Below are 127,936 nucleotides of genomic sequence, written 5' to 3'. Positions count from 1 at the left end.
CTGTCCACCATGGGGTCAAGAGCATTCAGCCGCTCTGCCCCTCGCCTCTGAAACTCCCTCCCCCCTGACATCAGAAACATTGACTCAATCATTTATTCAAAACTCACCTTCTCAGGCAGGCCTATGCCTAACTTGTTCCCCGTGATGTTTGCTCTGCTGCAGACTGTTCTGCTTTTTTAACTTTTCTGCTTTTTAACTGTTCTGCTTTTTTAATTGTGTCCATCCTTGAACTGTTTTTAGTGTGTTGTATGGCGACCTTGAATGCCTTGAAAGGCGCCTTATAAAATATATGTATTATTATTATTATTAGAAGCCCAGGCTAATGATTTCCCAATGAGTGAGCCCATAACAAGGGCGATCTTGGCTCTATCAGTCACATACCTAGAGCGTTGCTGGTCGAAGACTAAGGAGCACTGCATAAGAAAAGACCTGCATGTTCCCACATCTCCAGCATTGTGCTCCGGAGCAGGGACGTGTGGCTCCTGGGAGCCCTCGGCGGGCTGGGTAGGGGGCAGAGGAGGAGTCGGGGCTTCTGGGGCCGAAGGGAGTCTCTGTGTGGACATCTGGGGGAGCTGCTGTCCAAGCTGGTCGACGTTAGCAGAGAGGGACTGGAGGGCATCCATCATGCCCTTGAGAAGTTGGTCGTGGCGACCTACAAGAGCGCCTTGAGAGGCGAGAGCCTGACGGAGAGGATCGGAGTCCGCTGAGTCCCTCTTAGGTCAGTTCGTAGCTACTGTTAAGGAATGGCTGAAAGCCACGAGGAATTGGACTCAAAAGCAGATTACAAGAAACGGTAGTCAGATTCAAGAAAACAAGGTATTTACTCGGTAGTCTTTACTTACATCATACATTAGAGACAAACTGAAACAGAACAAGGCGTTGACACACTAAATACACAGGGGAACAAGGCACAGGTGGCAACAACGAGGGCGGTGTCTGCAATCACACAGGAGGTCGGCACTCGAGGAGGGAGGAGTCTGAAACGAGAGACAAGAGCCGTTTCTCAAGCCGTTTCCGGAAACAATCGCGGAGGAGAAAATAAACAACTGACAGATGACTTTTTCTAAATAGCCTACTACTGCTGTTGAGTCACGGAATGTAATTTTAGGATGTTTTCAGGCGAGAAGTTAGTAGTTTAAAAATCAAATCTGTGGTCGGTTTGTTATGATGCAGCCTAATAAATATCTGCGCCGTAGATTTGAGGTTCTGATCGTGGACCAGTGAGGCCGGGCTGTCGAGAGCAGCCTGATCTCGGCAGGACTTTTTAAAATGCTCCGCTGGCTCTAATGTCTCTGAAGCGGTTAATTATGAGATATAATTCGGTTTGGAGGATCCAACGAGCACAAAGAGTTTCTTATTTATTCACAGATAACGTTAAATCAGTTTGACTGAGGGTTAAGATTCATAACTTAATATTTTAATTAAACTTTAACGTTGAACTATGGTGGTGTCTTTTTACTTTTGACCGAATTGTTTGCAATTACATGTGTAATATAACTATAAATACATACATGTATTTAAAGTTATATTACACATGTAATATATTTATATATATATATATATACTAACTTCTCGTCTGAAAAATCCTAAAATTACATTCCGTGACTCAACAACAGTAGTTTTTAGAAAAAGTCTCTTGGACCCTCAACACCTCAACCCTGGTCAAGAAGGCACACAAGCGTCTCTTCTTCCTTAGGAGACTGAAGAAGATCCACAGGTCTCCTCAGATCCTGGTGAACTTCTACCGCTGCACCATCGAGAGCATCCTTATAAACTGCATCACAGTTTTATTATGGGAATAGAGAGTGCAAAGCACTTGATCTGGGAGTATATATGTCTCGCCCTCTGATTACGTAATGCCTGTCAGGTGATGTTGCTCCAGGCGTGCCAGACCTGAAACAGATAGACAGCCCTCTTCTAGAAAGAGGGTGGAGTTAAGTCAGGGAACGTAACAGCAACATATCATGTTATCTTGACATGGTCAAAATATATTGTGTACAATTATGGTTATGTATATTATGCTTTTTACTCCCTGATTTGAATGATTTTCAGGGTTTTTTTCTCACGAGATGAGTTCATTTCAAATCATCTTTTGAAACAGCTTCAATAACAAAACAAAATGTTTGATGAATAAATGTGTGTAATATATATATATATATATATATATTATATATATGTCTATGCTTGCATGTATCATATTTCATATGTTTTCATGTATGTCCCATCTTTAATTCTTAATGATTCTGAGTCAATGTAATATTAAAGACTGAACACCCATGTCCCTCCTCTTTGTTTACCATTTTCCTTTTACATCTCCATGCTACCATTGGTAACTGCATGTTTCCCTTGGGGAAAGTCTGCATCTAATGCTGATTTATGAAAAGGGTTCAATTTAATTCAGTTCAGTTTATTTTGTAGAGCCCAACATCACAAATTTGCCTCAGAGGGCTTTACAATCTGTACAATGCAACATCCCTGACCTTTGACCTTACATCAGAAAAACTCCCCACAAAACTTTCACTGGGCAAAAAGGGAAGAAACCTTCAGGAGAGCAACAGAGGAGGATCCCTCTCCCTGGATGGACAGAAGAAATAGATGTCATATGTACAGAATGAAACATGTAGTCACGTGAGGCTGATCCATATAAAGAAGAGTGAGTCGCAAATAAGTTATTTCATGCATTGACAAGATAGGTGCCTATGGGGAGGCTGACATAATTATACAATCTTGCTCGCTTATATTTGCTTTCTTTATCACCTGTAATACCTGCCAATTTACTCTACCTATAATGGAAATAATAATATGCAATACTTGCTTTTACTGTCCACAATACTTGCATGTACAATGCTTTCGAGATCAACTGAACTACTATAAATCAATGCTTTTCTGATCTAGGATTTTTGAAAATGTATACACAACAGCAATGACACAACCCAGAGCTTATGAACTCTTGTACTATGTTGAATGTTGTAATACATGAACTTGCTGATGACACAGCAGATAACACACACCCAGATTTCAGATTGTGACAACCTCATTCTAGACTGAACTTTGATCACAATTAGAGTGTGTGTGTGCGTGCGTGTGTGTGTGTGTGTGTGTGTGTGTGTGTGTGTTCGGGTGCGTTTCTTAGCAATGTAGTTGAGCTAAAGGTCCAGTCCTGGTTTACAGTGTTGTTAAGTCGACATTCATTTTCAGGATGTATGTGTCTTTTCTCGTGTTGTGTGCTCTGCTGTCTCCCTCCAGCTGCTCAGCTAGCAAAGGTAAAACATTTTTATTCTGCTCAACCTATCGATATATTACATTACATTTAGCTGACGCTTTTATCCAAAGCAACTTACGATAGGTGCCGTGTGAGTGCAAACAACAAGAGAACAAAACTACAAAGTTCTCTAAGTAAGTGCTATTTACTTATATTATATATAATATATATATATATATATATATATTATATAACACTTAAATGTGAAAAGATGTGTGTTTAGTTAGCGCCGGAAGATGTGGAGACTTCATGCTGTACTGATGACATTGGGAAGTTCACATATGAATGGAGTTGTATATGTCTGCTTATGTTTGTGTTTCTCTTTGTTGTTAACCTACCATGGTTTATTAGTGTGAAATCTTTTACAAAATTAAGTAATTTTCTGTTATAGCATTAAAATATATATATTTTTTTATATTAACACTTCTCCCAAACCCTTTCTCTGACTAGTTTGAGTTAATACTGTACATTATTTGCTTTCCTTTATTGTTAACTACTATGTACTTCTTTATTTTACAACTTCATTTAATACCTCAGTTCCTTCTAAAAGTGCCCACGATTCAGAAACTCACCGTCCATAATAATGTGAATAATGTCTTTAACCTGGCTCTAAAAAGAAATGCACAAATGTCAAATATGGCTGTGTGTGTGTGTGTGTGTGTGTGTAGGTGTGCAGACTGATATGCGAACAGCAGCAGGATCTCAATCAGTGACCCTTCAGCCCTGGTTGGTGGGTCTGACAGCTGTAGTTGGTTTCCTCTTCATCGTCTTCACCATCCTGATCATTCATAGACTACTAAGGAAAAACTGGTCAGCTGCATCCACACAGTCTCATACACACAACAGCTTATCTCTATAGTTAGTTCAATTTCACACAGCAACTGCATGACAAAAGATGTCATATTGCAAAATATATTAATTCTAAGGAATATTAATATTATATTAGCTCTGACCTTCTCTCTGTGGCCATGAATGTCATGTGTGCAGCAGATAGAGGGACTTCTGATATTGTAAAGTTCCCAGCAGCCAGCTCAGGCAAACAGCTGTCTGAGTGTCGCCACACAGCCATGAAGTTACAGCACTAAAAATAATCATGATCACCATCATTGTAGTATTGCAATGATACATAATGATCATTATTGAGTATGTACTATTCCAGAATCATTTTGTTGTTGTCATACATCATTACTTTAGTACTACAATAGTACTGTAGTAACTTGCTGTGAAATATAAGAAGCACAGTTGTGAATGGAATACAATGGGAAATCAACTGGAGATACTCAAATACTTTGTAAATGGCCTTGTATCAAGGTTTATACATTATGACTTTAACTCCTTGATAACTGCAGGAGGAAGAGGAAATGGCTGACCTGTCTGCATTTGTTGCCTTGTGTTGCAGGGAAGATGAAGAGGGGTTGGGTTCCGAAAAAAAGGGTGGATGGATGGAAGAAGGTGTTAAACAAACCAGTCTGTAGAGACCCAACGAAAGACCCACCATATCAAAGTCACCTGCTCTTCAAGTGAAGAATATGTCTGCTTTATATTCACTTTTGTCATACAAAGTCTTTATTAATGTCTCCGTTGATCTTTGAAAAAAATGTATTGTTATTTGCTTTTCTCTTCCAAATATAGAAATACAACTCTGACATTTTAGTTACTCTGGTTTCAAATGTCAGAAATTGCACAAAACACATTGTATATTTCTAATGTATGCAATGTTGCTGCCATAAAAGGATTATTTTGGTTTGAATGATTCCCTCCACATTCAGGAATTGCTTTAGTTTTCTGTTACCACCAGAGTGGCCCATAACACATAAATTAATATGATATGACATCAAAGCTTCCGATGATATGAATTATATGCTGTGGTGTTTTTGGTAATAAAATCTCAATCCAACTGATTATATGTGGGGCGCTCCACCACCATCGGAATCAATGATAATAAGCAGTGAGGTTGGTGTGTCGACTCAGCGTGGACATTTTGTCTTTATGGTTGGTCCCTCCATTGGTGATTGATCTATTCACTGCTTAAATTGCTCCAGTGAAATAACTGTAATACTTTAATCACCCACCATATATGAAAACTAATTATTTTTGTCACATTGTCTGTCTCAGTTGTCTGTATTCCTGTCACATTCTGCCTCTTAGGCCCAATTCCAACCGGCCCCACACACTTCCACTTCATTAGAGGTGCATTTTTGAGTTTGAGCGTCTGCCATATCCCAAACCAATTTGTGGGGAGTGGAAGTGGATCATAAAACTCTCCTTTCAAGCGAGGCTAACTGAATCCCGTACTGACCACCAGCAAACCCTTTTTGTCTTTGTCCTTTAACGTGCTCTGTACAAATGTAGTTCCATGGAAGCATCCATTTAGAAATATACTCATCACTGCTCAAACTAAGTTAGATCCTCAATATTTAAGCAATAAGTTACGAGAGGCAGTAATGTATCGTCAATAATGTCCTGTTCAAGGGTGTTGTTAGGCCCGACGCGTAAACAGTAGGACAGGACATTGTGGCTTAATAAAGTACACCCCTTGACTCACTCTCAACCAATCAGAATGCTTGATTTGATCCACCCATATTATAATATATCATTTATGGGTTACATTTAGGAATATATATACATATCTAGACATGTTCATTTGATTGTAATATCTGAAACTTGAAAACAGTTACCTGCCTGTTTTGAACCTCTGAATACATTCTTTTACACCTTTGTTCTGCTTGCCCCTATGGAATTGTTTGGACTGCCTTCTGGTTTTTACCCGTGCCTGCCTCATTACTTCCTCCTTCCAGTTTATTAAAAAATGAACTCTCATAACACTCATCCCTATGTCTCCATTGTCTGCATTTGTGTCATTTTCTTGTTTTCTGTATTCATCAGGCACTTTAAGCTGAAACTGAGAGCACTACTACAGATAGCTGCACTGAGGAGAAAAACACATTCTATGTACACTGGCTCTTAATGCAGGAGTCCGTCTCTCCATCGCCTGTCCTAGTCATTTTATGTTCATATAATGTTATGAATTCTCAAACATGTAGGATACTACGGACATGTAATGTTACGTTGCAGGTTCGCTGTCACAAGTTAGCGTTAGTTTCAGCAAATTGTTCATCCTATATTATATCGTATCATATCCTATAAATATCATAACACAAGCACACAAGGCAACTTGCACTCATTGGTGGGCACTTATACTGCTGACGATTGAACCAGATAACGGTGGAACAGGAGAATGAAGGTCGTGGAGCGACATAGTCCATTCAGCCCATTCACCTGCGGATTTTCCCTGAATCCGACTGTTTCTGAAGAAATATTTTGAAACTAGCTGGTGTAACATAGTCACTGCAGAAAAGGTCCTCAGCTCTCTATTAAGGTGGGTTTAAGATGAATCCATGTTTTCGAAGGTGAACAAGCTTTTTTGTAAATCCTGTAATCCAGGGATCTTCATTTCCATTCAACTCAATTCAGCTTATTGTGTATACCCCTGTAACAGGTTTGTGGCTTTCACGGGTAGGTATCTCCCCCAAGCACCAAAGGATGAGCATTCACAAAGGATATATACTGTAATATGCTTTATTTCAGCAGACTGTGCCTCTGCTCCCCACTCTCTCGCTCCTCAGTCCCTACTGCTCCTTTATGGGGACAGATACACACACATATTGGCTTCAGCTGGGCTGATTACCAATCCGCCACCAGCTGAGGTCAATTAGACACCGTTCACTGAACCCCACCCCCGCTTCACCCACTCTGCAGCCGTGAAATTACAAATCTGCCTCCATTGACTCTACAATCTGTACACATACGGCATCACTGAACTCTGACCTCACATTTGATCAGGGAAAAACTCCCAACCAAAACGAAAAAAATGCAGAAAAAGGGAGGAAACAGAGGAGGATCCCTCTCCCCGGATGGACAGGAACAATATATGTCATGTGTGGTTGATCCATCATGTGTTTCGGGTTTGTTGAGTAATGCCATATTTCCTTGTTTCCTCTCTCCTCGCATGGTTTCCAGGCAATAGAGGGGAACGGGGATGCAAGAGAATTGGGATGCACCCTGTATCATAGCTGCAGTCCAATAGTCCTTTTTGTTGAGTAAGGTTCTAACAAAGTGAAATTACCCAGAAGCGTCTAAGTGGCCGCCATGATAAGTGCTGGTCGAATTCTCTAAATGGAAAGGAAAGGAGCTTCAATGCTTCCTTACATAGCTCCTTTAGCATCTGGCACACTGGACCTTCCTTTATGTAAGGCAAGGAGATAATGCCGCAACACAATTCCTTACAATGGCAACATTTAAAGTGAGGCAACATTCGGCCGTACACATGAACAAACGATCATAAAGATAAACGCAGATCAAATATATAAGATGTTTCAGAAACTATTGTCTACATATTATTATATTCTCTTTTCATTTATATTCAATTCAATTCAATTCAGTTTATTTGTACAGCCCAATTTCACAAATTACAAATTTGTCTCGGAGTGCTTTACAATCTGTACACATAGACACAACCTCGTTAATAAAATAATTGAACCAGGTTGTTTATGTTATTAATAAAGTAATACTATGACCCAGGTTGTTTATGTTGTTTTTAAATAACACTATAAGAACACAGATGAAGTATCTAACATGATCTTTTTTGTAGTCCATCTCCTGAACATTGTAGTTTCACGCTGCAGACTGACGTTACTAACATGCGCCTGCTGTCGCCTCATAACTACGTAGTCTAGTGAAAGTAAAGTTGGATTCTCTAAATACTATGGTTGCATTTTCCTAACTGTTCATGAATTATCCATCCCGTCTTTCCTTGACCCTGTGACGTTTTACACAGAGGTCAAGGATAAGTGGTTAGGAATAGACGTTCAACCGCAGCCCATGACTGCATCTTGCATGTTTGTGTCTCTATTTCTCTGACAAAATATGTCCACAGATAGACAGACAAACACCTGGCAAAGTAGTACAAAACACTTGTGTAGTAGTTCCTGTTACAGTCGGTGTATCCAGGACTGAACTCTGCTATGATGAATCACACAAAGACTCACATGATGAAACCAAGACCAGTGTTGCTGTCATGGCAGGTAAGAAAAGGTTACCATTTCCCATTGTTGGTATCATGTGACTTTCTGTGGCCATTGTGGTTAATGTCCACCATTTCACAACTAGGTTATGTTCGGGGTTTTAAGATTCTGATTAAAAAACAATTATACAGCCATGGTAGTTTACAGGAATTCCAAAGCCTATTATCAGTCTCTGTTCAATGATACTGAACCAAATCTAGAAAGAGCATCATTTCGGGCGACTGTGGCTCAGTGGTTATCAGGTCCGTATTCAATCAGAGGATCGGCGGTTCAATCCCTACACTAAAAAAAAAAAAAAGTTGAGTCAACTTAAAAAAGTGAGGCAACCAGCTCCAAAGCCTTTTTGAGTTCACTCAACTAAGGGCTAATGTGTTGTGTCAACTTATGATAAGAAGTTCACTCAAAGTTATATCTTAAGTTTGTCAAACGTAACATTACTATTCAGACGTACTTATGTATTTAAGTTAACACTACTTAAAATATTGCATTTGATAGTTACATCTACTCATGTACTTAAGTTCAGAACACTTAAAATATTAAATTGGAGAAATTTTAAATTGTGTGTTCTTGTAGATTAAAAACATACATCAACAGCACTTAACATTTTTTGTTGAGAAATGTTTTGTTGAGAGAACTTACTTTTAACTTTAAATGTTTTGTTGAGAGAACTTACTTTTAACTTAAAATGTGTTGTTACTAAATTTCACTGCCCATTATTTGAGTACACTCAACATTCTTTGCAACGTTGCCTTCATTTAAATCAATTAAAAATGTACACCGTTTTCTTTGGAAAAGTCAACAGTTAAAGAAAACAAACTTCTTCAAACACAAAATGTTTATTAACAATAACTAAACATTTGTTTGCATAACTATATGAATTCCAGGTGTCAACACTTGAACATAGACAGCAGAGGGTCAACATCCTTAAAAATCAAAATGGCTGCATAAAGAAAAAAAAAGAAAAAATTCTGTTTTGTGAATCCAAAATCAAGGCCTTGAAACAAGCTTTGGAACATGGTTGTGACACATGTGTAGCCGTCACGTGTAGGTCCCCCTAAAGCACCAATAAGCAACAAGTAGCCAGAGGGATATTCGGTAATAAGGTTTATTCCGACAGCAGACTGTGTCTCTGCTCTCCACGCTCCTCTCATCTCCTGTCTGTCCAGCTCCTTTATGGAGACAGACTCAGATAACCAACACAGATCGTCATCAGCTGGACTGATTACCAATCTGATTACCAATCAGTCCAGCTGATGACAATCAGACACCGTTCCCTGAACCACACCCCGCTCCACCCACTCTGAAGTATTCCCAGTTCAACTCCTTTCACGTAAGATTCCTCCGGGTCTGTATTCTACACAAAAACAAGCATACAGAGACTATAATAAATATTCACCGCCTCTTTTAAATTTTCATCTTTTTTCTTCCCATTCTGTAACAATACAATTTAAAAGTCAAAAGACATTTTTATGCAGATTTTAAAAACTAAAATATACCACTTTCATACAAGAGTCACCTCCTACACATTAGTATCATAGTATTTCAATCTTCATAGTCTGTTAAATTAAATAAATAAATTGAGCAAAATACAGGGAAACATTTGCTCTCACGGTACAGGCTCCCTTTAATTCAATAAGTGACAAAAACCTGAACTGGAGCAAATCTGCCATTAAACAATGGACAATATCCTTCCAAATCTAATCCATATCTAAATATAATAAACAAACAATGGTATCAAAAACCAATGTATTTTAAACAGGGGCTAAAGAAAATATTTGTATAATATTTTATTATTTAAAATATAAGATTAAAGTAGTATATATATGTATTTACATATATATATGTATTTATATATGTATTTGTATATATATATATATATGTGTGTTTACTGTATATATATGTAATTATATATGTATTTGTGTATATATATATATATATATATGTGTGTTTACTGACATACATGCGCAGTGGCCTTAGTTACCTCAGCAGATGCCCAAACCACTATATTAAGTTTTCTCAACTTAACATTTTAAGTGGATTCCACTCTTTATTAATGAAATTGACATTTTGAGTTAGTTCAACTTTTTTCAAAGGCATTTGTTGACTCAACTTTAAAAAATGTGTTAGGACAACAAATTTGAAATTGGGCTTTTTAGAGTGTAGCTGTGCTAGTCCTAGTCGATGTGTCCGCAAGACACTTAACCTTGTAGCTGTATGTCGCTTTGGATAAGAGTGTCAGCATAATATTATTTACAACATGTTAAACATACACCGAGCAGAGATTTTTTATTTGTATCTGTTCCGATTAAACTTTAAAAAAACCTAGTTTTGTGAAACATTTGTAGGAGGGCTGAGAGCTGAGTAAAGGTTATGAATTGACAGAAAAAGCACAGCAGATTCTGAAGACACAGAGCTGTTCTGCTCTGTCATTCTGTAAATGTGAGGTCTGTTTGGGTCAGGGGTTTGGATAATAGACAGTGTGTGTTTGTTTGTGTGTGTGTGTGCTTTCTATCCTGTAATTTTCCATCTTTCTGTTCTCTCTGTTGTTCTTTTGGACCAACACTGTGATTGGATGGACTGCTATATTTAAGCCTGATTGGCTGGATGTTTATTCCTCTGAGGAAGGTTAATTGCTCATTAACTGGGGAGTGGGAACCATAAGTTGATTGATTGCACTACTAATTATGAGATTTTGTTTTAGTTTACAGTCTGTACATGTGTGTGGTGGTAGGTGGGCAGTCTCACATTACGTTAAAGTTTCTGTTCTTTCCTCTGCTGCTGCAGTGAATAGGATGTAAAAATCCACTGAAAAGAACCATAAGGACAAACACTTCCATGAATAATGATGCCAGTTAATTAAAGGCGAGCCTAAAACAGCAGTTTGACATTGGTGAAGTAGTCTTGACCTTCTCCCTGTGGTCAGTCTGATCCAGAGACCTCAAGCCCTCAGCTTTAAGGCTTGAGCTATGTGGGCTGACCTAGACTTACCTGACCACACTGTTGCCACACCCTTAAAAACCAACAGCCTTCCACAAAGGGGTTCTCTGTTGAGGGTATTAGTTAAGCAACAAGGTACTCAAGGCAGTACCGTCAATAATGCCCTTTTCAAAGGTGTTGTTAGGCCCGACGCATAGCATTTCAGTAGCGTAAAGAAAAGGCGTGTGGGGTTGTTGCTATGCAACAGACAAACAGCATTGGGAACATCATGTTTATTAGCCTAGCTAGATCTCGCACCATCTTATTCATTCACTTTGCTCATTTTATAAAAGTTGCCATTAAAATAACAAAAATGACACTGGGACACATGCAATACAATAATATTTAATTTAAACATTAACTTTTGTTCATGTTGACTTTAAATGTGCATCCGTGGAAAATGTTTCTCATGTCCCCTTCGTCTCTGATTCAATTCAATTCAGTTCATTTTGTATAGCCCATTTTCACAAATTACACATTTGCCTCAGAGGGCTTTACAATCTGTACACATACAGGCATCCCTGTCCCAGGACCTCACATCGGATAAGGAAAAACTCCCAATAAATAGAAAGAACCCTTTCACGGGGAAAACAAGAGAAGAAACCTTCAGGAGAGCAACAGAGGAGGATCCCTCTCCCTGGATGGACAGATGCAATCGATGTCATGTGTACAGAAAGAATCATTACAGAGTAACAACACATTCGATGAATCTGTGTATGAATAGTTGTGTGACAACTCCATGGCCGTCACCCGTGGGTTTCCCCCCAAAGCACCAGAGATTTGACGCCAATACCGGGATATCCACGGCACCACCTCGTCAGCCAGCGGTTGAATGATGACATGCGGCTATACATGTCCTCATTGGTCACATTGGGTAGAGGACCAGAGAAAACTACGGTGTCCGACATGGTCTTGGCATAAGCACACACATATTCCACATTCATTTTAGTGACTTCCGACCGGCGCAGTCGGGAGTCATTGCCACCAGCGTGTATTATAATCGTACAGTATCTACGCTTATCCTTAGCCAGCAGTTTTAAACTGGATTCAATGTCCCCCGCTCTGCCCCCAGGGATGCATTTAACTATGGTCCGTGGCTTCGCTAACTTCACGTTCCTGATTATGGAGCTCCCGATAACCAGAATGGGTTTCCAGGGCTCTCAAGTTTTGAAGACAGGCAAGAGTGACATTTCCATCATCCACGGTGAGGGCAGCGCGGCCAGCTCATGTTTGCGCGCTGCGGCACATTAAAACATTAAATAGCCTAGAGTTTTTTTCAGCGTGAGAAATACGATGTGTGGCAGGAGTGCGTGACTTAAGACCAAAATGCGTGAGTGTCACGCTCAATGCGTGACACTTGAGAGCCCTGGGTTTCTCAGCGGGTGTGTCGCTGAGCAGGGACAACCGGTTAGAAACCTAAAGTGGCTGAGGCTGGTGCACAGCGAGATTCTGTCTACTCTTGCAAATAGTTATCCAGCGTTACGGCTGCTCGGGGGCTGAAGGGGAACAGCTAGCTGAAGCTACGTCTATTAGCTCCGCACCGGTGACTGGAGGGGGCAGGCTAACTAACGTAACTAACATCTGCGCTTCGATGGTGCGGAGCCGTGCATCAAACCCAATTAGACCTGCCTCCAACCGAGCAAATAAACTACACTTGTTGCATGTATCGTTATCTCTAAAGGAGGCAGAGGAATAACTATAGGTGTGACACACTGAGCAAGAGGGAACGGGAGAGGAAGATAAGGCAGCCATCGCTAGCTGCTAAGCTGGCAACCGGAAGTGATGCAATACGCTTACCGGAAAAGAGAGATGATTCCTAACGATATCGCTTCCGAGCACTCTTGCTATCTTTGCCGGTGGCTCAGTGTTGGAAGTGCCTTCTCCAGCAAGGATATTACAACACTGTCTTTCATTTAGATTTGATGTTCAGATTTGGCTTTCAGATGTATGTCCACTCACTGCCATGATTTCTCCTTCTTCCAACCAGGGTCGTCGTTAGGCCTATTTTAGGGGGGCTTAATGTGATGTCATAAAATTAAACTATTGTTTCTAACAGGGACATGTTATTTATAACTCTAACATGCTACATATGTGCGTTCGATATGGTTTCTATGTTTTCTCCCCCTTCAAATTACAATACAACAGCCTATCATCATACTTAATGATATAATACCCGACCACTAGGACCTTGGGGAGGCTGCTGCGCTGGCTTTCTCACTCTGCTAAGTGAGAAAGCCAGTGACAACCAGGATTACAGACAATGAGCTCAAAGGAGCTTGTAAATCCAGATAGTTACAGAATGTGGCAATTGGTAGTTACCTGCTTACATGTAGGTTTACTTGAGGCAAATTAAAAGGAAAAATAGCTAGCTGTTAGCTATTTTTGTTAGTCTCCATTGAGCGAGTGTGCACGAGCGAATACGAAATACAAGAAATAACTATCGACATCTCTAATATATATTATTATATATTAGGGCTATGAAACGATTAAACATTTTAATCAAATTAATCACAGGTTTCTGTGGATTAATCATGATTAATCAAATATTACCGATATTCTCGGTATATTTTTGCGAGAACATAAAGATTCATGACAAAAGACGGATATACATTTATACATTCTTTTTTTATTCATACAAAAACAAACAATGGTGCTGCAACTCAGCAGTTATTTAGCAGTTCTCTTCCATATGGAACATTAATATTTCTTCATCCTAAACAGAATGTTTAAACAGAACATTTTTCTCTTTTTTGTCAACCATTAACTCCACCATGATACAATCTAAAGGCCCTCTAGTCTTCCTTTAGCAGCTGGTGAGGCAAACTGACTGTGGGTTTTCTTCATGAACTGGGGCCATGATGAAAGGGATGGCCGGGGACATTCGGATTGTGCCGCTAGAGGTGACATTCTTGGACCAGCGCAAGACGGACGAAAGCATGTGTCAAGAATGTTTTCATTAATCAAGAACGAAAGTCGGAGGTTCGAAGACAATCAGATGCCGTCGTAGTTCCGACCATAAACGATGCCAACTAGCGATCCGGCGGCGTTATTCCCATGACCCGCCGGGCAGCATCCGGGGAACCAAAGTCTTTGGGTTCCGGGGGGAGTGACTTTTGCTTTGCTCCGTCCCGATGCGCGCGCACACAGCTCTGCGGGGCGCGAGACGGAGAGCCGAGAAGTGTTAACGCGACACGTAGAGACAGAAATGACATGCTGCTGTGTAGACACGATCAACAACAGACGGCTGTTTAGTTTAATAAAAGAACAAAGACGTGCGGGCGGAGATTTCAGGGGCGGGACAATTTTTTTAAATGTCATGCGATCTACCAATACTACACCGCGATCGACTGGTAGGTCGCGATCGACGCATTGAGCACCCCTGATCTAGAGGAAGTAAAAGTCGTAACAAGGTTTCCGTAGGTGAACCTGCGGAAGGATCATTACCGATGAACAGCACGACCGTCTGCATTAGAGCGGGAAATAGTTCAGATTAAATAGGTATATTGGAAACTCATTCTGCGCATGCGTTAAATGCATTAAAAAAAATTAATAATTAATCCTGTAATTTAATCATAACGCGTTAACGCGGTATTTTTCACAGCACTATTATATATATTTTTTCCATTAAATGGTATATTTGACACTGAATTAGTTCATCTTTATCTCAGTGATAGTGTCCAAATGAGCATAAAATATCACGATGACCCTGGAATTCTGGTTCTAATGCCAAACGAGATGCCAAAAGCGCAGTGATTTTCTCGCGCAACAAAATCTCGTCACGCGACGAGGTCCCATGCAAAGTCAACATACGTGTGATTGCGATAGACGCAACATTTTTCCTGAGCTTCAGACCGCTTTTGGTGTAAACACGGCAAATGGTTGCGCGAGTAAACTCACGCATTTTGGGCGTTGCGAAAAATCGCGCCGCTTTTGGTGTGAACGCAACATAACAATGGATATCCTGGGACCCCCAAAAAATTGCTGTGCGCTGTGAATGCAAACATGAAAAGTCATGGCGCTACCCTTCGGGCTTAGCCAAGATTGTTGCAAGATAATGTACGCCCATTGGCTCCATTCTGTACCTGCGACAGAGAAAACTAATTATTATTATTATTAATGCGTGTTAGGGTTGGCTGGCTAAAGCACCTAAAGATTACCCTACTAAAGCCAAGACCTACCAAATGTCCTCCGAGGCGGAAGAGCTCTTCTTTGGATGCAGGTAAAATGCAGGTGCGTAGGGGGGTAAGAGTGACAGATACTTCTCCAATGAGGTGACAGGACAGTGCAGGTTTTCTGGAAAAGAACACATGTAGCCACACCGACTGTCCTTGCGCTCCTGTGGATTTTTACGATTCCTTGTCTCCTCATTGAATGTCATGCTGGTATACTGCGGTCCATTCTCATCAGCGAAAACTGCTAACGACCCTGTGGTCAGCTGGCGGTTACCCTACTTCCCTCGTCGTCCAAAGTGCAGTTCGATATCGAACAAGACTTTTCTAACTAGACCCTCTGGTGTGGTCGGATCCAGGAAGGCCTTTATCGTGGCTAGATCGTAGACTGGTATGGATCCATGATGAAAACTACCAGTCATTGTTATTTTAAGTGTGCACTGATATGGAACGCTTATATAAATATAAACAGGTGTACAGGACATTATGGCTCAATAAAGTACACCCCGTGACTCACTCTCAACCAATCAGAATGCTTGATTTCAGCTACCCGTATTATAACACTAGTAATAAGGTTGGTTTACAAAGAAATTCTAAGTTCATGGTGATCCAGAACATTAATAAAATAACAAACAACCATTATTTAGATAAAGATCAGTGGCGGCTGGTGACTCAAATTGGAGAGGACAGCATGAAAATCAATCAATCATAATATTTAATCTTGTTATTTCTCATACTTTCCACCTCCATTTAAGGATAAGGATAAGGATGTTTAGTTTCATCGTCAAAAGATACAACGAAATTGTGTCGTCAACTGACTTTGTTGTCAGTTGTCAGCAGCTACAAGGTAAAAAGACATTACTGATTTAAAACAAGACATTTAATAAATATATAAGACATTCAATAAATATATTAAAAAAAGATAAAACATGGGCATCAATGTGACAAGTGGGCGTTGTTAAAGTGTTGTTTTATTGCTTATTTTTGGGGTCTGTGTGTGTCTACTCCTTCCTAATCCGCCTCTCCAGAGTCACAGTCTACTCAGTGGAAGGTTGTGGGAATCAGATAGAGGGACTGGAACTTGATTGGACTTTAAAAAGTGGGAGGCCCTGTGTAAATTACTGTTGAGAAGGTGCTGAGAGAGACGCAAGACAAACAACGTTGGGATCTATTCAGTACAGAGCATATGTAGGGGAATCAGAAGAGGCCTAATTAACAAAAGCTGTACGTCTTATGTTGTTCACATGTTGTTTGAGTTTAGCTTGAATAGAAATATTTCAGGAGACTTTTTTGTTTAGCTCCTGTTTGAATCTTTTTAAGCTTTACCTGAGGCTGTTGGAGACCAAAAGATCACAGCTTAGACTACAACACAGGTAAGACGCTTGGTGAAAAAAGGAAAAACTGCTAAAAGTAGAACACATGGTGGACTGGGACTTGTGAAAGTGTTTAATTCAATGGGAGGAACAGAGCTTTATCAGGCTGCCTCTGTAGTTTAGAGGTATTTTTTAGGTTGAGAATGCTGTGTGGTTATAACATTATTATGGTGAATAATCTGTTGTCAGAGTTCGTGAGAATGGATTAATGTGTTGAACCAAGAGCACAGACTACAGATACATCTTAAAATGTTTACGCACTATTATATTATCACATAATCTCTACCAAGCTACAACTGGGATGATCAAGGACTGGGATCTTGCAGGACTGGGATCATCAAGGACTGGGATCATCAAGGACTGGAACTGAACTCAAACAGGACAGAAACAACAATTCAGAGAAAAAGAGCGAAAGCACAACCCCGTACTGCAAGTTGATCGGATTTACCACAGATTCTTTCTTCTCTCCAAAGCCGTCTCGACAATTCGACAGCTCCTCTGTTGTCAAAGCAATGTCAGCTACACCAGGAGGTTGCAGTGAGGCAGACAGCTCAGTGAAGTGGCAACTATGTTATGATGTCACTGCCAAGACATGGTGGATGGTGAGTTTGACCTCTGACTTCTCGAGGGATTTTACTGCAGAGGGAATCAGTACACTCATATCAGCTAAAACTGATTCTCATGGAATTTCTTTTAAATCAGATTTATGACGATGTATAATCAATATTAATATGTACACACTAAAAAGAACACTGGACTGCAGCGAGTGTTTCCATCAACAGTTAATGATATTAACACTGAATGAAATGTAACAAAAGCTTCTAGTTATTTATAATGCCTCTACTTGATCATTGTGTTCAATGTCTGTGTGTAAAATGATGTGAAAAAATAAGGCGACCCAATCATTGAAACATCATGGAAAATCTAAATGAAAATATGAAAAACTAAAATAGCCCAATAGATCAAAAACCTTTTCATTTGGTAGAGTCTAGGAACTCTAAAGCACGATGATATTTATATTTAAGTAATATTTTTATTTTTCAAACGAATGTTTTGTTGTTCTTATCATATTATTATCTTCATAATTTCAGTATAATATTAGAGGATCTGTTATTTGACAGTTGTTTGTACGCTGTTAAATCTCAACAGTGTACAATAACAGTAAATAAATACATTTATAATTTCTAAAAAGTATATTTGGTGGCACTCTGCTTTCATTTTTTTTGGTCATCAAATATTTTATTGGTTTTCGAGAAATATGCACATGCAAAACAAAAGATGTACACATTGTACGTATACAAATGTGCACAGACTAAAACCATACAAAATAAATAAATTAAATAAAATAAAGAATATATATAAATACGGGTAGACATGCAAAAACATGCACACATATTAACATATACTGTATATGCACATATCTGCATACCCATACATAAATACTGTTAGTGTACCCCCCTCCCCCACCCTCCCACTGTTGGCGATGCCCACTCCCCACCCCCCTCATACATCTCCAGATATTATATAAGGGAATGTATATATTATGATACAATTATATATATTGTTGATTTTTGCTTAAAGCCGTGGACCAGGATAAGCACGCTTCTTTCATGTTGTTGAGTTTACTTTTGACCATAATTATTGTGTGGATTTGGTCAGAATAGGTCTGTAATTATGACATACTGAAATGTGCAGTGTTGGTTATGCTATGCAACTGCAGAATTGAAGAACTACAGAAGCATTTTTTGTTATTCTTTTTCGTAAGATGACAGCGAGAGTATGATAATTCTAGGATTTATTGTTCAGTTTTTTTGTAAACTAAAATGTTAGCCTCCAGTCACATCCAGTTTACGTTTAAACTCACTAGGTGGCAAGGGATATGTAGGAGGGCAGCAGACAGTAATGATCTTTATAATGAAGGGGAAGAGGAGGGATCACACAGAGAGCGATCTGCATTAAGAGAGAAAGCAGCACTGACCCAAATACACAGTTAATACATGTTGAATATTTTATAACATTTCCTTTTTACAAGTAATGTACTTAGTTACCAACAACATGATGTGAAAAATAAGAGATTGACTACCAGAAAATAACCCTCAGAAACTAGTTTGGAGTGTCATCCTGGTACTACATGAGTAGAGAACAAATTAATAAAAACTATAGACAACAGATTGACAGACAGACTGAAAAAGATAGATGGATAGATATACTGTAGATAAAGGGATTAGATTCAGTGTATATTTAAGTCCAGCTGCTTTTCAGGTCATCAGGATGTTTGATGTGAGGAAAGTGGCTAAAAATATGAATTCAACAGATTTTACGTGTAGGCAAGAAGGCCAGTGGCTGATGACCAGAGGTTCATGGGAGATAATTAAGGCCTCTCTTTAATTTTAACATCTGCTCTGACACTGACAGACATGTTGTAATCAGGTTTCCTGGTTCCAATTAGAATATGAGCAAATGGAAGTGTTTCAGTTGACCCCCAAGTAGCAATATTTAGCCTATAGGTCTGACTTTGTCTTGAAAACAAATCAGCAGATTGTATTGTTCTGTTTTGAAAAACAACTCGGTAGTGAACGGAGAATGTAAATGATTGCCAGTTTAATCAGGAGAGACCAGTCAGATAAAGAAAGGATAATGTTTATTGTTAACAGATGATAAAGTCTTTGGGGCTTGGACTCTACAAGGAGATTTCTAATGGAGCGCCTTCTGTCCTGATCAGCAACAAGATACATCCCCCCGTGGAGTCCAGGCCTAGTGGGGGTGGTGCTGATGAGGCTGATAGAATGATGAGTTGATGAAGCTGATGGCTCTGATGAAGATTGTGTGGAGATGGGGAGGTGGAGGAGTGCGGCAGATGTCTGGGAAGTAAACGACGGGCTTGCAAGAGTATGGTCTTCTGACTGAATTTACGCTATAGCTTCATTTGTAGCGTAATGGGTTCAAGCTTCCTTGTGATGTTATCTTTCAATGATCCTGGATAATCATGAGTGTCTGAACATTGTATTTTCTAGTTATATTTAATCTTTAAATGTCACAGAGGATCTAAAGTTTAAATATATGCCATTTGTACTCAGTCTCTCTAACTGCCCATTCTTAATCTTCTCAACTGTTCCCATTTCTACTGGGAGGCCTTTTTTCTTCTTGCTTTTAAGAGCACTCACAGCAGTGTAATTCAGTCAATTACAAAAAAAAAATGGGGGGGGGGGCGGATATCCATTGTTAGAGACAGTTCATAGATTGGTTCAATCAAAAAGTGATTTAGCTCTTTCTTGCATTCAGTATATGATAACACAATAGACAGAATTTCGGGGTCATATTGATCTTTTCAATTCAATTCAATTCAGTTTATTTGTATAGCCCAATTTCACAAATTACAAATTTGTCTCGGAGTGCTTTACAATCTGTACACATAGACATCCCTGCCCCAAAACCTCGCATCGGACCAGGAAAAACTCCCAAATAACCCTTCAGGGGGAAAAAAAGGAAAGAAACCTTCAGGAGAGCAACAGAGGAGGATCCCTCTCCAGGATGGACAGGTGCAATAGATGTAATGTGTACAGAAGGACAGATTTAGAGTTTAAATACATTCAATGAATGTGACAGAGTGTATGAATAGTTCATAGTAGGCATATTCCACGATGGAGACCTCCACGATCCATCAGGCAGATGGCGGTAGAGAGGAGGAGTGGGCGGAGTCTCAACAGTGGGCGGAGTCTCAACAGGACAGTGGCGTAGTCAGGAGCAGGAATTCCACGACCCAGACCTCGATGATCCATCAGGCAGATAGGATCTATGTCGTCTCATAGGGTCCGATGACCCCATGAGATGTGAAGTCAAAAGGACTCCGGGGAGAAAGCAGAGTTAGTAACGTGTGATTGAGAGATGAAAATTCATCCTTAAGGAGAGAAAAAACAGGAGATAGGTACTCTTTTATGCTCATGTGGACACTATCACTGAGATAAAGAAAAGAGAGATTTCGATAGTTATTTCTTGTATTTAGAATTTGCTTATTCACACTCTCGCTCAATGGAGACAGTTTCTAAGTGTCCCTTTCATTTGCCTCAAGTAAACCTAAATGTAAGCAGGTAACACCCGTTAACAACTACCGATATATTATATATACGGCCACATTCTGCAACTACCTGGATTTATAGGTCACTCTGTGCATCATTTACTGTGAGCTAAACTCCTGTCTGTAATCCTGGCTGTCTTTGATGAGACACGTTAATTGGCAGAGTGAGAAAGCCAGCACAGCAGCCTCCCCAAGGTCCTAGTGCCCGTGGATTATATTGTTAAGTATGATGATAGGTGATTGGATTGTTATTTGAAGGGGGATAAAACATACAAACCAGAATTCACATACATATGTAGCATGTTAGTTATAAATAATGTGTCCATTTGAGAAAAAAATAGTTTAATTTCATGAAATATCCCCCAGAAATTAAAAATTACTGAAGGCCCCCTAAAATAGGCCTAACGACGCTCCTGGAGTGGGCCGACTCCTGACAAAATTATGATTATTATATTTTAATAATTATTTTAGTTTGTTTTTGAGTTGTGTTGAAATGGCTTACTTATTCTTACAGCCCAAGTTGTGTTCTTTCATTTGATGTACAGCATCAATATTTTTGCTCATGTTTATTATAATGTTTAATTTAGACAGTTTAACCACAATGTCCAAAAAGTCCCCTAATTAAACTGGGCGCTGCTGGTTTTTAGTGGATATTAACTTGGACCTGGAACCGCAAGACAGGGTGGAGGATGTTTCTGTTGGGCTGATGTCTTTCTTCCGCTGCAGCTCTCTGTCTTTTCTGGCCTGAGCTTGAACCTCCCTCCTCGCAGCTCAGTCCTCCACTTCCTCGATGATGGACGTGTGGCGGTTAAAGTTTATTTTGTCCAGGAGGTGGACTAGGTCGACTGTAATCTGGCCTGATGTTACTAGGAGATGCGTGGTGTAAGGATTGGCGGGAGGGGGGAAGGAAAGGCAGGTGGAGCAGGTGGACATTGGTTCTCGGGATTGGGTATAGGGGGTAGGTTCAGGAGATGGGGGAAAGGGGCTGGTTGAGCTGGTGAAAGGGGACGTGGGTAGGCAAGGGCATCATAAGCCGCAGCCCAGAAAGATGCCAATGGGGTTGGCGGAGGAGGTGAGGAGTCATTGACTGGACGGCATGACCCGTGACCAGTCAATAGCTGTTGGGTCCAGCGGGTAAAGGCCACACCCCCTAAACTCAGCCAACACCACTCTTCGAGCTTCGAGGACTGACAAGCAAACAAACAGTTATTTTTAGCTAGCACAATGCTACAGACATTTCGGTAACCTCAACAAAGTATGACAACTTATCATTTTTAACTAGGGCTGTCAGCGTTAACGCTTCTCTCGGCGGCCACACAGTGCGCTGATTGCCCGGAGATCAGTGGTCCCGCGAGCAGGACCTCAAATCTCCGTCGCATATCCTTATTAGGCTGAATCTCGATAAACCAACCACAGATTTGATGCTTAAACTATTAACTTCTCGGCTGAAAACATCCTTAAATGACATTCCGTGACTCAACAACAGGAGTACTTAGAATGTACAGACAATAATGCATAATAAACACTGTTCGTCTACAGGGCCAAGTGCTAGGGATCGATTGCTTCTGTCTTGCTCCCCGACTTGACCAATCCTGTACAACAATGAGGTTCGGACCGTCCAGCTCATTTGAATATACGGACACGTAAATGTCATACAGAAATAAATGAAGAAATACGTGTGGACACATAGAGATATAAATAAATGAAGAAATACAGAAATGTAGAAATACATTTATTTAATGATGTCCTGTTGAGTTATAACTTATATTTATTAATTTCTGTATTTATTTCTGTATGTATACATTTATTCTTGTATTTATTTATTTATACATTCATTTAAGCATTTATTTATTCCTGTATTTATTTATTTATACATTTATATTAGCATTTATTTATTTATTCTTGTATTTATTCATGCATTTATTTATTTATACTTAAGTCATTTTAAATCCTCGTCCTCTCACATTGTTTCTTCTATCCATTCTCAGACTTTCTCCTTCCCACCTTCAGCCATCTGTTTGCTCTAAACTGGCTTATATTGGTTGTGTCACATCATTTGATACAAGTTAAATCAATTTTGAGTGATTGTGTTTAATCCATGACAAGTGTTCTCTATTTGTATTTGATTTTTGCCACTTGTGTTTACCAGTATGAATGACGTGTGGATTAGAGGGCAGAATGGGTTTTGAGACTGAGAATGTGTTTAGGGTTTTGCTGAAAGGTCTAAGTGAGATCTGCAAATTGTGTTTTACCAAGTGAAATAGTTTAAGGTATTGACAACAGATCTGCACAATTAGCTAAATGAGTTCAGGCAACTGAGAACTTTGTTCAGCCAATGGGTTTTAGTGTTTTAGCAATTGAGAAAAACTGTAAGGAAAAGTGAAGATCAAAAGGGCCGAGAGTAGAATAGGCAGTAGACTTAGGCAGGGCTGGACTGGGACAACAATTAGGCCCTGGCATTTTTGGCCCAGACAGGCCCACCCCAATCGGTCGGACCACACCCACCAGCACAAAAATACTCGCCTTATATACTCGTCTTATATACCGTGCTGTACAGTCATATATATACAGTATTCCCCCAAACCACTACAAAGATGACTACATGCAGTAAGCAATGGTACCAGTGCAAATAGACCAGTGTACTCACTCACTCTTGACTGGCGGTGGTGGCCATGGGGTAACGTCAGCCAGCTGTAGCTATAGTCTGTAGCTATATTTTCCTGACCGGATCAACTAAAGTTAGAGGCTGACTCGGCCCTGCTTCCTCTGTATCTGTACCCTGCTGCTCCTGCTCCTCTCTGCCAGCCTCCTCTTCAACCTGTTGCTGCTGTGGTAACGTTAACATTAAACTTGTGGGAGCAGCAGCAGCAAACATGTCCCTAATGTTGACACATTTGGCAGCATCTGCCTCGAGTCTCTTTTTCTTTTTCTCTATAATTTTTTCCCAGCCTCCCTTCCGTTTTTGTGTGCTTTTTCCCCTCCATCTCTCAAGTATCCAGGCTCAGCAGCACCGAAAGTCAGACAGAGGTCTCGTGCGTAAACCCCCCCCCCCCAACCTCTCTCTCTGTTGATTGGGCCAGCCCTGTGTCTGTATAGAAAATGGACCAATGGGCCGCTGTCCCCGATTTATGGGCCATTCGATGGTAGCTTTCGGCCGGGCCGCGATATTTTCGGGCCGGCCGGTCCAACAAAAAAAAGAAAACGTTTTTTTTTTTGGGACCGGCCGGCCGGCTCGGCCCAAAACTACCGCGGCCCAGCGGGCATTTGCCCGGTATGCCAGATGGCCTATCCAGCCCTGGACTTAGGAGACACTATGATGAGAGAGAGAGAGAGAGAGAGAGAGAGAGAGAATGAAGTATAAGGTGAATGTAGCACTATTTTATTCTGCCGCAATCTAGGGGGGGGGGGGGAATACTGTGGAGCCTGAAGCTTGACGAGGGACGTTTCTGGTCTCGAGCGCCACGTCTTTACTCCATCTGGTACGCGTACGCGCATGATGCTTGCAATGAATATGGAATGATAACGACCGACAGCGTGAGATGGGCAAGCGTTGAGATCAGCTTTAACTCCCCCCGGTGGCAGCTCAGCTTCGAAATGGTAGGACCAAACCTGTTCCGGTACAGTAATGCGGTAGAGTGCTGCTTCCTATTGGTGCTGTCCAGAAAGACGCAATGCGAGTGGAGCGATAAAAATGAGCTTCGCAGCAGGCGGGAGTAGACACGTCGCGTCTCTTGACTGCAGCAAGCTTCTCTCTTTTCCTCCGTCTTCAAGTTAAGAGCAGCGTCCGAATACTGTCAGCTGTAAGGGACACTTGTCCGTGGAGAGAATGTGCCGCTGAATTTCTGTCAACAATCTGGCAATTAAACATGCCTGGCCCCGGGTAAATGTGCACACCTTGCACACCACAACTTGAAAACAATGTTGAATTGTCTGCTGGTCATGCCGTCACACTGCAGGGCGGATCTAGTTGACAATCAGCCATTTCTGAGCATTGACTCTTGTCCTTGATGCCAAAGACAATCAAGGACGACGAGATAGTTATGTCCGACATTAAACCAAGTCTTCTTTAAACTCCTATATTTTTGAATGAAGTTTGGAGCAGTCGTCGCCTCCGTGCGGGGGAGCGGGCGTACTGGCGTGACACCCGCAAATGTGGTTCCGACCCCTGGCGGCACGTTAGTGACCAGACAACCGGATTTGCAGTTCGTGTATCTGAACATGTGCGGTCTCTAGGGAAATATGTTAAAATTCTGGTGTCTGTCTCAAAGCAGGACGGCCGAATTGATGTTTAGCTCGATCTTTCTCTTGTGTTTGTTAGTCAGCAGAAAATGGCCGCAGTATGAGCCAGCGGGCAGAGTTAGAATGTCAGGCCGACGGAGGGCCTTCTGCCTCGACATGGAGCAGAGAGCAGTGAGGATAAACACAGAGCTCACTGGGTTCAAGTTGGGGAAGTGAACCACGTGACAACTGCAGATGCCACTGTAAAAAAGCAAGCAGCCAAATGTTGCTCCGCCATCATTTCAAACTCCATCAGAAGAAATGGCTTCCACGGATCTACAAAGCTGCTTGTGCATGATCACAGAAGTGCATATGATACCACTTATTTCAAGCAGCAACAACAGCCATTGCCTTATTGACTCTAAGCACAGGTGTCAAACACAAGGCCCGCCCCGCGGGTTGAATCTGGCCTGTAATGATGTGGCCCCCTGGCGGCTCGAAAGACATGCGCTCACCTTTTCTTAAAGAAATGTAAGAAAAATATCCCGTGCTTTTAATTTGAAGGTTTTTGAAATTGAATGGATTTATGTTATAATATTAGAGAAATAACCCGCTAGCCCGCTGCCGTTGAGATTGCAGTGAGACGCGGAGAAAATGTGATGTGGTGCTCTTCGCAATAAAACATCTTTGATGGGACGTGTCGAGTCTTGGCCAATCAGCGTTCAGATGTCGACATCGTTTGGGGGGTTCGAGTTAGCTTGAATGTCAGCCCGCTACATCTACTGCTGAAATGCTGCACGGTGTATCGATACTAACAAGGTATCCGTAGCATAATTCTTAGTATAGAAAATTCTCCCAGTTCGATTGCCAAATGGTGGACACTGGGGCTGTACTTGGTCAGGATCTGTCTGTCTGTCTTTCTGTCTGTCTGCTCGTTTGTTAATGTTTATTATAAGGGGATCAGAATCAGAACCTTTTTTTGCCACGTATCTTTTCACACACAAGGAATTTGTCATAGCAGGTGGTGCAACAATAGACAATAACAACAATCAACAACAATCAACACAGTGCGATAACTAAGAATATATAATATATTGTCTATAAGATAAAGCGCACAGACACACTGGTTAAATACTGAAACTTGCCTAAGTACGTTTTAAGTGACAAGTATATTTAAAGTGAAGAGTTACGTGTATCTAAGTGAAGAATTAAGTGATGTAAAGAATGAAGTGATGTGCAACGGGAGTGACCAGAAGGAAATTGTCCTCGGGATGACAGAGTCAGTCAGTGGGGGAGCCCCGGCTCTGTTAATGAGCCCCACTGCTGACAGGAAGAAATTGTTAGTATGATAATCTGTTAGTTTTAAATATATGCCCAATTCTGCCCTACATGCATTTGTTTGTGTTTTTCTTTGAATGTTGAGGATCGTTCTGCAGAATTCTGTATGTAACTGAGTGGACCCATACTTTACTATCATAGAGCGCAATGGGCTTCATCACATGATCAAAAATCTTACACCATATCATATTTTGATTGGAATTTGGATAGTATAAAATGTTCTTTTAATTGCATAGAGGGCTCTGGCCTTTTCTTCTAGTGCATTCACTGCCATGCTGAAACTCACTGAGGCTGTAATAGCCAGACCAAGATAGGTGTAACTCATGGTGTGCTCTATGGTGGTATTTCCTAGAGTACAATGGTGTTTGTTTTCCTGACATCTGGGCCTTTTTTGGAAGATCATGATGTTTGTCTTCTTTAGATTTACTGCCAGGGCCCAGTTCTGACAGTAGTCCTCTTAGAGGTCTAGCTGTTGTTGCTGCTCTGTGGGAGACAACATAACCAGGTCCAGGCCTAGTTCTCCTCCAGTAGGGCTGCTCTCTGGTCCAACTGCACTGCTAGTTCATTTATATGTTGAAAATTGTCAGACTCAGATTGCAGCCTTGACAAACGCCGCTTCTCTGGGTGAAGAGATCAGTGCTTCTTTCTCCTATCTTCACAACACACTAATATATTTTATAATGACTTATCCCCCCAATACCAGTTTGCAGAAGTCTGTAATATAGTCCTGTATGTCAAATTGAATCAAATACTTTCTTAAAATCAATAAAACAAGCACATATTTTTCAATTTTTTGGTGTACATGTTTCTGAATGAGCGAGCGAAGGGTATACACATGATCGGTGGTACGGTGTTGTAAAAGAAAGCCAAATTGAGTTTGACTAAGGATGTTGTGTTGGTCCAGATAATCTAATAATCCGTTATTTATAATACTGCAAAATAACTTCCCAAGGCAACTGCTATGCCACGGTAGCTATTGGGGTCTAATTTATCTCCACATTTATAAATTAGAGAAATAAGATACTAGATGTCAGGAAAACAGCTCTCTCTCTCTTTCTCTCTCTCTCTCTCTCTCGAACCGATCTATCTATCTATCTACTCGTGAGCTGATGTGTGTAGACAGGCCGCTGATCTGAACTCCGTCTCCGCGCCAGAGGGCGGGTGAGGAGCAGCCTGTATGTTCTGAGGCACAGTGCAGCAGCTGCTGCGGCTTTAAGCCCGTTTGGGATGGGCTCAATTCATAACGTCATTTCACTTCTCTTTCTGTTATTCTTCGCCTCCTCATCTCCTTCCCTCTCGAAATGACGCCGTCTCCCGTTCTCGCCACATAATGACTATTCACAACTTTCTCCGTGTTTTTCTCCCCGCGAAGCATTTCTCCAGAGCCTCAACTTTTCTGGCGCGTCATCATTTGTGGAGTTAACGCGGCAGTCATCCGAGGCGACCAGAGCCCTTTCATAGCTGGATCGTTAAAAAGCCAGTGGAACAGTCCAGGAAATGCAGCGTTTTCTTTAACCCGGAGGTACAGCTGCCGAACAGCCTCAGCGGGAATAGCACGGGAAATGTGCAGGAAGTAACGGCGAGCGTCGGGATGTTTCCGTTAGCGCCAAGCCAGGTCTGATTCATCCCGTCATGTTTTCGCCTCTCGCTGTGGCTCAGGTAAAGTGTGCTGTGTCGTGGCAGAGTCGGTCCCACACGGGACTGTGTTGATTTATGGATGCGGTGTGTATGAAGGAAACATAAAGAGACTAATGTCTTCCGTCAAAGCATTCAGCCCGCCCTCGGTGCTGCAGCACATATACTGCACCAGGCCGTTGCATTAGCTGGGACCTGCTGACAGGACAGAGACCTCCTCTCGATGTTAGTCAGCTCGTGTGCTTTCATTTAGGTTCCATCCGGGGACTTAACAGAAAGCGTTCCTCCACTGGGCCACTGGCTGCCCACCCTATTGCGGTGGGGTCGCTCTAACACGTGATTACTATCGGAGTGGACAAAGTGGTGGAGTTTCAGTAGCGATGACAGGGGAGCTGGTGTGTGACTGCTGTTGGTGTTTGATTGCCAATACCAACATTTATAGTTTAACCCTTGTGTTGCCTTCGGGTCATTTTGACCCGATTCAATGTTTAATGTCGGTGTTCTTTCGGGAGTCAACAAACAAACATAAAGTACCTCACACTTAAACTTGGAAAACAATATTAATTCTAATAATTTTCTGGAGATTTTAATAGCTGGGGTCATATTGACCTCAAGGGTAAAATATGTTAGTAAATATAAAGGTAACAGGAGGGTTAAACATTGAATCGAGTCATATTGACCCGAAGGCGACACAAGGGTTAAAACTGTTTGTATGTGCTATAATTTTTTACTTAACCACTGTGGTCCAATTAATGACATACCATTCAAATATGTAGGTGTTGATAGGCTGTTACTGTTACTACTAATCACTAACCATTAATAATTATTAGGGCTGTCAATCGATTTAAAAAAATTAACTAATTCATCGCACATTGTGAAATTGCGATTAATTACAAACTTTTAATCGCGATTAATCACGATTAATCGCGATTGAAAGTTTGTTCCTTCTTTTTAAAGACAAAACTGCTTCTCTGACTGACAGGCTGCTATAGAGCCTCACATGTGTGGTGGGAGGTCCTTGTGATTTACTGAGTGATCATTGGTTGTTTTTTTCGCAAAATGTTGACAGACAAACGGATTGACCAATCACGTTGAAGGTTTCATGTGACGAGTTCTTTCCGCGTCACCCGACACGTCGCCCCTCCGTTCCTCTGTGTATCAGAGGGGGAGACGGGAGGAAGGAGCGGAGGAGGAAACCCGACTGATTCATCCACGAGTTAAACTGATTTCTGCTCCTTATTTTTGCGGAGAAATAATTGTTTAAAAAACGGAAACAGTGTCAAACCGTACTGCCGCGGTTTGACACTCAGAGGAGTGTAACAACTTCAACGAACACCGGAAGCAAGTCGAAGTGTCCTTGAGCAAGGCACTGAACCCCCAGTTGCTTCCCGGGCGCATCACTGCAGCCCACTGCTCCTTAATAACTAAGGATGGGTTAAATGCAGAGAACTAATTTCCCCTTGTGGATTAATAAAATATATTTAAAAAAAAAAATTTGCGTTAATTGCGTTAAAATATTTTAGTGCGTTAAAGCGGCCAAATTAATCGCATAGATTAACGCGTTAACGCTGACAGCCCTAATAATTATATATTAATACCACAGCTCCTTTCTGTTATCACTGCTACTAGCACTGTTACCACTGCTCAGCTCCTGCTCTGTCTGTTATCACTGCTAGTAGCACTGTTACATACTTTCTTCTTTTTTGTGTGTGGATATTGTATAGTTTATTCTCATTCTTATTCTTTTTTTAGTCTGCTACTGCTGTCGGGTGTTTTGCACATAAGAATTTCACGAACCGATTATACTTGTATAAAAGGGGATGTGACAATAAAAACTTGAAACTTGAAACTTGAAACTTGAAACTGTTACTATTGCTCTGCTACTAATATTTAGCTCTGCTATGATACACATTTCTTTTGCTGCAATGTTATTTACCACTACTGTTGCAACAGCTACACATTCAATAACTCCTTCTATTATAAGTGGCCCTGCCACTACCAAGGTTGTATTACCAACCAATGCATGTTTGTTAAGGAATTGTGTACAATATCAACTTCAGTGGAATTAAGTTAGTGTGTTGACATCTATGAAGTATATTCAACGTGTTATCAAAGTCAGTCATCTTTACTGTCATTTTTCCAATGTTGAAAATACAAAAAATCGAAAGTATGTTTCTCTCTTTTTTGTGAATAATAGCAATAATAAAAAGTTATACAGTGATGAGGTAATAAAGTGCAAACAGTCAACAGTTAACAACAACAACAACAAAGAACATTTAGACAACATATATTTGATAATTAAAAACTATAAAAAATACTTTGCGTCTGTATTTTAGCAGCAGTCGAATAGTGTAGTTTTTTAGCAGCATTTGACATTGAGTGTAAAAGTCTAAAGGCGAGAGGAGTGGGAGAGTGGGGAGAGAGTTCAACTTGGTGCATAAAGCTGTTGGACAGTTGGTGGTGCGAGCCCGGAGGCTCCGGTATCTCCTCCCAGAGGGCAGGAGGCTGAAAAGACTGTGTGAGGGGTGGCAGGAGTCGCTCACAATCATAGTTACTTTGTGGGAGAGGCGGGTGTTATATATGTCCTGTAGGGAGGGGAGGGGATTGAGGCACAGATGATGCGTCCAGCTGCATTCACTATACGCTGCAGGGCTTTTCGGTTGTAGTCCGAGCAGCTTCCGCCACACACGGTGATGCAGCTGGTCAGGAGGCTCTCAATGGTGCCACGTTAGAATACACCCTTGTGTGCCCCTGAGCCTCTCACATCTCAAGAGGTCACATAATATGAAAAAAAAAAAAAGTGAGCAAAGGCACGAGCTCTAACAAACCCATAATATAGCGAGCATGAGTGAAACAAAAACAACCTCTTTGAAGAGCTTCTATGGCGAGGGGGAAGGTCAATAAAGAGACAGAAGAAGAAGAAAAGCCTCAAAACAAAGCTGCATTCAGGAGTCTTAAAGTTCGGGTTTATCACTGCAGGCAAGTCTCACTCGCCAAACCCGCTGTGCCGGCGGCACATTTCAGTGACAAAGAATCTTAAAACATTCAACCTGCTCAATGAATTCTGTCACTTCAGGGGAAATGACAAGTGTTTTCAAGTTAGTCGCTAAAGTCGCTGCTGTGTGGGCGAGTGAATAGAGGAAGATTAGACATGTTTCAAACGTTGACCGGGTGGAAGAGGCTTTTAAAAGAGTTCGAGCGGTACTCCCCAACCACAAATGACCCGATTGCAAAAGAATAGACCTGCGACCCATTTGTAAACAAACCGACCCGGTGAATTGAGCCCGTACGAGCCAAAAGAAGATCTGCTCGAGATCGCAAATGACGGTGGCCTTAAAAAGACATTTCACACAACAACTCTGCTGGTGTTCTGCAATGACAGCGACTAGAACTAAGTTACGATCCAGACATAACAAACACATGTCGGGTTGTCTCCCATCAGCGGCTCGTTGCAGATAAACAAGCGCCTTGCTCATATTAATATTTATTACGTCATACTTATATGGCCAGTCCCTGTAAATAATTTCTGACATGGAACCAGTCCGTGGCTCAAAAAAGGTTGGGGACCGCTGCTGTAGAGGGTCTCATCATCCTTGGTGATGAGACCGACCAGAGTTGAGTCGTCTGCAAACTTGACCATCTGATTGGTGCTGTAGATGGTTTCACAGTCGTGGGTCAGCAAGGTGAAGAGCAGTGGACTGAGCACACAGCGCTGAGGGGCCCCTGTGCTCAGTGTGATGCTGCTCGAGGTGTTGTTGTCGACCCATACTGCTTGTGGCCTCTTACTCAAAAAGTCCAGCAGCCACTTACACAGCAAGGTGTTGAGCCCCAGCTGGTCAAGTTTGCAGACAAGTTGTTGTGGGATAATGGTGTTGAACGGCGAACTAAAGTCAATGAACAGCATACAGTTCACACAGTGCCTCGTTTCTGTCACTGTTGTTGGAGGTGGGCGGGATTTAAACAGCGACTAGCATGCATCCCGGATGTAAACACACACTCCGCCGCCGTGAGTCTTCCCGCCTTTAGCAAGGGCCCTGTCCGCTCAGTAGCATGTTAGCTCCTCCAGTTGCACAGCGGAGTTGTGGATGTTGTCCTTTAGCCATGTTTCCGTGAAAAGAAGCACACAGCAGTTCCTTACGTCTCATCGCGCCGTCCGCAGCAGTTTCATATGGTCCATTTTATCGTCCAGGGATCGCATATTAGCCATAATAATGGGTGGTATGGGTGGGCGAGTTGGACTAGCCGCTAGCTTAGCTCTGATACCTCCGTGCTTACCCCTCTTCTGCTTCCTCTCAAATCGCTTGTGGAGCCTCGTTTCTGGGGGAGGGGTGGCAGTCGAGTCCGGTGTAGTCGTAGGCCGGCGGAGTAATCCGAGCTCCTTGAATGTTTCTTTTTGTGCAGCATCCCGAGTGTTGCATAGCTTTGTCCTGCTGATGATTGACAGAACCTGGCGACCGTACATGTATTCCGACGTAGACAGACGAGATGAATACGAACAATTTCCGTACAAACAATTTGTAACAGAACAAAACACCGGACAGAGAGCAGGGTTTTTCCTGCATAGAGAACATTTGGGCGCGCGCCTACGCCGTTTTCCCGAGCGCCTAAGGCAAAAAAAGTCTGCGATGGATAAAAAACAAAAAACAAACTGTTCATCACGTGCATGTCAGCGAATATGTTCTCAATAGTATGTTTCAAGTCGGCTACAGCCGAACCCTCGTTCTGTTTTGATCAATAGTCATCGAGTTCAGTGTTTCCCCTAGGTTTACAGCTTCAGGGGGGCGGGACTAGTGCCGCTAGCCATGTTGGTGCCCTGAGCTTAATTTAACACTGAGGTGTGCGCACCTGTGCGCGCGCGAGCCGAGAAGAGTTGTTGACGGGGGGGTGCTAGTGAGTGTGCTCACCCGTGTGCGCGGCTATGTGCGCGCATCACGGCAGAGCTTCGATGCCGGCGCGCGCATCGCTCTGTCGCGCGAGCCGAGAAGTGTTGACGGGGGGTAGACGAAAATTACAGGGTGACGGGTGGTCAGATTTCACCCTGTTATAATGGTAGGGGAAACACTGGAGTTGATAAGCGTGTCTTCTTGTCTGATCAATACGCAACTGTGAGGTGCGCGACTTGACAGAGCGGCCAGCTGCTGATCACACACTCAACAGCCCGACGTGCATGAATAGATGGTGCACGCCGAAGACCCATTTTGACCCAGGAAAAACCCTGGAGAGGGGCCGCTGCGTCTACACGTGCCGCCATCTTGGACATATATCATGCCTCATGTTTGTACAAAGCTGAAATATAAGATGTGTTTAGTGATGTTTCTGCCCTGGTCTGTACAGTTCTTGGACCAGTGTCGGTAGGAGGTATATATCGTTAGGATTTTAGCGATACCCGTGCTCTTAGCAATATTGCTTAAATGTTTTATTACCTTCGCATTGAAAATGCCGGAAGGTTATGTTTTGATCGCCGTGTATTTATTTATTTATTTATTTATTTGTATGCGTGTTATTCGCAAAACTCAAAAAGTATTGAACCGAATCGCATGAAATTTGGTGGGATGGTTGTTTATTATCCGGGGACCAGTTGATTAGATTTTGGGATCGATCGGGTCAAAGGTCAAAGGTCATGAACAGGTCAAAATCTTTCGCAGAACTCAAAAAGTATTGAACCGAATCGCATGAAATTTGGTGGGATGATTGTTTATTATCCGGGACCAGTTGATTAGATTTTGGGATCGATCGGGTCAAAGGTCAAAGGTCATGAACAGGTCAAAATCTTTCGCAGAACTCAAAAGTATTGAACGAATCGCATGAAATTTGGTGGGATGATTGTTTATTATCCGGGACCAGTTGATTAGATTTTGGGATCGATCGGGTCAAAGGTCAAGGTCAAAGGTCATGAACAGGTCAAAATGTTCTTGAATCGCATGAAATTTGGTGGGATGATTGGTTATTATCCGGGGACCATTTGATTAGATTTTGGGATCAATCGGGTCAAAGGTCAAGGTCAAGGTCATGGAAAGGTCAAACTCTTTTTTTACCATAGCACGATACATTTTTGTCCAATTGGCATGCAACTAATGCCAAAATGTTCATAATTCAATGCCCAATCTTGTGATATGCGAAGGTATGCACTCTACCGAGTGCCCATTCTAGTTTTAAGTGTTTCATGCCTCCATGCAGACTATCTGATATTATGAAACTTACCCAGTTTCACAAAGGAGATCCCATTTTCTTTTCACAGTTTCTTCAGTGCAGCAGTTTTTTTTGCTCCACCTTTCTGTAAATAAAACTGCAGCAGCTTGCCCACAGAGCGATTAAATGTCTCACAGTAAGGAACGTTGCGATCAGCTGATTTTGCGCAATTCTCCAGTGTGTGTGCTGTGCACAGAATGTGCACAAGGGAGTCTCCAACTGCAGCAAGTTGCTGGAGTTTTGGTACAACGCCGTTGTACATACCAACATTGACAGCAGTCTGTGCACACAGCGACCAACTTAGTTGTCCAGTCATCCAAGCCTGTGTCCTGGAAAAGTCTCACAAGTCCGTCTGTTATGGCCTGCGCGGTTCGGTCAGCACCCAGTTCAATCAGTCCAAGAAAGTCCGAGGTAAACTCTCCGTTGTTGGACACAGACACAATGTTAACGATTTCGTGCTCAGTTTTTGTGATGTCCTCAGATTCATCAAAAAGGAGACAAAATTCAACAGACTGCAACTTGGCTCGAAACTCCCCACTGATGGTGTGAGCGATGCTCTGCATCAGGGGTGTCAAACTCAAATACACAGTGGGCCGAAATAAAGAAATTGATACAAGTCAAGGGTCAGAAGGGTTCAACATTTATTGAAAACGTATTGAAAGAAGCTTATTGCACATATTGAACCTGGAACTAACAAGGCCTATAGAAACAACATTAACTAGAACGGGCATTCGGTAGAGCGCATACCTTCGCATATCACAAGATTGGGCATTGAATTATGAACATTTTGGCATTAGTTGCATGCCAATTGGACAAAAATGTATCGTGCTATGGTAAGAAAAAGATGTTGACCTTTCCATGACCTTGACCTTTGACCCGATTGATCCCAAAATCTAATCAAATGGTCCCCGGATAATAACCAATCATCCCACCAAATTCCATGTGATTCAAGAAGATTTGACCTGTTCATGACCTTTGACCTTGACCTTTGACCCGATCGATCCCAAAATCTAATCAACTGGTCCCCGGATAATAATCAATCATCCCACCAAATTGCATGCGATTCGGTTCAATACTTTTTGAGTTTTGCGAATAACACGCATACAAATAAATAAATAAATAAACTAGAACGGGCAGTCGGTAGAGCGCAGACCTTCGCATATCACAAGACTGGGCATTGAATTATGAACATTTTGGCATTAGTTGCATGCCAATTGGACAAAAATGTATTGTGCTATGGTAAAAAAAAGATTGTGACCTTTCCATGACCTTGACCTTTGACCCGATTGATCCCAAAATCTAATCAAATGGTCCCCGGATAATAACCAATCATCTCACCAAATTCCATGTGATTCAAGAAGATTTGACCTGTTCATGACCTTTGACCTTGACCTTTGACCCGATCGATCCCAAAATCTAATCAACTGGTCCCCGGATAATAACCAATCATCCCACCAAATTTCATGCGATTCGGTTCAATACTTTTTGAGTTCTGCGAATAACACGCATACAAATAAATAAATAAACTAGAATGGGCACTCGGTAGAGCGCATACCTTCGCATATCACAAGATTGGGCATTGAATTATGAACATTGTGGCATTAGTTGCATGCCAATTGGACACAAATGTATCGTGCTTTGGTAAAAAAAAGATGTTGACCTTTCCATGACCTTGACCTTTGACCCGATTGATCCCAACATCTAATCAAATGGTCCCTGGATAATAACCAATCATCTCACCAAATTCCATGTGATTCAAGAACATTTGACCTGTTCATGACCTTTGACCTTGACCTTTGACCCGATCGATCCCAAAATCTAATCAACTGGTCCCCGGATAATAAACAATCATCCCACCAAATTTCATGCGATTCGGTTCAATACTTTTTGAGTTCTGTGAAAGATTTTGACCTGTTCTTGACCTTTGACCTTGACCTTTGACCCGATCGATCCCAAAATCTAATCAACTGGTCCCCGGATAATAAACAATCATCCCACCAAATTTCATGCGATTCGGTTCAATACTTTTTGAGTTTTGCGAATAACACGCATACAAATAAATAAATAAATAAATAAATAAATAAATACACGGCGATCAAAACATAACCTTCCGGCATTTTCAATGCGAAGGTAATAAATAAATAAATAAATACACAGCGATCAAAACATAACCTTCCGCATTTTCAATGCGAAGGTAATAAATAAATACACGGCGATCAAAACATAACCTTCCGGCATTTTCAATACGAAGGTAATTATGAAATAAATGAAATACAAATTATAAATATTACATAAATAAATACAAATTATAAAATATTTTTCATTAATTGCATATGGATCTATCTGCAGTTTTTCCAGTCATTTCAAGTGAAAACATTTTCTACAGGCAAACAACAGCCATAAATAATTTACTGCAAAGAAAAATCAAATGTCTTGTTGTAGCAAGAGAAAAAAAATGCAAAAATGAAACTACATTAAAAACTGAAAATGCGTCAAATCACGGTTTGCTGCTCTGTGATGCTCACTGGTCTGAGCCAGACACTTGGTGTCTCATCTTAGATACAAGTTCATCATGTCTGGGGTCAGGCTCTGAGCTGAGAAAATCCTCAGGATTGAGTGAAGGTGCTCATCAGTAAGACGAGTCCTGTGTGAAGTTGTGTTCATCAAAGAGAATAGTTGTTCACACAGGTATGTGCTGCCACACAGAGGTGTGAGCAGCCTGGGAGGCAGCTGGGGCATTGTGTCGGGGATAAACGTGGAAACTCTGCAGCGCCCACAGACTCATATGTTGCCTTCTGCGTGTCACTGCATTGGAGCTCAATCAGCTCCATTTGGAGGTTTGATGGTGCGTTTTCCACTTCAGTTGCAAATGGATTACTAAGCAGTTCAAACCTGCTTTGTTGGGCTTCAAAATCGGCAAATCGGCGTGTGAATGCCTTTCAAATGCCTCGCGGTGCGTTTTTCTTGCGTTTTTAGGCGCGCCTGTTTTCCCGACGAGACACTCATATTAGGGGTAATTAATTACGAAGAGTTTTATAATTCTAAATCGAAAACACGACTCCAACGCGCTATTTTTCCCGAGGCGGTTTTGGAGCAGTTGCGCTTTTAAAAGTGGCGTCTGGTGTGACCGCGCCCTTCTGTTGTATTCTTTCATTACAGCCACACTGTCTCCGCACAGAAGACACACAGCTTTGCCATTTACATCCGCGAATATACACTGTGCCTCCCCCACCTGTCTTGAAAACTCCTGTTTTCAAATTCCGCCTTTCATGTAGCCATTTTTTGGGAAGAGGGATAGTTGACAGAAGTGGTATGTAATACAGACTGTGAGGCGCACATTCGCGGCCCGCGATCGACGTGCCGACACACGGACAGTGCATTGTGGGATTTGTAGTATTATGGTGGTGCGTGCGATATACCGGCGGGCCAGCTCTAATAGTAAATAGATTTTATCATGCGGCCATGTGCGAGTTTGGCACATGTGCTCTGCATGATCCGTGCACTCCCTTCACGTGAATGATATGCACCTCCAACATTTACTCCGAGCCGCTTCAGTAAAGGAACATCCTTTATAAAACGCACCCGTTTTGTCTGCTAGATGTGGATGTGAGTGGCAAATCTTGCACCACATTTCAGTGCGCTCATTGTTCGCTTCAAGCCACTGCACATCTTGGAGCCACTTTTCCGATAAAAGTCTTTTCTTCGACTCTGGCTCCAGTTGGCGTTTCTTTGTAGGTGGCGAAATGCCAAAGAAGCTGCTTAAGGTCTGTTGCTTTTTGGACATCTCTGACAGTTGTTGACAAGCAACATGTGTAAGATTTGATAAGATGATCGGTCAAGTATGCAAAGGAGCGAAGTAACACAAGTGGCATTACGCATTGTTGATTATCTTTGCTTATGCGTATCTGCGTACCAGTTATGTGCACCCCTGGTTATATGGTTTGATGAGCTGTCTAGTGGGGTAATATGGTAGTATACGCTCTCTCGTGAGATAATATGGTACTATGAACTCTCGAGTAGGGTTGTCACGATAACAACATTTTAACTTCAAAACCTGCCATACATATCATGATACCTGATACCAATACCATTAGATTTAGCTGTTACATTCATACACCATAGACCATAGACACAGCTACAGAGAGCAATTCAGGGTCAAGTGTCCTACAAGGACACATTGATTAGGGTAGGGATTGAACCACCAACCCCCTGATTGAAAGACGGACCTGCTAGCCACTAAACCACAGTCAGCCCAAATATGATACTGGTATATTTATCTATAATAGTAATAAATAAAACATATGTATGGTTCCCTTTTTTACCAACTTGTTCCTGGCCAGCTTTTTGAACACTTAACAAATTGCATTAATATTAGCCTACAGCAAAATATTAATGAAAACTCTACATGGTGCCATCATAGCATTGATTATACACGGCTATGTAGGTCTTTTTTTCCGTATCTGACCAGATGACTACATAGTTTGTTCCATAAGTATGAGCAATTGTGGAGTTACATAGTTTTACAAACTCCTTGGTCTGTGTGACTTTGAAACAAGTTTTGTAGACAGGTCTCTGTATGTCATAGGGCTTTCCTTCAAAGTACTTCCACATTTCACTTTTGGGGACTTTTTTTCCAAAAAGCCGAGGATGGTTGACAAAAGCTCCTGCATTTGATGTGCAGGGCAGCGTGCAGGCAGCATGACAAGGAGCGGAACAGTGCGTGCGCTCTGAACAAGCGCTGTTTTAATGAAGTATCGGTATACAAAATATGCAAAATCGTATCGTTTAACATTACTCCCTATTGGGTTACAATGGTACTATAAGCTCTCAGAGCAAGGATAATGAGCACAGAGCTAACGCTATATGTAATGTTATATAATGATAGGACAATATAAGCTTTTTTTTGTGTGATCAAACATTTATAAAATGTTCTTGATATGCATATGAAAACGAAAAGATGTGTACTAAAAGAGTAAAGTGTTCAAAAGAGTCTGGATGGATCTATGTGTTTTGTGGAAGAAGTCTCAACACCAGGGATGCATTTAGGAGTATTTATTTGACAGTCATTTCTGGTTGCTTTAAAGTTTCTGTCGACCTCCAATAATTAGACAGCCAATCTAATGTCTCGCAAATAAGATTAGGACTTACAGTCTCCATTTAGTGAGCTTAAAGCTCCCAGTTAGTGTGTTGTTCTCACTCACCACCCCGATGGCGTGCTCTCTCCTGCTAAGCATTTCAAAAGAGACTGAGTTTCGCGCCAAGAGAGGTAACAGCTGCTTTCCGCTTCCGGTTTAGAGCCCTACCCCCGGTTTTAGACTTCAGAATAAGAGCCTAAACAGGAAACCAGCTAGGATCTCAAGGGAAATGCACCTCTACCATAATAAAACAAATCTCATTCATACTGTCCACATCCTACAGTTGTGATAACAATAAACCTCATAAAATCAACATTACAGTTATACATATAATACAGTGATCATACTTGTCTGTGCTTCTTAATACATTCATCGGAATATTCCTCCCTAATGTCCACGATGTAAATTATCTTTCTATATGCATTATTTAAAACATAAGACTTCCTTATTTACATGTGCAAGTGTACATAAACCCCACAACAACCTAACAGTACACTGCACATAGATGCACAGGCACAAACTAAATAAAGTATAAATTAAATCTGCGAGCAACGATGAACGGGTCCTCGCTCATCCGCACCAGTCGGGGGCGCTGGCAGGACGCCGGCCCGCTCGGCCGAGGACACAGGCATGCCGGTCGGACTTTTCGATGTTTGTCACTTATTGAGGTTTTTCTTTCGCGATTAGGTGGCACTTTGACTTATTGTAGCGCCCCCTATTGTTCAAATGGCACGAAATTGCAGTGTACATTCCAGGACGCATTTTGCACATATCCTGTAAATTTGGAGTGTTTAGTCCCAATAGTGTTGAGGATATGAGCATTGAAAAACAAGATACGCCCCTAAAATGTTAATTGGGCCATTTTTCATCGAAGGTGATATAGCTTCAATAATAATAATAATAATAATAATACATTTTATTTGGAGGCGCCTTTCAAGTCACCCAAGGTCACCGTACAGTAAAACAATAGAGGATAAAAGCATGAAAGATAAAAACAACATTGAAACAGAAAAGTCCAACATTCACACAAGACAATATCAATACGCAACTTTTTACGGTCATTATTAATACATTTATAATACTGCAGTAACACCGGAATTATACTGCTGTAGTACATTTTGTACAGTGGTAATACTGCAGCAGTACCAGCAGGGAGGATGAAGGCTGCCGTCTATCACTCAGGATCCTTTCTGTTTCGCAACACTTTGGCAGAAAAGCCTCCATCTCGGCGTCTCCTTCCGTCCTCCGTGACGCCAAAGACGCCGAGGAAGAGGCGGCGGCTTTGGACAGGCTGTACATGTAGATGGCGAAAATGACGAGCCCCGCCCCCGCGGTGAAGAGCAGGTCCACGTGGAAGCCCATCAATCATGATATACAGAAGGTCTGGTATAAATCGGACCCAGCGTGTAGGAGAACTAGCCAATTATGTGTTTTTCACAAAATTCAAAATGGACGGAAATCTAAGTAGGCGGTCCAGGTGGACATGTGTGAAACATTTCAAGTTAATCGGACATTCTGGGTGAGGGGCGTCACCGGTCAAACTTTGAGGGGGCGCTAGAAAGCAATTTTTTAAAGCTGAATTTCGAGGTGCATGTCATCCGTCTATTTTCACCAAGCCTGACAAAAGTGCCAAATTTAGGTGAGTTTTCGTTTCGAGGAAATACCCCCAATATGATACCAATGTTAAAAAATAAAAAGCGGAATCATAATAATATGTAATAATAATAATAATAATAATAATAATTCAAACTTATAGAGCACTTTTCTAAATACACAAAGTCGCTTTACATGGGGACAAGAGACAGTGACAACAGAACAAAACAAAAAGAAAGCAGACAAAACAAACAAACAGGACATACTGAGAAGGCTTGGTCACCCCAGGTCTGTCGCTTGGTCCTGATGACCTTCAGAGTGTTTGTGTCGGCGGACCTGAGGCAACGGGTTGGAGCGTGGAGGGGGAGGAGGTCTGAAAGATAGGGAGGGGCCAGGTTGCTTCGGGATTTGTAAGTGATGAGTAGTAGTTTGAAGTCTATCCTGTACTTGATCGGGAGCCAGTGGAGGTTGTGTAGGACCGGGGTGATATGTCATATTGTCTCAAACTTTGGGACAAGTATATCAATGAACTTTGAGTTTAGATTGTTTTGTCTGCTGAACTGCCAGAGTTCAGCAGAATCAAACTGCTGACCCAACATTAAATTAAATTGCATGTCATTTAGCAGACACTTTTATCCAAAGCGACTTACAATAAGTGCATTCAACCATGAGTACAAACTCAGAATAACAAGAATCAAGAAAGTAACAATAACCCGCTTTCATCATGAGCCACAGATGCACTATTTGCATAGAGCAATTTAAACATATATTAATTACCACTAAAGTATATCTTCATTGTAGATGAATGACTTGAAGCTGAAACATGGTAAGCTGAAACCTGTTATACTTCTGGGAAAATAGAGCCCCTGCCTTATCTGAGGACATTGTGGTAAATGTGGTTACCCATAATTGTGTGTGTAATTAAGTTCATGTCTGTCCGCCATAGGATGAATTTCATCCGTTCATTGAGGCTCTGCTGCCCCAGGTCCGTGCCTTTGCCTACACATGGTTCAACCTCCAGGCCAGGAAAAGGAAGTACTTCAAAAAGCATGAGAAAAGGATGACTAAAGAAGAAGAGAGAGCTGTCAAAGATGAACTGCTGGGGGAGAAGGCAGAGGTGGGATGGATAAATTGAGTGGTAGATAGTCATGGCATTATCATCTGCATGACAAGGAAAGTTAATAAAGTGTTTTATAATAATATTGCCTCCTGGTTGCTGTTTTACAAATCAGATTTAAATTAATTTATGATTAACAAACTGAAGATACCTTTTTTCTCAATCCAATATTTCACAATATGGTAACACAATTTAATATTCCTATATAATAATAATAATAATACTAATACATTATAACTCCCTTTGCAATATCATCCATTCCTAGGTGAAACAGAAGTGGGCCAGCCGTCTTTTGGCCAAGCTAAGAAAGGACATTAGACCTGAATGCAGAGAAGACTTTGTCCTGTCAATCACTGGGAAGAAAGCTGCATGTTGCGTCCTGTCAAACCCGGACCAGAAAGGCAAAATGAGACGCATAGACTGTCTCCGACAAGCTGACAAGGTAAACGTAATACTACATGTTCACTTCCAGTAGTTCATTTCTCAGTCTGTCTGCACCACAAGCTAAGAAGATAAGTACATTTTGATGTTATTGATTATCTTGTCTGCTTAAAATAAAGCCGTTACTCGGACCCCAAGGTGTTTCATGGACAAGAGAATGGCTTTCTGAAAAATAAATACTCATATGAATGATCAAAAACATAATTCAAACTCTGACCAGCATGTATAACTGGTGTACCAGCACTAACCTTTTCTCATAGGCTATTTATTGGGTTATTTAACAGTTGTTTAGAATATTATTGGGAGTTGATCAGATGCATCGCGATATTTGCAGTAAAAGTGGACCTATATTATGTGTGTGGAGCCTGTATGCACAGTGGGGATTTATGTCCCTATGTGATGCGTAGAGTGTGTAGAGTGATTGGTTGATGTAAAAACAATAGTATGGGCTCTGGAATGCAAGTGTATGGTCTTCCTGACTGAATTTGCAGAAGCGATTCATTAGCTTGCAGGTCTAAAGTTTGACTATTTCATAAAGAAAACAATTCTGCAATTTGACATGGAAATTGAAGATAATAATATGTTTTTGTTAACCCTAGGGCTGCAACTAACGATTATTTCGATAATCGATTCATCTGTTGATTATTTTTGTGAGTTTACATCAGGGGTGCTTAATACGTCGATCGCGGCGACCTACCAGTCGATCGCTGCGTAGTATTGGTAGATCGCAGTCCTCTGCTCGCCGTCTCGCGCGCCGCAGAGCTCCGACGTCGGTTTGCGCGCATCGGGACGGAGCAAAGAAAAAGTCACACCCCCCCCCCTCCCCCCTAACGCCCTTGTGTTTGGGTTCATAACATCACCCGTAGGCTCACACAAGTCGGTCATTTTCACAGATTAAGTTAACTGTTTCGTCTGAAAGACTTCCGCTTCCAGCGCTACGAGAGCAGAACATCTAGCGCCCTCGTGTTTGTGTTCATAACATCACCCGTAGGCTCACACAGCTCGGTCACTTTCACCGATTAAGTTAACGAAGGTAACTGTTATGTCTGAGAGCGGAACATCTAAATGAGTATTATTGTGTTCATAACATTATTGTCCGTCTTGTTCTGATCTAACAGTGGTGGGACAGCGATGACGCGCGGAGCAACTCAAGAGCTGATTCGCCCGAGTTGGGAAATTATCGCCTCAAAGTTGCAATATTTCAACTAGGGGCGAAAATTTCTGTTGCGCCGCTCTGCGCTCAACTTTGTTTATACTCCGCGAGTATTATTGAGTACCGTAATAATCGCGCGACACAACGAATCGATAATGAAATTCGTTGCCAACTATTTTAATAAGCGATTTTTATCGATTCGTTGTTGCAGCCCTAGTTAACCCCTACATTACTACATACATGGTGCTTCTTTGGAGGGCAACATCAGGTTGTGCCTATCCCAATGTGTCATATAAGACCCACAGAGAGGTTATATCCTTGGAAAGACCTTCTTCTGTGTTGGGGTGTTGATCAAAGTTAGGTATTTTTAGGAGGAACATTTCCACCACTATTTGGATTTTCTTTTTGGGAAAGTTTGAGGCATTATGTTTATCCTGTAAGTTTTTCATTTGGTTTTTTTATTGTTACCAGATAACTGCAACAAGTAAATAAAGGCTGACAACCTTAACAAAAGTAAAAGTTGGCAAATGATAACATTTTGTGAACAACATTTCATTTGATAGGTCAAGTGGTTGACCGGGTTTTATCATGTAAGCAGTTGGCATGAAAATATATGTTTCATGTGTAAAGTAAAACTTTATAGATGTATATTGTTATTCTCACCGTGGCTAGTTTTCAGTCAATGCTCATTGTGTTTTGTCTGTTTCAAGGTGTGGAGGTTGGACCTGGTCATGGTCATCCTGTTTAAAGGAATTCCATTGGAAAGCACAGATGGAGAGCGGCTGGTCAAGGGAGAACAGTGCACCAATCCAGTCCTCTGTGTCCAGCCAAGACACATCTCTGTGTCTGTCAAAGAGCTTGACCTCTACCTCGCTTACTATGTGCAAGAACGAGGTATGTACAAACACAAGCTTTTGTTGAGGTAAAACAAAAATAATGACTCATTGCATGAAGATTTTTGTTTTTGGGACATTTTTATTTGTACATTTGCAACACAACAGAACCGTCCCTGAAATACAGTACGACATAAGACAAAAAACCCTATAGTAACAATAGTACCAATAGTTTAGCTAGTAGTGAGTACATAAGCGAACATATACGCACCCAGATATACATGCTAATCTACACAGACAAAAACATGCATATACTGTACATATACATACATAGGCACAGTTGTGACTAGATATATGATAAAATAGTCTTCTATCACATTAGGATTTTTACAGACTCACTTTCTTTATGGTTTGTGATGTAGTGTTTCATTTGAAGGTACCTATACAAGTCATTTGATTAAAGTGTATATTGATCTTTAAGCTGGGAGAATGATTCAAGTTCTGTTCTCTCAAATAATTGATTGACATTTTTTAAGACAGATCAAGCATCATGGGATGTATGCAAATAAAAAATGAACATTGCAACTGTGCTGCAGAAATTCTTTTGTAACCTTAGTCAGATCTGGGCCTTGCCACAATTCTGGCTCTGAGCTCCTTGGGCAGTTCCTTCGACCTCATGATTCTCATTTGCTCTGATATGCACTGTGAGTTGTAAGGTCTTATATAGACAGGTGTGTGCCTTTCCTAATCAAGTCCACTCAGTTTATTTAAACACAGCTGGACTCCAAGGAGGGAGTAGACACATCTCAAGGCGGATCAGACGAAATGGACAGCATGTGAGTTCACTATGAGTATCACAACAAAGGATGTGAATACTTATGACCATGTGATATTTCAGTTTTTATTTTCTGATAAATTTGCAAACATTTCTACATTTCTGTTTTTTTATGTCAGGATGGAGTGCTGTTTGTTAATGAGAAATATAATGAACTATTGATTTTAGCAAATGGTTGCAATGAGCCATTTAAAGCGGTCTGAATACTTTTCGTACCCACTGTATATATATCATTTTACATTTTTTTATTTTAATTATTTTTAAATGAATCAGTTTTCCTTGATTTGATTAACAATTTACACTACCGTTCAAAAGTTTGGGATCACCCAGACAATTTCATGTTTTCCATGAAAACTCACACTTTTATTTATCAAATGAGTTGCAAAATGTATAGAAAATATAGTCAAGACATTGACAAGGTTAGAAATAATGATTTGTATTTGAAGTATTACTTTTTTTCTTCAAACTTTGCTTTCATCAAAGAATGCTCCTTTTGCAGCAATTACAGCATTGCAGACCTTTGGCATTCTAGCTGTTAATTTGTTGAGGTAATCTGTTGAAATTTCACCCCACGCTTCCTGAAGCACCTGCCACAAGTTGGATTGGCTTGATGGGCACTTCTTGCAGACCATACGGTCAAGCTGCTCCCACAACAGCTCAATGGGGTTGAGATCTGGTGACTGTGCTGGCCACTCCATTACAGACAGCATACCAGCTGCCTGCTTCTTCCCTAAATAGTTCTTGCACAATTTGGGTCATTGTCCTGTTGGAGGAGGAAATTGGCTCCAATCAAGCGCTGCTCACAGGGTATGGCATGGCGTTGCAAAATGGAGTGATAGCCTTCCTTATTTAAAATCCCTTTTACCTGGTACAAATCTCCCACTTTACCAGCACCAAAGCAGCCCCAGACCATCACATTACCTCCACCATGCTTGACAGATGGTGTCAGGCACTCTTCCAGCATCTTTTCACCTGTTCTGCGTCTCACAAATGTTCTTCTGTGTGATCCAAACACCTCAAACTTGGATTCATCTGTCCATAACACCTTTTTCCAATCTTCCTCTGTCCAATGCCTGTGTTCTTTTGCCCATACCAATCTTTTCTTTTATTGGCCAGTCTCAGATATGGCTTTTCTTTGCCACTCTGCCTAGAAGGCCAGCATCCCGGAGTCGCCTCTTCACTGTCGGCGTTGATACTGGCGTTTTCGGGTACCATTTAAAGAAGCTGCCAGTTGAGGACCTGTGAGGCGTCTATTTCTCAAACTAGAGACTCTAATGTACTTGTCTTCTTGCTGAGTTGTGCACCGGGCCTCCCACTTCTCTTTCTGCTCTGGTTAGAGCCCGTTTGTGCTGTTCTCTGAAGGAGTAGTACACACGCTGTTGGAAATTTTCAGTTTCTTTGCAATTTCTGCATGGAATAGCCTTCATTTCTAAGAACAAGAATAGACTGGCGAATTTCACATGAAAGTTCTTTTTCTGGCCATTTTGAGAGTCTTATCGAACCCACAAATGTGATGCTCCAGATAATCAACTAGCTCAAAGGAAGGCCAGTTTTATAGCTTCTCTCATCAGCAAAACAGTTTTCAGCTGTGCTAACATAATTGCACAAGGGTTTTCAAGGGTTTTCTAATCATCCATTAGTCTTCTAAGGCGATTAGCAAACACAATGTACCATTAGAACACTGGAGTGATAGTTGCTGGAAATGGGCCTCTATACACCTATGGAGATATTTCATTAGAAACCAGACGTTTCCACCTAGAATAGTCATTTACCACATTAACAATGTATAGAGTGTATTTCTGATTGATTTAATGTTATCTTCATTGAAAAAAACAATGCTTTTCTTTGAAAAATAAGGACATTTCTAAGTGATCCCAATCTTTTGAACGGTAGTGTAGGTAAATTGGAATTAACAGATGTTTTAAAAAACAACAACTTTAACTTCTACTGAAAGAACTAACTTGTTTATAAAGTAATAGATTTGAAAAATACTTAAAAAGACTGATTACAGAATAGGTCAGAGGCCCTACAATAAAATCAATTACTTCTCCTTGATTACCATGTCAATACAAAATATTTCAGAAGATGTTTTGTTTTTTGATTTTTTTACAATTTAAATTATATAAATGTAACTTACAGCACAAAGGAGCATGGAATATAGATTATCCTTAATAATGTTATCAAACAAATCTTTTTTGTCATCAGGCACAACAATTTCATTGAAAATAATCAACAATACTTTTTAAATTGTCGACAGTGGCATCCGTGCTGTTTAGAAAACATGGAAAATCAGATTTGTAGCCATTATTTCCGATAATATGATTGATTATTTCCAAAGTCCTTTGAATATTTGTTCACTATCCGCTAGTATGTTGTCATAGTGTTCCTTCCTCTCTGTGATCTCATAATGGAAGTCAGTTTATTCTTGTGGGGTCGGCTGTAGCTCATCGGGGAGAGTGGTTGTCTCGTAACCGCAAGGTACCTGGTTTGATCCCCGCTCTCCCCATTAGTTGCATGTTAAAGTGTGCATGAGCAAGACACTGAAGCCCCAGCTCCACGGGCACTTCACCACAGGGATAATAAGGATGAGTCAAATACAGAGAAGAATTTCCCCATGGGGATAAATAAAATTGTAAGTTTCTATTTTTTTTATACATCTTCTTTCACATTCCTACTTAAAGCTGTTTAGCACACTCTACCTTGTTCCACCGACTGGAAAGGAAAAGACCCTAAGTGCTTTATGGCAATGAATAGTTCCAGGTTCACTTTAATTTGATTTCAGAGAACCTTGTGACCATGACATGAAAGTAAAGTAAATCAGCCACGAAGAGAGGGATTTGGTACCATCTACAGGTCAAAAGCTGTAAAGAGGAAGATTCAATCACATCTTACCAACTGCAGAACAATCAAGTTCAAGCATTTTATTGTCAGCGACTGTATGCAATCAATATAAGTCTCTCAGGTTAATTGATAGAAAGACGAGAACTTGCTGGAGCACAGGCTCATGCCGCTCAAATACATTTACATTACGTAAAGCTCAAGAGTGGCCAAGACAGAAAAATCTCTGTGACAGATAAGGGGTCACTGGAAGAAGAGTGGTTCAATGGATAACGCCAGGTGAAGGTTGATTAGGATGTCCAGCCAGTTGCATTACACACATCCTCAAACGATGCATCCTGAAACTCTCTGATAGTCACCTAACGGTCCCAAGAGGGCAGCAGAAGCCCACAGGATGTTTGACTCCGCCTCAACCGTCTTAATTCAAATCAATTCAGTTTATTTTGTATAGCCCAGAATCACAAATTACAAATTTGCCTCAGAGGGCTTTACAACCTGTACACGTACGACATCCCTGTCTTAAGACCTCAGATCGGATCAGGAAAAACTCTCCAAAAAAACTTTCACAGGGAAAAAAAGAAGACACCTTCATAAATCTGTTCATGAGGGTCAGTGGGGGACCCGGGCTCTGTTCATGTACCCGACTGCCGACGGGGAGAAGCTGTCTGTGTGGTGTAAGGTCTTGGTCCTGATGGACCTCAGCCTTCTGCCAGAGGGAAGGGATCCGAAGAATGACTAGAAGGGTTTGCAGTGGACGATGAGGGACTCCAGGTCCGGAGGACAGCGCTGCAGAGCCACAGCCATGTCCCTGCACCAGCCCCTGTTGGAGTAGAAGTAGACTCCTCCACCCCTCGCCCCACTGGAGAGCGCCATCTCACGGTCTGCTCCAAACAGTTGGAAGCCAGCCAGCCGGAAGGCAGAGTCCGGCATTGATCCACAGAGCCAGGTCTCCGTGAAGCACAACACGGAGAGCAGTCTCTGTCTCTTCCCACCATCAACTGAAGTTCATCCAGTCCGCTGCACAGCAAGCGCGAGTGCACGGAGGAGGGGTGCACGTCTATCCCTCCTCCGCTGCCCCATAGGCCAAGGAAAGCGCACTCTCGACAACAATATCCAGAACCTCCACGGAAAGTTGGAAGTAAATCCGCTGGAGCAGTTCCCCAATGTTCACAAGTTCGTCTCTGGCGAAAGAGCTCCGGGAATCGCAGCATAAACAGTCTTGTGAATTGTTCACTGCGCATTTGTGAATTTTTTTGCGCATTCTTTTATCTTTGTGTTTGCATTTGTGAGTCGCTGTGTGCATTTGCAATTATTGAGACTGATCTGACCCCATAATTATTAATGTTGTTACACTATAGTAGCTGATCTTACACCATGATTAGTAATGTTTTAACACTATAGTAGCTGTCTGTCAACTCAAAATATCCACGAGTTGGTTGGATAGAACCTGGCGGATATATAGATTCGACAATGTCAGACCAAAAGCAACAGGGTTTCATTCATTTATTCAAGGGAACGGGCTATCTAGCTGCTGTTGTAGAAACACTGAATCATTTGGACTCAACACATCTAAATGTCCCAGTACACTGCGATGATTGCCATGTATGAGGATCACTTTTTTTCAGAATTTTATTCTGGCAACTGTGTTTTGTTAAAATTGTCTTGAACTATGGATACATCTTGTCTCCCCGTCTGCAGAGGCAGAGCAGAGCAGTCCCAGTCATACAGGAGTGGGTTCTGACCAGGAGGACAGTCAAACCGCCACTATGGGTAATGTAAAGGATACTCCCATTATAAATGAATATTCAGTTTGATGGCCTAACAGGCGGAGTTATATATAATCTTGGGGGAGTGGTTTAATTCGCCTGATTACACATTAAAGAGTGCCACATGCCATAACAATTGGTGCACTGGTTTTGTGTTGGACAAATGCTGTAGGATAATGATATAAGGTTTTTAAAATATTAATACAGTTACTTCCAAACACAATATTTGGCATTTGAGGTACTTTGATCTTATTATACAATGCAAAACCAACACATTGAAAGAATGAAAAAAAAGAAAGATAAATGTAACTATCAAGCAAACGATCAAAAGTGCTCATTCAACAACATTTTTTAAATGGGAAACCATTTATAGACAAGCACAACTAAAAGAGTGGTGCACTGAACATCCACAAAGCATTGAATAAGTGAATGAACATCTCATCACTCGAGACGTACACAAACACAGCAGACATTTCTAAATGCTGTTGTGTTTCCTCAGATGGTCCAGAGTTCCAGGAGTGTTTTGTGACTTCAGGGGTTTTCAGTGTCACTGAGCTGGTCCAGGTGTCAAGAAGTAAGTGGGATTTACCATTAGCTTTTATATTTACCAACACACAACCTCCTCCATTCATTGTAGTACCAACCTTTTGTTTCTGAGTTTCAGTTACATTGAGCATGTCACATGATTGAAGAGTTGACAATGGGGCAGTTCAGATACTGTGCGTTGACAGTACGGCGCTATATTCCATCAATGATGATGACTTGAAAGATGTTGCAAATACTAATTGCAAGTAAGAGACTCGTAATTATTGCCAAATGGCATTCACATGGCTCTACATTCATGACAGATTTGGGAGGGTTTCTCAATTTGCCAAGAAGTCATACAGAGTACAGTGATATACGCACCCATATATAAACACATATATTCGCACATCCTCAGCTCCACCAACCTCAGTGAAAGTGATGTGAATAACCATTGCTAACAGTATATCTTTGACAGTATGAGATTTGAAGTCAATCCAATGACTTGCTAATGGGACTTCACTTCTACAGCAGGAGTCTATAACAAGCAATGTTGAACCCTTCAACATACATCATTAATTTAAAGTGTTTAAACAGGATACTTATACAGTAAAGTGAGCCTTCAGAAATTATGAAGTCTAATTCAAATGAACATTATGATATTTTAAAACAAACTATTCAGGTGTGTCTGTGTGGGTTTTAGATCTGAATGGGATAATCTGAGGTATCATCTTTTGTCTGTCTGCTGATCTTAACTGACAGACATACCGTTTATTTTATATGATGATAATGAATATCTGATTAGCTTCACACTTTTGTAAGAAGAGGGAACTTGAATGATACAGACAACAGATTTCTTCACCTCAACCCAAGTATTTAACAACTGATATTTCATTGTCAATATGTAGTGTGTGTATGTGTGTGTGTAGCTCCAGTTGTAACAGGAGTGGGACCTAGTTTCTCTGTGGGGGAGCTCCAGGGTCATCTAGCTTACGACCTCAACCATTCTGTCAACCAGCCAGTTAGCCTCAGACGATCACTGGCCAGCACCTCATCCAGCGGGTAATCACACACACACACACACACACACACACACACACACACACACACACACACACACACACACACACACACACACACACACACACACACACACACACACACACACACACACACACACACACACACACACACACACACACACACACACACACACACACACACACACACACACACACTAAATGTTCCCTCCGTGTGTCCCATTAGAAGGAACTTTATCCTTCACAATCTTAAATCCATTGTGTCGCAGTCACTAAAGATTAAGGATTGACTGGTAGATGGATGAGTGGGTGGATTGATGGATGAAAGAGCGAGTTTATGGTTAAATGCATGGATGGAGACATGAATGAGTAAAGGGATGGCTGGATGGAAGGGGGAGCCTGCAAATGAGTGGATGGATGAGTGAGTTGATGGTTGGCTGGATAGATGGACGAGTGAGAAATTACATATTTGCCTCAGAGGGCTTTACAATCTGTACACATAAAACATCCGTCCCAGGACCTCACATCAGATTACTTTACATGAGCATAGCCAGGGCAGTTTCAGGTTAATTTACTCACAAATTAAGTTTTGGAGTAAAAATACAAAGGAAAAAACAGCAGTACAAAGGTTACCATCCAGAATATAGCTTTATCTCAAAGTTAGTCATAACATAGTGTAAGGCAAAAGTCGGAAAATAAAAATCACAGCAATCAATAATCCCTTTGCTGCCACTGACACATTAGGGTCAGTTATCTTAGAAAGAGTTCAAACTTTTATAGAAAATACAAAAACAAGTTAAAATTGACAATTTACAGTGATACAAAATTATAACAAATTCTAATATAAAAAAACTGGTCATTGGTGTGTAGGGTGAATTTACTCTCGCTTGCATAGCTCACACTACCAACTGTAGGTTTTGTTGGTGGAGCTGGTCAGTGGCATTTTTTTTTTAATGGTGTCTCTTTCTCAGGCTGAACAGTTTATTACTAATAATGCAGTCACTGTGTGAGGTACTTTATTGAACTACTTCAATCACGATAGAAATATGACTACTAGCAGAATGTAGTGAAACTACTAGTTTGATTACATGTAGTCCACTACTCCCCAACACTGGTTAAACACTGGTTAAACACTTCTGAAGCTTTATTCATGAACAACTATCTCTCTGCATAGATGTCAGCTATTATTTATAACATCTGTATTCACTAGAGGCATTACCTTATTTTTTACCCCCGACCATTTCTTCTACTGTAGATACTACTACTACTGTACTCTACTGTAGCACTTGACCCCACATAACCTACTTAAGAATACACTTTGGACGTATATTCTAGCTCTTTGCTTCTATCACTTCACACAGTGCAACATGAAACCATGATCCTAGATGTCTGAGTGTCTTTATATGTGTCTGCAGGAGTAAGCGTCATAAGTCTGGCTCTATGGAGGAAGAGGCTGACAGTCCAGGAGGGGAGTATTACCACTCACCTTCCTCTCCTGCCAGCAGCTCCAGGAACTGGACTGATGACATGGAAGGAGGTAACGGAATAAAAGAATGTACATCAGATTCATGGGGAGTGATAAACAGTAGATGTAGATAAAGTGATTCTGTTTGTTTGTATACAGTATCTCCGCCGTGAATTATATGATCAAACACTAACCCAACAAGCTTATCCAGAAACAAACACATTATTACAGAGTGAAGTTAATCATTTCACTTTACAGACACAATGAATAGCATGCCCATCAGAACAGTGACACTCTGCAAGCAATAAGAACCTGTAGTGAATTTTGCATTACAGCAGCATTGTCAAGTTCGCTTAAATGTACAGCCTGAATACAGATCTGGGCTCAGAGGCCCACAAGGTTAGCATGGTAAGGAATGCCGTTGTGTATAGCTGGACCATATGTTTGAGTTTAAAAAGCCCCCATGAAATGACGTGATTCGGCTCCATGGCTGGAGCAAAACGCCCCTCCTTGCTCTCTTTAAAGGAGGTAACTCAGTCATTTGTGTGGATTCTCTGGAACTTTTAAAATCACCCGGGCTGTAGCAGAATGCTCGTAATTACCTTCGCATTGAAAATGCCGGAAGGTTATGTTTTGATCGCCGTGTATTTATTTATTTATTTGTATGCGTGTTATTCGCAAAACTCAAAAAGTATTGAACCGAATCGCATAAAATTTGGTGGGATGATTGTTTATTATCCGGGGACCAGTTGATTAGATTTTGGGATCGATCGGGTCAAAGGTCATGAACAGGTCAAAATCTTTAGCAGAACTCAAAAAGTATTGAACCGAATCGCATGAAATTTGGTGGGATGATTGTTTATTATCTGGGGACCAGTTGATTAGATTTTGGGATCGATCGGGTCAAAGGTCTAGGTCAAAGGTCATGAACAGGTCAAAATATTCTTGAATCGCATGAAATTTGGTGGGATGATTGGTTATTATCCGGGGACCATTTGATTAGATTTTGGGATCAATCGGGTCAAAGGTCAAGGTCATGGAAAGGTCAAACTCTTTTTTTACCATAGCACGATACATTTTTGTCCAATTGGCATGCAACTAATGCCAAAATGTTCATAATTCAATGCCCAATCTTGTGATACCGAGTGCCCATTCTAGTTAGACCTATTTTCTTTCTGTAATAAAACGGCATTATATGAGCAACGAATCAGTGTCCGCGGAGATCTTTTCACCACCAACATTATTCAACGTCACGGCCGACTGAAAGATACGACAAACCCTTGTTAACAATAGAGATTCAGCTTTTATATAAGAATTAAGATGTGTTTTAATTTACAGCAGGGGTGTCAAACTCAAATGCACAGCGGGCCGAAATAAAGAAATTGATACACATCAAGGGCCAGATGGGTTCAACGTTTATTGAAAATGTATTGAAAAAACCTTAGTGCACATATTGAACCTGGAACTAACAAGGCCGATAGAGTATTGCCTATAAAACAACATTAATTATGAAATAAAATTGATAATTACATAAATAAAATAAAATCTGTTTCATTAATTGCTTATGACTATCTGCAGTTTTTCCAGTCATTTCAAGTGAAACAATTTTTGACAGCCATAAATAATTTACTTCAAAGAAAAATCAAATGTCTTGTAGTAGCAAGAGAGAAAAAAATGCAAAAATGAAACTACATTCAAAACAGAAAATGCGTCAAAGCACCGTTTGCTGCTCTGTGATGCTCACTGGTCTGAGCCAGACACTTGGCGTCTCATCTTGGAAACAAGCTCCTCAATGTCTGGGGTCAGGCTCTGAGCTGAGGAAATCCTCAGGATTGAGTGAAGGTGCTCATCAGTCAGACGAGTCGTGTGTGAAGTTGTGGTCATCAAAGAGAACAGTTGTTCACACCGGTATGTGCTGCCACACAGAGAGGTGAGCAGCCTGGGAGGCAGCTGGGGCATTGTGTCGGGGATAAACGTGGAAACTCTGCAGCGCCCACAGGCTCATATGTTGCCTTCTGCGTGTCACTGCATTGGAGCTCAATCAGCTCCATTTCGAGGTTTGATGGTGCATTTTCCACTTCAGTTGCAAATAGATTACTGAGCAGTTCAAACCTGCTTTGTTGGGCTTCAAAATCGGCAAATCGCCGAGTGAATGTCTTTAAAATGCCGCGTGGTGTGTTTTTCTAGCGTTTTTAGGCGTGCCTGCTTTCCCAACGAGCCACTCATATTAGTGGTAATTCATTATGAAGAGCTTTATAATTCTAAATCGAAAACACGACTCCAACGCACTGTTTTGTCCAGCGCGTTTTTGCCAAGGCGTTTTTGGAGCGGTTGCGCTTTTAAAAGTGGCGTCTGGTGTGACCGCGCCCGTATGTTGTATTCTTTCATTACAGCCACACTGTCTCCGCACAGAAGACACACAGCTTTTCCATTTACATCCGCGAACATGTACTGTGCCTCCCCCACCTGTCTTGAAAACTCCTGTTTTCAAATTCCACCTTTCATTTAGCCATATTTTGGGAAGAGGGATAGTTGACAGAAGTGGTATGTAATACAGACTGAAGGTGCGTTCACACCAAAAGCGATGCGATTTTTCACGTCGCCCCAAAATGCGCGAGTTTACTCGCTCGACCATTCACCGTGTTCTCGCCATATGCGTCGAGACGCTCCGCGAGGGCCGGGGCTTATCTCCGTGTCTCGTCTCCGTAAAGACCGTTATCATTTCCTTCATCCACCACGGAATAACTAACCACTAGTTCTGCTTTATATTTGTTGTGGACATCCCACACACTAACGCCCTCGTGTTTGGGTTAATGACATCACCCGTCGGCTTACACAGCTCGGTCACTTTCACCGATGAAGTTACTGTTACGTCTGAAAGACTTCCGCTTCCAGCACTACGAGAGCAGAACATCTAAACACCTGTTATTGTGTTCATAACATTATAATATATAATATATGTTTTTGTTTTCATAACATTAGTGTCCGTCTTGTTCTGATTCAACTGCGGCGGGACAGCGATGAAGCGCAGAGCAACTCGAGAGCTGATTGGCCCGAGTTGCGAGATTACCGCCTCAAAGTTGAAATATTTCAACTCGGGGCGTAAATTGCGCCGCTGTAAATGCGTCGCCCACATTGCGTCACCCCCTAACGCGCCGCCCGGGAAAATATCGCGTCTATCGCAGCCACACGCATCTGTACGTTGACTTTTCATGGGATTCGGTGGCGCGAAAAAATCTTTTCGCTTTGGGTGTGAACGCACCTTGAGGCGCACATTCGGGGGCCCGCGATTGACGTGCCGACACACGGACAGTGCATTGTGGGATTTGTAGTATTATGGTGGTGCGTGCGATATACCGGCGGGCCAGCTCTAATAGTAAATCGATTTTATAATGCGGGCCAAAGATAATGCATTCGCGGGCCGCGAGTTTGACACGTGTGATTTACAGGGACATGAAATAATAGCTTGTTACATTCAGGAAACTCAAAGTGCAATAATTCAAGACAAACTCTACAGAAGAATGATACTCCAATATGAATAATATAAGTGAGGATTGGTGTGTTAGCAGTATTGTCGGTGTTGATTTCTATTAAGTGATATCTCGGCTGCGGCGAATGTATATACCCACTCCTCCGCTCCCTTCACTGGTTACCAGTGGCTGCCCGCACCCGCTTCAAAACATTGGTACTTGTGTACTGTGCTGAGAACGGATCAGGCCCTGTCGTCATCCAGGACGTGGTCAAGCCTTACACCACAGCTCGTTCACTCCGTATCAACCAATCGACTTGTGACTCCGTCACTTCGAGCTAATCACTCAACAAAATCAAGACAACAGAAAGTCTTTCTTCCTCCAGAAATTTAAAACACATCTTTCCCATCATTGACCTTGAATAAAAAAAGATTATCACTTTAATGCATATACTTATGGTATTTTTGAAGTTTGGCTTTCTTGAAGAAATGTTACTTTCTTGATTCTTGTTCCGAGTTTGTACTCCTAGTTGAATGCACTTATTGCAAGTCGCATTTGGATAAAAGCTTCAGATAAATGACATGTAATGTAATATAATATATAAGCACACAAGATGCAGAAACCGCTATGAAGACTGCCCTTGACAAGAAATCTAACTTAGTGGACCGCTGCAGAGACTCAGTCATCAATTAACCGCTCAGTGTGGATTTATTTACAGTAAATGTAAACTATAATTGATGATATCTGTGTCTATCAAATCACATAGCGTACATGTCACTAGTGGTAGCTGGTGTAATTTTTCTTTGGTAGGGCCATCCAATTCATTTAAGCAAACATCCTAGTATGATTCAATGCAAAAACAAGTATCAACACGCATTTCTACTTTGTAGTTGAATATTTAACATTTATTCCAACACTGACGTAAAAAGGACATCTTATTCATATAATTCAGTATATTAATATATACATACTGTATATATATCATATAATATGATATATAAATACCATCTAATGTAAATATACATATCATAAATACATTATAATAAAATATAATATCATATAATGTGTAATCCTTAATCTGTAAGGATTACACTTTATAATAAAATATTAATATCATATAATGTGTAATCCTTAATCTGTAAGGATTACAGGTACTTGAACCCAAAAGCACAACTTGAAAACAGGAAATGCAAAAAGAGGATCTTTACTTGTCTTTTCAGGCAGGGTCAAAACCAGGTGGTCAGTCCAATAGGGCAACAAATCCAAAAGGGGGCAGGCAAAATTCTTAGCTTGAGCAAACAGGGTCAGAACAGGCAGACCATAATCAATATTAGAATACACTGGAGAGCTTTGCAATAACACACAAGACAATCTGGCAGAGGACAAGTGGAAGTGAGCTAAATAGTGAGGGGATGGGCTGCAGGTGAGAAGGGTGTGAGGACCAGGTGATGGGATATATGTGTATATATCTATATAAAATTTAACAGAACATGTTTATATTGTGTCGAACCTGGGTCAGGAAAGCTACGAGACATTGTCTTACTTATTGCCGTTTATTCGGGGACAGTACACAGGCTACTGTGTGCCATAGCCTACGCCAAACAACAGTGAATACCGTTAAACATTATACTCTGTCTGCTCCCGGTCAGAGACTCGCTACACACACAAGTAACACAAAACAACAACATCTCCCTTCACTCGCTCTGCCAATCCCAAGTACGCTCATGTGTCCTACTGTTACGAGAGACGCGTACGTGAACCGATTCGGTCGCCTCGGGTGGGAGACGGAAAGAAAAGTCACGCCGCAGTCTTCTCGTGTAGGGGAAACGGGAAAGGAACGGGGAGGGGGGGGGGGGGGGACGAGACGGGAGAGGAGAGATGGAGAGGGGGGGGGGGGAAGGTTTGAGGTGCGAGTCGGCTCACACCGGGTACTTTATTGAGGGAAATAATGGTGCTCTAAGGACAGACGTGTAGCAAACTGTCGTAAAAGCACGTCGGCGGCGCCCAGGATCGTTCGGGCCTGATGAGCGACGCGTGTGCACCTCGACAGTGGTTGCTGTTTGGCTCGGCGCGCGACACCCCTAGATGATGTCAGATCGATCTCCGCGGAGAGAAACGCTGTTTCTTCAATTATCGGGTCTCACCCCAACACGCTCGAGGGTACCAGGCTCGTAGAGCGGCGGGACACTTAGTAATATTCTATTTTTAGGACAACCTCCGCGACGAGGACTCGGTGTTACGAGTCCCTCTCTTGGTCCCCGAACCAACCACGGCTCGGCGGAGAGACGGAGGTCTACCGGCTGCAGCGATATCTCTCTTTAGTACAAAATGTCAGTTACAAGTGTGTGAGGAATCAGTATGTGCCCTGGGTAACGGAGGTCAGTGGGTGTAGCCGTGCAGATGTCGCTCAGACTCACCTCGGGGGAGGCCGGGGTCCGCTCTCGGGTCTCCGCCTTTGGTCTCCTCGGGTGGGTCGACAGGTGAAGAAATAGGTCTCACAAAAAAGTAGGTCCACAAACCGAATGTAAAGTTTAAGACTGCAAGGCAGCCAAGTATTTTATTCAAAAAAAGAAGAAAGAAATAAACAAAGTACAACTACAAGTGAGTTCCCGCACGGGAGCCTGACGCAAAAGTCACAAAAACTCAAAAACTCTCTTTTTCTCTCGACCGAAGAAAAGAAGAAAAATAGACAAAGTACGTCAGGTGTCCGTGAGTTCTTCGCGGACGCCTGACGCAAACCACAACCCATGAAAAAACCTCTTTTCTTTTCAAAAACTCATTTTCAAAAAGCCTTCTTGTTTCCTCTGTTCGTCACCTTTATACCCTCGGCTCCTCCCACTTTTACCGGATATCCGTCCCTCTTTGGGGTGCTGATGGGGGGTTCATCCCCCCCCCCCCTCTCTTCCTGAGAGGTTCTGGAGAGACTCTCTGTCCCACATCAAAGAGGGGGACTGTTGTCTCCGCTGGTTTAGATGAGCTCGGTCACCTCGGTGACCTGTCTCCGGGTGTCTCCTCTTATCTCTCAGGCACTTAGGGTACCCTCTTTATGATGCTTTCAGACCTGGTGAGACTTCCCGTGGGCAGTGACACAGAACACACTCTAACCGGGGGTCAGTATACAGAACAGATGGGAGACATAGGTTACATTATCATATCAAAGACCATTGATCTACAGGCAGGTTAACACACATGAATTCAGGTTTGTGTTTATTCACTCCGCAATACATCCTCCTGGGCCCATATGGTGCGGATATGGGCTCCGAACACACAATCAACCAGGTCTTCATTTGAATATCACCAGAGGTGCAATGTTTACATCTTGTGTCGGCGTGGGGCCCCTGAGTGAGTTCAGACAGAGGGTCACCGGTTGTAAACGCCAAAGATGACCACTCAGGACCCTTGTTCTGTCACACCTGGCCCTCTGCTTATCGTCCCAGCGATGGCCTCGACGCTTTCATTTGATCTTACAGCCACTCTCCCCGTCGGCCGGCCTGATGGATGCCTTGTTGCTTTCCTGTTGTTGTAGTCTAATGGAACTGGGGTCCCCTTTGATCTGTTTTATTACTCACATTCCGCATTCGCTCTTCCCGGCCTGGTCTATGGATCCTCTTGCTAATCCCAGAAAAATTCGCATTTATTTGTCCCACTTCTAACACTACCCACCCCCATAGGTAGCTAGGATGATTGACAGGTTTCACTGAGGTCATGAGACCTTCACTGACCTCCTGAACTCAGTAATTGCCATAACCAATTTTCTTATCACAACTTCTTCCTGTAAATACAATAGCACTTATAGCATAACAGGTTAATATTACATGTCCCTCAGTCTGATATTAAGATGGAGCTATGAACCTCATTATGTTTCCTCACCTCCATCTGCGTCGGTCGTCCAGCTGGTGGTGACGTTGACATATACAGGACTGTCTCAGAAAATTAGAATATTGTGATAAAGTTCTTTATTTTCTGTAATGCAATTAAAAAAACAAAAATGTCATGCATTCTGGATTCATTACAAATCAACTGAAATATTGCAAGCCTTTTATTCTTTTAATATTGCTGATTATGGCTTACAGCTTAAGAAAACTCTAAAATCCTATCTCATAAAATTTTAATATTTCCTCAGACCAAGTAAAAAAAAAGATTTATAACAGCTGAGTGTTTGCCAAGGCTCAGGAAACCCTTGCAGGTGTTTCGAGTTAATTAGACAATTCAAGTGATTTGTTTAATACCCTACTAGTATACTTTTTTATGATATTCTAATATTTAGTGATAGGATATTTGAGTTTTCTTAAGCTGTAAGCCATAATCAGCAATATTAAAAGAATAAAAGGCTTGCAATATTTCAGTTGATTTGTAATGAATCCAGAATGCATGACATTTTTGTTTTTTGAATTGCATTACAGAAAATAAAGAACTTCATCACAATATTCTAATTTTCTGAGACAGTCCTGTATGGCTGCTTGAGGAGTTATCATGTGTGTTCTGGTGTTCTCATGTTTTCTTAATTCTTCCGACATGTGCTTCATGTCCCTTACTTCTGTATCTGTCCATGCTGAATCTGTCCCTGTTGATTTAAAAAGTAAGCACGGAAAACAAATCACTGCATTAACACGACAGCATCGAGTTAGCCAAACCTGTCTCTGCAGAAGCTTCGTATGTGCTGCTTCCCTTTCACGCCAGTCTGTTGCAACAGCCAAGATTCTTGGCGACTTGCCAGGTCCTACCTCCGTGAGTTAGGTTTTTCTGCTGTTGTCCTTCAAAACAAAAGCTCAACATCGAGCTTTTTTCTTGTCTGGTGGAGCAATCTGGTTTTCTTGAAAGTGGTTGCAATTGTATTTATTCTATTATTTGAAAATGCACAGATGCAGGAGTCACAAATGGTGATCTCATATTTATTATTATTATTATAATTATTTAAATCTGAGGATGTCTGTAGAGTTGATGTGTATGTAATCACCAACGGCCTGAGTTCAGAGCGAATCACAGATGATAAAACTTTCATAAATACCAAATTTGCCCCTCATTGGAGTTGAAAAAATCACCAAAGCAAAGACCAGGAGCTGGATTACTAACAGACAGCTCACAGACGGCCTCAGACTGGCTGTCTGTGCTTATGAACTAACTACAAGCTCACAGACAGAGTTCAGTCACAGCCATAACACTGACTGGAGTCACATGACTTGATGGCATTGTGATGACAGCGCTGAACTTACATAAGTTGCACTGACTGATCATGTTGTCAGTGTTGTGCTGTAATGTCAATTAATAAACACAGCATTTATATTGGTAGTTCATCCAGCTGCTCATTGCAAATGGGTTTGTTCTTGTGCGGTTAACAAATAATTAACTTTTTATATTGCACTTAAATTCTGTGTTCCTGGTCTCATCAATTTGAAAGCTGGACCAAAGTGTTTTGATTTCATTTAATTAGAATTAGGCCAAATAAAAAGCCTCAAGTTGTAAGTCCAGTCTGGACAGTCGTTTTCTCTCAACGCCTCAATCGGTAGATCTTGCCTGTCACGAAGGCGGAGGTCAGGGATCTTGGGCTCAAAAAGGTTGGTGAACACTGCTTTAGCAGTCCAGCCCTAGGCTAAACCTATTTTAGCATGCTAATTGGCGAAATTGTACATCACTCATTTATATCTTTAATCGGTGATAGGCTAAACTGCTTCTTCCGTCTCCTGTGGGCACAAACGATCAGGCCCCAGCTCAGCTGATACAACCATACAGACGGAGGGAGAAGACGTGCAGGAAGTGCATATATTTTGCGCAGATATCCTATTTTACAAATATTATTGGGTATATTCCATATCTCCAAGACACAAATATTGACAATTTGTATAATTTATGAATAAAAATAAAATTGCATACAAATGCTTGAATTTTAGTGAGCTGGTTGGTCTCATCTGCATAACAATGAAAGTTTATGGAGGTTTTCCTGATAATATTGCCCAAAGGAAGCATATATAAAAGGTAAATAAAATTGGTCCAAGCACAGAACTTTGTGGAACTCCGTGATTAACATTGGTGGTCATCGAGGCTTCAATCGTTTACAAATACAAATTGAGATTGAGCTGATAAACAGGATTTAAACCAACATAGCGCTGTACCTGAAATGCCAATCGACTGAACCAGTCTTGTGAAAGGATATAATGTTCAATGGGGTCGAACGCAGCACTAAGGTCTAACAAAACAAGTACAGAGATGAGTCCTTTATCCGATGCAACTGACTGAAACTCCTCAAATAAACTATTATGATGTAGAAAGTAATACAACTAATTTACGACGACTTTTTCAAGGATCTTAGACAGCAACGGACGGTTAGAGATGAGTGTCGTTAAACAACACCTCTGGATCAAGAGTGGGTTTCTTCAGGAGAGGTTTACTTACAGCTACTTTGAAGAAATGTGGTACATTGGACACATCTGATGTAGAAACATTTGACTAACAGTGTACACTGATAGTACAAATTCAAAAGTTTTTAGGTAACGGTCTGAGAGAAGAAGTTTCTGTGAAAAGACCACCAAATGCTCAATGTCAATGCCACATGGAAGAACAAGGTCGAGGGTGTGGCCTTTGCAGTGATTGGGTTTCTATATTCTCTGACAATAGAGTCCAACAATGAGATCAATGTAGCTCTAAGAAAATCATTAACAACATCCACATGGATGTTAAAATCTCCTACAATAATAACCTCTCAGTTTTAAGGACTAAATTTGATAGAAACTCAGAAAATTCAGAAAGAAATTCTGAAGACCTGGTGGCCGGTAGAGTATAACAAATACAATTGGCTGTAATGTTTTCCAGGTTGGATGTGAAAGACTAAGAACAAGGCTTTCAAATGAGTTTAGTACAATTCAGGTTTAGGATTTCTCAACAGGCTTGGGTCAAAGATGGCTGCTACTCCACCTCCTTGGCCTGTGCCTCGAGGAATGTGAGTATTAATATGACTTGGAGGAGTTGATTCATTTAGGCTTGTGATCGAAATTAATGTTCCATTACCTTGTGAGAAATCAAAAGTAGTTTAAGCATGGTTGTCCTCTAACACTTTATTATAGGAACACGTTTACAAGTAATCAACCATGAGTTGGGTACAAACAAGTCATGAAAACATTCAGCTGAATGGAACAGGAATCTCCAAGCCTTCAAGTAAGACTATCAGAAATTACTGCTGTTGTTTAGTCCAAGTTTTCTGTCTTTTATACGTTCACAGAAGCCCAGTAGATGGGTTTGACCTACTCAGCTGATTCTGCTCAAGCGGAGCGCCGTGATAGGACAAGGCGGTCTCAAATTGATTATGTTTAGCTTAAGTCCATGAAGATAACCCCAGGATATGTCTGGTCATCAATGGTGTCTTGAACCCAGGATATGTCTGGTCATCATCGGTGTCTTGTCACCCCACCTTTGACCCTCAATTGGGTTCTTCTGCCACATGTACACAAATGGTATGTCCAAAAAAGTCAGGATTTTTCCTCCGACAAGGCTGACATATTCTTTATGACTCAGCCAGGTTTCAGTTAGACAAAATAAATCAATGTGATTGTTTGATATTAAATCATTTACTAATTAGTACAGCTTTAGATGACAGATCTAATATTTAGGAGTCCACATTCAATTTATCTGTTTTGTTGCATTGCTGTAATAGTGGTGTTGACCTTCATGTGGTTACTTTTTATTGAATTAATTGAAGTGGCCATGGGACAGACACAATCCGTTTCTCAATATGCGTTCTTGTCCGTACTTCTCTGTACTTGTGGACTCGTGAAACGTCAGACGCAGCCCGAGTACATGTTCCAATTCAAAGTCCACTTCTCGCAAAGCACGGTCAAAATACCCGGATGTGACTTGATCCTCCCACTTTCCGGAGGATGCATCAGAGGAGACTTGTGCGGACTCTGGCCAGCTGATATCCCAGAATGCATTTCACACCAGCAACCGGAAACAATAGCGGAGGAGAAAATAAACTACTGACAGTTGACTTTTTCTAAATACTACTGTTGAGTCAGGAATGTAATTTTTGGATGTTTTCAGGAGAGAAGTTAGTTTAAAAATCAAATCTGTGGTCGGTTTGTTATGATTCAACCTAATAAAGATATGCGCCGTAGATTTGAGGTTCTGCTCGCTCAGCGAGCTCCGCAGCACCGGGCGGTCAGCGCGCTGTGTGACGCCGACAGCAGCCTGATCTCGGCAGGACTTTTTTAAATGCTCCGCTGGCTCTGTTGTTTCCGTAGCGGTTAAACATGAGATCTAATTCGGTTTGGAGGATCCAACGAGCACAAAGAATTTATTATTTATTTACAGATAACGTTACATCAGTTTGACTGAGGGTAAAGATTCATAACTTAATATTTTAATTAAACTTTAACGTTCAACTTTAGTGCTGTCTTTTTACTTTTGACCGAATTGTTTGCAATTACATATGTAAGATAACTATATCTATTCAATTCAGTTTATTTGTATCGCCCATTTTCACAAATTACAGATCTGTCTCAGATTGCTTTACAATCTGTTCACATAGACATCCCTGTCCCAAAACCTCACATCGGATCAGGAGTAACTCCCTAACAACCCTTCACTGGGAAAAAAAGTAAGAAACCTTCAGGAGAGCAACAATATACACATATATATACATACACACATATATATATATATATATATACATATATATATATACACACACAACTATATATCTATGTATATAACACTATTATATATACACATATTTATAAACAATATATGTATGTTTTTATTTTTTACACAATATATATATAAAATTATATGTGTATGATTATTTTATTTTTAATTGTGTGTATATAAATAAATAAATATCACACACACAATTCAAAATAAAATAATTATATTTAAAGGATAATGAAAGAAGCAGGGTTTTAACATTTAGTTTGACTGTAAAATAATTTACAGTGAATAATTGGTGTAAACTCATAAGCAAGAACAGCTGATGTGGTGACGTCATCAAGAAAGCTGCTGTTCCAATCCCAGAAAGACCGTCTTCCCGTCCTTCGGAGTCTGGATTCACAAGACTAAACTCCCAAGACCAGACTCCAAAAGAACACAAGTCTGTACTCGGTGTACTTTGAATTGAGAAACGGCTACAGTGTCTATAGAGTTAGGGGTGGGTAACTGCTCGAATGGAAGTGCAGAGAAAAATATTGTCACAGTTCAGCCCCACGCCCTCCTCATTCTATTTTTCAGTCACTCCCACCTCGTCAGTCTAACTCCCTTCACCTGTTCACTCAGCTGCCTCTGATCATTAATCAAGTCCCTATTTAGCCTCCTGCCTTCAAAGCACACTTTGCCATTGAGAACAAAAATCACATAAACTATGGCTGTGTCTACTACCGCGCACTTGAGCACTTCGAGCACTGACTTTCAGTGTTCGAAGTGCGCCACTGAAAAAACCAGCAGAATTCAGTGCACTGAAAGTACCCGGATGGTGCACTGCAAACGGGCAAAAAATGTAGTGTAAAACGATGGACACTACTCGCCCTAAACGGCCGCCATCTTGGCGACGTAGCGGAAGAGGAGGAGCCCTTTCGCCAGCTTTTCATTTTATTTCTAAAACAATGGCGGACGAGATGCTACGGTAGCACAAGCGGTCGACCACGGAGGCTCCTGCCGCGATTGTGGAGGTATCGCAGTTTCCACATGGGGTGGAGAAAGGGGTAAACAAGGGACACAAAGAGGGCAAGAAGTGCATTCATTTTGTCACTTTAAGTTTCGCGGGTATGGCAAGTAGATTTGCGTACGTCACTCCCGGCTTAATTTCGCGGGTGCCGTGAACAGATTTGCGTCAGTCACTTCCGCCAAGTGGTTAACGTAAGTGTTCCATTTGAGACAGCACTTATCAGCGACGCAGTGCACTGCAATACAGTGCACTAGATTGTAGTGCACTGTATTGCAGTGTACTTCGTAAAGTGTGCGGTAGTAGACACAGCCTATGTATTCTTCAACTAAATCTATTTTTGGCCTCTGTCCAGTATGACATGTCTTTTGGGAGCATACAATTTAATTCAATTTAGTTGTATAGCCCATTTTTACAAATTACAAATTTGTCTCAGAGTGCTTTCCAATGTATTCAATTCAATTCAGTTCAGTTTATTTGTATAGCCCAATTTCACAAATTACTAATTTGTCTCGGAGTGCTTTACAATCTGTACACATAGACATCCCTGCCCCAAAACCTCGCATCGGATCAGGAAAAACTCCCAAATAACCCTTCAGGGGGAAAAAAAGAAGGGAAGAAACCTTCAGGAGAGCAACAGAGGAGGATCCCTCTCCAGGATGGACAGATGCAATAGATGTAATGTGTACAGAAGGACAGATTTAGAGTTAAAATACATTCAATGAATATGACAGTGTATGAATAGTTCATAGTAGGCTTATTCCACGATGGAGACCTCCATGATCCATCAGGTAGATGGCGGTGGGGAGGCGGAGTGGACGGAGTCTCAACAGTGGGCGGAGTCTCAACAGTGGGTGGAGTCTCAACAGGACAATGGCGTCGTCGGTAGCAGGAATTCCACGACCCAGACCTCGATGATCCATCAGGCAGATAGGATCTATGCCGTCTCATAGGGTCTGCCTCCCGGACTGAAATTGGAAGCTGGTTCCATAAAAGAGGAGCTTGATAACTAAAGGCTCTGGCTCCCATTCTACTTTTTAAGACTCTAGGAACTACAAGTAGTCCCGCATTTAGTGAGCGTAGCTCTCTAGTGGGGCAATATGGTACTACAAGCTCCTTAAGATATGATGGTGCATCACCAATCAAGGCTTTGTACATTAAGAGAAGAATTTTAAAAGTGATTCTTGATTTTACTGGGAGCCAGTGCAGAGCAGCTAGTGCAGGAGTGATGTGATCTCTTTTCTTAGTTTTAGTGAGAACACGAGCTGCAGCATTCTGGATCAACTGGAGGGACCTAAGAGATTTATTAGAGCAGCCTGATAATAAGGAGTTGCAGTAATCCAGTCTCGAAGTAACGAACGCGTGAACCAATTTTTCTGCATCTTTTTGAGACAAGATGTGCCTGATTTTTGAAATATTACGTAGATGAAAGAATGCAGTTCTTGAGATATGCTTTACGTGGGAGTTAAAGGACAAGTCCTGATCAAAGATAACGGCAAGATTCTTTACAGTGGTGTTGGATGCTAGGGCAATGCCGTCTACAGAAACCACATCACCAGATAATTGATCTGAGGTGCTCAGTGCCGATTAAAATTACTTCGGTTTTGTCTGAGTTTAACATCAAGAAGTTGCAGGTCATCCATGTTTTTATGTCTTTAAGACATGCTTGAATTTTACCGAGTTGGTTGCTCTCCTCTGGTTTTATCGATAAATATATCTGTACATAGAGACATCCCTGTCCCAAAACCTCACATCGGATCAGGGAAAAACTCCCAAACAACCCTTCACGGCGAAAAAAATGGAAGAAACCTTCAGGAGAGCTACAGAGGAGGATCCCTCTCCAGGATAGACAGGTGCAATTTATGTAATGTGTAGAGAAGGACAGATTAGAGTTAAAACACATTCAATGAATATGACAGAGTGTATGAATAGTTGGTAGTAGGCATATTCCACGATGGAGACCTCCACGATCCATCAGGCAGATGGGGGTAGAGAGGAGGAGTTGGCGGAGTCTCAGCAGGGCCATGGCATAGTTCAGTGGTCCCCAAACTACGGGCCTCCACATTTGGACCGGCCCCCTGAACAATACCAGAGACGCGTTCCGATTTATTATTTTTTTCACCTGGCCCGCTGCCGTTGAGATTGCAGTGAGACGCGGAGAAAATGTGAAGTGGTGCTCTTTGCAATAAACCATCTTTGATGAGACGTGTCGCGTCTCGGCCAATCAGCGTTCAGATGTCGACAGCGTTTGGGAAGTTAGGTTAGCTTGAATGCTAGTCCGCTACATCGACTGCTGTCACGCTGCACGGTGTAGCGATACTAACAAAGTACCCGTACGCTAAAAACTATGTGATTTAGCATATTTTTAGTATCGATACTTCATTAAAAGAGCGATCAGAGCGCACGCGCTGCTCCGCTCGTTAAATGCTGTCTGCGCGCGCATCGCTCAGCCGTGATGCAACCCCCCCACCCCCCCCGGCTGGCCCTCCATCAGACAAGGGAAACGTTATGTGGCCCTCTCAGGAAAAAGTATGGGGACCCCTGGCATAGTTGGTAGTAGGCATATTCCACGATGATCCATCAGGCAGATAGGATCTATGACCGATGGACCCTATGAGACGTGAAGTCAAAAGGACTCCGGGGAGAAAGCAGAGTTAGTAATGTGCAATAGAGAGATGAAAATGCATCCACAAGGAGGAAGAAAAGAGGAGAGAGGTGCTCAGTGTATCCTAAAACGTCCCCCAGCAGCCTATAAGCCTATGGCGGCACATCCAGGGGCTGGACCAGGGCAAACCCGATTCAACCCTAACTATAAGCTCAATCAAAGAGGAAAGTCGTAAGTGTACTCTTACACGAGGTGACTGTGTCTGCCTCCCAGACTGATGGTGGAAGCTGGTTCCATAAAAGAGGAGCTTGATAACTGAAGGCTCTGGCTCCCATCCTTCTTTATAAGACTCTAGGAACTACAAGTAGCCCCGCATTTAGTGAGCGCAGCTCTCTAGTGGGGCAATATGGTATTACAAGCTCCTTAAGATATGATGGTGCATCACCAATCAAGACTTTGTAGGTTAAGAGAAGAATTTTAAAAGTGATTCTTGATTTTACAGGGAGCCAGTGCAGAGCAGCTAGTGCAGGGGTAATGTGATCTCTTTTCTTGGCTTTAGTGAGAATACGAGCTGCAGCATTTTGGATCAACTGGAGGGACCCAAGAGACGTATTAGAGCAGCCTGATAATAAGGAGTTGCAGTTATCCAGTCTAGAAGTAACGAACGCGTGAACCAATTTGTCTTCATCTTTTTGCCTGACAATGAGCTTTGATGCAAACAAAGTGATAAAACCATCAGGTATTTATGAAAATATCATTACAAGTGTAAGTCTGATGTTGAGGAAAATAAAGTAAAGTATGTATTCTTAAAAAAAATCAATTTGTATTAGTTTTTTTCATGCCAGACTCTCCAGCACTTATACGTTCATAGACTGATCTCCTGTTACCGACCCTGTCGTTTGCCAGTTGGTAGCGGTATGATAATCAGATCAGTGTTTAATGTTGTTAAATTAGCCCTGGCGGGAATTTCAACCTGGGGCCTGATGGTTACAGAGCTAAAGACTCGGTTGCCTATATAAATAATTACTTTACAAAGTGGGTGTTTATTGGGCTCCAAGCCACTACAAGGGTTTTCAGTGAAAAATCACCATTACTATTATTACTATAACTATTCATCACTTTGTGGAAGCAGTGTGTAAAGGTACACATGACAGAAACTTAAAATGACTGTAGCGACACCTAGTGTTTAAATCACACATGGTTTTTTGTGCATGTTACAGGATGCAATGTGCACACACGTTGAACATTTGAAGTAGAGCGGAGGTAGATGAAAGACCATCGGAGAGACCTGTAACATTGTTCTGGAACACTTGACGGAGGCAGAGAAATCAGTCAGACCAAATGAATATTTGCAACGCTTTTGGTGTCATCGATCGACCTTCATGTCCCGATCTAGCTGCAGGGCTTTTTTAATACATTTGGCAACTGGTTTAGGGGAGCTGGAGTCCGGTTGTTCCAAATATCTATTTGGATATTACACCGTCATCTCATTATCCTCGCATCGGGCTGTTAATTAAAGTTGTCACCTGTCTTTGAAAAATAGCTGTGTTTTGGTAAAAATATTATCGGTTCTGTAGGACAGCGGCAACCAACCTTTTTTGTGCCACGGACCGGTTACATGTCAGAAATTATTTTCACGGAACGGCAATATAAGTATGATGTAATAAATATGACGTAATTCAATTATACGACCGGCATATAGTGCAACAATACAACTCACCATTACGCCATCTAAATATATCTCAGGGTTTACAGCTGTCTCTAAGGTTACTCTATTTGAGGATGGATCTATACTGGTTGAGATACTGGGAACTGGTTCTCACACTAATTTTTTGTTTTAGGTCCATCTCCTCCAGTGAAAAAAGCAGAGCTCGACAGTCCCTCTTCCCAGGAAGACTCGCCAAGACTGGGCTCATTCACTCAGCACCACCGGCCAGTCATAGCTGTTCACAGTGGTCAGTATGCATGAATATATCACGCACGCACGCTCTCCCGGAACCAGATTACTGTGACATTGTGAATGTTAATTAGTTGAGATCCTGATGTATTTACATACGCACATACAAACTATGGCAATCTGCCTTTAGAATTGTTATTAGTATAATGACAATATTATTACTCACATTCCTCGAGGCACCGGTCGAGGAGGTGGAGTAGCAGCCATCTTTGACTCGAGCCTATTAATAAATCCTAAACCTAAATTAAACTACAACTCATTTGAAAGCCTTGTTCTTAGTCTCTCACATTCAATTCAATTCAGTTTATTTGTATAGCCCAATTTCACAAATTACAAATTTGTCTCGGAGTGCTTTACAATCTGTACACATAGACATCCCTGCCCCAAAACCTCACATCGGACCAGGAAAAACTCCCAAATAACCCTTCAGGGGGGAAAAAAAGGGAAGAAACCTGCAGGAGAGCAACAGAGGAGGATCCCTCTCCTAGGATGGACAGATGCAATAGATGTAATGTGTACAGAAGGACAGATTTAGAGTTAAAATACATTCAATGAATATGACAGAGTGTATGAATAGTTCATAGTAGGCATATTCCACGATGGAGACCTCCACGATCCATCAGGCAGATGGCGGTGGGGAGGAGGAGTGGCGGAGTCTCAACAGGACAGTGGCGTAGTCATGAGCAGGAATTCCACGACCCAGACGATCCATCAGGCAGATAGGATCTATGCCGTCTCATAGGGTCCGATGACCCCATGAGACGAAAAGTCAAAAGGACTTCCGATGAGTAAGCAGAGCTAGTAACGTGTGATTGAGAGATGAAAATTCATCCTTAAGGAGAGAAAAAGAGGAGATAGGTACTCAGTGCATCCTAAAACGTCCCCGGCAGCTATAAGCCTATAGCAGCATATCAAGGGGCTGGACCAGGGCAAACCTGATTCAGCCCTAACTATAAGCTCTGTCAAAGAGGAAGGTCTTAAGTCTACTCTTAAACGAGGTGACTGTGTCTGCCTCCCGGACTGAAATTGGAAGCTGGTTCCATAAAGAGGAGCTTGATAACTAAAGGCTCTGGCTCCCATTCTACTTTTTAAGACTCTAGGAACTACAAGTAGTCCCGCATTTAGTGAGCGTAGCTCTCTAGTGGGCCAATATGGTACGACAAGCTCCTTAAGATATGATGGAGCATCACCAATCAAGGCTTTGTAGGTTAAGAGAAGAATTTTAAAAGTGATTCTTGATTTTACTGGGAGCCAGTGCAGAGCAGCTAGTGCAGGAGTGATGTGATCTCTTTTCTTAGTTTTAGTGAGAACACGAGCTGCAGCATTCTGGATCAACTGGAGGGACCTAAGAGATTTATTAGAGCAGCCTGCTAATAAGGAGTTGCAGTAATCCAGTCTCAAGTAACGAAGCGTGAACCAATTTTTCTGCATCTTTTGAGACAAGATGTGCCTGATTTTGAAATATTACGTAGATGAAAGAATGCAGTCCTTGAGATTTGCTTTACGTGGGAGTTAAAGGACAAGTCCCGATCAAAGATAACGCCAAGATTCTTTACAGTGGTGTTGGATGCCAGGGCAATGCCGTCTACAGAATCCACATCACCAGATAATTGATCTCTGAGGTGCTCAGGGCGATTAAAATTACTTGGTTTTGTCTGAGTTTAACATCAAGAAGTTGCAGGTCATCCATGTTTTTATGTCTTTAAGACATGCTTGAATTTTACAGAGTTGGTTGCTCTCCTCTGGTTTTATCGATAAATATAGTTGAGTGTCATCTGCATAACAATGAAAGTTTATGGAGTGTTTCCTGATAATATTGCCCAAAGGAAGCATGTATAAGGTAAATAAAATTGGTCCAAGCACAGAGCCTTGTGGAACTCCGTGATTAACGTTGGTGGTTATCGAGGCGTCATCGTTTACAAATACAAACTGAGATCGATCTGATAAATAGGATTTAAACCAAATTAGTGCCGTGCCTGAAATGCCAATCGACTGCTCCAGTCTCTGTAACAGGATGTCATGGTCAATGGTGTCGAATGCAGCACTAAGGTCTAACAAGACCAGGACAGAGAGGAGTCCTTTATCTGCTGCCATTAAGAGGTCATTTGTAATTTTCACCAGTGCCGTCTCGGTGCTGTGGTGTTTTCTAAATCCTGATTGAAATTTCTCAAATAAACTATTATGATGTAGAAAGTCGCACAACTGATTTGCGACCACTTTCTCAAGGATCTTGGAGAGGAAGAGGAGGTTAGAGATCGGTCTGTAGTTAGCCAATACCTCTGGATCCAGAGTGGGCTTCTTCAGGAGAGGTTTAATAACAGCCACCTTGAAGGAGTGTGGTACGTGGCCTGTTAGCAGAGACACATTGATAATATCTAATAGAGAGCCGCCAATTAAAGGCAAAACGTCTTTAAGCAGCCTCGTCGGGATGGGGTCCAAGAGACAGGTAGACGTGTTCGAAGTAGAAACCGTTGAAAATAATTGGTCACGGTTGATAGGAGAAAATCCCTCCAAATATACACCAGGGCATACAGCGGTTTCCAAGGCCATTCCACTTGAGGACAGATTGGCACTGGTTATGGGCAAGAGATTATTAATCTTGTCCTAATAGTTAAAATCTTTTCATTAAAGAAGTTCATAAAGTCATTACCACTAAGGTTTATAGGAATGCTCGGCTCCACAGAGCTGTGACTCTCTGTCAGCCTGGCTACAGTGCTGAAGAGAAACCTGGGGTTGTGTTTATTTTTTCTATTATTGATGAGTAATAGGCTGCTCTGGCATTACGGAGGGCCTTCTTATATGTTTTAAGACTATCTCGCCAAACTAAGCGGGATTCTTCGAGATTAGTTGAACGCCATATGCGTTCAAGCTTTCGTGACGTTTGCTTCAGTTTGCGGGTCTGAGGGTTATACCAGGAGCAAACCTCCTCTTCCTCACTGTCTTCTTCTTCAGAGGGCTATCGAGTCCAGTGTCATTCTCAGAGAGCCTATGGCACTGTCAACAAGATGATCAATCTGGGACGGACTAAAGTTAGACCAGGAGTCCTCTGTTATATTGAGACGTGGTATCGAATCAAATACAGAAGGAATCGCTTCTTTAAATTTAGCTACAGCACTATCAGTTAGACATCTAGTGTAGAAACTTTTGACTAACGGAGTACACTCCGCTAGTATAAATTCAAAAGTTATGAGGTTGTGGTCTGACAGAAGAGGATTCTGTGGGAAGACATTCAAATGCTCAATGTCAACGCCATAAGTAAGAACAAGATCAAGCGTGTGGCCAAAGCTGTGAGTGGGTTTCTGTACTCTCTGACAGAAGCCAATCGAGTCCAACAAGGAGATGAATGCAGCACTAAGGCAATCATTATCAACATCCACATGGATATTAAAATCTCCAACAATAATAACTTTATCGGTTTTAAGAACCAAACTTGATATAAATTCTGAGAATTCAGATATAAACTCTGAATATGGACCTGGTGGCGGTACAGAATCACAAATCGAATTGGCTGTAGTGTTTTCCAGGTTGGATGTGAAAGACTAAGAACAAGGCTTTCAAATGAGGTGTAGTGTAATTTTGGTTGAGGATTAATTAATAGGCTCGATTCAAAGATGGCTGCTACTCCACCTCCTCGACCGGTGCCTCGAGGAATGTGAGTATTAATATGACTTGGAGGAGTCGATTCATTCAGGCAGACATATTCTTCATGGCTCAGCCAGGTTTCAGTTAGGCAACATAAATCAATGTGATTATCTGATATTAAATCATTCAGTAACACAGCTTTAGATGACAGAGATCGAATATTTAGGAGACCACATTTAATAGACCTATTTTGTTGCACTGCTGAAATAATTGTGTTAACTTGTATAAGGTTATTGTGTACGACTCCTCTTCTGCTTACTTTTGATTTATTTAATTGAAGTGGCCGTGGGACAGACACAGTCTCTACTCTAAAGTCAAGGGTGGGTAACTGCTCGAATGGAAGAGCAGAGAAGGGTGTTAAACTACAACTCTGCTCCCGGTTCCTGATCTGAACCCTGGGTTGTCATAGATTAAGTCCGTGATCAACTTGGTCATATTCGCAGAAATGAGACGCTCCGTCCAACGTGGGATGAATGCCGTCTCTCCTCATCAGATCAGGTTTTCCCCAGAAAGTCTTCCAGTTGTCTACGTAGCCCACATTATTCGCTGGGCACCACCTCGACAGCCAGCGGTTGAAAGACGACATTCGGCTATACAATTCGTCTGTCTGCAAATTTGGGAGAGGGCCAGAGAAAATTACGGTGTCCGACAACGTCTTGGCATAAGCACACACCGATTCCACATCCAACCTGGAAAACACTACAGCCAATTCTATTTGTGATTCTGTACCGGCCACCAGGTCCATCTTCAGAGTTTATATCTGAATTCTCAGAATTTATATCAAGTTTGGTTCTTAAAACTGATAAAGATATTATTGTAGGAGATTTTAATATTCATGTGGATGTTGATAATGATTGCCTTAGTGCTGCATTCATCTCATTGTTGGACTCGATCGGCTTCTGTCAGAGTACAGAAACCCACTCACAGCTTTGGCCACACGCTTGATCTTGTTCTTACTTATGGCGTTGACATTGAGCCTTTGAAGGTCTTCCCACAGAATCCTCTTCCGTCAGACCACAACCTTATAACTTTTGAGTTTATACTACCGGAGTGTACACCGTTAGTCAAAAGTTTCTACACCAGATGTCTAACTGACAGTGCTGTAGCTAAATTTAAAGAAGCGATTCCTTCTGCATTTGATTCAATACCACGTCTCAATATAACAGAGGACTCATGGTCTAACTTTAGTCCATCCCAGATTGATCATCTTGTTGATAGTGCCACAGGCTCACTGAGAATGACACTGGACTCGATAGCCCCTCTGAAGAAGAAGACAGTGAGGCAGAGGAGGTTTGCTCCCTGGTATAACCCCCAGACCCGCAAACTAAAGCAAACGTCACGAAAGCTTGAAAGCATATGGCGTTCAACTAATCTGGAAGAATCCCGCTTAGTTTAGCGAGATAGTCTTAAAATTTATAAGAAGGCCCTCCGTAATGCCAGAGCAGCCTATTACTCATCAGTGATAGAGAAAAATAAGAACAACCCCAGGTTTCTCTTTAGCACTGTAGCCAGGCTGACAGAGTCACAGCTCTGTGGAGCCGAGTATTCCTATAGACCTCAGTAGTAATGACTTTATGAACTTCTTTAATGAAAAGATTTTAACTATTAGGGACAAGATTAATAAGCTCTTGCCCTTAAGCATTGCCAATCTGACCTCAAGTGGAATGGCCTTGGAAACCGTTGTATGCCCTGGTGTATATTTAGATGGCTTTTCTCCCATCAACCGTGACCAATTATCTTCAACGGTTTCTACTTCTAACACGTCTACCTATCTCTTGGACCCCATCCCGACGAGGCTGCTTAAAGACGTTTTGCCTTTAATTGGCAGCTCTCTATTAGATATTATCAATGTGTCTCTGCTAACAGGCCACGTACCACATTCCTTCAAAGTAGCTGTCATTAAACCTCTCCTGAAGAAACCCACTCTGGATCCAGGGGTGTTGGCTAACTACAGACCGATCTCTAACCTCCCCTTCCTCTCCAAGATCCTTGAGAAAGTGGTCGCAAATCAGTTGTGACTTTCTACATCATAATAGTTTATTTGAGGAGTTTCAGTCAGGATTTAGAAAACACCACAGCACAGAGACAGCACTGGTGAAAATTACAAATGACCTCTTAATGGCAGCAGATAAAGGACTCCTCTGTACTGGTCTTGTTAGACCGTAGTGCTGCATTCGACACCATTGACCATGACATCCTATTACAGAGACTGGAGCAGTCGATTGGCATTTCAGGCACCGCACTAAGTTGGTTTAAATCCTATTTATCAGATCGATCCGAGTTTGTATTTGTAAACGATGACGCCTCGATAACCACCAACGTTAGTCACGGAGTTCCACAAGGTTCTGTGCTTGGACCAATTTTATTTACCTTATACATGCTTCCTCTGGGCAATATTATCAGGAAACACTACATAAACTTTCATTGTTATGCAGATGATACTCAACTATATCTATCGATAAAACCAGAGGAGACTGACCAACTCAGTAAAATTCAAGCATGTCTTAAAGACATAAAAACATGGATGACCTGCAACTTCTTGATGTTAAACTCAGACAAAACCGAAGTAATTTTACTCGGCCCTGAGCACCTCAGAGATCAATTATCTGGTGATGTGGTTTCTATAGATGGCATTGCTCTAGCATCCAACACCACTGTAAAGAATCTTGGCGTTATTGTAAGCGATGTGGGGTGTGCGCAGGAATAACTCAGTCCAAGCCGTTCTGGGTTTTACTCATAACTTTAGTTCCTCCTCCTCCTCCTCCTCAAAAGCAACCGCTGTGGTTCTCAAGGCTAAAAAAAAACTAGAGTAAACAAGATTACTGGTCTATCTACATACACACACACACATATGCTTACATGCACACATGCATGTATAAATGCCAAACAGGAATAAATGCCATTTACTGTCTCATGTCTCTGTCCAGGTCTGTCTCGGAGTCCCCACCCCTCGTCATCTATTCATTTCTCACCTTCGTCCTACTTCCCCCACGGAGCGATCCGCTATCCTCCTCACCTGGCCCAGGACCCCCTCAAAGATCTGGTCTCATTGGCCTGCGACCCTGCCAATCAAACCCCCAGCTCAGTGAGTACAACCAGTCAGACAATATGCGACTGAGCTCCGCTATTACCATCTAAATAATAGCTAGCGTTTTACTACGTCTTTGAAAACAGATTATTCTACTCTACTTATGAATACAAACAAATAAGAGCCAGTAGTACTTTAAATGCAGACACAAATCTGCACCATCTATAGATTTTTTGACAAGACAATAAATATATGTAGTTCAATCTTAAAAAGCAGAATTTTAATTACATTTGAGTATGATTACTATCTGCCTTGAAGTTAGTCTGGAAGTCAGTGATGCACTACAGTTAGTATTTAGATATTTTCCTTTTGCCAATAGGTGGCACAAGTTATAATTGTAAAAACTAAACAAACAGACATGCACTGACAGCCAGAAAGAAGGAACAACTATAGTAAGAACAAAGAAATTGCAGCTTACATTAAAACATTGTACATTTCAAGCAGCTAATACTTTGTTTCCTCTGCTACTGCTATCAAGTTTACCTTTAGGAACTAAACAGACAAAGAATGGAGTATTTGACAAGTCAGTTTTTATGGTGTTCAATAGTTCATAAACAACCAGAGTGGTAATGTGAGCCAGTATCACCTACGGCATTATACATATCAGACATGCACAATGCCACTCCCTGCTAAGTCCTGTCTACACACTGCGATAATCTTTGTTTTAGAGTATGTGAGGTGAGTTGCGAATGTGATTGAAAACTGCCAAATGCAATTATTATTTAGGACACATGAAATATAACTTCATTTCTTTTTGATTGTCTGATTTCTCCAGCTGAATGGCAGCAACCAAGGGAAAGTGCCCAATCACTACATCTCTTCTCAGATGTTGGCCCCCCCTGGACCTTTACCCTCCCTGGCTCCTCCTCCATCCTCCTTACCCAGGCCGACTCTGCCTGCAGAGTCAAAGGCCGCGAGCACTTCTTCTGAGGGGTGCGCAAACTCCCCCACATCACCCAGTAAGTGGTCAAAACCAACTTCTTTTGTAAGTGTTGGTTTGTGGCATGACATGATGTAAACGTATATTTAAAACCGTCTCACACAATATGATTTATAATCAAAGATATAACAGATTGAGATGAAAGTGCAGAAGAAAGATAACACAAAGGGTTTACTGGTGTGAAAGCTCCTGGGGGGTATTCCAGACTGACAGATGGACTCCTCACTGTGTCCGCAAGCACTCAACCCTATGATGATGCAGGGTTTACACAACTATATTGCTGTTTACACTTTTCTTTGCTTTTGATATATAATAATACATTTATTTTTATTAGTAGTAGTAGTAGTAATGTCAACAAATCCCATGAAAATAGCCTACCCAATAGTGAATTGATCATACTAGCTCATATTGTCTGTGTATCTATAGGGTTCATGCCATAGAACATATAAAGGAGTCACTGGTGACATGTTACCACATTGTGACATCAAAATAAAATACGTCCTTAGATTATCACAGTTACCAATTTGGTGATGAACCTTTTAATGAAATATTTTCTATCCATACTGTAAGGGACTTATTTTATGGAATAAATATATTCTATAAATATATAAATATTTGGTGTATTGCAAAAATGTACTGTGGTTATAATAGGAATTGAATTAGTATTCAGTCAGTAGGGGTGGGGGGGGGGGGGAGAGAGAATTAGAATCTGTATAAATACAACATCCCTCAGCGTTGCAACACATTCAAGGAATATGACAGAAATGTATGAATAGTGAGTAGTAGGCATGGACAACGGTTTAGGCCATGGCAGGAGGCAGGGCCACGGAGGCAGGAGGCCAATTTGGTCGTTGGTCATTTTTCTCTGTTATACATTTAAGAGCCCCTCAAAACGTATCCGATCGACTTCAATCTTGTTCAAGGATGAACTAAAGATGAAAAGTGATGAGCATGGTGAATTTTCACCAAACTTTACTTGACGTTATGTGGACCCCAATAAACGCAAACTCTGTGTTTTGTTATTGACTCATCCGAGCGACTAACTAAGTCAGTCCGAGAGGACTGTTGCTTTAACTGATCCAATCCTTCCAAAAATAGTCAAGCATTATGTCAGTCAAGGCCTGAAAGCATTTACATGAAGAAACATTCACATTTTTCATAGCAACACCTACTTAAAAAAATAAAATGACACGTTTTAGTTCATAATGTATTCTACTTAGACTAATGTTATCTATTTAGGTAAAAACAGTAGGTTTTGCATCTGAAGGACTAGCTCACAATGATGAGTGTTTGCCCTTGGACCCAGAGACCCGTGTTCACATCCAAGCCAGGGTTAATTTCGTACATTACTTTTTTTACATTAAATTTACATAACGTGGTCTACACTTCACGTATGCTAGTACATGATCACATTCTCATTGCACCACCTACTGGCTCAACTGAACTTGCTCAAAATCTGCCCAAAACGTGTCATGCTTGATACAAGTGTTGGAGTTGGACAGCGACACACCACCTGGACGACACTCACTGGAAGAAAGAGCGGTAGACTTCTACGTTACATCTATAAGCGTTTTATTCAGAAATCAGGATACAAGTAGACATCATGCATGGACCCCCCTCCTGAGCTCTGACCGATGGCCTCAGCGCTGGAGAAAGGACGCCGGTTCGGAGTGTTCGGCCATTTTAGATAGCCGATCGGACCAGTTTTGATTGGTCAGGAGATAAGGGGTGGGGTTTTCTCATTGGCCCTTGGTCCTCTGCTTTCGCCGTTGTCGCTCCTTCATTGGTTCTTGTGGCCAGCCAATGAGAGCATATGTTGTGAAAGTGTGAGAAAGGAAGATGGAATTCACATGTAGCTTCCTTGACTGAGCTGGGGAGTTTTCTAAGATAATCTTATCTCTTCCTAGGTGGGATGCGCTGTGGCGAGAAGGTCGTTCCCAGGATATTTACAAAGGGCCAGTGTCGGTGTGTGTGTGTGTGTGTGTGTGAGAGGGCTGTGGTTGAATTCGGATATTAATTGTCAAAGCTGGACCTTTCCTTATCTTATCTGCGCTCAGTAGTTGTCTCTGTGGCTCTCCTGTTCATGAGTGTTGCTTTGTTCTATTCAAATCTAGGGTGAGCGTTGGTGCATAAAGTTCTTTCGTGTGTCACTGTTATCTTCTTTGATCAGTTCAGGCGCCGGAATGCCCTGCTGATGTTTCTAACTCTCGTCCAGTGTTTTTCCACTTTACACATAACATTTATGCACAATACACTACTAGGCTATGCTAAGCTATAATATATATTCTTTACACAAGTCACGGCCTGAGGATATCGACAAACCTATTTTCACTCAGTCAAAGCACCACCTACTGGCCAAAGCAAATCAGTCTTAAACGCATCGGATTCACATGCATCACTTCTTTTACATCAAATGTACATGACATGTAGGTGACTTCACGTAGAGACACATGGTGCTAGTATATGTTCACATTCTCATTGCACCACCTACTGGCTCAACTGGACTTGCTCGAATCTGCCCCAAACATGTCATGCTTGTTACAAGCCAGGGCCTGAGGATATCGACAAGCTTATTTTAACTCTGACATCCCCACCTACTGCCGAAAGAAAATCAGCGTTATGTGACAAACGGTAAAAGACCCGCCGGTCCCCAACTGGTGTAGATGAGCGTTGATCTGCCCCCAGCTTTAGTTATTCGGGTCCTCGTGACGACTTCGTCGTAGAGGAACCTATTGTTCCTCAAGGAATTATTTTTGTCGAGCAATTAAAGTGTTTTGGGAGCCTTTATCATATCCCAAACGTTGTCAAATTTGACATGCATATGAGGACTGGTGAAAATGTTGATATTTTAGAGGTCTCGCATTTGGGTACAAAAATCTCTGCTCAAAAGCGCCCCCTTGCGGTAGAAAGGCTGCCTTTTTTTAAACTGACAGATTGTTCTGAAATTTGGTATACATGTTTACTTGGACCCGCTCTACAAATAAGTTAACGGTGGCCTTAAATTTCGCCTACCGTATTTTTTGCACTATATGGCGCACTTAAAAGCCTTTAATTTTCTCAAAAAACGACAGTGCGCTTTATAATCCGAAGCGCCGTATATATGGATTAATTCTGGTTTTGCTTACTGACCTCTAAGCGATTTTGTGTGGTACAAGGCGCTCACGGCGCTAAGTCAAAATGTTTTAGTACGACTTTGGTAAACTACAAAGCCGCACCGCTTGCAGCATTACGGCTACCGTAGCCAGGAGCGTCATGAGTAATACATACTGTGCTTCACCATAATATTACAGTGTGTGTATAAGGATCCCAAAATGGCACCTGTCAAAAGACACGCTTACGACGCGGACTTCAAACTCAAGGCTATCAGTCACGCAGTAGAACATGGGAATAGAGCAGCTGCGAGAGAATTCAACATCAATGAATCAATGGTACGGAAGTGGAGGAAGCAAGAAGATGACCTGCGCCAAGTAAAGAAGACCACACAGAGTTTCCGCGGGAACAAAGCGAGATGGCCACAGTTAGAGGACAAAATTGAACAGTGGGTTATTTAACAGAGAGCAGCAGGTAGAAGCGTCTCTACAGTCTCTATTCGACTGAAGGCAACAGCGTTAGCACGGGACATGAATATTGTAGCGACCCTGTGAAGTGGCTGTCAAGCAGTGTGGCACCGTGCGTGCTGGTCGAGGGGGCGTGCCTGTGATTGGCGGAGTAGAGGGGAGGCGGGGTTAACCTGTTGGGAAACGGGAAGTTAAGGTTGGTTGACGGAGAACTGTGGTTGTTGACGTTGGAGCTGCGGAGCTGAGAGAAGCACGCTGTCGGTGGATGCCCAATAAAGAAGGAGTAAGAACGTTGTCCCGTCTCCGTGTCATCAGTCCATAACGTCCGAGACGTTACAATATCAATGACTTTCGAGGCGGTCCTTCTTGGTGCTTTCGTTTTATGAAAAGACGTAATTAACTCATTAACGTTTGAATAATGTTGAGAATTATTGTGAACGCGTTTAATAAAGTTTGATCGACTGACTTATCTGACTTTTTTTCCCGCTTAATGCGCCTTATAGTCCGGTGCGCTTTATATATGAAAAAAGATCGAAAATAGACCATTCATTGACAGTGCGCCTTATAATCTAGTGCGCCCTATAGTGCAAAAAATACGGTACTTAGATTTTCCGCCATTTTGAATTTTGTAAAAAAAAATCTCACTTTTCTCCAAAACGCTGGTTCAAATTCATCCGAAAATTTCTGAGGTCCATTATTGGTTCAATATCATAACTGGTCAAAAGCTTGTTGATATCTCATTGAATTCAGAGGATATGGGCCAATGCACATCTAAGGGGTGTGGCCTAATATTTGAAGTCACACAACTTCCAAATTGCTAGCCTATGTCCATAAGGCATCCCTTAACCTACCCTATTTTTTCATATTATTTGAACATTAGGGGGCGCTGCAATTAATCCCTCAATATCTGCATTTTTGCCTTTTTTTATAGCCTTTTCAAGTTTTGGGCAGTTGTAAAACAGTCAACTTCTCCTAGAGATTAAGCCCGATTAATTCCAAACTTTAAGCACCCTTGTCTGGATGGGGTCCAATTCAATTCAGTTTCTTTGTATAGCCCAATTTCACAAATTATAAATTTGTCTCAGAGTGCTTTACAATCTGTACACAAGAGACAGGTAGACGTGTTAGAAGTAGAAACCGTTGACGATAATTGGTCACGGTTGATGGGAGAAAAGCCATCCAAATATACACCAGGGCATACAGCGGTTTCCAAGGCCATTCCACTTGAGGACAGATTGGCACTGGTTAAGGGCAAGAGATTATTAATCTTGTCCCTAATAGTTAAAATCTTTTCATTAAAGAAGTTCATGAAGTCATTACTACTGAGGTCTATAGGAATACTCGGCTCCACAGAGCTGTGACTCTGTCAGCCTGGCTACAGTGCTAAAGAGAAACCTGGGGTTGTTCTTATTTTTCTCTATTACTGATGAGTAATAGGCTGCTCTGGCATTATGGAGGGCCTTATTATAAGTTTTAAGACTATCTCGTCAAACTAAGCGGGATTCTTCCAGATTAGTTGAATGACATATGCTTTCAAGCTTTCGTGACGTTTGCGGGTCCGAGGGTTATACCAGGGAGCAAACCGCCTCTTCCTCACCGTCTTCTTCTTCAGAGGGGCTATCGAGTCCAGTGTCATTCTCAGTGCGCCTGTGGCACTATCAACAAGATGATCAATCTGGGACGGACTAAAGTTAGACCAGGAGTCCTCTGTTATATTGAGACGTGGTCTTAAGTCACGCACTCCCGCCACACATCGTATTTCTCACGCTGAAAAAAAACTCGGCTATTTAATGTTTTAATGTGCATGGCCGCAAACATGAGCTGGCCGCGCTGCCCTCACCGTGGAGGAATCAAGCGCTCCCCTGGAGTTCTGCTGTGAGGAGCCACTTATTAGCCAATAAAAATAAAAATAAAGGGCTACACAATAGCCAATCAGAAAAAGAAACCTTAGGGCCTATCTGTTGTATCTGGGTAAGATTTAATCCAGCAACCAATGAAAATAAAGCATCCTGGAATTGCGCGCGACTGACTGATATCCGAAAATTTCGTTCTGCGGGGGGGGGGGGGCTGATGGAAATGTCACGCTTGCCTGTCTTCAAAACTTGAGAGCCGTGTCCACGAGAGTTTGATAGGGTTATGATCTGAGAAAGTGGCTGCTAAATAGGAGCATTCTATCACTCTGGCCATCATATCTAGTGGCACTAAGAACATGCCAATTCTAGAGTGTGTATTATGCACTGGTGAAAAGAAAGAAATCCCTCTGGTTTGGATAAAGATTTCACCGCACGTCCACTATGCCTATATCTTTCATACCTTTGTTTAGTGCTGCTGCCGCCTTTGATAGTGAAGATGTTTTTGGTGCTGATCGATCCAAAAGAAGGTTCATGACCAAATTAAAGTCTCCACCCACAACACATTGGCCCCCAATTGTAGCCAGTTTCATAATCAGATTGTTAAAGAACAATGGGTCATTGTAATTAGGCCCATATATATTCACCAAGGATATCTTGTTCCTATTTATTTCACAGTCTACAAGCAAAAATCTGCTGTTTTTATCCTTTTCAATTGAATTTAATTTAATGTTCAGGTGTTTTTTAATGAGCAGGGCGACACCTCTTGCTTTTGAGGAATAGGTAGAGTAAAAAACATTACCCACCCAGTCTCTATGCAATTTTAAATGTTCAGTGTCAGTTAGGTGGCTCTCTTGGATAAAGGCAATATCTACATTCTGCCTCTTTAAATAAGTCAACATTTTCTTCCTCTTAATTGGCGAGTTGATCCCTCTTTTATTCCAAGATATACATGTTAATTTACCCATCATATAAATTCTTCATATGGATGTCTCAAAAGGATAAGTAACATAGTGTTCAGCTCTAAGTACGTCTGATTGTAATTCTGCATTGAGTTTACAGGTGGTAAAGCAATGGACATGAGTGTAATGCTGAGACTGAGCCCAGCCATAATAATAATCTGGACATGTGTGTAAGTAGAAGTTTGAAACTTCGTGAGAGACCATACATATCCCCAAAACATAAAAGTAAAAATCTGCCTCATAAAACCCCTGTGACAAAACCACATTAGGTAGGTAACTCTTCTAAACAGCAGTGGTGGCTTCAGCAAATGCTGGAAATTAGAACTGGCCACTCATAACATTTCGTATATGGCAAAGCTTTTAATTTAACTATATCGGAAATAAGGCCTAAACATGTAATGGATAAAGAAGTTGGTTAATTAGAGTGTGATCCCCTTCTGCCACTAGGGTGTAACCCAAAACATCACACTCACAAGCTTATATATGGACGTAGTGAACAATTGACCATATCACAGTAAACAGGTGCAGGTTTATCATCATCAGCCATGGTCCCAGTTGTTTTGAGCATTTGAGGATAACAGGTTTAGGCTATTATGTCGCAGTTTTAATCACAGCTCTTCTTATCAGTGTCTATGACGGTGGACTGTGTACTGCAGCCACTTTGGTCATCTTTAGGTTACTCACTTGATAGTTCTTTCACAAATCGTTGCGCTTCGGCCGGAGTGGAGAAAAACTTGAAGGATCCCAGATGTTTGATGCAAAGCTGGGCTGGGTAGAGCAGCGCGTATTCCAGCTCCGAAAGGAGTCTATCATAGAAATAATTGAATTGCTGCTGTTGCACTGAGCACTGGCCATCTCGACTGAATATGCCTCTGTCGAAGCTGTATGACGAACTTTACGCTTTTACGTCGATTACTTATGACATGACATGGAGGGGCGAGCCCTCCCGGAAGCCTTAGAGAATGCATCGAGAACTCTGTTTTGTGAAAAAATGTATTTAACGTGGGAGTCAATGGGAGAGGTCTGGGGCGATTTTCATTTTGCCCAAAGTCTCGCCAGAAGGGGCGGGCCATTTGAAGCACGACTTTAGGCTGACTGAATGACTGTTACCTGATTCGACAATGACATACAGAGGCAGATCACTTTTTTATTTATTTTTTTCCTTTTCCCCTAGGCAGTGCGTCGCCCCAATCGCCCTTATGGACAAGCCGCCCCTGCCTTGCATTATTGTCTAAATAAACATCATGCTGTATTGAAGAATACTTGAAACTAGATATTGAAGCCATAGACTTATGTTTACAATTTTTACTGAGGGAATAAATCAAGAGAGAAGTAGATTCATTTTCTCAGACTTCTCTACAATAGGACTTTTTTCATCCAGGAGTCACCCCCTGCTGTTCAGTAGAGATAATACAAGTTTTAAGACACTTACCATTGGCTTCACTCTGCAGAATCAGAGGTTGCCACCTGGCTGGATCACAGTCCCATCCCTCATTTCTTAATTTCAGAAGTGACCGGCCCATCACGAAAAATTTCACATAGAAACTGTAGACACTCTTACAAGAGCCTGCTTGCTTTTTCCTGGAAAAAGAAGCACAATCTCTTTTAATCTCAGCCAATTATTGACTGTTGTACAGTATTGTGTTGCATGAGCTCCATGAGAATAGAACAACTATTACCAACAAAGAAAACACTTAAACAATAAACAACCAAGAAGAACTAACCACACACACACCAAAGCCTCAGGAACAGAACGCACCACGAATAAGACTCAACCGATTACAACACAGTTAAACTAGTCCACCTATATACTAAAAATGTTTGTGCCCCACCGTCCCAACAAAATTGTAACTAAATGGTCCGTGCTGAATTGTTATTGAAGTAACAACTTTGTGTGACTTCTGTGACTGCAACTTTCTTTGTTCTATTTGAAAATGCACAATCACTTTTTATCAAACCAGATTACTCAATCAGAAAAAACTATTTAAATAAATTGTGCAAAAGAAGAGTGAAACTAAAATATTTGGCAATAAAGAGTTTTACTGAGTTTTACACTAAATATCTTTTTAAAACAATAACGTGCAAAACTAAATTAGTGCAGATATGTGTGAGCCATCAAGTTGTGTTAGTTCAAATTCACTCAGATTCTCAATGAAATAAATATTCCCTTGATCAAGTCTTCTGTCCCACATCTCCAGCTTCAGTGAAACCTGATCTGGTCTGCAGCTGAGGAAGCCACTGCTTTAAGATGAAGATTTAATTCATTCAGCTTTTCAAATGTCAGAAATAGGCAAATTTCATCAGAAATGATTCATTGTCAGAGTTGCAGGTACTGGAACCCAAAAGCACGACTCGTAAACAGGAATGCAGGAGGATGATCCTTACTTGGTAATTCAGGCAGGGACCAAACCGGGTGGTCCGTCAAATAGGGCAAAAATCTTAAGTCAGGTCAACAGGCAAACAGGGTCGGAAGAGGCAGATCAGAATTAAGATTTTTGAAATAGTTTCAAGTTTCAAGTTTTTATTGTCACATCCCCTTTTATACAAGTATAATCGGTTTGTGAAATTCTTATGTGCAAAACACCCGACAGCAGTAGCAGACTAAAAAAAGAATAAGAATGAGAATAAACTATACAATATCCACACAAAAAAAGAAGAAAGTATTAACAATATATATATAAAACAATGTAATAGAATATACATCATGACAATATATATATATAAAACAATGTAATAAAATATACACTTTTTTGAGACAATATATATATATATATAAAACAATGTAATAAAATATGCTAGAGGGCTTGGCAATGACACACAAGACAATCTGGCAGAGGACAAGTGGAAGTGAGGGAGCTAAATAGTGAGGGACTAATGAGGGAATGGGCTGCAGGTGAGAAGGGTGTGAGGACCAGGTGAAGGGAATAAGAGACAATCAGGTGAGGATGACAGGATCTGGAATGACAGGAGAGTTCATTAAGCAGGCAGGCAGGATGAATATAACTATGAAGGTGGAGAAGTCGTGACATTCATCAGCAAACTTAATAATTATAATTGAATTAATACATTTATCTCCAAAAAGTATATACATGTGTAATGTTACAAAGATAAAATAAATGATAAACAGAGTCCACCTCCTCTGCAGAATAATATGTGCATGGATAATAGGTGTACAATTTCAATTGTATTGTACTGTCCTGTATGACACATTAAGAATATGAGAAGTTTTATATGTCTCTGAGCTCAAAGACGTGACAACACGTTTCCACGTAAGAGCCACCGAGCTTCAAGTGAAACAGCTGAAGGCTCCCGTCTCCTCACGCAGTGGAAACAGTGGTGCTTTCAGGGACCTTGTTTTTATGAAATTGACCACGCTGATAGCATCGGTCAAAACTTTGCGTAGTTGTTTCTGGCACATCTAGCGCTTCTCTGTGTATGACATTGTGTCCATTGCACATTTGAAGAGACACTCTTGATCAGCGCCTTCAAGCCCTTCCTTTTCTCTGCCTTGGTCTGCGCACCATCTGTGACGTCGCGATCGCGCTTGCGTAATCGTAACCTGTTAACGCCGTAACTGTAACGTAAATATTTACTTTGTGAGCATAAAACAAAAAGACACATCCTCACCAAATGTGACTAATATAAGAAAATTAGGAAAATGTATTTATTTTGTTATCCATTTAAGAGCCAAATGTTTTCTATTGCTCTCAGATGAAGAAAGATGACCAGTCCGATATTAAGGGACAATATTAAGTGCTGCCTGACATAAATTGAGAGGCAGTGACTATAGATTGCACTTTGTTATTGTTGTTGGTTGTTAGATTTCTTTGTTTCTTCTAATATTCCAGCAAATTAATTTAATTTAATCAAACCTATTAATTTGAATTCCATTTCTTTTTGAGTATGGGGAGAGGACGCCAGAGGAGGTGTAGGTGAAAAGGGTTTTAGAGAAGGTGGGGATGAAGAAGGATTTAAGGAGGATGAACATCATGTTAGAAGAGGTGGAGGTGAAGCTAATGTTATAGAAGATGATGGTGGAGATGTAGAGATGTCGTGGTCCATGCTTACTACTTACTGCTGTCATATTCATTGAATGTGTTGTAACTCTATAACGTTGTTCATTCTATAGACATGTAATATATTGCTTCTGTCAATCCAGGGAGAGGGATCCTCAGTTGCTCACCTAAAGGTTTCTTCCTTTTTTTTCCCCTGACATTTTTTTTTTTTAGTCGTGATGTGAGATCCTGGGACAGGGATGTCATATGTGTGTAGATAGTTAATCCCTCTGAGGCAAATTTGTGATTCTGGACTATACAAAATGAACTGAATTAGAGGGGTTTGGTAGAAGTGGAGATAGTGTTAGAAGAGGTAAATGGACCTGTACTTGTAGAGGTCTTTTCTAGTACTTTTACACTGCGTGGCATCATTCACCCAATCACACACTAATGGGAGGAGCTAAGGTGCCACCTGCCCATCAGGAGTAACTAACATTGACACACATTCACACACACCGTAGACACAGCTATGGGAGCAATTTTTGGGGTTAAGTGTCTTGCCCAAGGGCACATCGACATGGGCTAGTGGAGTTGGCGATCAAACTGACGATTCTCTGATTGAATGGACGACCCTGCTTCCCACTGAGCCACATTCGCCTTGTGGTGAAGATAGTGTTACAGGAGGTGAAAGTGAAGAGGAGGGGGTGGAGGTGAAGATAGTATTACAGGAAGTGAAGGTGAAGAAGGGCTTAGAGAAGGTGGAGGTGAAGATATTGTTTCAGGAGGTGAAGAGGAGGAGGTGGAGGTGAATATCATGTTACAGGAAGTGAAGGTGAAGAAGGGCTTAGAGAAGATGGAGGTGAAGATAGTGTTACAGGAGGTGAAGGTGAAGAGGTGGTTAGAGGAGGTGGAGGTGAAGCTATTGTTAGATGAAGTGAAGGTGAAGAAGGGGTTAAAGGAGGTGGAGCTGCAGAGGGGGTTAGAATAAGTGGCGGTGAAGATAGTGGTACAAGAGGTGGTGGTGAAGAGGGGGTTAGTGGAGGTGAAGGTGAAGCTACTGTTACAGGAGGTGAAGAAGGGGTTAGAGGAGGTGGAGGTGAAGCTAGTGTTACAGGATGTGAAGGTGAAGAGAAGGAAGTTGAAGTGAAGATAGTGTTATAGGAAGTGAAGATGAAGAAGGGGTTAGAGAAGGTGGATAAGTGGGGGTAAAGCTATTGGTTAGTAACACCCTCTGCATCTACACCTCCTCTAAAACCTTCTTCAACTCCGCTTCCTCTAACAATCTACTATCCTCCTCGAAACCCCTTTTCATCTCCACCTCCACCTTCATCTTCTGTAACATTAGCTTCACCTCCACCTCCTCTAACCCCCTCTTCACCTTCACCTCCTGTAACACTATCTTCACCTCCACCTTCTCTAACCCCTTCTTCATCTTCACTTCCTATAACACTATCTTCACTTCAACTTCCTTCTCTTCACCTTCACATCCTGTAACACTAGCTTCACCTCCACCTCCTCTAACCCCTTCTTCACCTCCTGTAACAGTAGCTTCACCTTCACCTCCACTATTGGTATAAGAGGTGGAGGTGAAGAGGGGGTTAGTGAAGGTGAAGGGGTGTTTGAGGAGGTGGAGGTGAAGAGGGTGTTAGAGGAGATGGAGGTGAAGATAGTGTTTGAAGCAGTGGAGGTCAAGAGGTTGTCAGAGGAGGTGGTAGTGGTGAAGAGTGGGCTAATTGAAGAAGTGAATGTGGTCTGGTGTTAATACTCAGGTAAAATGTGATGCCTGCTCAAAAGACTTTGATTCCTAACGGATCTCACAGAATGAAAGTTAATAACACCAACCGCACACAACATACTTTCCACGTACATTTTCTATACAAACTTTAAACACTGATAAATCCAACTGTGGGCATGCCTCTTCCAGTAATGTCCATGATGCTTCTTGAACTGCCTCGGGAACAGCAGTGGACACAGGCACCCTTCCCCAGAGTCTATCCATTCAAGGTCCAATCCATTCAGTAGCTGTTCTGGAGCTTTGGATTGTAGTTTTTGTAGATGAGTGAAGTGCTTGTGGGACAGGAAATCATAAAATCATTGATTTTCTAGCAGGTTATGTGAACATGAGAAACAGTTTTTACGCTGAGGGATGATCCACATCCCTGCCTGGTTCACCTACAGGGTTCAGCGAGTCAAGAAGCTTTCTAGGTTTTTGCTTTGCTGAATGCATTGTAATCCTTTTTTTCTATAACCTGTATTATTAAAGTACTGGTTGTCCTGCCTCATCAAAAGTGGTGGTTGCTGCTGTGTTTGTTCTTGCTGTCCTTAGTGGTATGTGATACTTGATCGCTGTCCAAAGCGCATCCGGAATCAGCAAACGAGCCAGGGATCCAGAACTCATCCCCAAAGCAGACAAAAGAGAAAACACATGATGTGCTATTCTGCTAGGTTCCTGCAGTATAAGTAGGTTAATGTTACAAACATTGAGCCAGTTCCACAATCTGGAATACCTCTCAGGTCAGGTCTAAACATATCAGCTCGATGGAGTTTGACTTCCTGCCTGCTATAGACAGACAAAAAGACAGAGAGGAGCAAGGCAGTAGCTGTCCTACATCAGATCTGCTGCCTCTGTTGATGTTTGATGTCCCTTGGCAGAAAACAAAACAACCATTGAGTGACTTATTTGTCAGCAATTAGGGTTGGCCCGTTGTATTCTTTTCACTGTTGTAGCTCCTTATTAAAATGGACAGATTTAGTTTGAAGTAGGCTACTGCCTCTTGCAATTTAACAAGCAATATAGCAGTATGAGAGACAGCATGAGACTGATTTTGTTAACACAAACACCCTCAGCATACTCGGCCCCTGGGACACCCCCTGCCAATCGCACTTCCTTCGTTGGAGTCACCCCTCGAGACCCAGGTGGACTCTACCAAGCCCAGGTTAGTATGATTCGTTTGACAATGTTAAGCTAAATTTAGCAGATAAGTTGATTAACTTGTAATCTTCAGATAATAAATATTACATTACAGTTCATTTAGATGACGGTTTTATCCAAAGCGACTTACAATAAGTGCATTCAACCATGAGTACAAATTCAGAACAAAAAGAATCAAAAAAGTAGCATTTCTTCAAGAAAGCTAAACTTCAAAATACTATAAGTAAGTGCCATTAAAGTGCCACTGAAGTGATCATTTGTATTTATTCAAGGTAGTCGGAAAAGTTGAGTTTTTAGTTTCCGGCGGAAGATGTAGAGACTTTCTGCTGTCCTGATGTCAGCGGGGAGCTCATTCCACCACTGAGCCAGGACACCAAACAGTCTTGATTTTGTTGAGTAATTGAACGAATTGACGGAGTTACAAGTCGATTGGTAGATGCAGAACAGAGTGAACGTGCTGGGGTTTAAGGTTTAACCATGTCCTGTTTGTAGACGGGACCCGATCGCGGCACTGTACGCAATAACCAATGTTTTGAAGCGGATGTGGGCAGCCACTGGTAGCCAGTGAAGAGAGCTGAGGAGCGGAGTAGTGTGGGTAAATATGCTGGATGAGCTGCAGAGGTCGGATGGCCTTAGCAGGTAGACCTGCCAGGAGGGAGTTACAGTAGTCTAGACTACCTGTGTTTCAGATTGAGGAAACAAGAGGATCAGTTGGGTGTCATCAGCGTAGCTATGGTAGGAAACGCCATGCGAGCAAATGACAGAGCAGTGAGAATTAGTGAACAGAGGGAAGAGGAGGGGACCCAGGATGGAGCTTTGAGGGACCCCAGTAGTAAGAGGGCAAGGTTACATCCTCTCCAAGTTACCCAGTAAGTGTGGTCATTGTGGTAGGATGAGAAAAAGGAGAGTGCAGTGCCTGTGATACCCAGGCCCTGCAGGGAGGTATAAGGATCTTGTGGTTCACTGTGTCAAATGCTGCAGATAGGTCTAGAAGAATAAGTACAGATGAGAGAGGCTGCTTTAGCAGTGTGAAGTTGCTCAGAGACAGCAAATTACAAATTTGCCTCAAAGGGCTTTACATTCTGTACACATATGACTCCTAGGTCTTTATCCTCTGAGTCTTCGTACAACGAGTATCCACTGATGCTAAATCTGATGGTTAAAGACTCTACCTGGACTTCCGATTTAGCGTATGGCAGAGTAGGCAGTTCGTCGAAAGGGCTCTGTCACTATTTTACATTTATTTGGCATTTGTTTCATAATTACCAGTCTGAAATTTGAAGAACCAGCTTCTAAAATGTATTTATGCTCCTGTATATACACACTGTAATCAGTTCAGCATGGTCAAACCCAACGGAGTTCCATAGGAGGAAAAAAAACGAAAGCGAGAGGAAGCAAACACATGATGGTGGCCTAGCATCAGACCTAGCTAGCTGCGACACCACACATGGCGACAGCAACAACCCAGCGCTATCCCTCGCTGACATTCATAAACTACTTGCCGGTATGGAGGGGCGAATAATCAACACTCTGAGAGCACACATTTTAGCTAGCACTATTGCCAGACACAATCAGACTGTAGTGCCCCTGTTACCTGTTTAACGAGAGGCACTACAGGCTGCTCATTGCCAAAGGTTCCGACGCGTCTTTAGTAAGTTGCAGAGTCCCGCTTATTTGTCCAGTTTTATTTAGGATCTTCTGCATCACGTTCAGATGGTATTTACATTAAGACGTGGCTCACATTAAGACGATCAAAAAACAGTTTGCTATCGCCTATTTGCAACACCTGGCCTCCCACTTCGCCTCATTAAATAGGGACAAACAACAAATTAAAGCACCCTTGCCCCACCTAGTGGTGGGAGGTCCAAAGTAAAAAAATACATGAAAAAATTGCTCCAACACAGACTATTCAAGCCATTGAGACGTCAATCAACGACTTTCCGGGGTGAATAACTACACTGGAGACCGCGGTCGACAGCTTCGTGCAGGAGAATGAGCTACTGAAGTTTAAGGTTGACAAGCTCATTACAGTAACGCGTTACAAAGTAACGCGTTACTGTAATTCCACTACATTTAGCGGTAACGAGCATGTAACGAAGTATTTTTTTAAATCAATTAACGCAGTTACAACTAGAATGGGCACTCGGTAGAGCACATACCTTCGCATATCACAAGATTGGGCATTGAATTATGAACATTTTGGCATTAGTTGCATGCCAATTGGACAAAAATGTATCGTGCTATGGTAAAAAAAGAGTTTGACCTTTCCATGACCTTGACCTTTGACCCGATTGATCCCAAAATCTAATCAAATGGTCCCCGGATAATAACCAATCATCCCACCAAATTTCATGTGATTCAAGAACATTTTGACCTGTTCATGACCTTTGACCTTGACCTTTGACCCGATCGATCCCAAAATCTAGTCAACTGGTCCCGGATAATAAACAATCATCCCACCAAATTTCATGCGATTCGGTTCAATACTTTTTGAGTTCTGCGAAAGATTTTGACCTGTTCATGACCTTTGACCCGATCGATCCCAAAATCTAATCAACTGGTCCCGGATAATAAACAATCATCCCACCAAATTTCATGCGATTCGGTTAAATACTTTTGAGTTCTGCAGAAGATTTTGACCTGTTCATGACCTTTGACCCGATCGATCCCAAAATCTAATCAACTGGTCCCCGGATAATAAACAATCATCCCACCAAATTTCATGCGATTCGGTTCAATACTTTTGAGATTTGCGAATAACACGCATACAAATAAATAAATAAACTAGAATGGGCACTCGGTAGAGCGCATACCTTCGCATATCACAAGATTGGGCATTGAATTATGAACATTTTGGCATTAGTTGCATGCCAATTGGACAAAAATGTATCGTGCTATGGTAAAAAAGAGTTTGACCTTTCCATGACCTTGACCTTTGACCCGATTGATCCCAAAATCTAATCAAATGGTCCCCGGATAATAACCAATCATCCCACCAAATTTCATGTGATTCAAGAACATTTTGACCTGTTCATGACCTTTGACCTTGACCTTTGACCCGATCGATCCCAAAATCGTCAACTGGTCCCCGGATAATAAACAATCATCCCACCAAATTTCATGCGATTCGGTTCAATACTTTTTGAGTTCTGCGAAAGATTTTGACCTGTTCATGACCTTTGACCCGATCGATCCCAAAATCTAATCAACTGGTCCCCGGATAATAAACAATCATCCCACCAAATTTCATGCGATTCGGTTAAATACTTTTTGAGTTCTGCGAAAGATTTTGACCTGTTCATGACCTTTGACCCGATCGATCCCAAAATCTAATCAACTGGTCCCCGGATAATAAACAATCATCCCACCAAATTTCATGCGATTCGGTTCAATACTTTTTGAGATTTGCGAATAACACGCATACAAATAAATAAATAAACTAGAATGGGCACTCGGTAGAGCGCATACCTTTGCATATCACAAGATTGGGCATTGAATTATGAACATTTTGGCATTAGTTGCATGCCAATTGGACAAAAATGTATCGTGCTATGGTAAAAAAAGAGTTTGACCTTTCCATGACCTTGACCTTTGACCCGATTGATCCCAAAATCTAATCAAATGGTCCCCGGATAATAACCAATCATCCCACCAAATTTCATGTGATTCAAGAACATTTTGACCTGTTCATGACCTTTGACCTTGACCTTTGACCCGATCGATCCCAAAATCTAGTCAACTGGTCCCGGATAATAAACAATCATCCCACCAAATTTCATGCGATTCGGTTCAATACTTTTTGAGTTCTGCGAAAGATTTTGACCTGTTCATGACCTTTGACCCGATCGATCCCAAAATCTAATCAACTGGTCCCCGGATAATAAACAATCATCCCACCAAATTTCATGCGATTCGGTTAAATACATTTTGAGTTCTGGGAAAGATTTTGACCTGTTCATGACCTTTGACCCGATCGATCCCAAAATCTAATCAACTGGTCCCCGGATAATAAACAATCATCCCACCAAATTTCATGCGATTCGGTTCAATACTTTTTGAGATTTGCGAATAACACGCATACAAATAAATAAATAAACTAGAATGGGCACTCGGTAGAGCGCATACCTTCGCATATCACAAGATTGGGCATTGAATTATGAACATTTTGGCATTAGTTGCATGCCAATTGGACAAAATGTATCGTGCTATGGTAAAAAAAGAGTTTGACCTTTCCATGACCTTGACCTTTGACCCGATTGATCCCAAAATCTAATCAAATGGTCCCCGGATAATAACCAATCATCCCACCAAATTTCATGCGATTCAAGAACATTTTGACCTGTTCATGACCTTTGACCTTGACCTTTGACCCGATCGATCCCAAAATCTAGTCAACTGGTCCCCGGATGATAAACAATCATCCCACCAAATTTCATGCGATTCGGTTCAATACTTTTTGAGTTCTGCGAAAGATTTTGACCTGTTGATGACCTTTGACCTTTGACCCGATCGATCCCAAAATCTAATCAACTGGTCCCCGGATAATAAACAATCATCCCACCAAATTTCATGCGATTCGGTTCAATACTTTTTGAGTTCTGTGAAAGATTTTGACCTGTTCATGACCTTTGACCTTTGACCCGATCGATCCCAAAATCTAATCAACTGGTCCCCGGATAATAAACAATCATCCCACCAAATTTCATGTGATTCGGTTCAATACTTTTTGAGTTTTGCGAATAACACGCATACAAATAAATAAATAAATACACGGCGATCAAAACATAACCTTCCGGCATTTTCAATGCGAAGGTAATAAATAAATACACGGCGATCAAAACATAACCTTCCGGCATTTTCAATGCGAAGGTAATTACTGAAATTTAAATGAGTTCGTTACTCGCGTTACTCTCTTTTGTGAAAAATGAACACTTGCAGACAAGAAGACAAGATAGGCCTACTTTAGCTCAGGCCCGGGGTGGGTAATCGGGAGAATCGGGAGAGTTCCCGGTGGGCCGCTTCACTTCTGGGCCGGTCGAGAATTTTATTTGTTGACATTTGTCACGTTAGTCCATCTTCTCTTAAAGTGGGCTACACACGTTCCGCATTCTGACACCGCAGCCTCTGCATGGGTTGTACAATGCGAGGAAGTTCACCCCTCCCAAATAGAGTTGGTTCGGTCCTTAGCCGTCTTTTCCAAAAAGTTTTCTCAGCTACGGATAGCTGGGCCGGCCCGACCGCAACGATACGCGTCAGGGAGGATGGACGGGAGGAAGAGGGCAGGAGGGGCTGAAAAAGCCAGGTTGAAAAAAAGAAAGGCATTGGAGGAGGATGCTGCCAAATGTGCCAAGCTTACAGATTTATTTTCAAGAGGACACACACAAGTGGCAACTGGTAAAGAGAGACAAAGGCCTAATGATTAGCAACATAACTATTCGGCTAACGTTGTAGCCTTAATTAATATCATTGTAGCGTTGTCAACCTATTCCCAAGCAAAATATTAAATTGAATTAAAATATTAGCCTTTTTATATCACCCAAAATATGGCGATCCATAGACTTTGCAAATATTATGCAAATATTGATATATAATATTGATATTGATATTGATATTGAATAGGCTCTCAGATCAAAAGTTTGAGAAGCTTCTCCTCTTGAGGTACAATAACTGGTTTGAGAGCTAGCAATGTTGTGGCTACTGGTCAGAGGTGAGAGATGAGACTTGTTAGCCCATTTTAACGTTTGTTGAGAATCTCATCTCTTATCTATATTTAGCTTTGCCTTATGAGGCATGTTTGTTCAAACATTTTGTTAACCTTTTGTTAAATCACATATTCAATTATATGCAGCACCTCAAGGCACCTTTGTTTTCTCTTTTAATTAGTGTTAATACTGTAGGCCAATCACTTTTATTTCATTGGGCCTAATGTAAAAAAAAACACTGTTAAATAACTGAGACAGTTATTTTGTATTAAGTTAAGTATTAAAAGGGACTTTTGTACTACTGCTTGATTTGAAGGCCTGTTGCCCTGTTGATTGCAATAAATAGGTCTAAAAAATATGTTTATTGTGTTTGACTGTTCAGTACTGTTCATTACATGAAAAAAAGCAGACATAAAAGTAACTTAAAAGTTACTTTCCCTAGTAACTGATTACTTTTGATATACAGTAACTGGTAAAGTAATTAGATTACCTTTACAATAAGTAACTAGTATCTGTAACTAATTACTAATTTTCAGTAACTTGCCCAACACTGATCATGTGTCTCTACGTGAAGTGTAGACCACGTCATGTAAATTAAATGTAAAAAAAAAAAAAGTGATGAAAGAAAAGCTGACTTGGCCTGGAATCAAACACAGGTCTCTGGGTGTCCAGGCAAACACGTTCCTAGGTGGCGCTTTGACTCCGTGAACATATTCACGCATCACATGTCTCTATGTGAAGTGAAAACCACGTCATGTAAATTAAATGTTAAAAGAAAGGTGATGAAAAAGAGTTTCCCTTGATGGATTCAAAGACGGGTCTCTTGCACACTAGGCAAACACTTATCTTCTTGAGCTAGTGACAGATTCGATCGCTGACGGCAGTAGGGGGTAACATTATTGTGGAAGTGAATACATTATGGTCATTTTATTTTTTAAATAGGTGTTCCTATGACAATTGTTTGTTTCTTCAATTATCTTTTTTTATTTTATATAGTTCAGTGACGCAGCTATTTATTTTCTCCACTTGGGTTCACCTTGTATGTCAAAATTCATGGTTTTGATAAGAATTGTGAACATTTAGATTCTATGTATTCCTGTCTTCCGCACAATAGTTCAATATTCCGAAGGAAAGTGGATCTACAAAGAGAAAATACCCCAAAACTGAAGTATTATTTGTATTAAATACTATTTTACTTGCCTAAATATAATGCAATATGGTCTGAAACTTGTCATTTTGTTTTTTTAGTAGATGTTCCTATGACAAATGTGTTTGTTTTTTCATGTTAATGCAAGCCTTGACTGGCATCATGCATAATTATTTTTGGAATGATTGGATGAGTTTAAGCAATACTTTTTAACATAAAGAAATCACAGAAAGTGGGCAATTATTGGCAGTGGCAAAACGTCATGTTTTGCAGTGTTCATTGTAGAAAGATCGACGGGATTCGGTCAGGTTTTGTGGGAGAAACCCATATATATATATATATATATATAGGCAAAAAATTGCCAATTCAAGCGGAAAAAAACTGCGAAAAACGTCCATAACTGCTAACTTTGGCAAATTATTGTAGCGCCCCCTTATTGTTCAAATTGCACAACACTTGCTGTGTATGTTCCAGGACACATTTTGCACATATGCTGTAAGTTTGGAGTGTTTACTCCCAATAGTGTTGAGGCTATGCGCATTGAAAAACAAGACAGGCCCCTAAAATGTTCATTGGGCCATAGATACTTAACCCTTGTGTTGCCTTCGGGTCATTTTGACCCGATTCAATATTTAACCCTCCTGTCGCCTTCGGGTCAATTTGACCCGATTCAATGTTTAATGTCAGTGTTCTTTCGGGAGTCAACAAACAAACATAAAGTACCTCACACTTAAACTTGGAAAACAATATTAATTCTAATAATTTTCTGGAGATTTTAATAGCTGGGGTCATATTGACCTCAAGGGTAAAATATCTTAGTAAATATAAAGGTAACAGGAGGGTTAAACATTGAATCGGGTCATATTGACCCGAAGGCGACAGGAGGGTGAAACATTGAATCGGGTCAAATTGACCCGAAGGCAACACAAGGGTTAACATGAGATATTAAAAAAAGATGATAAATACCATAGCTTCAATCATGATCTACAGAAGGTTTTGGTATGAATCAGACCCAGCGTGTAGGAGAACTCCTAATATGCGGTCAAAGTGGATAAATAAAAAGCGTAATAATAAAAATCCGAGCAATTTCAATAGGGTCCACTCGGACTGACTTCGTCTGTTGCTCGGACCCTAATAAGAATCTAAGCAATTTCAATAGGGTCCTCTCGGACTGACTTCGTCAGTCATTCGGACCCTAATAATAATAACCCTAAAAATTTCAATAGGGTACTCTCGGACTGACTTTGTCAGTCGCTCGGACCCTAGCCCATCTAGATGTGTCCTTGGGCAAAATATTGTAAGTCAACGTGTTTATCTTAAGCTGTCATATGAAATGTCATATGGCCCATAGTCACACTCCAAAGCTCTGGGAACATCCATGCCTATCAATAATTCCACTTCTGCATCTATCGCATGCAAGTAGATGTGTTTGCAAGGAAACCATTTATTTGCATATTGTCACATCACGGGCTGTCCCCATCACCGGCTAGGGTGGGGCAGTGCAAGGGAGAAGTAAAAACAGGCAAAAGTGGGAGGTTTAAAAATGACGGGGAATGTTTATTCATCAAACAAATCAAAAAAAGTCCGTCCATCAACAAAAAGCGTCCCGGGGGAGAAAAAGGTTGACCCCCACCCGGTTTTTTTGGTTTCTGCTCGAAATGACATTCCCAAACTAAAAAGGGTGTAGCTCTGCAACCACACAAGCTATTTGAATAATGTTGGTGTTATAATAAAGGCAACACATGTGAGCTTTTGATCAGATGTGTAAAAATCAGTATATTTGTTACTGGTTAAGAGTAAATAAAGAGGAAACACAGCAAAAATAGAAATGTCAGGTTCGCCCCAAAAAAAAAAGCACTTTCAGGATGAATATCTCCTGGATACACAAAGGCCTAAAAATCACCCAGATAATAACACCACTTGTGAACAGACTCTCTGCAAAGTATGACTTAGTAAAAGTGAAGCATAAAGCAGCTAGAGAGTTTTTTAGAAAGAGAATTTAGGCGAGATCTTCAAAATGTGCATTTGGGCACATTTGGGCACCATCTGTGCCATTTGAATTTTCTCATGTACCAAACCATTTATTTTACTTGTATATTACTCCTAGTGTTCAATACATCCAAATACAGCAGTCTTTGGCTTTATAATAATTTAAAAAAGATATTATAAAAAAATAAAAAGATTATAATAATTATAGATGTTTTTCGAATCAAGACAATGACACAAATGAAGTGACCAAATGGAACAGATTTAATTATAGAAAACTGTTATTAGTCAAACAAACTTTAAAAACACAGTAAAAACACAAACTGTAAAAACACAGTAAAACACTAGAAAATATTTACACTCTTCTCGAAGGGGAGGTGGATACTGATCCGTTGATGCACTCTAGTATCACCTTGTCCAAATGCTGCTTGAAGAGGGGGGGACATAGTCCTCATCCTCAGAACTGTAAACCCAACAGTGAAAGAAAAATTAATATATGCATTCAGTGGTCTGGTTATGCAATTGTAATACATGTACACATAAAAGCAATAACCTTGGTAACAAAATAATATATGTATTCAGTGGTCTGGTTATGCAATTGTAATACGTGTAAACAGAAAAGCAATAACCGTGGTAAAAATAAATACTGCTGGGGACCCGACCGTCATCACTGACGTCATGCCATTGGTGAATCTAACTGGCTGCTGCTACTCGAGTAGGGCCGGAAGCGGAAGTAAATTAGATGTAGTCAGTCGGTGAAATTCACTGAGCTGTGTGAGCTACGGGTGATTTTATGAACCCAGAGGGCGTTAGATGTTACGATGTTTGTGTGATGTCCCCAACTCGTATAACGCAGAACTAGGAGTTAGTTCTTCCGTGGTGGATGGCGGATTTTCCCATAGTAAAGCCACGGAGATAAGCCCTGTCCCCTCTAATGGCGAAAATAACAACACATTTCATATCAAGCGAGTAAACTTATGTGAGTGCGAACGTAGGATGAATCAGATTTATATCCTAAACTAAATATATATACAATCGATAAATATAAAATGTATAAGACAATGCATACCATGTCGGTGATGAAGAAACGTCGTCACTGTCATGTCGGCAACCGATCAAATCATCATCATCTGAGGATGATGGTTCAGAAATATCCACTTGAATATCATCGTCCTTGTCCAACATTTCCAGGACTTCAGCCACATTATAAAATGTCTTGTTGTGTCCTTCCATGGTAACAACACGGTAACAACACGGTGACAAAACGGCAGTAATACAAAGTGGTGTGGTGCGCTCTGCGTCCTGGTGCGTAATGGCGATTTCCTTCTCCTTTGTTTCTTACTAGTACGCATGGAATTATCTCAGCGGGGGATGGGCCGATTGAAGAGCGCGACACATCATTGGACTCGTTAGAGCCTATAGAATCGATTGGTACTAAAAAATAGAAGGTTGACAGCACTGTGAGCCAATAGGATACAGAACGGTGTCATCCTTTTTGAAAAGTCAAATCTGATATGCTGATTGTGACTTCCTTAGAACTTACTTTCACGGCCCCTTCTATTGCCGGGGAAGATTTTAATGACATACTGGATAGTAGGAGAAGATATATCAGTGGGGGTTTGCCGCCAGAATTCTTTTCTCTTCTTCTAATCAGCAGCGGTAAGCAACATTTGCTGAGTGTAAAGCGAGAAAGCGATTCATGTGGCTGTGTTCTTTGGGTCACATCTCTGTGATGCTTTGGCGCAGATAGATTCTGTAAAGATGGTTAGAATCTGTATGGAGTTCTCTTGCTTTTTGTCATCTATCTTTTTTCGATAGCATGGAGCTCCGTGTCGCTAGCTACGGAGATGTTCTGAGTGGCCCAACTCCTGACAAAATTATGATTATGATATTGTTATGGTGATATTAGTTGGTGTTTTAGTTGTGTTGAAATGGCTGTCTGTTTCTTGTAGCCCAAGTTGTCTTCTTTAATTTGATGTAGAACATCAATATATTTGCTCATGTTTATTATAATATTATAGACAGTTTATAACACAATATCAAACATACACCACATATGGTGTAATGGGGCTTAAGTATTAAAGAAAAACTTATCGTAAGCACGTCTGCGTGACAAAGTCCTCCCCTTGTTCGTCCGCTTGTGTCTTGTCCTCGGCATGGATGTCCTTCAACGTCTGGCTTGTCCAGCTCCTCTCCCTTGCGTCTCTTTTTAAGCTTCCCAGCCCTGCCTCAATTAGGTGTCCTAAGCACCTGCAGCTGGGTGAGTGGTGAGGCAGTCTGGGAGCTGTAGTTTCCACACGAGCGGCCATTTTGTCCTGTGGCCGCTGCAATTGAGTGGGGATATAGCGTCCCTCCACTACCTGTCCCCTTGTGATGCTACAATATCTTGTTATCGTTGGATGTAACTCCTGTTCAAAGGCATTCTAATTTGAGTAAAGATGTCTGGCATTTCACAGTACAACCCACTATCCAATCCAGCCACTTCCAAGTCTAACACAATACAACTCCACAATTTTCTCTTGGCCCATGGTGTGCCGAATAATCCTTGTTTTTCTCCCAGAGAGATTCAGTCCATCCATCAGACCCATTGTGCAGAAGAATGCTGAACTCCCTTGGTCTAAGAAGGCGTAGTTTTCCAGTGTCCTTTGACCTTTCTTTGATTTACCTTAAAATGGTCGGATGGTTAGCTTACAGTCTTGTTCATCAGCTAAAGAACTGTCCACAACAACCTCAAAGAAAATTCCTTTCTCCATATATGTTCCCTTTTTCTTAGGATGGAGGTTAAGCATATTAGGGTCTTAAACCACATGTTTTGCAGGAGAGACATTTCCTCCAATCTCTGCTTATGTACCCAGTACACAAGCAGCCAAAACAAACTGTTATTTTTCAGGAAATCAATCTTTTAAACCTGTGCCCTCTTCTCCAATAGAGCGCACAGCTCCAGCATGTGTCCTGTTTAGCAATCGAGCCAGTCCTTTCAGATAAGTGTCCGTCTTTAATCTTGTTTTCTGTCCAGGTCTTTCTTTCAACTGCAGTTACCATAGTGGCAAAGCGACTTTCTTGAGCCCGTAGGATAGGAGGTTTTGCTATGCTGTCTTCTTTGATTGCCAGTAACTTTGGAGCATCTTGTATGTTTCCAAATACAGGATCTGTTGCGATCTTCACTTGACGCTCAATAAAACCCACAGCCTTTTTCTGGATGTCACATGCAACTCGCTATTTGTCCCTGAGCTTGTCGGGACATTTTTTTATTACAGTGAGAATATTGGCAGGTGTATTTCATTCCTGCTGTCACAGAGCGTTATTGGGTTTGTGTATCTGGTGCACTTATCACATGTAATCAAACAGTCGGGAGAACAAGCGTGTCGCTCAGCCCACAGCTTCACTCTCTCTTTATTTTCTCCCCAAACTCCTGTTACCTTTTCTCTTTACGGCAACCCCGAAGGGACATATAATCTGCAACACCAAGACACCTGAAACTGTCTGTTACTCTGCTTTTCATGAATTATGGTGTGTCGACCTTACAATGATAATATACTGGATTAGCTGTAGTAAATATAACTGTACTCTGTTTTATGAGCTCTGGTGCTCTGGTGGATGTTGCTGTTGTTTTGGCCTTGTGGCTTCAAACTGTGAATTAGCATTTTTAATTCCTGGTTTTTCCTTTTTCCATTCCTTTTCGCTGCACATGAAGTCTCTCTGCATCAATATTCAGCGTTTCAACAGTTTTCACCTTTTTTTCCAAATATGATTCCATGCCGGGAAGCAGCACTCCACATATCAGATCCAGAGGCTCTTAAAACACAGATGCAGCAATGTCTGCTTCAAGCTAAAGTTGTTCTTTACTTTTTTTTTATTTGCTCTTCCTCTTTCTCAAGACCATGCTTTACCTTTGACGGGCAAACGAAGCCGAATGCATCCTCTGCTCATGCAGACAATGCTGTGGAAACATTTGACGTTGAAGCATGTTTCTTGCTGCTGAGGTTTGATATCCATATGGCAATATTTTATCCCTATAATCATGTTTACAAAATAGAGGCTTAGTTGGCATTTTCGGCTCCTTGTGAGCCCCATTTTCTTTCCCTTGCAGAGCTTCTTGAGGCCATTCCATGTCATGAGGTAGCTTGGATATTTGCTGGCCCACACCAAACCACACTTTGACATCCCTTAATAAATCCTTGGTTTTATTCGTTGAACCATGCATTTTGCTATTCTTATTCATCAGATGGAATTAAATGCATCAGAGATGTGTGCAAGGCAGTGTGATTTAACTTGTGAACCCTTTTTATCGTTTCGCATGAGCTCCTTCAGAAACAGTATGTGCTTGTCCTTTTCTCCATTTCAGATCTGCCACCCATTGAACTAGTCCTTGATCCATTTGTTTTAAACATACATGAAATGACCGTCATGGTAAGAATCCAATTTAAAGCCAGTAAGCTCAACAGCCATAGCATTCAAATGAGGGCCCCATCTTAAAACACGTTGAGTCCACACCACACAACAGTCTGCTTAAAGACTCCAAACACGACATACCTCCGTTCAATACTATGAGGCTGTGTAAGAGAAACTAACCTGAGGAAGCGCCGGCCGTCAAAGATCAAATTGCTGAGTTTTGTAGTTTTATTGGAAGGAAACAAATAAATACTGGATAACACACATAAAAAATGTTAAAAATACGGTGTACAAAGGTAATTGACAGTGATATACAACTAAATACATGAGATAATAAGTTCTTAGTGGTTTATACCTACGACTGATTGTTATGGGTATAATATGGGTATAGAACCCAGTCTCACTTTTATTTATTGGAGCTCTCTTGCATAATTTCAGGAGCAGTACCGTTCCACCTTCTGAATATTCATAAATAGCATCGTAACCCTCTCCTCCTGTTCAGCTCTCGTATTCAGTGCCAGATCCTAGGTCACGCAACAGCGCCTTGAGCCCAGTCAGACAAATGAGCTATCCTAACTTAACAATAAACAAGCAATATCCTCCATCCATTCACCAAATCTTAAGCGTGGTTTTTGTCTCGCAATCCCCATTGAGCAATAATCTTTTTGGACAGAATCATAACGACAACATCCAACAATTCATTCAGCCTGCGGCAGCAGACCCTGCTGCATGTGTTCCACAACTTCTATCCCATGCTACCTCCTTCATCACAGAAAGCAGACCAAGGCCATCACCGTCGCCACAATTCTCCTGCTCCATCACCTCCAGAGATAACTGTCATCACTCCGGTAACTTTACATTGATGCAGCATCAGCAGACACAAGCAATGATCCGCAGACTGCAGGCCTTCATAAAAAAAAGGCCGTCAGTCATAAAAGCAAAGATGCTAAAAGATAAAGTGAGCCCATTTCTCAAAACAGAAAACAAAGCTATTGTTTTTAAAACTCTCATATCAGCTTGGCACATTCCCCGCTCTGTCTACACCAGAGCCGTTTCTCAATATGCATTCTGCATTCTTGTGCGTACTTCTCTGTACTTGGACTCGTGAAATGTCATCAGTCGCAGCCCGAGTACATGTTCCAATTCAAAGTCCGCTTCTCGCAAAGCACGGTCAAAATGCCCGGATGTGACTTGATCCTCCCACTTTCCGGAGGATGCATCAGAGGAGACTTGTGCGTACTCTAGCCAGCCGATATCCCACAATGCATTTCGCACCAGCAACCGGAAACAATAGCGGAGGAGAAAATAAACAACTGAAAGATGACTTTTTCTAAATATTACTTTTGTTGAGTCACGCAATGTAATTTTAGGATGTTTTCAGGCGAGAAGTTAGTCGTTTAAAAATCAAATCTGTGGTCGGTTTGTTACGATTCAGCCTAATAAAGATATGCGCCGTAGATTTGAGGTTCTGCTCGCTCAGTGAGCTCCGCAGCGCCGGGCGGTCAGCGCGCAGTGTGGCCGCCGACAGCAGCCTGATCTCGGCAGGACTTTTTTAAATGCTCCGCTGGCTCTGATGTCTTCGTAGCGGTTAAACATGAGATATAATTCGGTTTATTATTTATTCACAGATAACGTTAAATCAGTTTGACTGAGGGTTAAGATTCATAACTTAATGTTTTAATTAAACTTTAACGTTGAACTGTAGTGGTATCTTTTTACTTTTGACCGAATTGTTTGAGTAATATAACTATATATACATATATATATATATATACACAACAACAACAGCATATATGTATGTATATAACATTTCTATTATATATATATATATACACATGTATATATAATCTAAATATTTCTAAACAATATATATGTGTTTTTATTTTTTACACAATATATATAAACAATCATATGTGTATGATTATTTTATTTTGAATTGTGTGAATATAAATAAATAAATATAAAATATATATATTCACATACACAATTCAAAATAAAATAATTATATTTAAAGGTTTTGTTAACATTGTAATATTTTGTTTGACTCTAAAAAAATATTTACAGTGAATATTTGGAGTAAACTCATGAGCAAGAACAGCTGATGTGGCCCTGCTGAGACTCCGCCCACTCCTCCTCTCGACCTCCATCTGCCTGATGGATCGTGGAGGTCTCGATCGTGGAATATGACAACTACCAACTATTCATACACTCTGTCATATTCATTGATTGTGTTGTTACTGTGTTTTATTTTGTGAATAATGATTCCTTCTGTACACATGGCATCTATTACACCTGTCCATCCTGGAGAGGGATCCTCCTCTGTTGCTCTCCTGAAGGTTTCTTCCCTTTTTTCCCCCGTGAAGGGTTGTTTGGGAGTTCTTCCTGATCCGATGTGAGGTTTTGGGACAGGGATGTCTATGTGTACAGATTGTAAAGCACTCTGAGACAAATTTGTAATAAATAAAAAAAAAAGGCTATACAACTAAACTGAATTGAATTGATTTGATGTGGTGACGTCATCAAGTAAGCTGCTGTTCCAATCGCATAAAGACCGTCCTCCCGTCCTCTCGTCCTTCTGAGTCTGGACTCCCAAGTCCAGACTCCAAAAGAACACAATCTGTACTCAGTGTACTTTGAATTGAGAAACGGCTCCGCTCTTTTTTGGCTGACTTCTTCATGCACGCCCCAACAACGCAATGTTCAATTTGGTAAATGATGAGATGTATAGCCACTTGTCATTGTTCAACCGCTGGTTCTCTAGCTGGTGTCCAGCAAACAATGTGGGCTACGTAGTGTGATGTCTTTAGAGGACGGGATCGTGAGGTGAGGCGTGGGTGCATAAATCAAGACGACAGGCGAAGGTTTCTTTAAATCCAAGTCTTTGTAATTTGATTCTTCGTAATCAAACAAAAGGCTAAACTTAACTCCACCACCCGTCGGTGTACACAACAAACATAATGTCCCGGACTCTCCTCAGTCCCTCGCAGGCTCATCAGCCTCATCCTTTTCAGCTGTGCGGCTGCCTTCCCCTGCCTGCACTGCTGAGTGGGAATTGTAGTCTTTCACCACGGATGTCCTGCTGGTTGTAGTCCCTGCTGCCACCACCGGGAGGGAATGTACCTCCCATTAAGCACCCTTCCTCTGATGACATCACAGTAGCTAAATGGCATAGTTTCTGGAGAAAACCTGATCTGATGAGGAGAGACGGCATTCATCCCACTTTAAATGCTGCAGATCTTATTTCTGCAAATATGACCAAGGTGATTACCGGACATCCATGACAACCCAGAGTTCAGATCAGAAAGCAGATGCAGAGTTCTTGGCTGTGTCTACTACCGGACACTTTACGAAGTACACTGCAATACAGTGCACTGACATCTGCAGTGCACTGCGTCGCTGATAAGTGCTGTATCAAATGGAACACTTACATTAACCACTTGGCGGAAGTGACGGACGCAAATCTGTTCACGGCACCCGCGAAATTAAGCCGGGAGTGACGTACGCAAATCTGCTTGCGATACCCGCGAAACTTAAACTGACCAAATGAATGCACTTCTTGCCCTCTTTTTGTCCCTTTCTCCACCCCATGTGGAAACTGCGATCCCTCCACAATCGCGGCAGGAGCCTCCGTGGTCTACCGCTTGTGCTACCGTAGCCATCTCGTCCGCCATTGTTTTAGAAATAAAATGAAAAGCTGGCGGAAAGGGCTCCTCCTCTTCCGCTACGTAGCCAAGATGGCGCCCGTTTAGGGCGAGTAGTGTCCATCGTTTTACACTACATTTTTTGCCCGTTTGCAGTGCGCCATCTGGGTACTTTCAGTGCACTGAATTCTGCTGGTTTTGTCAGTGTGGCGCCCTAAGCATGAAAGTCAGTGCTCGAAGTGCTCAAGTGTGCAGTAGTAGACACAGCCCTTGTCTTACCAAAAGCGATGCGATTTTTCGCGTCGCCCAAAACGCGTGAGTTTAATCGCTCAACCATTTGCCGTGTTCAGGCATTAGGGCTCGATCACACCAGACGCGCCTCTCAAAAACGCGTAGCCCGCAAAACCATTGATTCCCTATGGTACGGCGCGACTTTCAGACAAGCCTTTTAAATGCCACGCGGCGAGGGTTTCTTGCGTTTTTCAGGCGCGCTTAAAAGTTGAAATATTCTCAACTTTAAGCGCGAGGCGCGGGGGCACACAGGCGCACAGCTCATCAATGTCACACTCGGCCAATGCAGCCAATCGAATCAAGCAGGAGGCGGGCTTTCCTTCCTGTTTTCCCGAGGAGAACCTCATATTATATATTATATTAGCGGTATTTAATTACGAAGATCTTTATAATTCTAAATCTAAACACGACTCAAACTGACTTCTGCTCGGTCGGAAGTGCAACTGAAAGCCTCGCCATCGAGACACAACTCATGGAATAGATGGTGGTGTTCGCCGTACTTTTTCCTTTCTTTAAAAAAAAGAAAATATTGAACCCAAAATCAATGGTTGGTTGCGCACACAGGTCCGCTCCACAGGTGCACAGCGCTGTTTTGCACGGCACATTTTTGCCAAGGCGTTTTTGGTGCGGCTGCGTTTCTTAGAGTCGCGTCTGTTGTGATTGTGCCCATAAGCGTCGAGACGCTCCGTGAGGGGCGGGGCTTATCTATGTGTCTCGTCTCCGTAAAGAGCGTTATCATTTCCTTCATCCACCAACTCAAGAGCTGATTGGCCCGAGTTGCGAGATTACCGCCTCAAAGTGGAAATATTTCAACTAGGGGCGAACATTGTGCCGCTGATAACGGGCCGCTATAAACGCGTCGCCCCCACATCGCGTCGCCCCAAACGCGCCGCCCGGAAAAATATCGCGTCTATCGCAGCCACACGCGTTTGTACGTTCACCTTTCATGGGATTCGGTCGCGCGAAAAAATAGCTTCGCTTTTGATGTGAACGCACCTTTACACCCTTCTCTGCACTGTCATTCGAGCAGTTACCCACCCATATCTCGATAGAGACTGTGTCTGTCCCACTGCCACTTTGAATATTTTATTTTGTCTTACTGAAACCTGGCTGAGTCATGAAGAATATGTCAGCCTAAATGAATCAACTCCTCCAAGTCATATTAATACTCACTTTCCTCGAGGCACGGGCCGAGGAGGTGTAGCAGCAGCCATTTTAAAGCCTATTAATAAAACCTAAATTAAACTACAACTCATTTGAAAGCCATGTTGTTAGTCTTTCAGCCCTTCTGAAGAAGACAGTAAGGCAAAGGGGGTTTGCTCCCTGGTATCACCCTCAGAACCGCAAACATCACGAAAGCTTGATAGCATATGGTGTTCCACCGATTTGGAAAAATCACATTTAGTTTGGCGAGATGGTCTTAAAACAAATAAGAAGGCACTCCGCAATGCCAGAGCAGCCTATTACTCATCAGTAATAAAGAAAAATATGAACAACCGAAGGATTCTCTTTAGTACTGTAGCTCTGTGGAGCCGTGTATTCATATAGACCTCAGTAGTAATGACTTCATGAACTTCTTTCATGAAAAGATTCTAAATATTAGATGCAATATTGATGATCTCCTACCCTTAACCAGTGGCGATCTGTCCTCAAGTGGAGTGGCCTTGGAAACAGCTGTATACCGTGGTGTATATTTGGATGGCTTTTCTCCCATCAAACTTGACCAATTGTCTTAAACAGTTTCCTTCAAAGTAGCTGTAATTAAACCTCTCCTGAAGAAGCCCACTCTTGATCCAGAGGTGTAAGCTAACTACAGACCGATCTCTTACCTTCCCTTCCTCTCTAAGATCCTACTTGGAAAGTGGTCGCAAATCAGTTGTGTGACTTTCGACATCATAATAGTTTGTTTGAAGACTTTGTCAGGATTTCGAAAACACCACAGCAGAGAGATAGCACTGGTTAAAATGACTAATTACATCAGATAAAGGACTCATCTCATTACATTTTGTTAGACCTTAGTGCTGCGTTCATCACCATTAACCATAACATCCTATTACAGAGACTAGATCAGCCGATTAGCATTAAAGATACCGCACTAAGCTGGTTTAAATGCTATTTATCAGATCAATCGCAATTTGTATTTGTAAATAATATTGTATTTCTCAACAATATTGGGACCATTCACTCTAAACTTGCAGTATATGTGCATATTGCACCCTGGAACCTGCACAAAAAAATCGTGTGCGATTTGAACAATAGGGAGCGCTAGAATAATTTGTCAAAGTTGGCCATTTTTTTGCTTGAATTTGCCATTTTTTTCCATTATACATTCACGGATTTCTCCCACAAAACTTGTCTGAATCGCCTTTACTCTTTTTCAAGGATGATCTCAAGGCTTTGAACACTGAGGAGGATGTTGATTTCACCTTACTTTACTTTTTTGTTATGTGTACCCCAATAAACGCCCACGCTCTGTGATTTTGTTATGTTATAGAATATAGATTATTGCTTAAACTGATCCAGTCCTTCAAAAAATAATCATGCATGATGCCAGTCAAGGCCTGAACACATTGACATGAAGAAACATTACATTTCATCATAGTAACACATACAAAAAAAATAACCCCCCACTTTTTGTGATTTTGTTATATGTTATAGACTATTGCTTAATCTCATCCAGTCCTTCCAAAAATAATCATGCATGATACCAATGAAGGCCTGAAACCATTTACATGAAGACACATTAACATTTTTCATGGGAACACCTACGAAAAAAATTAAATGACCATAAGGTTTTCTACGTCCACCATATTGTTATCCCCTGTGGCGGAGAGTTTTTTCATCTGATAGGTGGCTCAACAGAATAAGCATTCGCCAGTGACCCAGAGATCAGTGAAACATGTTCAAATGAATGGAAGAGGGAATTATATTTCAAATAACAAAAATCTAAAGAGTACAGCAGCTTCACCATGTTCCATTATACAGTTTTGGGAAACCTAGCAGTGATTTGCAGGTTCATATCCCACTCAGATGGGTCCAAAGGTCTTGGTGGTACTCTGTTTCAGACAAGGATTTTGTTTGCCTTGACAGCAATGGGAAGAGTAATTCACTCAAATGATCCATCCGCAATAGCTCTCATGTTTGAAAATACAGCAAAAAATAGCTGTAGTCATAAAACAGGCATTTGCTGTTTATAGTGTGTAATGTTGGGTTAGCCACTTCATTTAGTCAGTTTTTTGGTCTTACATTTCTGAAACTGTAACAGAATGTTGAGATAGCCTGTTGCTGGTATCCAGAGCTGCACATCAGCTGCCAGTGGATGTTTCACAGGGAAATGCAGGAGCAGAATTTACTAAACTACTAAACTAACATTCACTCTCATGCAACGCACAATAATTATTTCCATTTACATTTGCATAGAGGAAGCAGTACCCCTATGCTTCATAATACATCAATAACAATATCAATATTCTCCCTAATATTTCCTATTATAATATCTTTATATATGTATTAATTTAAAGCTCAAGACTACAGAATCAAAATAAACTATTACAACCTAACAGTTCCCAAGATTAGGGAGTGCGTAAGGCGGGAGCTAACCACGACCTTTACATTATATGTCTAATTTCCACTGACACCATAGGATACTCTATGGCAAAAGCCTGCCTCTCAGCCTGGCTCTTGAGCTCCCCCAGGAACTGACGGTTGGCATCCGCCTTGTCCCTCTGCATGGCTCCAATCCCCACCAGCTTCTGCCCCAGCGCCACGATCGGCTAGGACGGCCCCTCCGGCTGCTGCTCTCGGTGCTCCATCTGTGAGTCCATGTTGGGCTCCACTGTAACAGCTTTCTCTGTTATCCCGTGAGTCTCCGGACTGAATATCCGAGGCAGCAACACGGATTGTTATGTTTAACAAAACCTTTTATTGAAGATATAATATACTGGCGACCGAATGAGGCCTCAAGCTCCTCTCTCCGCATCTCGGTTCCTACTGCTCTTTATTAGGAAGAGATACACATACACACACACACACACAGCTTAACCACAGCTGGGACTGATTAACCATCATCACCAGCTGATGGCGATTAGACCTCATTACGGCACCGTTTCCTGAACCCCCCACCCCCCTGCTCCATCCACTCTGCAGCTGCACTTAACCACACCCCGCTGCCACAGAATTGACTTCCAGAGATCTTCTCCTTCGATTGTCATCTTTGATCTAGGACATCCCCAAACTGCACAGTAGAGAACGTTCCTTAAAAGTATCAGATGTCCAAACAAGACACAATTATTGTGCAGAAGCAAATGACTGAAGTTTATATTGTCAATTCAATTGCATTTATTTTGTATAGCCCACAATCAAAAGATTTGCCTCAGAGGGCTTTACAATCTGTACACATAGAACATCCTCTGTCATTTGATGGATTGCCTTGTTAGGATTTGGTTGGTGCCCTCATGGATTATTAGAGTTTAGGTTGAGTTTAGATTTTTGGTTTAGGGTGAGCATCAGTTCCAAACCATCTCTTCTGCTGTGTGTGATGACTCTCAAACTTGACTGACATCTGACAGCGTGACTATGGATCCTCTCAGGCTCGTTGCTGAGAAGGGTTATAACCTCTCACTGCTACTGATTGAACATAATCAGGAACGTTTGATGTTTCACAATGTGGTTCAGCACTAATCAGTTAAATGGGATATATATTTGTATTATCCATACCTGCAAACTTGTCACCTTTCGGTGAAATTCACCGTTTTGAACTCAAAATAGGTCATCCACGTGAATCGTGGAGATCCGAAGAGTTTTTGTTTTTTGGGGGGGGGGGGGGGGGTCACCTGGCCCGCTGCCGTTGAGATTACAGTGAGACGCGGAGAAAAGTGTGAAGTGGTGCTCTTCGCAATAAAACATCTTTGATGGGGCGTGTCGAGTCTCGGCCAATCAGCGTTCAGATGTTGACAGCGTTTGGGGGTTCAGGTTAGCTTGAATTTTAGCCCGCTACATCTGCGATGCTAACAAAGTACCCGTACGTTAAACACGATGTGATTTAGCATATTTTTAGTATCGATACTTCATTAAGAGAGCGATCAGAGCGCACGCGCTGCTCCGTGTCGAGCTGTCTGCGCACACTGCGCTGCGCAGCGCTCACAGCGAGAGAAGTGGCGCAGCTTTAGAGACCGACTTCGGCTTAAAAAATACAAAGATGCCAGAAGTGAAATGTTTCAGTCTGTAAAGTTGTGTAACTACAGCTGCTCATCCTGATGAACTGTGTATCATCTGGTCAGAGACTAACGGCCTCATAGTGTATAATCAATGCTATGATGGAACCATGTAGTTTCATTCATATCTGGCTGTATTAATACTAATATTACTGTCATTTGTTAAGTGTTGAAAAAGTTGGTAAAAAGTGAATCATGCAGATGTTTTATTTATTACTATTATAGATAAATATACCAGTCTCGTATTTATGGTACCATATTGTTTTTATGGTATTGTATTGAATTCTGGTATCGGGTATTATGATATTTATGGCAGGTATGTAATATGTATAGAAGTTATAATATGAGTATCGTGACAAACAGGTAGAGACAGAACAGATTCAGGGAAAAGTCCAGAAGGACTTTCCATTCAACAACAAAAAAGGAAGTTGGTTCATGAATGACTTTAACCAGATATTACATATAATGACAATATATATTTGTTATTACTATCATTATAGGGCTGAGTCAGAGCGGAGGACCTTTTGTTCTTAAACTGTTTATCATTATTTAGATTTGTGGTCAGAACAATAAAATGACTGTAGTTGTGGTTCTAAAAGCTTTGAGGCTTCAAACAACGTGGATGTGGTGTGGTGACAAAAAAAAGAAAGTCACCCCCCCCCCCCCCCGTTTTCACCTTTTTCACCCCTCATGAGTTTGCAGGTATGATTATCAATAGCTTCACAGTCTGTAAGAAGTTGAATGTGACAGTGTGTTGATTACTAATGTTACCTGTGTGTGAAAAAATGCAGTCGGAAGTTAAACATTTCTAATCTTGTGTCTTTGTATCTGTTCTAGTCTTGGTATCTGGGCAACTGAGTGAACTGTGGAGGAAAGCTGATCGTCAAAGCAGCACCATCCTGGGGGAAAGAAAACGATGCTGTCATGACATTACCAGAGGAAAAACATATTCATTTTTGTAGAGGTATAACATGTGGTCATACATATATATAAATATACAGTGTAATATATTTGTATATCTGTATGTACCCAGAATAAATAGCTTGGATGGAAGAAGGATGCTGCTCTTACTCAGCCATGTTGCAGACAAAGAGTGAACTATGCCATGTGACACTAAATAGTTCTCACAAGATGGTGCAAGTTGTGATTTTCAATGGTTAGTAGACATCAACTCAGACTAGAACCAGGCCTCAACACACCAGAACCTAAGAAACCTGTATCCCAATTGTGTTCCAAGGATGAGGCTGTGTCCCTGAAATGGATGTCAGCCTTTAACCCCCTAACCTAGGTCTCTGCTCTAAATCCAGTGCAAGGCCTCCTCCCTGCGACAGACCTCATAGCCCCTTAACACCAAGAATGCCCATCTCCGCTGCAGGTGCTGCTTATAATATATATGCAAATAAGCCTCCCTTTTTTTAATGGAATGTTTCTTTGCAATTTTGTATGTGTTATGGATATAACTGAAGAACATTTTGAGTTGAAACTGAGCATTTTCTTTCTCTCGCCCCACCAAAAGACATCGGCTTTGTCTTTTTTATTGACAATCATAAGCCCGAAACCATTACGTTGCTTTGCTCAGCTCATGTGTTTAAGACTGTTTGGATATGGTTTCGTATCAGTAACAGTGGAATAGAAGAGCTATATTCATGCCTCCTCAAACACAACACACAGTGCTACAGTTGAACAGCAGTGTAGAGTGAGTCCTACTGGTACTGGAACCAGGAGAGGCTGTGGTTAGCACCTTTTCCCTCAGATGCTCATCATTTTGTCATGGCAGTGTTGCTTGGAGAAGACAAGCACCGGCCTCTGTAACCTGGACCATGTGGAAGCAGTAGACTGGCTGATGATCCCAATGTGTTTGAAACTGTAGCATTGTATGTGTGTGTGTGTGTGTGTGTGTGTGTGTGTCAGATTGTGAGTATGGTTCCTATATTTACACCCTCAACCCTGCTCTGTTTTGAGATGATTTGTGTCTCAGAGAGCACAGTGATTGGTTTGACCTAGTATGAAGGTAGATCAGAAAGAGATTCAGCAGGCATTGCACTAGGTTTAAGTCCATGATCTGATGCTTCTGGTTCTGAAGTTACTTGTTCAGCTTCAGAATGGTCTGGTCTGCAGCAGTAGGGTTTGTGTTTGGGTTCAGATAAACTGAAGGAAAGGTTAGCCCCAGTGTTGTGGTTGGTTTATATTCCAACCTTGATGGTTTACCACAGGCAGCAAGCAACAAGTCAAGTGTTTCAAGCAACAAGTTTGCTGATTTTCTATGTCCCACCTTAAAACATGATTATGCTTTAGTAAGGGAAAGCAATAATCTAGCTTTTCAAAGATTAATTCAGTCAACAATCTTTTGAAAGATATCTATTCGCTTACAATTGTACATGTTTCATTTTAACTTAGAGTTTGAATCCTCTAAGTAACAAAGAGAGAGAGACGTCAGTGCAGTCGATAGCAACAACTCTGTGTAAATATAAAAGCAGAATCAAAGGATACAATCTAACATTATTAATATTTGTCTGTAAAAATCAATGCATACACCCTGGCCTTTCGCTATTTTGTACAGCATCTCTTTGGAGATGAAAACACTGAATATACATTTTTTTAAATGTGCCATATTTTAATCTCCAAGGCTTTGCAATTATAAAGCAGTTTATTTTAAACAATTTGCGTTATTCACATGAATTCAATGGAGGTTGTTTTTGCGGTCCGAAGACATTTATACTCCATGATTGGGTCGCTTGCATTCTCTGTGCAACAGGGGAGAAGTCAAAACATCATTATTTCACTTGTTTTACAGGAATGGTGCCTCATGTCCTCTCCTCCATTTGCCTCACAAGATAAAATGTCAAAGTTGAAATGCAATAAATCCTACCACTGCTGAAGTCTGAACAGTGGATCTGATATACATTCAGCGAAGAGTAGAGCAGTGTTGTACTATCAGTGGAAATATGGCATTCATATTAAGGTTTTACTCAAGGGAAATAATTCATCTTTCCAGGTGGAAGGCAGATATCTGTGGAAGCTGCAACCTGCTGTAATAAAAGATAACTGCCCCTAAGGTTCAAAGAGTAACATTCAAATGGAACCAGTGAACCAGCTGCACACAGCATGTAGCAACCAGAGAGGGGTTGTGGGATGGCTCTGGCAGGTAAATCAACAGAAACAGTTTTCGTTTGGCCCCTTTGCTATTTAAATGTTACTGTCAAACTATGATTGTTTTTCCACTTACACACAAGGATCGCCACGTGATTTTGCTGCCTATGGACCTGAGTCATTCTGTTGAATTAGACATGAACTCGGGCTGTATCTAAAATGTGGTGTCTTTTCTTTCCTAGGGGAAGTGTCAGTGTCTGCGAGGGGTTAAGAGTTTACACTGAAGGTGCTGATGTGAGCTGTTTGATAGGGCCAGGGTTAAAGTAGCGGTTATGGTTGGCTTAATGCTGGATACTGCATTGTGATGCCCCGGTTGCTGTGTTGACCTAATGAATGCATGACTCAAACTGATGATACCTCTCCATCCCGATCCCGCTCTTCCTCCTCCTCCCCTTTCTCCCTCTGTTCTCTGTGTTACATCTGAAGACAATGGATTTAATGGCTGTCTATTTCTTTATATTTGGATATAGTGCCATTATTAAACTTCTATTTTGCACGATATTTAATGTAATACATTATGTTCCTTGCCTTTAGTTAAATAACAATAACACATTATGGAGAATTGATATACTCTTTATGATGCAGCTGGTAGCACTTAAAATAATCTGCATGTTTGATCGCTTGACATTAACCAGTGTTGCAGGTAGACAGGGCCAGTCTATTAAGTGCAAGCTCCAAGACAGCTTCTGTAGAGACTACTTGAAGCCCATCCTCTGCTGCTATCATATAAAGGTAGATTTGTGTCTTTATTACACAAACCCCCAAAAAGGTTTTTAGAGAAATTTTCTTATTTGTAAGTAAATTAATTGTTAGTTTTTCTTGTGAAACTAGAATTTGTTGCTCCAAAATATTTGCTCTCAAATATGAAACCGTTGCTCTCAAAATGACAACATTTGTTCACAAAAAAAAAAACCTGCGCTCTCGAAACCAAAATCTACGAGTTGAGTTTGGACGTAGCTGCTGAAGCGAAGAGTTTCTATTTGTGGGTTTGACCTGCTCTTGGCTCGCTGCACTAATGGGAAGTTACGGTGAGGAGGACATGGAAATATGTTGACAAGTTGGAGCAGCCCTCTTTGCTCATTCAGCAGCGTAAGCCCCGCCCACTACGTGCAAACTCAACTCGTAGAAATTCGTTTCGAGAACACTTTTTTTTTTGTTGAGAACGCAGGTTATTTTTAGAGAGCGCAGGTTGTTGTTTTTTTAGAGCAATTTTTTTAATTTTGGGAGCACCTTTTTTTATCTTGAGAACAAAGTTTTCAATTTGTGAGCAGAAATTTGCTCTCAAATCTTGTTGGGTATTTGCGTAATAAAGACACAAATCTACCTTCATACTCCTTTCGTAATCGACCCAACAAATTCAATATCAGCAGGGGAAAGATATGTCTGACATTTAGGGAATTCCACATGTTTGCTGTCAGAGTTTCACAAGAAATATGATATCTCTGTCATTCCACCATCCAGGAGCCCACACACATCAGGAATCCCAACTCTTGCCCCTATTATCTCAACTTAAGGTTCATTCACTACATTCAGACTCATCTCAAAAGTTTCATCAGCCGATGAGTCGGCGCTGGTGTCATTCAGGGACCGAAGTACGGAACTTTGGTCTGCTAAAAACAATAGGGGGAGGTCTAAACCCATATCCGGGTTCCAGGAAGACATCAGTGGTTATGATCTACATTCCAGATACTGTATCACATGACAAGGTTTTATACCTTTATCATGGGACGAGTGAACCATCCCCATGACAGCTGAGCACTCTGTTATCAAGGTCAGGAATGACCTGGACATATAGATGTGTCATCAACTTGGTAACATTAGAAAAGAACAATAGCAAATAAAGTCATGAACTGTTTCTTTAAGAGGTGATTTTTTTTCAATGACAAATACCCCGCCATAACATTGATGGTTGGTCTCAAAGCTGATCTGGTTAAGTAGCTCAGCTGTTTCAAGTTAAAATGATTGCTCATAGGTGTGTGGGGACATCTACAGTGTTGAACAAGAACTGGATGTGTATTTTTTCCTAATTGGGGATGCCATTGTGTTGTGAATAAAACAATATCGCAGTGCATAGTTTGGCTATCTTGTATCTCAAAATAGCACTTTGCAAAATCAAAAACGTTGGTTCTGAAAGGGAAGTCGTGGTTAAGTATTAACTAATTGTTCTTAGCCATTTTTAATAATAAGTATTAAACACATTGATAGTATTTATTGCAAAGAAAACTCAATCTGTAGTTTTTTGTTATTTGACCACAAGAACACCGTCCATTAGCCGGCATGACTTTAACCACAAGTTACTTCAAACACAATAGATATGTCTATTTTATGGATGCATGCACTTAACACTATTCTTACTTAACTTGGCTTTTAGGTCTTTTTTGTGTTATTGGTCAAGTTATTATGTTGGTTGTAGCATTATACTTTTAAACACAACAGTGTATGCATTTGTATGTATGTGTGTGTGTGTGTGTGTGTGTGTGTGTGTGTGTGTGTGTGTGTGTGTGTGTGTGTGTGTGTGTGTGTGTGTGTGTGTGTGTGTGTGTGTGTGTGTGTGTGTGTGTGTGTGTGTGTGTGTGTGTGTGTGTGTGTGTGTGTGTAAAACATGGACAACATGGACTAAACAGTATAGAGTGTCTAAATCTGTTGTGTTTCTTGGCTTTCTTAAGATGGAGGAAAAGTCACAGCAAAAGTGCCATGAAATGTGTAAAATTGTGGGATGATGAATGTCTGTGAAAGATACACATTTGGAAGATTGATAGGTGATGGACCTCAATGTTATGCTGATAAGCATTTGTACAATAATATTGGGGCTTTGAAGGGGAGCAGGACAACTGGACCCTACCAGACCTGGACGACTCAGGTCCTGGATCAGGTTTTGGATTTCCATGGACCTGCAAATACCTCTTATGAGGAGTTCTGTGATTTTGATAAGCCAAAATGAAAAGTGCTTTGTAAATGACCACAATAAGGAGCTATCCCGACAGATGTACACCTGACACTAATGTTTGTCTTTTCAATGTTAAATCCTCCAATTTTTTCACTCTCTATTTATATCAAAGTAAAGTCCTGAATAATATAACAATGGTGATACATCAAAAACTGTAACCAGCAACACGATGGATCATGTTGCACGATGGATCATGTGGCTGCCACTTAGAGCTATAAACAGCAGGATCAATTCATTTAACGGGATGGACACAATGATATAATGCCGCACAAACCAACACAACAAAGCTCAACATTGCCATGCATTTCAAACACCTCTTGGAAGATGTGCAAAAGTTATGTGTATTGTAAGGTTGATGTTTCAGTTACTTTGTGGGTGACGGCCAAGAATACTAGGCACATTGTAATTTAAGAATCTCAACACTGCTTCATTGTTTCTACCAGAAACTTAGCTTGTAGCTAAGAAAAGAAATTGATTTCAATTCTAACCCTGGACTTATAGAGATGATCTCTGTATTTGTCCTAGCTGTCAGGAGAGTTTTGATTCTGTGTTGAAGCAGGTATGAATGAAGTGTGAAGCCTCTTCACTTCAATTGTATCACTGATAACAGTCAATGCACAAGGAAAGTCAAGTGTTTCCTACATGACAGCAGCCAGCTGAGATGAAGACAAATCCACAGTGTCTCTTCATTCCATGCTCCAACATATACTGAATAGAGACATTTGATTATTATAAATAAAAGACCCCCAGCAAGCAAAATTGCACAAGACATACAGTAAGCCCAGGCCTAGTTAGTTTACCAAGCACACTCTGACAAGGTAAAGTACCATGCAGCTCTCAGTTGTGTAATCGTCCAATGGAAGAATTAATATGGATCAACTAAAATGTTTTCAGGACACCTCAAGTCAAAAGTGTGGTGAGATGAAAATGTGTTCCTCACAACACTGAACGTGGAGAGGAAATAGTACACATCACCCCAGGGGAAATAATGTGCTCTCTCGGGTCAATAAACGTCAACATCCCTTTCTCTGCTCTAGTCAAATATACTAGCATGCAAACAGCATGGACAGAGAAGGACAGTGCCTATGATTTCACTGCTAGTTTGCTCTTAAAAGGAGTACTATGTGTTGTGTTCAAACACGACATGGTGGTGTGACAAACTTCAGCCCTGGGGTTGATGGACCCTTATCACCACCCCTGGCCACTTGTCCTGAGTTAACAAGCCATAAGCAACCCAAAGATTTGAAGAAAATCTAGAGGAAACAGACCAGGATTCATGGCGCATAGTTCTTCACTTTAGGTTGGATCATTTTCAGGTACCTAAGCAGTGGCCTGAACCTAACATATTTTGACATGTCAGAGTTGGAAAAGCTTTATTCCTCCGTATTGTGCTTTTAATGTCACTCTGAAACACATGATTTACTAGGAGCTGTTGTAGTATATTTTGAAAAAGGCCATTACTATTACACACAATAGTAATTGTAATACGTTGTTGCATCATACTGATTTGTTACTTGGAATGTATTTTAGGATTATCTTTTGGGACATAGAGAGAGGAAGTGTGGCTAACGAGAGTAGGGGAATTATATGCAGCAAATAGTCCTGCAAACAAAGGCCGGTTCGCTGCTCGGGCATTTGTGCATTTATTATAGGTTACGATTGGCAGTCAAAGCATTAGACTAAAATGAGATGCTAAGCTGCGAATGTTACTTTGGGGAAAGTAGTGGAATGGCCGATGCTTAGTATTGGCAGTTATATTCAAAACACATTTCTATCCATAGTTCATTCTAAATAGAATATTAACGAGTAAACAATAAGTGTGTGCTAAATAACAACTCAGTATAATGCACAATATAACAATATAACACAAAAACAGACTCCTTGAGGCAAGCACACTGACCATAACTCAAAATCGTGTCATGGGCATAAAGTGGGGTCCAATAGCCCCTTCTCCACTTCCTACCCTCTTACTTCTGGGGCCCTTCAAACACATCTTTGAACCTGGTCTTTGAACTAAAGTTAACACCTGTAATGCTTTGTGACTCAAGCGGTTGTAATTCTAACACATTCACAAAATCTGCTGAGACAAACACGTTGCAAAGTGCTGTAGACCTCCTCTCAGGTAGTCCTGCTACAGGAGGTGCCACCTGGCAAAGTGCTGTAGACCTCCTCTCAGGTAGTCCTGCTTCAGGAGGTGTCACCTGGACCACAGTTTGCCATGATGACACACACATAGGCTCACAAGGCAAACAATACCAGAGTTGGTGTTGCAGCTTGTAATTATGTATTGAAGATGCAGTGTGTAGTTAGTGATTATGTACTATGTAGCCTCTCATTTAGCATCATGGGTTATTCAGCAAAAGTTAGTTAAGTAAGTGTCCATCGGAAAACAAACTATTTGATACTGCTTCATTATTATCTTCTTTACGATCCTTGATTTATTCAGGAGCAATTAGTTAACTGCATTCATTAGCACTTTCTCATTTCATCCTTTCTAGTTGGGTACTACTGAGGATTTTGAGGAACTTACAGTTTATTGTGACTACCACCACACCTTTATGGAGCCAGTGTGTTTCATGCAGTTGTCAGTATCCCCAGTGTTAATAACATAACCACTGGATCCACCTGATGGTGTGTTACATTTGGTTGAAGCTGCGAAAATGACATGATTGTAGTGTTACCCTGGTGACAGGTTCCGAAATCTACGTTTATGCAAATATGCACTCTAGGAATTCAAAGATCTTTTAAATTGGTGGCTAATTGGGAATTAACATGGTCCCTATCGATTTATCTATACTCTATAATACAAACCAAGTGCTGTAATGACCACTGTTAACAGAGAATAACTTGAGCATGTTTCTGTACAACTCCTGTTAAGATGCATTATGTAAGAATCCACTGTTTAACCTTTGTGATTGGCTGGTTACGATTGCTGTTGTAAGAAGTTCTATGTGTAACAGAACTGCAAGGGGGGATTCCTGCTTTTTAGGTCAGCAGCTGCAGATGATCAGATCTGTAGCTGAATGATGTGTGAGTAAAACGGGCATCTAAACAATTGCATTTTGTGGAATTGGGGCATGTTTTCATAGAGGGCTCTTTTCTATCACTTAATAATGTATTCAACAGTCTACCCTGCTACTGATGTTGCCTGAAAACATAATAACTCCAATATATGTTTCTTTTTGATATTTCTTAATTGAATTGTATTTTTTTATTGGCCCTTCAAATCCCGTTCTGTAATTCAGAGTTACAACAGTTGGAAAACCTCTCTTAGTTACTGAAAATCTGATTTTGTAGTGCTCCAAATTTCCTGTAATAGTGATGCCATATTGATTCTTTTCTGTATCTGCAGGTACATTACTTTTGCACACTGTATAGTCCATGTGCTGAAAACAGTTTGTTATGAACTAGTGGTTTCTCAGAGAACATTTGAATGCAGTCTCATATTTCTCATAATGTTTCAGATATTATAGTAAAGGACTTCTTTGTTTGCTTTCAGATATATATATCCCTTACATCAGAGCATAGGCATTAACAGCTTTTATAAGTTATTGCATGACTACAGTCCAGGACCACAGTCCTTTCACATGAACTGGACATCAGGGTAATATATAGATTTCTTCCTATGGAATACCAACACAAAATCTTTGGTAATAAATACCTCAAAAAAATAGACAAAGGTGAAGTTTATTATTGTATATATTGGAACATCTCAGAGTACATTATCATACCATGGACACTTCCCAAAGAACACGTAACTTGAATAATTAATTGACACCTGACAGACAATATGCAGTAATACATGACTTGGTATCCCAATATAAGGAAATTATAGATGGGGAAGAGGCTGTTTGTACTTTGTATGTTCCAGATTGGTAGAGCTGGTATTAAACTTGGCCTGAGAGGTTCACTGTGTAAGGGGCTGCTATTCTGGGCTGCATGTAGTTTGTAGCAGTTTTGAGAAGAGCTTTAATACTTTTTTCTGTGGATGTATTCAGGTGGAGCTAGTGTCGATAATCAACTTTTATTTGCATGATGTAAACTGTTCTTCGACTGCATTTCGACAGGGAAAGGAGATATTTAACACTGTGGCATCACTATGTCTTCTCACGGATATCTAAACTAAAATCATGAGTCCTTTCTCAAAGTCAAGGCTCCACATTGGTGGACAGGAAATACACATATTAATGCTTGAAAAGCCTCTGAGCAAAGTGTAGTGACAAAACTATTTAAATAGTCCAGAGTGAGTCCTACGATGCTAAAATAACAAACATTGAGAAAATACAAATGTTTTTGAGTGTATTCTCTGCTCAGATAATGTTCAATCATCATACAGAGTGCAATGCAGAACCTAGTATATGGAAGGTGTGCTGCTTATAAAGAGCAGCACACACTTGCCTGTATGCACATTCAGTTGATTCCTCCTATGGAAGCTATAGCAGACTGATATTATTCTTCATTGAGTGACTTTCCTCTTCTCTAACTACATATGGTTTTGTTATTGAGTCGAACACATAAGTAAAAGTCGTGAAAGTCACTGTGGAAAATTTAATCTCAGAAGATCTCTATGCTCTGAATTTTAATGATCATTCCTTGACTTTGAGAAACACCCATGGACTGACAACTGTCTACTCAAGGTTAGACTTTCTGTACCTGTTTGAATGCCTTATACTTTGAGTGACAGCTGTCTGAACCAGTGTTTCTGACCTGATGTTATTCTGCTTTGGGGGAAATTAACATCTTTGATAATATTTCACTATAAACACATTTAACCATTACTATCAGCAACTGCTGATAAGTTCATTACTGGAAATTAGTATGTTTAACTATGCAAAAAAATATACCATTAATAAACAAGATATACCACAACTCAGCCGACAGATCTCCTGTTTGTTCATATCTGCATGTGTAATGAAGACTGGAGTCTTGCCTGCACTCTTAAGAAAGAAAACAGCCCTGCAAGAGAATGCTTTGGTGTTGACGTGTTGTTCCAGGTACAGGTAAGAAAATAAATATGATCCAGCGAGGCCGGTTTGAGGGTTTATCAACGGCAAAGCAAAATGTAATGACAGGATATTACAACCCTTGAAAGTAAATTGAGAAAGAGTAGAAATAGAATGTACCGTTACAAAGTAATCTACCTAAAATATATGCTTCCATGTATTTTATAGGCCAACGCAGGGCCTCACATTGTGATCTATACAAGTACAGTATATTTAGTACAGCCAATCCCATCTGACATTGGGTTCACCCTGGACAGGTCTTCAGTTTATCGCAGCCCACATATAGAGACAGACAACCATTCATGCTCACATTCACACCTACGGGCAATTTAGAGTCTCCAAGTAACCTGAGCTGCATTTCTTTGGACTGTGAGAAGAAGCCAGAGACCAGAGAGAACGCGCTCTTTCACGGAAAGAATTTCAATTCAATTCAGTTTATTTGTATAGCCCAATTTCACAAATTACAAATTTGTCTCGGAGTGCTTTACAATCTGTACACATAGACATCCCTGTCCCAAAACCTCACATCGGATCAGGAAAAACTCCCAAATAACCCCTCTAGGGGGAGAAAATGGAAGAAACCTTCAGGAGAGCAACAAAGGAGGATCCCTCTCCAGGATGGACAGGTGCAATAGATGTCATGTGTACGTACAGAAGGACAGATTTAGAGTTAAAATACATTCAATGAATATGACAGAGTGTATGAATAGTTCATAGTAGGCGTATTCCACGATTGAGACCTCCACGATCCATCTGGCAGATGGAGGTAGAGAGAAGGAGTGGGCGGAGTCTCAACAGTGGGCGGAGTCTCAACAGGCCAGTGGCGTAGTCGGTAGCAGGAATTCCACGACCTAGACCTCGATGATCCATCAGGCAGATAGGATCTATGCCGTCTCATAGGGTCCAATGACCATTTAGTGAACGCAGCTCTCTAGTGGGGCAATATGGTACTACAAGCTCCTTAAGATATGATGGTGCATCACCAATCAAGGCTTTGTAGGTTAAGAGAAGAATTTTAAAAGTGATTCTTGATTTTACGGGGAGCCAGTGCAGAGCAGCTAGTGCAGGAGTGATGTGATCTCTTTTCTTAGTTTTAGTGAGAATACGAGCTGCAGCATTCTGGATCAACTGCAGGGACCTAAGAGACTTATTAGAGCAGCCTGATAATAAGGAGTTGCAGTAATCCAGTCTCGAAGTAACGACCGCGTGAACCAATTTTTCTGCATCTTTTTGAGACAAGATGTGCCTGATTTTTTAAATATTACTTAGATGAAAGAATGCAGTCCTTGAGATTTGCTTTACGTGGGAGTTAAAGGACAAGTCCCGATCAAAGATAACGCCGAGATTCTTTACAGTGGTGTTGGATGCTAGAGCAATGCCATCTACAGAAACCACATCACCAAATAATTGATCTCTGAGGTGCTCAGGTCCGAGTAAAATTACTTCGGTTTTGTCTGAGTTTAACATCAAGAAGTTGCAGGTCATCCATGTTTTTATGTCTTTAAGACATGCTTGAATTTTACTGAGTTGGTTGGTCTCCTCTGGTTTTATCGATAGATATAGTTGAGTATCATCTGCATAACAATGAAAGTTTATGGAGTGTTTCCTGATAATATTGCCCAGAGGAAGCATGTATAAGGTAAATAAAATTGGTCCAAGCACAGAACCTTGTGGAACTCCGTGATTAACGTTGGTGGTTATCGAGGCTTCATCGTTTACAAATACAAACTGAGAACGATCTGATAAATAGGATTTAAACCAACTTAGTGCGGTGCCTGAAATGCCAATCGACTGCTCCAGTCTCTGTAATAGGATGTCATGGTCAATGGTGTCAAATGCAGCACTTTGACAAATTTCCCCTTGGGGATTAATAAAGTATACATCTATCTATCTATCTATCTAAGGTCTAATAAGACCAGTACAGAGATGAGTCCTTTATCTGATGCCATTAAGAGGTCATTTGTAATTTTCACCAGTGCTGTCTCTGTGCTGTGGTGTTTTCTAAATCCTGACTGAAACTCCTCAAATAAACTATTATGATGCAGAAAGTCACACAACTGATTTGTGACCACTTTCTCAAGGATCTTGGAGAGGAAGGGGAGGTTAGAGATCGGTCTGTAGTTAGCCAACACCTCTGGATCCAGAGTGGGCTTCTTCAGGAGAGGTTTAATTACAGCTACTTTGAAGGAATGTGGTACGTGGCCTGTTAACAAAGACACATTGATAATATCTAATAGAGAGCTGCCAATTAAAGGCAAAACGTCTTTAAGCAGCCTCGTCGGGATGGGGTCCAAGAGACAGGTAGACGTGTTAGAAGTAGAAACCGTTGAAGATAATTGGTCACGGTTGATGGGATAAAAGCCATCTAAATATACACGAGGGCATACAGCGGTTTCCAAAGCCATTCCACTTGAGGACAGATTGGCACTGGTTAATGTCCAAACTCATCACAGAAGGATCGACCGGGATCGGGGATCGAACCTAGGCCTTGCTGTGAGGTGACAGTGCCACTGCACCACCACTGTGGAACCCAGAGGTGCCATCGTTTTCCTTTAAAAAAAAAGATGTATTTCGTAAAACTACACATCAATTAGATGGTAATCTGCATGAGGAATAAAGAAAGATAATGAAAGCTGCGTCCATGACTGTCACTTGACATAAAATCAACCAATCTTCAAATTCAACTGCAATGGCCATGTTTCAACCAGTAGCTCAAATACCATATACATTGGTTTTCAGCTGAAATTGTTTTGTTTTGTCAACAGA

The 127,936-nt window shown here is 41.3% G+C and overlaps 1 protein-coding gene across 5 annotated transcripts; it reads left to right on the top strand.

Moving 5' to 3' along the window:
- The first annotated feature begins 24,371 nt into the window (after positions 1-24,371).
- On the top strand, positions 24,372-119,289 carry nfic (nuclear factor I/C). Of its 5 annotated transcripts, XM_056414826.1 has the most exons (13): positions 24,372-24,536; positions 41,994-42,164; positions 42,430-42,606; positions 44,469-44,652; positions 49,963-50,034; positions 50,530-50,604; positions 51,461-51,614; positions 53,008-53,129; positions 70,617-70,730; positions 77,302-77,459; positions 78,238-78,421; positions 91,614-91,702; positions 114,908-115,013. In XM_056414826.1, exons 1-13 carry the CDS (start codon positions 24,456-24,458, stop codon positions 114,926-114,928), a joined length of 1,602 nt encoding a protein of 533 aa, XP_056270801.1. In that variant the 5' UTR covers positions 24,372-24,455; the 3' UTR covers positions 114,929-115,013. The 5 variants fall into 5 exon arrangements, with proteins under 5 accessions (XP_056270801.1, XP_056270800.1, XP_056270802.1 ...); XM_056414825.1 differs by lacking the exon at positions 91,614-91,702 and having other exon boundaries at positions 114,908-119,289; XM_056414827.1 differs by lacking the exons at positions 91,614-91,702; positions 114,908-115,013 and adding an exon at positions 80,310-82,433.
- Positions 119,290-127,936: the final 8,647 nt, after the last annotated feature.

Source organism: Pseudoliparis swirei, chromosome 5 (genome assembly GCF_029220125.1).
Source record: "Pseudoliparis swirei isolate HS2019 ecotype Mariana Trench chromosome 5, NWPU_hadal_v1, whole genome shotgun sequence".
In the NCBI taxonomy this organism is placed as follows: domain Eukaryota; kingdom Metazoa; phylum Chordata; class Actinopteri; order Perciformes; family Liparidae; genus Pseudoliparis; species Pseudoliparis swirei.
This window is presented reverse-complemented; position numbering and strand designations above follow the sequence as displayed.

Excerpts from the sequence above, each read along its gene's own strand:
- nfic (XM_056414825.1), top strand. The coding sequence starts at position 24,456 with ATGATAACGACCGACAGCGTGAGATGGGCAAGCGTTGAGATCAGCTTT. Across the intron at positions 42,607-44,468 it reads GTCTCCGACAAGCTGACAAG|GTGTGGAGGTTGGACCTGGT; the intron begins GTAAACGTAATA and ends GTCTGTTTCAAG. Across the intron at positions 51,615-53,007 it reads GCCAGCACCTCATCCAGCGG|GAGTAAGCGTCATAAGTCTG; the intron begins GTAATCACACAC and ends ATGTGTCTGCAG.